This window comes from Anopheles ziemanni, chromosome 3 (assembly GCF_943734765.1).
Source record: "Anopheles ziemanni chromosome 3, idAnoZiCoDA_A2_x.2, whole genome shotgun sequence".
Classification (NCBI taxonomy): domain Eukaryota; kingdom Metazoa; phylum Arthropoda; class Insecta; order Diptera; family Culicidae; genus Anopheles; species Anopheles ziemanni.
Genome location: NC_080706.1, coordinates 88,666,374 through 88,787,088, shown reverse-complemented (window position 1 = coordinate 88,787,088; position 120,715 = coordinate 88,666,374). Strand labels below are relative to the sequence as shown.

Below are 120,715 nucleotides of genomic sequence, written 5' to 3'. Positions count from 1 at the left end.
TGCAGGTACCGTACACGATGCCGGCGGTGCCGGAGCCTGTCGTCATCCCGGAGCCCGTACCGGAACCCGCTGTGACGTCGCTGAAGGATAAGTTCCATCATCTCGCCAACGACTACATGCCCGATCCGGTGGGTTTGTTTAAGAAACTTGTCAACTAGGTCGGTAGCGATTGATAAGCTCTGGTGCGCCACATTTTGCACAACAAAAGTTAAATAAAAGTATTTATTGTACAAAAACGAAACCATTACTGCCTTTGCCTGAACATTATTTGCCCTTGAAAGTGACAGATACTTAAAAAAAAACACAAATATTTCACAGGAAAGATTTTGGTTTCAATCGGACGTCTTGAATTTATGGATCACAAAACTGCTCATTGTATTTATATCCGAAAGATAACCGTTAATCTTAATTTAGGTTATAAACAGCAGAGAGTGTTTACTGATTTTACAGCATAATATAGATAGCAGCAGATAATAAAGAAATCAATCAAAATTTATGAAATTAAAAAAAATATCAAAGACTCGACAGTGATCTTTAAATAAATCCGAAAAATGTTTGCTAAATTCATGTTTAATGTGGTTATGATTAAATGGTAGAGTCTGTTAGATGTTTAGCAAATTGCTTTGTGGCAATTTTGAACTTTGGCTTTGAAAATCTGGCCTTATTAGGTGAACCACCAGTATAAAGTCTACAAATTTTCCAGCTTGTAAATATCAACGGAATGCTCTAAAGCAGGGGTCTCCAAACTCTTTTTAACGTGGGCCGCATTGGGTGGAATAACCGTAGCGTTGCGCTACATGTTCCCTGCTCTAAAGGCTTAAGACACGTTGATGCGTTCTACAGGATCAAAACATTAATTTCGATGTTGCTTTTAGCCGTTAATAAATTATTTATAAATTACAGGCAATTTATGCTAACTAAAAGTATAGATATTAAGTACTCTTTATATAACGAAGGCCGAAACAACAAACATTATGCCATGCTTATCGAATCAGTAGCAAAAGAAACAAATAGTAACAATTAACTCTGGATTCAAAATATTCGAACGAAAGTCAATATGTACTGTAACAATCTATTAAATAACATTCTTTATGATACTGAAATGAATAGTACGCTGTACGCAAAACAGAGAATTCGTTTGGCCTTTTATTTTATAAAGGGAAACGAATTGTATAGGTTAGAACTTTACATTATTTAATTTTATTTAAATTTGACACGACTGAAAAGGTTATTGTTTAAGGTATAAAGCGATTTGCCACCGTCATTTGATTTTGCAGATCACAAAAACCATTCTAATGCTTAGTCAAATTTATCAGAATATTATGACGTAAAGATGAGAAACGATTTTTTCAAATTCACTACAAACATTTGTCATGCACCCTATATATGAGGAATGATTTGATTATACAGAATTAACAAGCAGAACGATCTGGCTTTCATCCCAAAGCTTTTCAAGTGATCTTTTCTTTTGATTACGATTCTTTATAGGTTAGGAATGTGAAAAAAACTAATTCTGCCTTCACGAAATTCTGGGTATCTTTGCCAAAGCCCAATACTTTCCGTGTATAATGTATTCAGTATTGAAATAGATACCTTTAAAATAAACTTTCAAATAAACCCACTTAATATAATAAAAAATGCTTACTCTAGCAATAAACCGCCATATTAGCAAAAGCTTTCTCCAGACGAATTTCTGGCACCGTCCATCATTGGAACACCTGCGGCTATTTAGCAAAGCTAACCTGTTTCGGTGTTCTGAAAAGTATGCTCCCTTCCGTAACCGTTAAGTAATAGTGAGGCGCATTCCTTCAACATACCGATCATGTAACCCAACGCGCTTGGGAAAAGGCCACTGCACCACGTCCGGATGTAGCAGGTTTCAACCTTCCGATCCAAAAGAAACCGACACACAGCGGACAGTTGGGTCACCGAAAAGGTCAGGTATAAAAGCGTTTGAGCCTCGGTAATGACACTTATTAGCTGCTCAACTACCAAAGAATACACATCTTCGAGGAAAGCCGCAGTGGTTCGAACATAAAATGAAACTGGTGCGTTGGTGGAAATCGAATTCAATTTACTCCGAGTGCATGTGTTAATGGTCAAATCAAACAATTTTCGTTTGCAGAATCTTTTCTTCGCCACGGTGGCGCTGCTGTACGTGTCGTCGGCCCAGGCAAAGCTGGTAAAGGTGGAGGTGCCGGTGGAGGTTAAGGTACCCGTGCCACACATCCAGCACATCGAAAAACGTGTCTCCACCATCAAGGAGGTGAAGGTACCGTACATCCAGGAGGTCCCGGAGGAGCACATCGTGACGCACGTGAAGGAGGTTCCGGTCATAAAGGAGGTGCCGGTCGTGAACGAAATCACCGTGTACCGTGATGTGGAGGTCATCAAGGAAGTGCCCGTTGAGAAGGTGGTCCACAAGCGCGTGGAGGTTCCGGTCGAGGTGGTGCGCGAGGTGGAGCTTATCCGTGAGGTGCCGGTGATCAAGGAAATCCCGCACGTTAAGGTGGTCAAGGTGATCAAGGAGGTACCGGTGGAGGAGGTTGTCGTGGTGGACCTTCCCGTGCCCGAGCCGTACCCGGTGACGGTTCCGATTCACGTCCCGGTTCAGGTTGAGGCTCACACCTTGAAGCTGACCAAGCTGAAGAAGTTCCCACACCTGCACACCCTCAAGGGTTACCTTGGCTAATTGACTGAGTTGTGCCAAACCCTGCCCCTTTCCACTATACCCATCCTTGTTTCCTTGTCCAATCATAAAAATGTATTGCACCACGTTCGTGTCAATAAAATAAAACAGAAAGCTAACTTATTAAACAAAAAAAAAACATAATAGAGACTTTTGGAACTTACCAATGGCCATAGCCGTTTCCTGCGAGTCTCCGGTGACCATCTTCACCAGTACACCGCTGGCGCGCAGCATTTCGATGGACTCACGCACGAGCGGTCTCGGCGGGTCAGTTATTCCCACCAGCCCCATGTAGACCAGATCCTGGAAGGACGAACCCCGTGCGATGGCGAGCACGCGCAACCCTTTGCGCCCGATCTCGTACGCCTCCTGCAGGAACTCGGCTTCGTTCTGCTTGCTGAGCGTAATGGCTTGCCCGCCGTACCAGAACTTGGTGCACTGCGGTAGCACCATCTCGATCGCACCCTTCACGAAGTAGATCTCCTCCTTGGTGTTGGCGTACTTCGGCACCGCCTTGACGGCCATCATTTTCTGCTCCGAGCTGAACGGATACTCCTGGATGCGCAGGTAGTTGTCGGCTGCCGAGTACTGGCCGTTCTTCATTGCCGCCGCCAGTAGCGCACCCTCCGTCGGTTGCCCCAGCAGTGTGTCGTTCTGGATGATGGCGTTGTTGCACACGACGCCCGCCTCCAGCAGCTGGCTGATGCTGGTTTTCGCGTTGTCCATACTGTTGCACTCGCGGATGTGAATTTCACCGTTGTCATTGTACCCGGCACCGGTCACGTCGGCCATGTACCCATCGGACGTAATGATCACCGTGACGGTCATTTCGTTTTTCGTGATCGTACCGGTTTTGTCCGAGCAGATTACGGTCACGCAGCCGAGTGTTTCCACTGTCGGTAGCTTCTTAACGATGCAATGCCGCTTGGCCATTCGCATCACGCCAAGTGCCAGCGTCACCGTTACAACAATGGGGAGACCTGAAGAGGAAAAATGACACTCATTTCATGAACTACAAATTACAAAATGTTTAGTGATGAAAAGAAACTATTCCTCTAAATTCAATCATTCAACTGAGTTCCTAACTAAACCCATAAATAGGAATACGATGGTTGGGAGCTTTAATAATAACTTATTACAACACTTTGCCTTCACGTAATAAACTTGTTTAAAACAATATAAGGTCATAGATTATATAATGGATAATTTATACAATTTATGTTTGATAGATTTTATTACTAGTAATTTAGAAGATTTTTTCTATTCCTACACTCATATTTTCCTTTACTTGGCAATGAGGTAACAGATCTTTTCTGGTCCAATTACTTCATTTTAAAGAGGAATTTAAAGAAGTTACAATAAAAACAGGAAAATCACTGGGTTATGGTATCTTCTAGCAAAAAATAAACAATGAAACCCACTGTTCTATGTAGAAATACGAGAATGATTCATAGATTAAGGACAACGGAAAGAAAATGCACCCGTGTGTCCGTTTTTGGCGAGCATCCAGAATAGATGTCGTTCGCTCCGATGTAATAAAAGAGGGATTCGAAAGAAAGGAAAACCCAAAATGAATGCATGAGTCACGCGACCAAACTACGAACAACTAACAGGAAGGAAGAGTCATAGAAAAATGTTCCTAGTGACTATGATTTATCTGCACCAAAACAGAACAGAACAGCGCTGGAGGAAAATGTTTTGTTCTACAACCCTTGAGGAAAATAAAACGTTGTAATTGGACCATGCCCTAGCCTTCACAGCAAGGGAACTGTACAGTGAATTGAAACAAATGTGGGAGGTCAACTGGGAAAAGAAAACCGATGGCAAGGAGCCCAAAAGCGGGACTCGTATGTAACACTTACCCTCGGGAATGGCGGCCACGGCCAGGCTGACGCTGATAGTGAACATCTCCACAAGCGGTTTGGCCTGGATCCAGCCGAGCAGCATGATGGCGCCGATAATGCAGAAGGAGTAGAAGCTCAGCTGAGCGCCCAGTATGTCCATCGATTTTTGCATCGGTGTCTTTGGCGCTTCCTCGGCCTGCATCATCTTGAACACCTCGCCGAACTCGCTGTTTTCGGCCGTACTAACTACGATACCCTGTGTGTGTTTGTAGAGGAACATTTGAATCCCCGTTAAAGACGACACTCCAGCGTTACTAGAGAAGGATGTTTCGTACCTTTCCATTACCGCACCTAACTAGCGTGCCCATGAAGGCGATGTTCTTCATGCTGGCGTGGTTTTTGGTGTTGTTGGCGTTCAGCACCACCTCAGCGCTCTTGCGCGCCGGCTCCGTCTCGCCGGTGAAGCTCGATTCGTCGATCGACAAGTCGAACGCCTCGAACACGCGAATATCGGCCGGGACACGATCGCCCACGTTCAGATAGACGATGTCGCCCGGCACCAGGTTGCGGGCGAGGAACGTTTCCAGTCGTCCTTCCCGTAGGCTGCAGCGGTAAGGAACAACAAACGAATGTATTCATTACGATCCGGTCCGGCCGTGAGTTTTCGCAGACGATCGCTTACCAGTGACACTCCGGAGGTACCAACTTTTTAAGCTCCTCCAAACTCTTCTCCGAGCGATACTCCTGGATGAACGCCACCGTAACGACGATGATGATCGCGATGGTAATGCTGATTGCATCGTCAAACTGTCGCATGCAGGCACTCACGACGGCCGAACCTAGACACGGAAGAAGAAAAATAGGGATCATTGAGAAAGAGTCACTTAGAGCTCGAGACACTTCGACGCTTGAGAACTTACCAAGCAGTAGCAATATCAGCGGGTTTTTAAACTGCTGCACGTACTTCATCCATGGCGGTTCGTCATCCAGCGCGTTCAGCTCGTTGTAGCCAACGATCTTCGTGCGGCTGTTGGCCTCGGACCACCGGAGCCCGGTCCGGACATCGACCCGCAGCCGAGCGGCGACCTCCTGTGCCGAGTAGGCCGACGATTCGGCCGTCGACAGGAGCATTTCCTTTTCCGTGTCCGTGTCCGTGTTTGTTGCTCCGCCACCGCCTCCTCCTCCACCGCCGCCACCACCACCACCACCACCTCCTCCTCCGCCGCCGGTGTCAACGGCCGCGCTACCACTCTGTGACGATGAAGAACAAACATTTAGAGGTTAGGGTATTTACTTTTGATATTTGATTTGATATTATTGGAAGGGCATTAGTGTAGGAGAGATGGGTGGTACGCAAAATCAAACCATGCTGCAACAAACTTTTTACCAGTAGAAACACGGGGGAAAGTAACTTGACAAGTAAAGTTTAAAACAACTCCAAACACATTCGTTTATGGTACAGTCAGAGGCAGATCAAAGGGAAAGCAAACGAAGCAGCTGCTTGAGGCCCTGATCTGTCGAGGTCCCTGTAGTTTTTGCCCAAAATTTAATGCAGGAATTATTTTGCCAATAAGCTGTTTGTCTCATCAAATGCGTGAAAAGTTTGGGGATTGTGTGGAAAATGTGAGAAAGATGCAACTTAACTATCTGAATTGAGTTTTGATGAATAGAAGGTAATTAAACATCACCTTATTTTGGAGTAAATAAAAATATTGTGGCACTAACTATTGTGGTATATTTAAAAGATAAGTTTAACAAAATATTTAAAAAGAGGAAAATTTTCAATATACTTCGAGGATAATGAAATATGGATCAAAACATAGAAATAATGCTTATGGTAACTTTTGCTCTTTCAAACATTTAACAAAAAAGGACTTTTCCGTTTTGAAATGACAAAAAAGTTATTTGATTAAAGAGTAAAGTAAATTAATTCTTTAAAACTTTCCTTCGTAGAAAAGGGTTGTCTGAATTCTCTTGGAAAGTTGTTGAAGATTTTGTATGAAATAAACAAAAACAAAATGAATGAAATAACAGGAAAGCAAATTGTAGTTGAATCTAAATTTGTTAGCTTTTCATTGTTCAAACTTGATTGAAATTTAAATTAAAAAATGTGTGGTGAATGTGAAGAGTTTTTTTAGGGCCTTCAAATTAAAGCTGCTTGGGGCCCCTGGAACGCTTAATCCGCCACTGGTCAAAGTAAAAACAATATAAAATAAACTAACGGAAAATGTAAAAATCCAGCAAGCGAAAGAGTTGGAATGTTATAAAAGCACAAAACGTAGCTCAACCAGGAAAAGCTAGAACAGCCGCATTAAATGCTTCATTAGTATGTTTTTCTGTGCTCAATCGATATGGAATCTATCCGAAATCCAATTCGAGTCACCGCAAAACGATCACAGTTTCACCACGTGCGAGGAATGTGCAAGTAGTCTCTGGCGAAAAAGAGATCCTCTGTTGTTTTAAGCGGACACACGGAAGAGACAATTTCGGACCTTATGGCGGATTTCGACGGGAGATTTCCGAAGTGATTCAGAAGCTCGCGGACTGGATGGCCATCGTAATCCTACCGGCATTTTCACCCATCTGCACATCGACCGATACGAGGAGGATGATGGCTGAAACCAGCGAAATGTACCGCCTAATCCCGTGCCGACCCGGCGTTCTGCGAGATGGACAGAAAACCGGCTGAGAAATACCCCGTTTGTGGTAGACATAATCTGTCCATCTAGTGTTTTTTTTTGTTTCCCTTACTATGTGGGAGATTTAACGCCCAACGTGGAAGTTGGAGCGGCTTTATTGCCGTGGACTAGGTTCCGTTCGGCGGTTTAAGGGATTAGTCCAGGGCCTAATCGAAAGCGAACCGATAGAATCTATCGACAACTCGATTCGAATCGATATGGTTTTTATGGCCATCGAAGTGCTGTTACAGTGCACGGTGGTTTCGGATAAGATAAGCGCGCTGCGTCTGATCTACGTTATGAATTTAGCAAAAGTAAAAAAAAGAGGTCGTTTAATCACCATTCCACACAACGTTCGGTTTGTCATAAAAAGAATTTCAATCGATGATTCATGGCGATTTATTTGACCCCGAAATGGCCAAACACGTTTTATCTAAAGCTGTACAAAGATTGGAGATATTTACTGTTAAATCTGAGTATGCTCAATATATTAAAATATGCGTATTTAAAGATAAGGTTACTTACTTCCCGTCTGATAAGGGCAGTTCCATCCGGTGAGACCATACGAGACGAATAAATATTTTAACTTGCAAAACGATGTTGAACAAGTAACATATCTACTTGTTAATTTCTAAACATTCACTAGTTTACTTTTTAAAAGAATAGTTGTTTGATAAATAAAAACATTTCTATTAGCACTGATTTTTCTGTTATTGCTTGTCCAACAATACTTCCAGCTATAATATTTTAAGATTGTATACCTTCACTTTGAATATTTGAAAAGTTGATCAATCCCTTCTGTTGAAAACTTGTTCTTATTTTGTTTTGTTCAGCCACGTAAATAATGAACATGTTCTTCACGTTTGCAAACGGTAATCTGAAGCCAGGGAAAGGCTTGCATGTGAAACTTTTCCTCTCTGAGAGGAAGAACAGCGGGGGGAAAGTTTATTAAGTCTACTTAGCATTTGATATACAACCAGTTGCTCGAAACGAAAAACTGCTCGTTTGGAGTTCCGAACCTTTGGTCCAAACCACCAAGAATAAAGTTTCTTGTCCTCGGGTACATTTTAATTATTTACAATCGCTTGTTACCCCGTTGCACCGTTTTACCATATGCACGGTTTCCGAGTTGAATGTACATACTTTTCCTTCTTATTCGTCCTCCGACGTGAGACAGCACTCGAAATCAACAAAGAAGAGAATGAAAACAAATAACATTGCAGGGATCGATTGCACGAAAAGTTGCCAAACTCTCACAAAGTTACAACTGCAGTCACGAGGATCCACTCTGGCCATGACTGGAGAATTTTCGAAACTTTTCCCCCCACGGTTTCCGGATGCCGACGGAAAAACTTTTACGAACAACCTTATTCATTCTCTCTCTCTCTCAAACTGTCTTGTTTTGCGTCTTGCACCTTTCTGTCTTGCATAAACTAAGATTTAACGAGACAACTTATGGAACTTCTACTCTACCTATATATGTGTGTGTGAGGAATCCTTTGACATTCCTTCCCGAGCACTGAATGTGACAGTTCTTGACGATTCGGAAGGTACGAACGGAAGGTAAACGGGAAGTATAATTTTTCATCACTTTCCACATTCGTAAGGTTAGGCGATGCTATAAAAGTGATATGAAATAGAAACGGAAGTGCGCAGAAGAATTGCAGTGGGTGCCGTATGGGTTGCAAATGCGGAATCCCTCCGACGGGTTTCCCGGAAGACACCTTCTTGCTGGCAGTTGTCGACGACAGCAATTGCAGCAGGAGGTAAAAGGTACAGCAGTACCTGCTCCCAAGGTAATGCGACCTCGCATTGGCAATTTGTCGTAAAATATGTGCCATAATCATAACGGTGACGGCAAACGAAGATGATGAATGCGTCAAATGCATGCACGCATCGACGATGGTGGAAGGAAAGGGCGTTATTGTGCCCGGAAGATAAATAGTTTTTGTGGGAAGGTAATATATGATTGCAACCTGATATGGGAGCATCACAAACGGAGCGAATAACAAAATTTTTGTCATGTGTGTTTGTATGCCCATAGTAAAAGAAAAATGTTAAAGAATTTAATACAAACAAAGGTTTCAACAGAATTTATAATACAGGGGTTCATACCTTAACTTATAGGTCAAATATTTAAATTGTACTTTTCTCAAAAGATGTTTATTAATAAAAGCTAAATGATTTGTTTTACATCAGAATAACCCTCATTCCCTCCAGAAGTAAAAAAACAAATGGGAATTGAAGATGCCGTTGAAAATCGTAAATCAGCAATTGGCTCGTTTAAAACGCAGTTTCATCCACCAAATTATGAAATTGAATATTAAAATATGCAATATTTATTTTCAGTTTCACAATGTATTAAAAATTTAATTTTTTTTAAATACCCATTTTGAAAAGGAAACCACCCAATTCAAAAACAAATCAATTGAAGAGACATAAAACCTACTAAAATTCACAAGATACCCCATTTGAGAGTACCAAAATACTGCTCCTATTTTAAATTGCTACGTAAAACTTTGTTTTGAAAGACAAATGGAATCAATTTGTTTTTTTTTTGTAATGTAAATGTTGATACCTTCAAGCTTTTTCTTCGCATTAATAGCCTTATGTCTTGCTACTTGAGACATCCTGCCGGGCACACGTTTAACTAACGTCTTTCGATAAATTTCACCAGAACACGCGTCTCCTGACAGATGGCTTTCTCACCCGGCCGGAGAAATAATACCTCCGTGCGTCATCCACACCCAGCACCAGGTGGTGATGGTGGTGGTGAAGGGCTTAGAAAAATGATTGCTGTCTTTCACTTAAAGGGCTTAGCTACCCGCAAGGGATACGATCCCATCGGTACCATCGAAGCGGGGCAAAGAGGCGGCGGTAGAACATGCAAAGGTAGTTCCGTCGAAGAAACGTCGTAAGGGTTCTTGTAATTAGCCAACGCACCGAGAGGCGCATGTTGCTGTTGTTGACTAATGAGCAGAGCGCGCCTGTCGGAAGTTTAATCTTCCGTGGGATGAAACAAGCCTAGCATGGAAATTGTATAACTAATTCTAATTACCGCTAACCAGGTCGCTCACGCTCAAATGCTGACGGCTCAATGGGATACCGGGGGTTCCAGCAACGAGCTTCCAAATGTGACCAAACAAATCGAGGCAAACATCAGATAAATGAGATGACTAATTAGCAACGTTGTAAAGAAGTTAAACTGAGTTGTTCGTGCGTGATTTGTTTTCTTATTTCTTAATATTGTTGAAAGCATTATTGAAAGCACGTTTCAAAAAAAAAAAAAATCAAATTGAAAATATCGTTTTTAAAAATTACTTTTCCTGGTAGTTTCCTTTCTCTTTAGTTCATTGTAAATCTGAGTAGTTCCACAAGTCATTCATTACGGCAGGTATGTCACAATGGACTGTGATTGATCCCTCTTTTCCGGTTAACCGTATGCTCAAGGGTTCACTTCTCGCCGGTTTCCAATGTGAATTAATTTGCATACTTTCACCCTCGCCGTTCACTTTTGTTCCCTGCCACCCTCTCTCTGACTTTTACGATTGAATCAGGTACCAACTTCCTCTAGCTCCAATACACACACCTTCCCCCCCAAAGGTGAGTAAATGAAAAGATGTGAAAATTATGGGTACGAAAGGTGGCACCATCTGATGGAGAGAGAAAAATGGAAAGGAAAGGAACAGCAGCTTGTTGCTTTCCTATTACTCGTGCCGTTTTCTGCACGTTGATGAAAGCTTATCCGGCACCCGTTTGCCCATTTGCAACGAACGACGTTTTCTGTGCCATTTCCATAAATCACCAGGCGCCTCCATTGGGGAAATATTACCTGAACAGTTCCAACCATTCGAGGGAAGTAGAAGAATGGCAATTTATCCTTCCCATCCCAGCACCGGTCTGAGCTTCTGTGATTGCAGAGGAGGTTTTTTTTTATTGGATTTTTATTTTATTTTTTACTCTCTCGCGTTTTAAAGTTAGCATCTATTTTGTTTAATTTTCCCGCCCGGGATTTAGTTTGTTGATCGAAAACGGCTTAAGGGAAGGTTGTTTGAAACATAATACAGGAAAGCACCAAGGAGCGATGGTGGGTAATGAAATTTTTTATAATTTAATCCACCACCGCGGTTTTCCTCGTCCAAAATGTGTGTGTGTTTGGTTCGTTGGATTTTCACCTAAAGCGAAGGTCTTTGGTAGACGTCAACCGTGCGAGGATAATGACTTACCGAGCCAAGGAGAACAACAGAATAGAAAAGGGCTTCCTCTACCACTCGGGAAAAAAGGGTGAAGGAAAAAAGGCAAGTGAAAAAGCTCTGCAGCTGTAGAATGGATTGCAGGGAGGCACACCGTGGGAAAACACGGTAGAAAGGGAGGTAAAAGTGTATAATTGAAGTTGAAAAAGACTGGAGAAACACTTTGCCGTCCCGCTGGTGGTGTGCGTTTGTGTTGCGCCCGAGCGTCCGAAGGCAAACGAGTTGAATTTCTGCGGTGAAAATAAGTCAGTAATAAAGGGCAACCTCTCGGATTGCGCATGCCACACTTTCTGTGCCGGTTCGGTGACAATTGTACCACGACAAGAGCGTCAGAGGGAGGTTTTCCTTTTCCTGTGTGCGAGTGTGGAATAATCGGAATAATTTCAACCGGGGGACGGAAGCGAAACTTTTCGCAGGAAGTACCGAAAAGCGGAAGGGCCCGCATCCTTCGCATCCTTCGGTTCGTTGGGTGAACCCGCACGGAGGACGCTTTTCCACCCAGTCGAATGGATGATGACCGACCCGAAAGCGACGAACCGTCCGGTGCTGGAACTTTCCACTAGCAGAAGGTTGGCGAGTAAATGAATTAAAGTTGCCCCACACAAAAGTTGCTTTGCCGTACATAAGAGGATACCGAGTGACACACACACAGACACACAGACACAATTAGAAAGCTTTAACAACCCCCGCGGGAGGGTAGGTCTCAACAAATAAAGTCTCCAGTGGAAATCGGCCGTGGTGATGGAGTGAAAATTTCCAGCCTGATTGTTGTTGTCTTGGTTGGTGTTCTTTCGTTGCCCTCATCCCTCCTCGGCGGGTCAGTTCGTTTGCATAATTGATAAACTCATTGCCTTCTCGGGCCCCTAAGGGAGCACCCCGGTCGGAGTTTCGGAAAACAACCTGACGCCACAGGCATGGAAAGAGAGCTGGACACCCAAGGGTTTTCCAGTAGTGCCGAAAAATTGCCCACTTGGCAATTTCCCACCCTGCAGTCGGGGAGGCAGAAAACGGGGAGGTGGATACGGAAGTTTGTGAGACAGTGTGGGACAGGTCATTTGCAACTGGTGTGGTGAGCAGTTCCAGCACAAAGTGAGAAAAACCATGATGTTGATAAAAGAGTTTTGAAAAATGAAAAACAAATGCAGAGGAAATCGTTTATGTAGAAAAGTAGAACCTAAAGGAAGCACCAACATCCGGATGGTTAAACAGGTGTCACACACTAAAACCTTCGCCTGACACATAACCACAATTTATTGCTTTCGCCATGTGGTACAAAACAAGGAAGACAAATAAACTTCATCAACACACTCAAGGAATATTAACACTTTATTATTTCCCTCTACCAATAAAAAAGTAACAACACACACGCACGCCCGAAGACAAACACACACAAACGTTTTACAACCTGCTGCAGAACGGAAACGATGGTCGATGGTAAAATTCTCCCACTTTCGGGCCGCTGGGCGAAAACATGGGCGGCAGAAAGGCAAACATGAGGCGCGGTTTGATGTGATTTGGGCAATATAAATTAGTGGAAACTGCGGCCCGGGAAACGAGCGTGCTGGAAAGCGGGTCTTCCGAGAAAGATTTAATTGGCCAAAAATTAACGTAATTACCAACCGATTGGTTTGATTGGCGCGGGTCGCGAACGCCGTCGGGATAGAGCGTCAGTCCCATCGATAAACAATTTCTTCTAGACGAAGTTTGTTGTTAATACGTGAATCAATTATTTATAAGAAGCATAACATTACTTCTCCTTGTTATTCTGATGACAAATTCCAAGAAAACATGTTTCATGTATATAGAGAAAATCGAACTTTGAGCAGATTAATTAAGCCTCACTGCTGATCATCATTAATCCGTTTTTGTTCACCATAGTAAAAACACTTTTTTAGTTGAGAAGATCAATTTTAATCGAATAAATTTCTATGTAAAATGTCCATGGTTTTAGTTTTTTCGAGTTTAAAAACAATTTTTAGATTTCTTCGCTGTTAGAAAAACTTCCTAAAAACGAACATTTTTCGTAGAGGCTAAATTTACTAACTAATAGAGCCTCGAAATACTACTAATAGAGTCGAATGACTGCTAATTTTAACACATTTTATTCCCGCATGAGTTTGATCTTAATCTTTACAAATTGCGCTCCCATAATGTTTTTTGAAACTCTTCTTCAATACCTCAAAAATTGTCAACATTGAAAAATTATAATGAAATTTCGACACCTAATGGTTTCCTCGTGCAAACCCAGCAAACCAATATAATATGTTTAAAAAAACAGAAACATTGTTTTGAGGAATTACAGATAATAACAAAATATTTCTTCAGGTCATTGTCAATCATATTTGACATATTTTAGAATAACTCGTTTGAAACATTTGTTCATGAAGAGTCAGCGCTTCAAACCGCACGGCGGCTAGAATCGCAGCATTATGCCGATCAGGGAAAATCCGCAAGAGTTTGCAAAATACTTCGAAAACATAATTTACTATTGTTTGCACGCAACAAGCGGGAATTAGGGAAAGCGACGGCGAAACAACATTTAAACGAATCCCTCCTTCCCTCCGTTACCTGAAGCCGGCAAGTTTAAATCCATTCGCACGTCGGCGGTTTACAAACATGCCGGAGAAAGAGAGAGGGCGAGAGAAGGAAATGGTGCGTCGAGATCTCGGTCGGGACGGACGGGTTTTGTTCCTGGAGCTTCCCTGGAGCCGGGCAATGCAGATTCCCATCACGAAACCGGCTTCCCAACGAGACAGCAGCAAACAGAGGGCTTTCGCAAACAGAGCCCGGCCGGTTTTCTGGTCACACTTTTCCTTTCCACTCGCAACGGCAAATGTTTGCCATCGAAAGAGGGAGCGTTGGGTCGCTCAGTGTCGCTGAGGTGACATCGTTTTTCCTGCCAAACATAAGTGGGAATGGTGGGTTACCCTCGCTTTCCCACAAACATCGGGAAAAACGCGACCCCTTGCGTGGAGCATGAGACTGTTTTATCTCTCCGCTCGACGCTTCCGGCGGAACGAAACCGAGACCGGTGGCCAGTTTTTCGTGCGGTTCCATGCGGTTTGAGATAAAATGTGAACGGGGGAAACACGGGAGTTTGTGGCGGGGGATGAGTTTTTCCAGCTCATTGTGCTACAACCCACCCCCGGTAGAGGGCGGGGTTCGTTGTTTCGGTCGGTTTGTTTGATTTTGATCCTGTGCAAACTTAACGAATCGTTAGGTTGCGGCCCGGCGTCACTTTCCTCCTCCCGTCGTTCCGTTCCATTTACCATCGGGACCGTGCACGAGGCGCAACGACCGAGGGTAGCAATTAAATATCGCTCGCGAACAAACTGCGCCACAGGGTTCGGATAACAAAACCCGTTCCGTTCCGAAGGGCAAGTCCAAGGGCGCGTCGGGGAAAAAAAGGATTTAATTTCGCAAAACCTCAGTTGAAGCAAAAGTACGAGAAACATGAGCGAAACCAAGGGCACTAGAGGTTACCACACCCGACAAATATAATTCAAAGAAATCGGCTTGAGCTTAGATAAAGTATGACATATTGAAAAACATTACATTTTACAAGCGACAGTAAAATATAATTTCCGCTGTAATTGACAATCATCACGAGGCATCGCCCGGAACTCGGAGTGAAAAAAAGGAATGCTTGTCTCTTATCCACGACTTTGAGGCACGTTGCGAACATCAAACAATTTGTAAGAAGACATTTTGTGGGTTCCATAGAACAAGCAAGGCAGGCAAACGAAAACAATCCTACAAAAGCAACAAGCAGCGACCGGACGAAGAGTCACGCAATTATCATAATTTACCGAGATCCCCACCGACGGTAAGCCCTTCGGTAAGCATTGTGCCAAGTGCGGCGTAATGGATGGTTTTAATTTGCTCTCGCATTTCTGTGTGGTGACGGCGAAAAAAGAAAATATCCTTCCTCGAGAGATCCTTTTTCAAGTTTCCAAGGTGTGTGTATGTTCAGTAGAAAAAAAAAGCTCCGCCTGCTTCGTTTGCTAAGTGCAAAACTCAAAAACGCAAGAAACAAGTCCGAAGAAGTAAATTAAAACAATTAACAATCCCTCGGAAATGGAGAAAAGCATGCTATGCCCTCGCCCGCGGAGCTGCCTAAGAGTTTCTTCGTTGTTCGAGGAACAATTCGGAACAAGTGCAGTTGTAAGCAATTGGATTAAGTTATCGAAAAAGTTAAAAGCCAGTTCGATTTTTAGTTTCGAAACGCTACAAGCCAACCACAAAGTGAAAAAGAAAAGAAAAACGCAATGGGAAAGGATACGGAATCGGAAGCTGAAATCAGAAACAAGTTGTTTTATCGAATGGAAAAGTGAAATAAGCGCAGCGGGAGTCCTTCCGGGCACCGGAAAATGGTAAAATTCAAATTTCGTTCTCGCCGCAATTGAATCTGCGAGCAACAATAACAATACTCAATACAACCCACTGCGGGACATTTGGATCAAGTTAAGGGGAGAGAAGTGGTGAGTACAAAAACAACAACAGGAAAATAAAAGAATGCACAAATAAAATAACGGCAAGCAAAGTGGAAAGTTTTCCGAAACGTTTTCTTTTGCCGCTCATTTTCGTCCCCGGAGCGAAGGGAAACAAAACACGCTCCTGGCAGTTTTTCCGGAGCGCAGTAGGGACCGGTTTTTCTGTCCGACAGCGAAAACAACATTTCAAAACAATTGGTGAAGAAACAATGTTTCGGTTTTTTGTTTACCCAGCTTCCTACTTTACTGTTCCCCGTTCTAACCTGTTTGACGACGCCGAGCTGCAGAAGCAGTGCAAAGGCTCAAATCCAATTTATGTTTTCGGTTTCTTGCCTTTTTTGCTCCTCCAGTTAATGTTGCTTCCATTTTTTTTGAAAAAAAAGGAAACTTTCTTATGGCGCTGGCCGACACAAGACGATGTGAATAGCTTTTCACAGGCAAATAAACATGGTTAATGTGGCTCGCTTTCGTCGTTGCTTTCTCTCGGGTCGTTCGTCTTGGATCGAGCGATTTGAAAGATACTCCCCTTGGAGGATACTCATCGCAGAACCGAGCCACAATCAGCATCAGCATCATCGTCGCCATCATCGTCCTGCATTTCCGGAGAATCTGGTCGTTATTTCCCCCCTAACGCTTTTATTGTCTCTTGGCTGCAATGTCACATCCTGTTGCATTTTCCACTAACAGTTGTGTCTTTATGCTTTTACCCCATTCCTTGTTGAGATTGGTCGTTGTGCTCTGCGGTAATGGTGTCCAGTGGTAACTTCACTTCACGCCAGTTTTTCACTGTTAAATATAGAATATAAACCAAAACCATACCAGAAGCAGCCCATAATGGTTGCAGAAACCCTCTCTGCTCGGTAAGTGGTCGCTAATGAAATAACGCGCAAAAAGAATATCCTAAAGTAGAAAAGGCAAAAGGTAGGATAATTTTATTAAGATGAAATAAAAACCGAATATCCTTTCTAACACTAATATCCTTCGAATGCGAATATCCTTCCAAGGCAATAGATAACGCCATTTATCTAAGATATATAAGCTCAAAAAGTAAAAACAAATATTCCGGACTATATTTTGGGGATTTGCTTTTACACATTTAAACATATTCCAATGTTTTCAATTCTTATAATAGTTTTCTAGTCCATGAAAGAATTGAAGATTAATAGCGACATACGCAGTTACGCCGAAGCAACAAAATGTTATTATAAAATTTTAATGTGCCCTTTTGATATAAAACATTACATTGAGCTCTCTTATAAATGTAAAGAAATAGAAGGAAAAACAAAAAAACTTTAACATACAAAAGATAAGCGAAAACCCTGGCTAAACCGGATGAAAAGTCCTTGTTGCTTGATTATCACCTTGAATCATGCTGCTACCCAACTACCAAAATAGTTGAACATGAAAGACATTTTTCTTTAGTGAGAAAAACATGCCTGCTTTCGTGCTTCCTGGTTTGCCATCTCAGTCCCTTTCTCACACAATTTTCTCGTTCGGTTTTTCCATCAACAAAATGAAAGGACCCACACGAAAAGCCTTTCTTTGGCCTTTGCTAAATGTGAGAAGCACAAGATGCGCAAAACAACAAACGCGATCCAGTAGTTGAGGTGCTGCTACAACATATTACGGACCATTTTTTCCTCCTTCTTCACAGCTGATGCTGAGCTGATGGATTACATAGCGTCCGAAGATCCATGTTTTTGCTCTTACATCGGTTTAGTGTGTGTGTGTGTGTGTGTGTTTCATTTTTCCCGGGAGTGGTGTGCTTTCAAGGACTAGACTAGAAGCTGCAATAGTTTTCTGAACTCGTTATCCGTTGGATGTTCTAATGGCGTCAACATGCGCACATAGTAACTACAACGCAGTGAGGAAAAAGGGAAAACTCATCCCTTTTGTACACTAAAACCACCCGCGATTGGCGCAGAACCAGTGCGAGAAACAAAGCTGACGTTGATGACGACGATGATGAGGCTGCCGTTGAGTGTAATGAGGAGAGGCGGAAAAAGTAAAATGGCTTCAGCAAAGGCGGAAGAAAATGAAACGATTCCCTCAGCAACGGGGCTAAGAAATTATCGTAGAAGATTAAGCGAGCGCGAAGCTTTAAGTTTTTCTTCCATTGCCTACTGCTCTCCGTTTTTTTCCTCACCGAGACACTAACTAAGGGAGCTGAAATAATCTCCTCTTTATCTTTCTCCCTTCAATCATCCGGAGTCCCGGACTCCCGCCCTCCGCTGTCGCTGTGTTCCGTGGTGACAGAAATGGAAATGAAGTAATTGCAATTGTGGTAGCAATATTAAATGAAGCCCTTTAACGACGAGACATCTATTTCGCTGCCTCCCGCGCGAGTAAAAACCGAATGGAACCGAAATGGACCAAAAAATAAAGGTCCTTTCTCAGTATTGTATCATCAAATTGGTGCGGTTGTGAGGCTTTGTGTCATACTCAAATGAACTTACTTCATCACTTTCCCATCAAATGTCAAGTGGTTTCGGGATGGAAGCAATGGAGCTTCTTTAAATATTTGATCAAGTGATTAATGTTGATGACGAATTAAATTTCTTCCGAAACGCTTACCATACTTTACAGATTATGCTGCAACATATTAAAAAACACACCATCTTCACTTCACATGTTTATTTATTGGTACTTGTTTGTTTGAAAACTGTGCCCTTTAAATTGTAAAACATAGAAGTTCTATTGTTAGTATAGTTTGGAAAAGTATTAAATTTTTAGTTACTAAAACCTTTTAATCTAGTTTACTGATATCCAATTGCGTATTGTACAATAACATTTATAGCAGGAACATCTGAAGTCCAAGGAGTGAAATACTTTCCAGAAAAGCGTAGCCCGTCTGCTCTGTCTGAATTCTGCGTCATAGTTGTCATAATTTCACGCACGATTTACAACGTAAACGAACCTGACAGCATGAAAAAAGTAACCGACTAAACCTGAGTAAAGTGAAAATGAAACGAATTTCCAACACGCGAGCATATCAGACAAGATAAGAGGAAAAAAAAGAACTCACTTCCATGCTCGGAAACAGCTTGCATTCTGTGTTCCGCACTGTGGTTAAGGAAGAATCTCTCAGAAATATGGGAATACCACTTCCGGGCGGAGTGTATTATGTGTTCATGCGGTGTCTGCTCGTACCGGGAGTTTAGGCCATGGCGATGTAGGTACCGCTTTTAGCGAAAAAAATCAAAAAAGAGCTGAAGCGTCCCCTGGGGAGAATTGGCATTCCTCGCTACCTATTTATTCCGCACCGAGTCAACTACACCCGGGGTTGTGGATTTGCAAATCGTAAAAATAATTCTCCACCGTAGCGTTTAGGGGGAACTCCTGAGTCCTCCCGAGAGCGCGGCAGCTCGAGGAAAGATATTTTAATTAAAGTTGTATGGTAGATGAAAAATTCGTTCAATTTTCTGTCGCCGGAAAGGCGGCTATGAATGTGAAAGGGGGTCGTGGAAGGGTGTTTTTCACGGGCTTACCTCAAATTCCACGTGGCTGATTTACCTACCCGAACTTTAGGAGAACCGTACCACTTGGAGTAGATTGCATAGGACCTACGCCCCGTGGCAAACCCAAGGAGGAATGGTTGGAAATGTCAAGATGTTGGCTTCACAGTTATCTCAATCAACTTTTACCCGGGCAATAGTTGAAGAATGGAAGCAACAGTAGATTGGATTTTATGTACTTATTCAAGTCCTAAACCGAAAGAGTTGTAGAGAGACTAAAGACAAACTTCCAACTACCAAGAATGGTGGTATGAATGGTCTCTTGGAATCATATTCAAGGAGTTACCATCTGGAGCCCGGGTTTGATAAGAGGAGCTATTCTTTTGCCTATTATGCAATTGCGTGAGAACTGTCTCGAATATTGCCTTATTTCTTGGAGTTCATCAACATGTGATAAAATCTTTCTCCAGCTTTCAACTTCCGAAAAGTTGTGAATCAAACCATTCAACATCGATATCAGCAAATGAAAATCAAACAAAAATGCTCTTCAAGAAAATTCACCCATCCGTTCCTTCCTGACTCACTCGATACTAGAGGCACGGATATCTCCGTATCGATAAGGGATAAATCCATCCAACACGTCCCGAATGGTGCTACGAATATCCATAGTCATCGAAACCCGTTTCTTCCCCTACAAACACACTTCGGTGTGCGTGTAAAGAAAAGACCAAAAGATTGATACCACTTCGTCCTCGTTCTACCAACGCTCTAGCTCTAATGTTTTCCTTTCATCCTTCGGCACGCCTCAGGCTTGTTTCTTGCCGGCGTGGCGAAAAGATTCGACTCGGGATGAAACACGTGAAATACGTGTGTTCCTTCTCAAAATGCTGATGGATTACCGGCTGTTTCCCTCCGCCATTAAAGCCAAGCGGCAAAGCTAACGAAGCGATAAGGCCGGGCGGTAGTCGTACGTCAGCCGAACTTCTTGCTTCTGGCGCCGCCTCGCCCCACACGCAGCATAGCTTTATGTTTCAGTCGAACTGTCACCGGCAGGATTCGGTGGGAGAACCGTCGGCAGAAATTCTATAGTACCTTAACGAACGCTACGCCATAAGAATCCAACCCCTATCGGAGCCAGACGGAGGGCGGAATAGGCAAAAAAAACAAATGGGGAGCATGGGACCATTCTCTGGCTCGATTCGGAAGAGCGCACCTGTTGGATTTCGGAAAGGAACATATTTCATTACAGCGGGCGAGAACAGATGTCAACACCCGGAAGTATAGAAAGGTCGTGTGGCGTTCAGAATGTGCTCTACCTTGCTGCTGAGGGCCAGCTTTGCAAGAGGTGGGTTGAAAAGTAAATAATAAAAAACGAATTATACAGCTGGTTTTAAAATGGAAAGGATGCAAGGATTATTTCAATCGAAAATTCTACCAAACGCAGCAAGCGTAGGTGTTAATTTACCTAATTTCAAGAGGAATTATGCAAAGTTAACAAAGTAAGCGCCAGAATACATTAACATAGCTTACTACCACTTGTTTTATACCCAATTTATGTCCGTAATTTGTTGTAATCGTTATTCTGTTAACTTCACATTCGTAGGAGATATCTTACTATTACTCGAAGGAAGTTTCATCATCCAAAAATTGGTTTAAATCCTACAACCTTTGCTTCATCGCAGGATTAAAGAGAGGTTCTTCTTTCCTAGATTCAAAGCAAAACGCATCGTCGTGGGGTGAGATTTGAATTTGAATATTTCATTTGATTGAAGTGCGAGCATCATTAGATTCTATTTCGAAGCCACACTCGTTTGGTCCCAACGTATCGATGCTTTCTGCTATGTGGTGTGTTCAGAGCTAAATTCCAAGGAGCTATTCATTCCCTTTAAAGCATTTCAGATTATTGCTGCTCACAGGTAAGGACTATCTTTTTTTATATAAAGAAAAACAGGAAACGATTGTGTACTTTAAAGGTTTCAGTAAAAATCGAAAAGTATCAGCGAACAAAGTAAATAACAAATGACAGAATTTTTATTAAAGATCTATTTTCTTGCGATTTTCTTGTTAATGAAATATGTCGCATCATTAAAAATGCCGCGTTAAAAAGGAAATTAAAATTATAAGAAACCGATCTCCCGCGAAATTCAATACAATAAAGCATAACAAACATCTTATCAAACCATACACGCGTCTGCTTCATAAAAGTGCAATGTGCTTCGAAGGCCTGTAAACGGGTGCGGTGATGACTTTGATGCAAAAATTTAATCAGCAATTAAACAACATCGTGCCCCGCACGGGACCGTCAATATTGCAAAACAACCCCGGCATGACAGGGGATGAAGAAATTGTGCTGACAAACAACAAACCGGGGGCCAGCTTTATCGCTCGCATTTCTTATCGACGCGAAGAATGCGAATGTGAGTTTAAAATTTCCCGGATTTAAGACCGATGCCGACCCAATGGCGTGCGCGTTCGGGTGATTGATTGTGAGTGAACGCAACCAAAAAGCAACAACTTTTGCCTAGCCCTAGGGCAGTTCCCAAAGCGGCACGGGTACACCGTAATGAGCTCGCAGACGCTTACTTTTAATTAGCAGAATACGTGGTCGGGTGCGATCGGGTCGATTCTAACTGGCACAAGCTGCCACCCCGTGGTTGATCAGGAAAAAAAAGCATTACCATCTTCAGCTAACTAATGTGGTGACTGATCACTCGGCTGTATGTTTGCGGCTCACGACGTTATCAAATGTTAATTTAATTAGATAAGGTAAGGAAAGAACTATTGACCAGAAAAAAACAATCTCAAACACGAGCGGAACCATTGCGTGATGCAATCGGGTATCATTATCATCAAAGAACAGGTGCGACACTGATACCATCGAACCGCAAACGAGATTCACATAATCAGAATCTCTAGCAAGAATAACAATAGAAACCGCACTTTGAATCTATGTGTATCTTATTACAACACAACAATGAAAGCAAACAGGTTCTTAACTGTATCTAGAATTGATGCACGTATTTGTAAATTAATCTTCTTCAATTAAAACACCCTTTCAAACCAATGGAGTACTCCACTATGAGATAAATGTTATATAAACATATAAATTGTCATCATACCTTCCTACTAAGTTAACTTGTTGGGTGAAATTAAAACGCGTGCTTCTTTACCAATAAAAGAATGAAAGAGATTTTTTAACTCAACAACAACTTCATTAGTGGACTACCGCATTCAATATTCACAAACAATTTGATAACAGACCGCCAACATATGGATGGTTTGAAAACAATGAGGCTACGCATTGTGATAATTAATGAACTCTATGCGAATCAACCTTTGCTCTGTATTTTTTACTTCAATCAATTTACTCTTCCGAAGAAAAAAATCCAATTTGTTTCTTTAAAAAAACTGTTGCTTCTCGATAGTACATTTTTGTTTGTGGTGACCGTACAATAACCTTTGCATACAAATGGAAAGTGCAATACAAATTATCGCACGCTTTATTTTTGCATGTCAAAATGTCATTTTGTCAAGCGAATTGTTGATAATTGGATTTATTTTTTATTTGCAAAATTTGTTTGTCTGTGAAGCGAACTCGTCGTGTAAATAAAAAGTAAAAATGGAGTGTTTTGTTTACCGAAACATAAACGAGTCATTCAAGTTATGCTTACAAACAGAAATACTGTTTTAAATATAATTCAGTAGAATTGATTTACATTTAACTTTATGACACCAACGAAAAATTAAAAATAAAAACCGTACAAACAACTTCAATCAATTATTTCATTTTTTTTAATCCAACCAATTTAGCAAACGCTTCAATTGCTTTATTTCCCAATCAAAGACCACGGGCGGCAACTGGACCGTACAATTCACAAGTGCATGCGCCCATTTTGAGATGCGATAAGACTCCGCTCCGCCAACAGTTTTTTGCTTAATTCTGCCAATTTTTTTAATGAACATTTTATTTTTATTAGGCCCGCTTTAATTTGCAGCTCAACCTACGGCTAATGAAAGATGACCCCCCAACTTTGCTGGGGGGAGTAAGAATTAAATATAAAAAATATGGAACAGAACTTCCCTTGCCGTCACAGTTATTTTTGAACTGACGTCCCAGTACCTGTTATCGGACTCTCTCATTTAATGACCCTTAACAATAGTGTCTCCTTCCTGTCGGACTACTTCAACCGTAAAAGGGTGAGGGCGTCGAGAAGTTCAACGGCAAAAAATATATAAAGACAACCTGAGGGCAAATAAAGTGTTGTAAAAGTAACAACGTACGTTAACGCAATGGTTTCGCAGATGCTTACTGGCGGGTTCTTTCGTGCCACTTATTCTTAGCCTGCCTGTCAGGGCGCTTATCGCCCCACAAATAACCCGACAGAGTGACATAACAGCACGGTATGCGCCAGGTACTGCCCGTGAAGTGCCGGAGGTCACACACATTCCTCCCCGCTCTCGAGTATCGACAACATTGGCGGTAGCGTTTAAATTACCATCGTTATCACGGTTCAACTCCGGGCGGGAACTGGGGCAGCGAATAACTTTTCCCCATCAACCGGTACAGAGCCAGTCACAAGTTGGTGCTTGTCGATCTCTTCGAACCATTTCAAAGTTCCCATAGAGAGTGGATTCCGTTCCAAAATGGCGATAGGGCCAATAAAAATAGACAAGAGGTTGTGATCAAACAAAAGCTCTCGTGTGTTGAATGTCTCCGCGAGGAAATTGAATTCCATTTTCAAACTCTTCCATCCGGCTAGAAACTGGGAATTAACTTGAACAAGTAAAATAACAGAAATAAAATAAATAAATCTAAAACATAAACTTGAGGCGATATTGGCCGCGCGTGTGATGTATGACATCATCGAGAAGTGAGAAAGAGCACACCCATCATCAATGTCTTTCAATCGGGTATTTAATTTCGAACATTCTTTTCATCGCGAAACATAAAAGCAACGTTGATTAAAATTGGTCATTTGTACTTCTACGCATTTCTTTTGGCTTTCCAATTACAATCAATCCTACACTGAACATCCGCGGAATGTCAAATCCTGCACGTGCCGCGATTCTATGCCCCATCCCCGTGTTGGTCTGTGTTCATCGCCGAAAAATTCAATGGAGACGAATCGAATTGACAAAATAAGACTCTTACGAGCTTACCGATAGTGGACTATTTTCAATTGTGAAGTTTAAAAAAAAAGTCCTCCTGCCAAAAACGAAATGGTGCAGCGAAAAAGATGACAGCCAAATGGTGAATTTATTCCTTCTAAAGAATCCAGCTTCCTCATTCGCGCCATTTTTTCCTTTTTACGTTTCACTTGATAGTCCCATTTTTCGACCATTTTTCCACCGAACATCCAAAAAGAATCTTTTTTCATAAAAAAAAAAAATACATTGACCAACCGGACAGACGGATCCTATATATCGACAGTTCCGATGCGTTGGGAAACATGGTACAAACATGACCCAAGTCAAGAACTTTGAAAGCTTGCCGTTTTGCACTGACATTGTAGTTTAAATTAAATTCCTCTCTTTTGCTCCCTTTTGCAAGCGAAACCGAACCCAAAGAGTCGGAGAAGTAAAACATAAATCGACCCATACACCATGCACGATGGCTATGAATTCGATTTAGATTCCTATCGCTCCCTACGCCATGACAGTTTATCGGAAATGATCAGACCCACCCGATCCTGGCATTCCCTGGTAGGCCGGGTAGTCGACGGTTGATATACTGCTGGTATGTACTACGTATGGGGTTTTTCGGGAAGAACTTGAGAAAAAAAAGAAATATGCACGGGAGGATTATGGTTGACTAAATCTGCGTCATGCAGTATATTGCACTGCAACCTGCAGCTGTGTTGCAGCACTCGAAATTGGTTGCAATAGCGTTGATATTTATTGTCAAATGAAATTGATTTTATTTTCTAAGAGATATATAAACTGCAAACGGTTGTCAACTTGTCGTTTTTTGTTGCCCTTCGGAAACGAAAATGTTTCTGTATCAAATTTATCCTAACCTAACAAAGTTCATGGGGGGTGCCCATGGCGCAGCGGTAGCGCGAGGAAACACCACACCACAGGTGTGGGATCGAATCTCGAGTCTGGCACCCTCCGGTATTACGAACGGCTGACCACCGATCTATAATATACCGTCTTTCGGTCACACAAACTCTCTTCGGAGAGAGGCCTTGTCCCACTAGGGGATGTCGTGCCACATATATATATATAACAAAGTTCATTGATCAATTCGAACAGAGAAATAGTTTGAAATTGCTTAGCTAAATAATAAAGTTGCAACTCATTTGCTTTTATACTTTATATCTTGTGGGAAGCTCTACTTCCGTACATTTACTTTAATTCACATTCAGGCATCCACCAGCTCCCAACTCATAAACTTATAATAAACCTACATTTGTACAACATGCAAACTAGTTTAAACAAACCCACACGTCGTCCTTACTTGCGCTTTGCCAACACAAAGTAATATTTCGTGTAACCAGTCCACATACATATGCATAACACACCCACACTGAAAGAGGTGAAAAGTGCATCCGTCCTATCCGGTATTTCTGACGTGCTCGTCGTTTATTGTGGCTTTACCGAAGCGTGCTGGATGATGGAATTTTCCGTTTTCCCCTCTAGCAACCCGCCCCAAATGTTGGTTTCCGTTCCGTGGCAAAAGCGGGGATAGAGTTTCGAAATTTCCGCCCGGGCTGGAGATGGTTGTTGTTTATATTTCAGCCCAATCTTCTACGGGCTCACGTAGTACAGCAAAATGGCTATCCTTGCCTGACACCGGCCGAAAGATATGATGAAGTTCAGCGGTGAGTTCTTCCATCAACTTGCTAACAATTTCTGCCACAACTGGAGGATGCGTTGACGCTGGGCAGTAAATTACAACGACCACAAGGTGGTTATACACCGACGAATGTCCGACAGTTCTTAGGTATGGGATGTAAAGTTTCCTTCGAACCTTCCTCCGAACCCAGGCCGCCATTCCGCTCATGAAACTTGAGCAAATATTTGCAACATCATTGCAATGCACAACTCATCTTCGGTGATTAGAGTTCAAAATTCTGGTTCTTACTGTTGCAATGAACCACGCGCTAATTGCAAACCCTACCACCCCGTATTATTGCAGCACATGATGATTTATGACAAATCGTAGCGCCCGAGGATTGTTTGGGTTTGAATGCGTGCATTAACATAAATTAAACATGCAACGATGGCATTAAGCAATGTTACACAGCTTGAAACTATTCGCAGCAACCGACGAGGAAAATGTTCGTCCTCCAGACAGTTGCCTTATCTCTCGCATTGTCCAATCCATCTCGCTTCGCTGAAAATATAAAACATTTCTCTTCCCATCCGTTTGCTCGTCCTCTGTTTGTTCGATAATTTTCCTAAGGGGTCATAATCGGGATGGTTTAAAGACAGCTGCTTGTTGACGATAGATGCATAATTAATGTCAGTTTAATCGATCACTCGTTGAGCGGCAGAGACTTTTGTTAATGTTCACATTTGCATAATCGACGAAATCTTAATCACGATAATGCAAATGAGACAAAAAAACAGTAAAACGGGTTATTTGGAGATGTTTGAGCGTTTTAATTTGTTTTTATACATAAATAAGGATTAGTATTTATGCATGCATTTTGGATGATTTTAACATGCAATTACGAAGTGAACAAGCGTATGTAACCAGCGTCAACAAAATCTATCTTCCTCAAAACTTCAAAGAGACATTTTCGAATAGTTATATTTTCACTCAAGTGCATATTTGATTTGTTTAAAGTGTCTAAACCAAATTGTACAACCACGCGCTTATGCATTCCAATCGAGAATGTGAGAAGAAATCAACACTGGTAAAAGCACAATCTTTATGCAAAAAGTGAGAAAACTGGTGGCGCTCTGGTTAGTAATTTTTCCATCCCGATTTGCATTTTCAAGGATTTGCAAGCATTTGAGCCGAGGTGCGAGGCTTTTCCCCAGACAGAAGCAGCACAAAGAGACACTCCTACGCTCGAGTAATTCTTATGCATGAAAAGCATTCTATGCTGCGCGGAACAAAAGGAATGATGAGCGTAGCACGATGGTATAAAGCGGAGATTTTCCTGAATCACCGCTCGCCAAGTGTTCTGCACGAAGAAGGGATATGATTCCATTCCTTTTTCCACCGCTCGTATGGAGTTTCGTTTGTAAGCGTTTACAGATATTCACAAACGCAAGTGTTACCGAAACAACCAGGTATTTAAATATGCTGTTGTTGTGATGAATCAGAGTTAACAACATGGAAAGTGTCGGGTCTGGTGATTTGTTGCTTTTCTCAGGTTAGAAAACACAATATGATATTACAAGGATGAGTTCATCTGGGTAAAATTAAGGTCTTGATTTTAAAATTGTTGAAAGAAATGAAAAATTTATGTGAATAAATTCGTAAACACTGTACCATAGAAAACGAGTTTTTTGTAAAACATATGATATGATTGTAGGTACTAGTAAGAACAAACTGAACAAGCAATTGGTAAATGACTAAAAACGACAACATACATTTATTCAATTGCATTTCCCAATAAAGCACAATATCTGTAGCAATCAAAACGCAGTAGGCCATGAACGTAGTAGGCAAAATAAATTGAAAACAACTAACCCGAGAAAAAACAATACCAGCTACCTCTGTGGTAACATATCTTTTTATTGCACAAAAGCATGTGCCACCTAAATAAATAACTGTATCCTACTTTCCCATCGCTGGAGAAAAAACCGTTGACTCAGTCTCGCCCATCAGTCATCGCGGAACAGTGCAAAGTATTGGCTCGCGTCATACTGGAACAACCGAAAGTCCAGCTCGTACCGGCGGTACAACCGTTCGAACTGTTCGCCACTCAGCTCCACCAAGCGAGCCATCGTGGAAGCCCGCTTCGCTTCAGGATCGCCTTGGAAGTCCCCGGCGGACGCCCGATGGTTATTTACATTCAGCCGGTGTACCTCGAACCGATCGCCGGCGCCGGGGGTTGAGGTTAGGTTGAGCCGCTGCAGCAGATAGGTGACGTCCCGCTCGTACGTTTCCAGCTTGACGATCACGGTCGGCTGCAGGAAGCACGGATCGCACAGGTTGTAGTAGGTGTTCCAGTGCGGATCCAGCACCCTGGTCTTGCGCAACACGAACTCGGTAAAGTCGCTGAAGCTCGGCACCGGCAGAGACGTGGCGTTGCCACTCTGTGTGGTCCCGGATTCAGAACCGAACCGGTTCAATAGAACGAGAGGGAGAGAAGAAAAGAACCACGTCAGCGCACATCGGCTATCGCTGTTTCGAGTCCGTTGGGCTTTGAATCGGTGCCATCAGAACTGAGGAACACGGTCAGCAATTCGCCCCGGTCACGACTCGCCAGGGGGTTTGCTGTATGGGCAAAAATGCTCCCCCCGGAAATGAGTTGTGCCAATCACCTGAATCAACCGAATTTTTTCGATCAAACACACGCACACGCGCCCTAACCTTATCGCTGGTCTCCGGTACGTCGACACCGTGCACCTCCCGGAAGATGAACCGCCGCAGGTTACGATAGTTGGCGCTCTGCGGACGTACGATCAGATCTTCGTACGCACTGACGAACCGATCGATCGGGTCACGTACCAGCAGGAACCGCACCACAGGCGATTCAGCGAACTGCTCCGGGTTCTGCTTCATCTGCTGAACTTCCGTCCGCGTTGGCACGGGATAGTACATGCGTGCCAGCGCCTTCAGATCGCTCGCCGCGTATGCGATCTTTTCTCCCGGTACACCGGCCCACCGATTGAACTGGTACATCCAGGTCGTGGAGGCCACCTTGCTGATCGAACACCAGAGCAACCCGAGCCGCGGTTGGAGGAAGTAGTTGTGAAACGGCTGCTGGTACTGTCGGGAACCACCAGATGCGGGAAAAAGATGGTCCGACCCGTTCCCAGTGGCTTCCGCGATCATGCGGCACTGTTCCTGAAGGTACCCGGAGCGCTCCTCCATGATCTCATCGACGGTTTGCTCGTAAGGCAGAGGCCACGGTAGGATCAACACCAGCACCGAGCAGGTTACCAGGATTCCCACGGCACTCCACCGGACCACGGTGCCGGTTGTGAGCGGAGTTTGATGGCCCGGTCCAACGCTTTCAGTTCGTCGACGACCCGAGCCCATCGGAGCTCGAACCTTCACCATGCGTGACACACTAGGAGCTCCAGAAACCCTGAACTTCCTGGACCACACGCTGAGCGACGCCTCGACAACGTTTTTCGACACTTTTGACGGACGGACCCTAAGCTGTACCTGCGGACCGAAAAAGAACCTCCCGTCCCGGCCGGTAGGCTGGCTCTTCTACAACTGACGAGAGGCCTATGTCGCATGTCTGGCACGACAGGCTAATTTGGAGCTGGATACCAATACTTTCCATACCGTGTCGTACGTAGCCCGGGGCTCGCCCTGGTAGGTGGTGTTGGAAGCCTCAGTGCCGAATCCGAACCAATTTATAAACAAAAATAGCTATGTGTGTGCGTGTGTGCGTGTGTGTGTTCGTTGGAAAGGTGTCCAGCAAGCGATCTTCCTCGTTAGCGCCGTGCTTGAAACGACTTTGCACGCTAACGAACGCAAACGACCGCGAAAATGGTGGCGAGAGGAGGCGAGGACACATAATAAAATAACTCTACCGCACGTGCGTGTATAGATGTCTCCTCTCATTTCGCCACCGATCCCGAGCGCCAAACTGATGTTGATTTAGCTGTTTCTTGAATTACCCTACCGTCTTTGTTATGAAGGTTCTTCCAGGCCTACGATGATCGAGGCGTTTCGTGCAAGAAACACGAAAACTGAACCGTACTCGAGTAGAACAAGAAAGCATGAACGTTTCACGCCAAGCAACGTGCGAAAGTCTGAAGTCGACTGTAACAAATGAATACCCAATAACTAGATTCTATTTTTTCTTTTCATTTTTTGTTTTGTCACAGAAAAACAAGTGTAGTCATCATCATTATAATTTGAATTGTGGTGTTTTTGTTTTCGATGCAGGGGCTCGTGTAAAGTCGATTTAATAGGCTTACTTTTTGTTGTACAAAGGTGAGAGTACAATCACCTCATAAAATATTGGCTAACGACGAGTAATGATTTAAAAATTCATCGAAAATAGAAACATCAAGCACAATACTATTTTGGTAATGTGTTACTTATTATGAAGAAGTAGGAAAGCGAAGCATTTTGTAATGTTTTATATGCATTCGCTAACGGAAAGTGGATATTTTAAAAGGTAAAATAAAATTAGTAACAGTTAGTAGTGAGTTTAAAGCTAGCAAACAAGCAGATAGAGTGGCCATTTGAAGAAAAATTACCAAAATCAACCATAAAATATGTAGAAGTTGTAACAGTATAGAGACTTCATAACAACAATGATATTGAGTATCTGAATTTTAAACTTCTACACTACTTTTTGTTAAACTTGTTTTAAAGACATCCACGATAGGTTTAATTTATTTTTTTTCCTTTTAATAATTTCTATTTGTCTAAAACAGTCTATCTGTTTTATTTTTATTTGAGTTAGATTCCTCTTGGTTGAAGAATATTGAAGTTGTGATCCAGATTTCGACGTATAAAGTATAAATGTGTAAATAAGTCACGAGTTGCCAAACTGTAAGACTGTATGAATTAGAAAATCTCAAATCTCTAGGCATGAATGCCTTCGTTTAACCATATTTTGAAAATCTAGACATTAGGATGTTAAGACTTCCGAAAATGGATAAACAAAAGGATACCTAAATTACGGAAGTAATTTTAGCAAAGATGGCGCCCACTGTTCACTTCGCAAGTTCCATAATAAATCGTGCGGTTTAACTTTACAACAAGCGCGCGCTTCCAAGTATGCTGGTAAATTATTGGCCACAACAATTTGCCGCCAGCTTCTCACAACACCCACGTCACGTTGGTAATGCGATTTTCAATTGCTGCTCTTTAGCAGCCACATGCCAGCAGCGGCGTCGTTGGCAAGTGGATCCATCCCAACCCTGCAGCGCGTCCTTTCGAGCACACTTTTGTGCGAGTGCGAGAAACACAATTGCTGCTGGTACCATTTAACCACCAACGATCCGACAATTTGCAGCGCAAGAAAAAAGCTGGAAACCATGTCACTTGAGGATGGTTTCCACGAAAATTTCCACCATCAGCTCACGGACTTGCTCTTGCAGCCCTATACCTTGAGAGCCTATTTTCCCACGCTCAGCAACGGGGCCCGCCCGTGTTGCCAAGGAACTGTCACCAGAGGCTGCGGTTCCACACCAGGGCGCACCGCACTCAAGCGGACCTCAAGACGTTCGTTATTGTTCGCCAGTAGTGCATTTCCCAGGAAAATTCCTCAAGTACTCAACTATGCCGGCAGCAAAGTTGTGCCCCTTTGAAGCATGTTTCAAAGGGCCGAAGGGAGAAGGAAGAGATCCCATTATACAACTTTCAGGGCTGAGCTGCAAAGACATTGCATGCCGGTGTATCACTGCACTAAAAGCTGCACAGCCGCCTCCCTCTCCAAACGGGGAGCTTTTCCGATCGGAACATAAATTCGATCCGAAAGGATTCACTTGTCTGTTGTTGTGCCAGGTCTTAGGACTGGTTGGACTCGGTGTGCGGTTTCGGTGCAGCAAGCCGAACGTCGAGTAATAAATCTTGCACATGAGATTTTGCGTCCAATTTTCAAACGAGCACAGTACGAGGGAGGGAAAAACAAAAGTATCGGGACGAATGCAGGAATTTCCACCCGCAAACACTCGGTCTGACAGCGTTGCTCGTCTTTGTGTAACATAAAACTTCGTCTATATTTTCTCCTTCCCTCGAGTTCAACCTGAAAGAGTTGTTATTCCGAGGTGGGAGTTGCGACGGGATTTAAAGGATAACGTTTCCTGTGCACCTTGGAAAAAAGGATTCCATGTAGGTCGTTAGTATTAAACAGTGCAACGCGTTCAGGAGATGGAAAACAATATAAAGTGCAATCGGTATCAGATGTAGCAAAACAGGTACGACGATGTAGCTCTTAAACATCTCTAAACCCGCAAAGCTCGACGCAGACGGTTGCGAAGCACATAATTGATTTGCTGCAATCCATAATTCATTAGTGCGAGATGCAAGCGCAGTGTACTTCCATACCATCGAGGTACTGGTCTGATATACCGCGGTATAGAGTGACGCTACTCTAGAGGGAACTTCTGAATGCTTGAAGATGAAGATCCTAGAACAATGCTGCAATGATATCAGCAATCACCAAATTCACCACCGGTTGTAAGTGAGTGAAGTCTCGAAGCTTCCGGTACTTGATTCCGGCCATTTACAGCGAAGTTTGTAAGTGCATAAGGTTGGCAAAATATACCACTTGATTAGACTTCTCGTTCATTCTCGTACGAGCTTCAAGTTAGAGTCAGCACTCGAGCGAGAAGTTCGTGCTTTAATATAGCAGATCATAAAATTACCGGTCTTGCACTGCATCCCGGTACTGCATCCCGGTACGGCGCACAGTTTGCAAGTTTAGAACGCCCACCCTGCGGTCCCATGTAGCCCACTTCTGTTTACAAAAGCCCACCGGCCTTATCTTCGTCAACTCAGGCGCAACTTTTATAGCACGCTGTCAGTTATCTGCTGCTTCCCTCGTCCTGGGAGATGTCAGTACACGGCGACCCGGTGGCAGCTCAGATCCTTCCAGCCGAGCAACGGCCCCTCGCCACTCGCTTGCAGTTGGAAAATTTAATTTTCATCCCAAACCCAACACAACGGTGTGTGCATGTGTGCTCGTCGGCTTTATAGGTCCTGTCACTGTTTGACTTTGTTGTTTGACATTCGCTGCCAAGAGTTGTTTGACTTTTTGACGTTGGATGGAAAAGGTTGTGGTGCGCGTCGCCACCACACCGCGGTACATTGAACCGAGGGTGCGGCACCTTACGGAGGAGTTTTGCGATTATGCCCCGACGACTGTCAACTCTTCGCGGGAAACTCTTCCCCATTTTAGCTGCATTAATGTTTTCTCTAGTACCACAAAGATTTCGTGGACCGATTTCCAAATTAAATCCCCTTCTGTGAATTGTTTTAAAGTGGTCAACAAATACAAATTTCGTTTTTCTGGCCTACTGTTTGAATAGGACACAATAAAGAAATGTTCACATTCAGTTAGGTATTAATCCCAAATTCACAATAATTCATTAATGAACGAATTGAAGCTGAAGGTTCAACCTGTAATTCATTACTTTATAATCTAATATCGGAAAATTGGTGGAACGGAGATAATTTCTCGTTTTCTCTGTCCCCATTTGGTCAACATTTTTCCATCAATTTCCATTTGACAACCGTTGGCTATGAGTGACGTAACTTGGCAATCAGTAAAAGCTCGTTTCCATCGAAGGTAACCGCCGAAGAAGGGAAGAAAACTCCTGAAAACAGAAGCCATAAGACCATGACAAGTACGAGTGTAATTTCGATTGCACATAAATCACGTTCCGTGACACGCATTAGGAAACGGGAATGGAAAAAAAAGATAGATCCATAGGAACAAAAACCGACCAAATGGACCCGAGACCAAACCCAAGAGAGGAAAAATTGCGGGAAAATCACGTACGGCATACAAATGGTAACAATTTAGAACTGCTTTCACATGGGATTTCAACACGAGGAAAAAGGACGTGCAAAGATTTTTTCAAACACTATTTTCTTTGACAAAAATAAATATGATTAAAGCGATGAAAGATGATATATGAAACTTAATCAAAACTAACAAGAAAATAAAAAAAGTATAAACTTTCGAAAGCATTGTTTGGATTTCATATTTTTACTACAAGAAAATATAAACATTTAAAAAGCAAATTACGTTGTTATCACCCACAAGGTTTGCACACATGCGTGCTAATCATGTCAAAATTGTGCTAGCTTTACGTGTATGTCCACCATTTCTTTTCCATTGGTTGACGATTTGATTTTGCTTACTGGCGTTCGTTTCCCCTCCATCCTGTTTTGCTGATTGGACGCGTCCATCAACAGCAAGCATTCGTTCTATCATCAGACGATCGACAAAAAAGGACAGGCTGGTCAATTGGAGAAGCAACACGTTTCAAAACACCGTTCCCATTAGCGAAATGCTCGAGAACATTAGCAAAAAGCCTAACACAGGAACTTGGAGGAAAGAAACGCACTGGCGTAGGTGGATGTAGTGGAAAGGCAACAGGAAATTGATTTTCCCCGTTTCAAGCCACCCAACTCCCGAACCGTTGGCAAATACCATCCCTTTTCATTCTCTCCTTCACAACCCGTGGGAATTGAAGCAAAGGAAAAAGGTTTCCCAAATTCACCGTATCCTTACACGATCCCCGGGTAGATTTTTCACCCAATTTTCCACCAAGAAATTGAAAGTGTGCCACAAAAGCCGACGGTCGAACCACAGTTTTCGGCTGGGAAACGATTTTCGAAACCCAAAGTAAAATTCACCGTCCTTAAGAACGTCCACTCGCCAACACAATGGAAGCGTGTGTGAAAACTTTTCGACCGATGAAAAGGACCGTTGCGGCACGCAATTGTGAACCGTGTCGTAAATCAGGCGATTGTAAGATTTTGAAACCCGCTTCCGACTCCTAACAAGTGACCTTCGAAACGACCTACGAAAGAACGTTCGGTGAAAAACGCGTGTGAAAAATCTTTGCGGCGATAAATTTCTACCCACTGTTGGTATTCCATTAATTGGAAGATTTATTGTGTGTTGGAAACGGGAAATAAATCGAATTAGATTTTGTTGATGGCTTTTAGGAAAGGAAAGATTTTTGATGTGAAGAATTTAAAGTAAAGTAGGTAAAATAGGTGGTCGGAAAATTTCCTTTTTTGAAGACAAATATTGCCGGCCACATTGTGAACCAAATTATAACGAACAATTATTGTTAGATGGAAAATAATTATAACCGGAAAACCATCGATAGCAAATACCACTCAAACTCAAAAACAAGGATTTAACAGTCGAGTGCTCCGGAAAACACATTTCCCCGAAAGAAGGATTTCGACCGGCGAAAAACGCATACCTACGAATTTTCCACGCCGCCCAAAGTGAACATTGAAAATTAATTCCAATCGACCTGGGCAAACAAACTATGCGACTAGCACAAAGGTGGGAGAAAATCCCTACCCTCCTCCGGTGTTTTCATCTTTTCACCTCCCCCCCTTAAAATCGACCGGGCCGGACATCAAAAATAGGGCGGAAGCTTTTGAATGTAAAACAGGGAAAATGCGAAACCGACATAGGCCGCCCGGTGCTTCATATCTTTCCCCCACGGCCGGAATGGGTCCGGAAAATCCGATCCCTTACCGTCGCGTGCTGCACCGTCCCCGTTCGGATGAATATATATGTATGTGCTGGTGAAAAGTTCAGCTTCGTGCGCTGGAAAATCCACTTTGTTATACGCAAATAATACGCTTATCATGGGTAAATTATCTTTTCCTGCCGTGCGCCGCCCGCATTGGGCGATGGTTGAGTTTGGTTTGGGAACGACTTTACAGAATGCGGAAGCCACAACCTCAACCTTCTCCTTCTGCCTTTACATTCCCACCCGACTGGGAAAATAAATCCCTATTAACTACCGGTCGAGCGTTTTTCCTCCAGTCAGGGTCTTTTGTCCCATGTTTTTTTTTTGGTTCAATATTCAGTGATTCTTTTTGAGTTTCCTGAGCTTTCTTCAAAATCCCGTGTATTTTATTCTCTTGTAAAAATTATCACAAACATTCAATCAAATAACCACAATTGAAAACATACAGTGAGCAAAAATAATTATACTATCATTCCATTAACTCAACCACTAATTATTTACACATCACTTTCCTAACAAAACCATCCACAAGACATTTTCCCGGAGCATGAACAATAAAGAAAATTCCTAAAGGAAGAAACACAATCTTTCTATCTCCCTTCGGGGACGGCGATATTACTCGCAAACGCATAAAAGCCAATTAATCAATCAATCAACCCACAAATCAGCTCATCAATATTGATGAAAGGTGGAAAATGAGGAGATGGATGGATGGATAGATTGACGTTCGGTTTAATTTTCGGATGAGCAACATGAACAACAAAAGAAGCTAATATCATTTCTACCAAACTCTAGAGAGCTGGTTATAATTGAAAGTTTTTCCAAGCGATAGATTCACGAAAGCTGATAAAATACGAACAACAGTTTATTTACTGCGTGTCGCATTACGAGGAGCAAAAAGCAAATTGAATGCCCAAAACACATACTAAGTGCAAAGAATTGTCGAAGTACCAAACCATGACCAATTAAAAGATCAACATTTTCCAAATCGATGGACAAACTTTTATCAACAATCGATCGACAAATTATCGCCGGCTTTCCTCGTACGATATTACTTTTGATTTTCGTTGAAAAAATAAACCACGACTTCCTCTTTCTGTCCTTCTCTGTTCCAACAGCTACAACGCCCCGTTAAAGATATCGATCAGTAGCGACGAGTTGTGAAAAACATAGCAATGTTCCAGTGCGGTGACTATCGAGAAATATGACAGTGAAATTTAATTAAAAAGTCTGCGGTTTACCATCAAAGGAACAATCGTAACGTAATTTTTCCGTTCGAGTGAACTTTCATGCCAGGCAAAAGTCAGTAGGGAAAAGACTAGACGTTGTACATTCCAAGCTACTCTCTCGCTAGGGAGCGATGACTTGGCTTACTTTGTACACTGGGGTTTGTTTTTATTTGCCATTAGACTCCATCAAGAAGGTACCTTGAGGACATACTCGAGGTGATGGAAGTTCTCCGGAACTGTTCAATCGAGGGTTATTGAGTTGAAATCTGGCACCGATGGGGGAAATCCATATTGGTATTCGGAACATGCTACCAAAAGGAAGCTATTAATGAAGCAAAAACTTCGAACAAAAATTTGAGAAGATTGAAAAATAAAACAAAATTTTAATTCATTATCACAAATTGTTGAAAACATACAATTTGAACTATTCTTCCACGCAGTTATTTTTGGAATAGTTGTACAAAAAGTGGTGTTAGTAGGACGGGAATATGAAACATGTTATATTTGTATGGTAAAACTAATAAAATATTTAAATATATGTTTCCTACTAATTTTGCAATCTTATTGCTCTTGAAGCAAGTGTTTACCACCTTTCAATACGATACCACCGGTTAGGAGATAATCCACTCTAAGCAGAGACCCTAATTCGATGGGATTTAATAATTAAGTGCTGATCAAAATTGGCTAATTTAATCCCGGGCCGGTTTGGTTTCGATTGAACAATAATCAATACCAGCATGGTAAAAGCGGTATCACCGATGGGGAATTTAATCCTTTAAATAAATACTACTAACAAATCGTAATTAAATCATTCTATAGAACATTGTTAAATAATTTTCATAAACCATCTTCAGAAATGATTAGAACACAATAAATATAAAACCATGTTGTATCAAGGTATCAATGCACGAGAAACATGGTAATGATTGAAATGTTTGCAAAGCTCTTTATAAAAAGCGGTTGCAATGGAAAGGCACACACAGCTAAACCGCCAAAGGATCAATTTAAATGTCTGAGTATATGCACGTCAACCCAACGATCCGTTTTGTCTTCCCATTTGAAGTGATGAAGTGAACACAATCCTCAGTTCAATTACCACCACCACCATTACCGACATCATACTCTACGCTTCTGCTTTTTCCGCCACTTAAACAATACTTAGGTAGTTTGGGAAACGGAAATGTAGAAGGGCTACTAAGCTCGACCGCGAGGACAAGCATAATGAGCCAAAAAAGCATGCGAAAACGACAACGATGATGATGATGCTGCTGATGGTGGTAGTGATGCTGTGATAAAGTGCCAAACGAGCGCTCGCTTCGCAGAAGGACACAATTTAGCATCGATTACGGGAAGGGTAAAAAACGCTTCGGCATGAAAATACCTCGTCAGCCGGAGCATTTGACGGGAGGTTTGGACAAAGGATGGCCCAAAGCGGATTATGTGACATTTGTGAAAAGGGTACACACTTGCCGTAGGTTATGCTAGTAGGTCTTTTGCGCACAGTGTGTATCACATTTCCTAACATCTCTATTTAATTTTATTATTTTGCATACAAATATCTATTTGAGTTTTAGTTTTGTACTTGAATTCTTAACTTCCTTTTTTTGGCATTCAAAAATATTGCAAAATCTACCAAACATTTAATATGTGCAACAAAATTTTAGCAATCACTGTAACGTTGGGAACGGAACTATCGTTCGTTGACTGGAAGAAAATGTTATCTTCATTCATTCATAAGTCCTATCTCGTAAAAGGTTAAACAGGAAACGAAAGATTTGCTACCGTTGTGTTGAACCGGTGGAATGGGACCTGTGGAAATGGGAATAGTTTCCTCGGTTTTTCTCTACCAATTACGCGATGAATGTGAGTGTTTTTGCATTCCATAATGGGGAGAGGAAAATGGAAATTTCCGTCCGTCTGCCTTGAACTGTTGCTTGCCAAATGGAATTAGGGTTCTCGTAAACTTGTAAGAGCAAAGTTTCGAAAGTATTGTAACATGGAAAGTTTTGCTAATAACTCGACAGAATATATACATTATTTGGTGTCAATATATTTGCACCGAAACAGAACATCGAGTGGCTTATGATCATAGTTTTTCAAATATTTTAAATTTGATTATTTTTTAACAGCTCTGAATCTTCTGATGTTATTTGGTAGCTGAAAACCATACTTAGTTTTAGGTAATTTTAACATTTTGTTTACAACATACTACAAGCAACTATAAATATTTAAATTTCATCAATATATTTTGCACATCTTTCGTCTGTTTTCAATGTATTTTATTGCAATTCAATGGAACGTTTTCGTTCAAAATTACAAAAATGGACCCGAAACCCCAAAGCTATAAACTTGGGCGTATTATTTCAATACCAGCGGGAAAACATTGTAATGGAAATGTAAAACTAAACTGACCGTGTCACAATCCTCGCACACATACACACCGAGTGCAGCCACAAAAGGCTTTTTAAGTAGCCATGCGATGCGCCGGAAAATCGATTACGCCAAATCCCGAAAACATGGCACGAAAAACATTCCCCTCCCCGAGGGCGATGCCCTTATCGGGTTTGGTTGCAAAATGCAAATTAAATGAAAGCACAAGTCCCCCTTTTTCCCATGCTCTGCGCAAGGGAAGGAAAACGCGACCGCAAGGGGGGGGATTATTAGCCGGCGTGCGGTGCGATGGTACCCGTGGCCATTACATTATGGGTGCAGTGAAAGCAATCTCCTAAATAGAATTTACATCCATCGTCGTCTCGACTCTCGCATGTCCACAAGGATCGCTGGTGTTGACTACCAGAAGGACGCACGATGTCAGCACCGCCCACTTCCGAGGCCGGACAGTGTGTCAACAAACATTATAGACATCCGGACCCAGGGAGGGCCACCGGTTGTGTACTTTCCTTCCCACACGACGGTTTGTGCGACCCCCGCGCAACAATAAAACCTTTTACGCGATGACCAAAAATCCTTGATTTCCGGTGCTTGTTTTTCCATCTCGCCTTAGGTCCACCGCACTGTTTTTGGTTAAGCACGAGATTCGAGTTCGTAATTTCTTTTTCACTTATTTTGGGTCGTAAAATTCAAACGAAAAATCGTTTTTCCATCCCACTGAACCGTTGGGAGCGGTTTCAGTTTTCCAACCGAGAGAGATAACACAAAGGACAACAGTACGACAAAAATCGTACGTAACGAAGGGCCCAACAAGGGGGGGTGAAAAACTCCTCCACACGCCAAACGACCGCTCGGGAGCAGGAAAAAAGGCATTTCCATCGCATTTTGTTCGAAAACGAGAAGGACATTCGCTATTTTCAGAATTTCGTAACATCATCCTGCCATCATGCAATGCTAATATTTGACAATGAGCCATGGCACTTGATGCGATGCGCGCTTTTAAATTTCCATGCTTGGGAAAATGTGTCCCTACGATGGGAAAAATACACGCTTGTTGGTCCTTTCACTTCCTCCTAGTTTTTGTGTCTTTTTTTCCTTGGTTTCGATTTCGTTGGTCTATTTAAAGTATTTTCTTCGAAAAATAGGTACAAAGCTGCATGTCGACATGCAAAGGAGATAGGAAATAACAACATAGGAAGCATTTTCTTATATGTTATTCTTCCCACCCCCCCAAAGGGAATGTAGGTAAACGTTACGATGAAAATGAAATGTCATGAATGTGAGATGCCTGACACTAAAAAAAAAAAGAATAAGCCCTACTCTTGGCAACACAGGGCAATGACTGTATGGTCAGACCGGTCGGGAAGAAAAAGTTTACGAAAGGACCTTTGCTTCAACATTGTTTGTATGTCATTTGACAGGTCGAGCGCCAGAGGTGCAACGGAAACGACTGGACACGGACAGATAAAACCCGAAGCACAGTGTGGACGTTGCTCTTCAGAAAAGTAACACATTTCAACATCCCTTTCCCATTTTTTTTCTTCTCCATTACTCGAGTGGAGTCCTCGGTAGTGGTCTCGCAGTTCTCGCTACCGTTTGTTGTTTTTTCGAGGTTTCCAAATGCTGCTGGAAAGCATTGCTGTCATCGAACGATATCAACCGTGTGCGATGTCATCGCAGTTGACGTGCAAGTAGTGTCCAAGCCCTCGAATGGTTTAAGGGCAAAGAAAACAGACGAGAGAAAGAATCTTTCACGTAAAAAATAAATGGGAAAGTAAAACATGAAGCTTAATAGTGGCAGGCTATTAGTGTCCACCGTGACTTACCCATCATGTCGTTGTTCTTTTTATCAAACGTTCCGAACGTTTGTGGTTTGTTGAAAAGTATTCCATTTAGGGAAATCCCGAATGAACATAGCGAAATACTAAAAACAACAACATCTTGCAAGTATTTCTGGGAAAAATAAATTACTTCAATATAAAATAAAATTTAAAACAAGAAAAAACTAATTTCTATTACTAGAAGAAGTTTCTTTTAGTGTAATATTAAATTATCTTCAATATGAGTGCACGAACAGAAAACTTTTCCAAGAGGAAGGTTTAGTTTCCAATCATGTATGCTTCTGTTACTAACGGCAACTTGGCTATAATGAAATGGGTTTTATAGAAACGTTTTATTTCCTTCCGGTTCTTGATTCTTGGGAAAATGATGAAGTTGATGATCACCCTTCGCCTTTACACCACACGTGTTCAAGCTCGAGCCAAAGCAATCCTTTTCGCGCACAGGAAGGTATGAGTTCACAGTTTCAGTAATGACCGGAGCAGATTTCGATCAAAATGGTAGCCGGAAGTTGCAATTGGTTACGATCCGCCGTACCTGTTTTGAACACCGGATGGAGAGGGAATTCGAAAGGGAAAGGGAAAGCGAATTAATTTGTCAGAATAATATTTCCAAAAATATCATTTCCTTCCAACTCGAACAGGAAGCAGTTTGACGAAGCGAACCGCTTTTTCCTCCTTTTCTATAATATCCAGAAAATGCAATAAAAAACAGTTTCATAAAAAAAATATTGGCAGTTTTCAAAATCCTTTTTCCATTGAAGAAAACTGGTTATGGTTATGGAAAACACTTTTTATTTTTCATTCTCGTGTTTGCATGAACAAACGAAACCAAACGGATGCAATTGCATACGGTTTAAAAATAACCGTGGACGATTTTATTTCGTTCGGTTTTTCGTGTCATTTGTTTTAAGTTTTTCAAACATACGAAACTAACAGAAAAAACGGAATATTTAGCTTGAGTGAAAATTGCAAAGGGCAAAAAGAACCGACAAAAATTCATCGTTTCCATGAAAATATGGAAAATATGTTCCAACCGGAGCGAGTGGCTTCGCATGTTTTTCCTGGGGGACATTCAAGAGGGAAGCAGAAAGAAAAAATGATTGCAACTCAAACGAAGCACAAAAACTGCAAAAACGCCCCGGGATTAATGAACTTTTGATGGTTCACAGTTGCATTTGATTATAGCGACACACATGGTGATGGATGGAGTAAAAAATTAACGTTGCTGTTATCACACGGTTCCCAGACAGGAGGAGTCGATAATCGGGGTGGACATGAAAGGCTAACTAAACGAATATCAAATTCATATTTCACCTCCATTTATATTATGGAAAAAGGGATTGAAATCCGTTGAAAAACAGAAAAGCATAGCGTCGGAAATGCAAATTGGAGGAAATTTGAACCGGATATACTCCCACCACCTGACTAGGGTGGTTCGTCAGGTATAGTCATTTCTCCACATTCCCATTTACCAACCATAAACGTCCTAAAACTGTACAGAACTGAGCTTCGGTGTGATTGTCCCTAATCGTTAGTTCTCTTATTTTTCCTCAAGAAAATCATTAGGCAACTTCCTTGTGTGTGTGTCTGACTAGTCATTGAGGACGAGACAGTTTATTCACCCGAGGCAACAACCAACGCGCTGGCAAGAAGATTTCCCTCCAAGGCTACAACAGTCGGAGTTGGGAGGAAAATCCTCTGCGACGAACATCAAAGTCAGGGGCCTTTCCCCGAAACCACAAATCCACCAACGAAAGCCTCGTCCCACCCATACTGAAAAGAAAGTGGTAGATTAGGTGGGGAGATATGGGATGAAACTTTCCCAGGAAGAACCGTCATCGGTTGGGAGATATAAAAAAAATCTCTTTTGCTGGCAAGGCATCCGAAATAATCCCCCCAAAATGAACACATCCTCGCTGGCGGAAGGATAAATTTCCATCTCGGACAGAAACATGGAAAATGTTTTACTCCTCTTTATGGCCGATTTAAACAATATCGTTGGTCTAGGATTGTGTCTTCATTGGCTAACTCTTGGTTTGGTTTGTCGCTTTATTGTTTTCCACTTTAAGTAATACCTCTGGATCCTGTTCATAAAGTGAGGTGAAGAAAGTGGGAACCCGGTGGGAAAATTTACTCACTAGAATAGCTAATTAATCTTGACGAAAGTATCGCTTACATTTCGAGTTGGGATAAACCATGCGTAAAAACTGAACTTCTAAAAGATGAAAGTAAATCTCGTATCTGAAATGTAATCAAACGTAACTAAGGAAAAAAATAACCCTTTCCCATTCTATCATGGGGTAGGATTTTCCCAGCCAAACTCCAATCGGTTACTATGGGCATTAAAGTGTATCGGATGATTTTTACAGTCTATAAAAATATAAACGCTTATCCGTCCCCCTTTTCTCTATGGCGCAGCCAACACAAAAAAAAACTGGCCAGCTAATGGTCTGTGAAAAATGGCTTCATCTCACGAAAACCCAAGTGTTTCCCGGTTGGGAAGATAAAAGAAAAGGTAAAAAACGGAGAACCCAACGGATGTCTGCCGGATCCGCTGCCGGTATCCGTTTTTTTTTTATACCATCCTAGACGCTTCCGTTTACAGAGGACGTAGGACTAATATTCTGAACCTTCGCCAGACCGGAAGGACGAACTTTATTTAAAACATCAATGAATTTCAAAAAGGATATATCCGGTTAATCCCATTCGGAGTCGGCGTAAGCCGAAAGTCTGCCTGACCAACGGTAAGTTTGACAGATGTTCGAAGCGAGGAAAATCCTCCCATTCGATTGAAGGATGATTGTCGGTTTTATCTTCATGCACATACACCAAAGTTACATGAACGTTAGAGGAACATTTTACATTCCATATTTTTTAATTTAAAAAAATGAGAACCTTTTTTCGCAAAATTATACGCGAAAGCAGTCGAAGCACGATAATACGTTAATGCATGTAAATGAAAATCGATAACTTGCTTCATTTCGTATGCCTTGTGCTGAATTTTAAATGAAACCACAAGACATCTAACAAACCTCGAAGGAACAGCAGATTTTACATTTTCCAATGTATTCTTGGATGGAGTAAGAAAAAAACCACCCGAGCAGAGTTACGTGCAAAAGAACATCGGTAATTTAAAGGAAAGTGAAAAACTAACCGATTTCACAACTTGCTCGGGCGTGTCTACCAACTTAGCACGGTGCTGATAGCAGAGTGGAAAAACATCCATCCTCGAACTAAAAGGTAGCAAAAAATAAAAACAAGTAGAAAATATAAAATTGTGAAAAAAGGTCTTCTTTCCATGGGGCTCCTTCACAAGAAAACATGGAATCAACGGAACACAAATACTAAGCCGTTGCCGTGGAAACGCAAACAGTAATGGAACATTATCGCCCGCCAACTACAAGCCAACAGACAACGCAGAGTGCGCTGCAAGGACGATTAATGAAAGTGCATCGATTTTTCTATCAAAGCTTTTTTTTCTACCCAGAAGCGGCTTTCCATTTGCCACAGCTCGCTCGAAACGACACCCGGCAAGGCAAGGCCATGGGCGTCGTAATGGGAAAAAATCCAGGACGTCGATTTTGCTGCCACAATGTATGAGTAATGAAGAGCGACAAATAAAATGACACGAGTTTCGATCAATACTAAACGACGGGTGCCGGTGGAAAAAAGGGAAAAACTGTGAATGGCATGACAACGTTTACGAAGGGACCGTTTTATTAAAATGCAGAAAAGCGACGCTAGGTTGCATCCTAGCGTTCGCCTCTAATAGTGAAACTAAGGTAAAAATGTCACAAAAACGATTTCCTAGGAAACCTCAAGCAGTACGTAGGGATTGGATGCAGTTTGAATGCAGGTGATAGAGAACATAAAACCTACAACAGTTCGCTTCTGCGTGCAACATACGTATGCACTTGTTGCTTTCAACAAGTATGTTTAGATAAGTTTTGTCAGGATAGCTATTTGTACTTGTCAACAAAGAAGTTTGCAGCCACAGTTTTAGGTGTAACAAAACTTTTATTACCTTTTTTCTTTCTCTTCATATTCTGTTTCCTTTTAGACAAACTGTACAAATTTCGAATTCTTTGCCCTTTCCATGTATACAATAATTCATATAATATTTCCTAATATCAACAAGATTGTAGACTACTGGTTTCTTCAAGATTTGCCCAGTTTTATTCAACCTGTATCCAACCTCAAACCTGCCTCACCATCAGACGTAAAAATAGCGCAAAAGGAATAGTTCTGAATCAAAATTAGTCTGTCGCACGCAAACGGTGCGAAATTGGGTTTTCTTAATTTTACAGTAATGGACAGCAAATCACAACGCATACTTACACTCTCCCCAGCGACCAGCCACAGTTGCCTAAGCAACGCTCTATAATTCCACCTAATTGAATCAGATCACGCACCATGCGACGCGAACGGCCAAAGGGAAAAAGCCTACGCTTGGTGGCAGAATTTAGAGAAATTTAAATCAGTCGATTTCATTTGGTACGACCGAAACGAAAAGCGCAGTCGAAGCGGAACGATAGGTTTTCGCGAAGAAAACATAAATTGAATGAATTAGTTCGCTGGAGGACAGTTTTCCAAAGGGGGTGATGCAAAACAAGAGCGATCGAAATGAGGGTAATATAACACGGCATACAAAAAAGGTGAAATTACATCCATCGTTCGCTTCAGGCTTTGAGAAGTGAGCTGATCGCAGGCGATCGCATTGGGATGATATCTTTTGCACTTTCGTTGAGTTGCTATTTCTCGCACCGAATTGCTAAAACTTGGCGACTTGGCGAGGAGGAGGTCACATGATTCGAAGATAAAAACAGCATTTTCAACCATTTCAATGAATGGAGGAATGATAGAGGATTTCGTCATATTTCAGATGTATTACATGTTTTATGTAAATGTAATAGTTTCATTACTCCGTTGCAATTGCGTGCCCCCGAATCCTTCTGATGTTCGGTGGACAACGATCGATATATGTCCAACGGGGTAGACAGACACACTTGGTGGTATCAATTACTCAAAACCGAGCAAAACCAGAAGGCAATCACCATTAGCCGATGGCAACTACGCCGCATAGACTACTGATAACGATCGCAGCTGCTGCTGTTAATGATAATGACGGCGTGTTTGTGCCAACAGCGATCTTAACCGATCTTACACAATCACCACGTTCGCAAATGTCGGCCATCGATCCGTGGGGATCCCGTTATCGGCAGAGCCGTGTGCGGACTGTGATGCCGCCGTCCATTCGTTTAATATTCATGTCAATTGTGCCGAATGGAACGGAAAATGGTGCCAACCTTAATGCAAGGCTTTCTATCTAAAAGGTTTGTGGAAAATTTACAAGTATATTCACTTTCTAAACACATTGAAAAGGTACAAAAAAGCCACAGATGCTAAATAACACAAGTCTGAGTTGCAAAAATTGTGCTGTATTTTGCGGCCAGTCGTCGTTGTGTCTGTGACTAATTGCTTTCTTTGCTCGAAAGTGCAGCGATGACTTGGCCAGCGATTGTTGGCTGAAAAAAGTGTTACTAACAGTATAGGGTGCAACATTCTAAAATACATCGGGAAATGAATGCAGCCTCACCATTGCAACCATTTACACATTTTACAGAATAGTTTTCAATCAAAAGTGAAAAGAAACAGTTTTGTAAAACAATACTACAAAGTTTAAAAAAAAAAACATTTTAAAACCATGAATGAGGAGGGCTATCATATAATTAAAACACTAACATTTTACTAAATTTATCCTTATTGGGGAATGAAAAATGTTTTTTTAAATAATAGGAAATGCATAATGGATATGCATAAAACAAATTCTAGCAATCCACATGCATCAAAACCGGTCGTGCTGGTTTTTGAATTGTGATTCATCTCCTTTTATAGATAAATTCTGGAAGGGAAAATCAGTGACACAACTTTGAAAAACAACGAAGCGGACTAAAAGTGAAGAATTTAACTACATGCGACATGAAGCTACAAGTGATTCATTCGATTGATAGCTTTATCTCATTATGTTCGTCAAACTTTTGCGTCTGCTGAACCAAGGGTAGGATGCTTCAATTCAATATTCTCCGCCAAAAATCTCAATACAATAGGATACGTCAACATGAAAACGAATGGTTCATTCGCGCTACATCTTGAAAGAAATTGTTCAGCAGCGTCTCAAAAACGGTCGACTTTAAGAAGAAAGACAAAAACAACCTGACTAAGTTGTCTGTGTTTTGCCGGAGGGAAAATTCGTTGCCCAGACAACAAAGGTTGTCGGTCTTTGTGCCGTTCGAGGATAAAACAATGGTAGCAAAAAGACGACAGAAGGAGTGTGAGTAGAAATTATTTAGCAAACAAATGCTTTTCTAACGAAATGCAGCAATTTGAACAACACTAATTCAGCTGATTTTGTTTGAAAATCCATCAAATAAATTAAAGCTATTTGTACAATCATTTTAAAACGTACCACCGTACAGGTAACGCTTTCTCCTGAGGTTAGTTTACTTAGCAAAGTTTATTTAGTGCACCCGCAACCCACGTCCCTACCCCCTTCCCATCATTATCACTAAATAATTCCATCAACGCGACGTGGCGCGACTCTTATTGACTAAACAGAAACATTTGCTTACGAGGTGCTACCGTGGGGAACGAATATTTTATTTACAACGATCTGCCACACTCACAGTGACAAAGGGCGTGCGTAATTATTATCGGACCGCAATGCGGTTCCCTTCCGATTCGCCGTTCCGATCGGCCGCAGAAATTTGATAAGACTGTTTTTATCGCACAAAGAAAGACCCCGGGAGAAAAAAAATGAATCAAATAGTAATAGAAATAATAATTGTTTTCATTGCGCAACTTATCCATTTAAGTAGTATTAAAGACAAGCTTGTTTCATGATGATACAGTTTCAGTTTTACAGTAGTTTAATTTTTAAATACACTTTGTAGTCTCGAAAACTTGCAACAGCAATTAATTTTCAGCTCTCGTATGGTCTTTTCCGGGATGCTGGCAGGAGGGCACTACCTTTGCCATTTGGAACGCCTTTTCGGACGGTAAAATCTAGTAAGTAACCTTACCTTATGCTCCGTTGGGTACATCTCGGACGAGGAAACGGACGAGTTGATTCGCCTCCGTTCAGTTCCCTTCCGCAGTGTTTCTGACAGCTTGCACAGTGAGTAAGGACACGGGATGATGTATGTTGACTACTTTCTACCCATTGTTCCCGCATACAGGGTTCACTTTTTCCCGCAACATAACACTTTCTTATTTTCTGTTGGCAACACCGGTGAAGTGAAATTTAATCCGAATGCTTCTAAGCACGTGCAGTGAAGGGCATTGATGTATGTAATGTGACGCTGTTCTCGTAGGTGGAGCCGGTCAGTACCTAGAGGCAGGTTGCTATATTTCCACTATCTCACACCTCAACGAACGAGGGGCACGCGAATGCATCGATGCATATGACCGCCAACGCAAGCCGGCTAATTAAACCGTAATCGCACACCGACACAACTGCACTTTTCTATCGGCATCGGGATCCACAACAGATCTCGGTTGGTTGCGCATCCCTAACGGATCACACTGTTTTCTGGTTTTTTGTTTGTTATTAAATGATTATGCAAAACTCTTGGAAAAACAACCGATCATGCTCCGAAGAGGAGAACGAGATTAAACACCCAGGAATCGTACAATAAATGCGCCCCAACAGAAAGGCGAAAATGGGAAGTAGATCAGAGCATGAACATTTTTTTTAATTATGAAACAAGATATTTTTAGTTGAAACACGTTTATATAATATTTCCTCGACCCAGCCCAACTTGCACTTTTTTCCCCAACATGGGAACATAGTTATGCCCTTTTTCTTTTTAAATAAAAGAACATTGCATTTAGAAAATGGGGCAAATTGTGCGCTCTGATAAACCAGGTTGCATCGGAGCGAGCAGAACGGGAATGCTGGTAGCTTTGGTGCATATCCGGAAATAGAAGCGAAAGGGAACCTAACACGGGAGAAGACCACTGGCGACCGTCCAAAAGATACACCGTACACGGCGAGCAGACGAAAGCAGGAAGCGTCCGGAAGTAATTAAAAGTTGACCCAAATAGAAGCGAACCGTCCCGGTGTCGCGCTGGAACAAACGAAACTCAAACAAGGACCGTTGGAATTCAAAAAAAAAGGGGAAAAACGATGCAAATGGAACAGGAAAACCTTAAACGCAAAAAGGCTGTTAGTTTAGTTAGAAGCTAACATGTGAGGAGGCGTCAACGGGGGTTGGGGGGTGATGGGGTTTTGGCACGGCAAACCCGTAAAGGATACTTTACTTTTTCCTTCAGCTTTTCGGGCATGTTTTGCTTTTCTTCGGTGAAGCTTTCCTTTGTGTCGCAGTTGTAGTGCCCACAGTTCAACGAACCATTCGGCGTGAGGATCTCTGGCGAACTTTAAAATGCAACCGGAATGTTAACAACCATTTAGGCTGCTCGAGGTAAGTGAACTGTAACACCTTCCTTGTTGGACTTCGAATTTCCACCTACTACGTGGTGGTCCCTCGCCGTTCCGGTTTGCGGTGTGGGAAGGTTTCCGGCCGTTCGAGAAATTTCACTCGCTAACGTTCACGTGACACACAAAGGCTACCATCGGGTGACGTTTCAATGTGATGGTACGGGTTCGGGTTGACCACGTAAGCTTTCGGTGTGTTGTGATCGTAGCAGCGCAGTAGCAGGCGGACAAAAAGGACACTCACTGTTGCACCCGCGTTTTCCAAACCGAGTTGCAATCGAGAACTGCAAGGACGATAACACTCGGTGGAAATTATGTCACTTTCGTACGATCCACCGACAAACGGAACTGGTTCCGGTTTGATTTTCCTTTCCCCGGTATCCTTTGGGGAAGGGCACCGTGTATTATTGGCACAAAAAGGAACCGCTTTGCTGTCCCACACACAAACACACACGAACGAACATACAAACGCACGTATGTTCGAAAGGAAAAAGGGAAACGGAAAATGCGGCGAATTTTCCACGGTCGACCTTCACCGTACGGACGGGCGAACGGTAGTGAACCGAACATGGTGCAAATTTTCCCGTATAACCCCTATATAGACCGCGTACCATCTCACTCACGCACCTCTCTCAGCCCAAGAAAAGCTCTCCGCTTTTCCTATATTTCCCTGCAGTCTCTGCAGCTTTGTTTGCAGCGCCATCGTGACCTCGCTCTCTCTCTTTCTCTCCCTCTCTTAAGGCAAAGTTTGGACAACGACTACAACACGGGTAAACATGCGTGTGACCGGATGACAACTCCATCATGCTCCATCATATCACTGCCGCTGGAAAATTGTGGCCAATTTTCCCGCATTGATTCGCTATCCCGTTCTCGCGAAAGGGCAAGCACATACCGGGCGTAAACACAAAAGCGGGACCGCTTGTATTTGAGAGCGAAAAATTGCGCGAGAGAAAGGACACATTTTCCGACCCCCAAGAAAGGATTGTTTGCGCAGACTTCGGAGAGCCCGAAGGAAATACTGCTGGAAAAATCGGATAGGCATGCAGAGGAAGGCGAGAATCCTGTGTTGATTATTGTGGTTTATGCTCGGACTCTTTTCCACAGGCAACGATGTCCCTTTGGGCCAGGCAGAAAGACAATCGAACCAAAATACAGTAACATGTTCAGAACACAGTGGGCTATGAATATCTTGTTTGGACAAAAAGGGTTGCTGCGATATGGTGGAGAAAAGCATTATTAAATGATTTGAGTAGGATCTAAAATTGAGGTAAATTTCCCCTTGTTGAACCTATACAAATTGTTTCAACAGAAATTGTAGTTTAATGTAATAATCGTTAAAATCAACGATTGGATCAAACAAATGATAGAATTTCCGAAACAAATGCTCTTTAATTATCTATAAACATATTTGAATTGTTCCCTTTATGTTGCAGCTCCATTTAGTGTTATTATTAGAAGGAGGGTTGGACAAGGAGTGTTGCTAAGGTAACCAAGGACATTAAAACTAGCAACATCGATCATAGCGGAATTATGATCAATTTTGTCGGTTCTTTTTTCTCTTTGACGTGCCTACACATATACACAGAATATCGCGATGAAACGTGGTGGTAGAATAGGAACAAACAAAATTAGAAGGTTCCAACGAAGCAAAGCGCGAAGTAAAAGAAAATACCGTCAATCTTCTCCGTCAGGTCTCCGGTGTCAGAGTTTTTTGAGTTGCTCTTTGCTGGCATTCGTGTTCACGTGTGTTTGTTTTTTTTTTGTTTCTTGCTTCCCAAACCGAAACCTTAAACCTGCCCGTGTCCGCAAAGGGTTTTATTACTATCCGACGACATTGGTTGGGTTAGATTTTGTTTGGTTTTTGGCACTTCTGCGTGCCACCCTTTTCCGTTTTCAGTTTCCATCTTCTCACCAGCATTTCGTTCTCCAACTTCGGCGATCCACTGCCGGTCAGAAACGGACTGAAGATCCGGCGAATATATCCATCATTGCTGGTGGACCGTGCGAAGCCGGTAGCGTTACTGACGCCACCAGAGTATCCAGAGTAACAGCCTCCATCGGCGTCACCGCTACCAGAGTAGCCAGAGTAACAGCCTCCATCGGCGTCACCGCCACCAGCGTAGCCGGAGTAACAGCCTCCATCGGAGACATTGGCGTCGGTTTGGGGCAGCGACTCGTAGCCATCGTAATAACCGCCGTCGCCGTTCGGGCGTCTCACCAGCCCCAGCAGCCGGCCCAAAGAGCTACCGATGGCCGTGGACACTGGACGGTCGGGCATGATGATGATGCTGCTGATCGACCGTCCTCCCGACGAAGGATGTGAAGCAGAAAACCAACCGCAAATGGAGACGGACTATAACCGGAGCCCGATCGCCAAGAATGACTGTGTTACGATCACGCTACACGCACTTGTTCCTGCACATTGTTTGCTTGAAAATAACTATACGCGTGGATGAGAGCTCGGGAAAGAAAACAGCCGCGAAACAAGACGGATACGGTTTATGCTGCGCACAACGATCAAAAGGCGGCCACCAAGCACGATACGCTCGAACGGGTTCTACCAGCCGGGGAAACCAACCGAACTATCCCGATCCCGCTGAATTCCAGCACGTAACTGCGGCAACCGAGGCCACTAACTGGGGCTCCAACCTTGTGCTTGTGGTCCAGAAATTTGTCTTCTACGTGGAGAAGGCAGCTCTCCCGGAAGGCGGTTGCTCTCTTCCAAGATCCTCGATTTTCTTTTTGCGGCTCATCATTCCTTCTCTCGTGCTCTCGCGTTTCCTAGTAAGCGGCGATCTTAAGATTCACGTGAGGATCGCCGCGCAAGGTATCATCGAAATGAAAGATTGTGCCTCAGAGAGACGACTCTTGCGGACGATGGAAGGTAGCGGGGATAGTCCCGTGACGTCATTTTGACGTTTATTATTCCTGTTTTTCAGTATCATAAAACGGCACAAATCATATCATTTCATCGTCTTCCCGAAAAGAAGGTTTGAAAAAAAAACCCTCCAGACTGTTATTGCTGCTTGGTCCATTGGTCCAATGTTATTGCTGCTTGAGCATGATTCCGCGTTTTTTCGCCATGTCACCTTTCGGGACACATCATTTTTAGAGTCCGCTAATGAAGAGAGCGAACGCGCGTTCGATTGCGGCACTCTGTTGCACAAAAGCCGGACCTCAAACCGCCATACGGCTCCAAAGGCGATAGCGTATGTTTGGCCATCACCGCAAACGACACACGTATGCTCAATAGTGATAGTGAAAGATAATCGATTTAATTGGAGCATACCCTACGAGGGCATGCACTGTTGAAGAACGTGTGTCCTAGGGGGGGAGAGGCGTATGATGATTGACGAAAACTGATACGAACGAAATGCCTGTGACGTGGAAAGTTGTTTAAGGATTTTTTTTCCCAAAAATTATACACACCAGACAGAACCAGGAATTCCCTCGGGCGAACCGTGGAACTTGATGCGAAACGCAGACGGCGCACGTTCACCGTAACCACCGGGGGAACGTGGAATGTTTCGTTCTCGACGCGGGGTCAATCAATTTGCAGCACTTTTATTCAACCCCGCACCGATCACCGTAAATACACGCACAGTGTGTGTCACCTTCGCGAAAAATCAAGCTTTACGCACTTATGCAAAACCGACTATAAAAGGACGTTGTGTACAGGGAACTATCAGGATTCGGGAGACATGCTGCAGCACAGAACAATAACAGAAGAAAAGAGATTGCCTGACAGAAAGGATGTACACTTTTCACTGAATCGTGGGCGTTTGCGCGTGTACTGTTTACTTCGTTTGCAACTTTCCGGCGGAGAGAGCGAGTGAGAAGAATATGTTTATCGTTCGCAATCCGCCGGTGCTGTCATTTGCGTCAAAAAATAAACAGACAAGAAATGCTCAAGGTCTTATAATAACAGGTCATACTGTGTCAGTCAGTTTGACAGCAATGTTTGTATTCGTTGTTTATTGGTTATTTCAAAATTTACAAATCCGTTACAGATGCTAAGCGTGAATAAAATACCTGTAGAACTGAAAGTATCAGTCAACTCGCTAGGCATAAATGTCCAGGAAGTCTTAAATAGTAATGGCACCATATCCCACAAGTGGTTAACCCAAAACATCTGCAAGTTTAACTTATTATAGCCTTTATTCGTCACGTTCTGTTCAGCTAATAATTATTCATCACTCAAATTTGCCGCCGCAGACGCAGGCGTCCAAAGCGGCTCTTTGCTCACGTTATATGCTTTTGATTTTATCCGCACCGTTCCTTGTCCCATCGAGAGTTTGATTTCGGCGCCGTATAGAGTAACGGGAAAACTTAAGATTAATGTAGTTCAAATCACATCGCACGACGGTGTATGGAGAAAATCGAAACACTCCCTGAAAACTGAAAGTGCTCCACTGTTCTAGACGAGTTTTGAAGCCACGAAGCTTGAGAAGTTTGTGCTGATTATGATGCGTGCACTTTCACTTCGTCCCTACTGGTACGATAGTTTATAGTGATCGGATAGATATTAAGGTTCGTTTGTTCCGTGCGTGGCGTGTATGGGACACTAACAAAAACGCCTCTGGTCTAAAAAAAAAAAATATACACCATTCGTTGAGCTATCTATTAAACCAAGACTATTCGTCTTTCAGCTTGTCCGTGCAAATACCAACAAAAAATAAACCATCTTTTTTCTCTACTGCTGTAGCGTGTAGGCAAGCGTTCTCTAAACTCAGTCACGGCATGTATAATGACTGCTGAGGTGGCTCCGTCCCATGTCCATCGGTTATCCTCATTTCGATCATCAGTAAGCGTACAGCATAGTAATCAGAAGGATGTAGATAATCTATTATCGTTTATGTGTAAATATGTACACCAATGATTTGTTGCGAGTGCCGCAATCATGTTTAATACGATTTGGTTCCGACTATGTGTGCATCTACTTCCACTTTCCGTTTGTTCCGGTCCATCTCTCTATCTGTCCCTGTAGGGATTAAAGTAAGTCCATTGACTTGGCGAGCAAAACGTGTAAATGTGCGAAAACGATTCGTGACCCGTCTACATAAATATATAGATTTCCACACGCACATCATGCTGCCGACTCCAGTTGCTTCTATAGGTGTTTCCCCTCGTCAGTCGCTATGATTTCCTTAAGTCTTGCACAAGAGAGCAAATATGTCTCCGGGCCCATTCAGACGACGGCCGTTTATAGTGCCGGCCCGAGCGCATCATCATCGTCATCATCGTCATCGTCATCTTCGCTGTTAATGTCCACCCCGTGAAGATAGTCTTCCAACGGGATAGCCGCACCGGCGGCGCCAAGTTCTTCCGTCTGCGTGGCTCCGAACGTTTCGATCTGGTTTGCCATCGTGCGGAGATTTTCCACACCGCTTAAAAGTTGTCTAAAAAGAGGAAACAAACATTTAGTACAGGAACTCTTGGTTACAACTCCGCTTCCTACCTGAGATTATTTTCCGCCGAAGAAGCCGCCTGTCGTAGAGCAATGGTATGGGCCCGCAGGAAGGCCGAGGAACGTTCCCTTCGTGGTCGTTGGTTGACGTTCGTCCCATCTTCTCCTCGAGACACACCAGCATTGGCGCCCGCACCAGTGCTACTGCCCCCGATGGCGCCTCCACAGACTTCTTCTTTCAGCGTTTCATTTTCCCTCCGAAGGGTATCGAATTCAACCTGTAATAAAAGAAGGCGAGTATTAAAAGCTCTGAAATTCTGGACTGACTTTTTTTTACAACAATGCGTACAATGATTTCCACACCTACCATTATTTTTTCATCCAATTCTATAAAAAAGTAGGCTAATACTTACGCTCATACTGTGAATCTTTTGTCGTAGCTTCTTCACCTCAGCTTCGGCAGAGGCTGCTCTTGTTTTGGCCTGCATGAAACTGTTTGCATTTGATTGCGTCGAGCCGCCGTTGCCCGAAGACGGTCCGCATACTGCCGCAGCCGCCGCCGCTGCTGCTGCGCTCACTCTCGACGAAACCATCGACTCGAGATCCCGCTCCAGTTCCCGGATACGCCGTGCTTGCACGCTAACCGTCTGCCGGCTTTGATCGAGCTCGCGACGCAGCCGTTCATTTTCCGCCAGTTCCGCCCCGAGTCGGTTCTGGTATTGCGCTTCCCTTTGGCGTTGTTGTAGCCGGTGGCGATGGTTGGAGGCTGCAGCCGATGCAGCCGCTGTATCCGACCCGTGTGGTGTGTCTTGTGTCACGTCCGCCAGACGTCCAGACGAATGGATTGGGCCATCGGAGAGGAAGTCCGGTAGACGGTGAATTTTATCCGCCGTCCCCGCCGACGGACCCGAAGAAGCCTCCGGTGGAGGCGGTGAGACGGAGTAATAGTAGGGCCGTGATCTGGCCCCACCCAAACCACCGTCGCCGAGGCCAGCGCCGGCATTACCTTCGGTTAGATCCGGAGGAAGTTCTGCTGAGGATGGTGTCGGTGTTACTCTCCGATGGGGAAGGTCCAGCCCGATTTCTGGCCCAACACCACCACCACCTCCCATTGGGGGGAGATCGAGCGGAATGGTCGGTGAGTTTCGATGACCCATATCTGAGCCACGGCCGCGCACATTACCACTTCCGGTACTGCTTGCCGTCAAATCGAACGGCATATCGTTGAGAATGACACCGGAACTACCTACTCCGGCCAGCTCAAACATATCGTCGAAATCCACCGAGCCGGATGAACCACTTCCACCACCACCGCTGGGAATACCGGCACCACCACCCCCGCTTCCGCCCTTCGGAAGCGTGTTATACCACTGCTCCATTACGAGATGATCCTGAACGAAATCGGGAAGGGCTGCCGAAAATTCTGTCGCCCCAACCAACCGCCCTCCGTTGCCACCATCGTTTTCCTGGTCGTGCCTTCGCTCGGTTCCGGTGGCCGAGCCAGGGCTATCGAGATCGTAATTAGAGTACGATCGCGGTACGTACCCTCGGAGTAGTTCCGCATCCTCGCCTCCGTTGGACGAGTGCGTCCCCCGGAGGCCACTACCCAAACAAGCGCCACTACCGCCAACTCCGGGCGGGTAATCCGAGCTGAAGGAACTGTTACTACGGCTCTGATAAATCGATCCGAAGCGCTCGTCGGCAAAGTCGGACAGGCTTGACTGGGAATCGAACGAAGGGAAGCGAGGGGAGCGTTTCATCTTCGACTCGCTGCTAAGCGTATTGACCGACTGGAACTGGGGAATTTTTGGACGTGCCCCGGTCGTCGAACTGACCACATTCAGTGAACTCGTCGTGGCTGACTTCGAAGGGGACCCGGTGCTGGTCGTAATGGTGGTGGCTGGGTTCACCGGATTCCCTGATGCAATTCCGGCATTCGTCCTTGTATCCATCGAACTGCCGTTCGTCTCATTACTGTTCGCAACCTCAAGGGTGCTCGAGCATCCGTGACCATTAATGTTCGATGTGCTACGACTATGGTTGATGCTGCTACTGCTGCTAGTGCTAGTACCTCCGGACGCACCCAAACCGATACCGGTCGAGCTGACGCCATTTATCGTGTGGTTGTAATGCGTTCCACCGGCGGCGGGGCCGTCCCACTTGAGGAAATGTTTGAAAGAGAACGGATTCTCCTCCCGCCGGGTTGGCGGATCTGCCGGTGCCGGTGTTGACTGTTCCACGGGCGCCGAAACATTGTCTCCCGGCTCACTAGTTACTGTCGCGGCTGTGGCAGCTTTCGTTCCGGTTGTCGAAGAAGCCACCGTTCCTGAAGTAGACGAGGAAGGCCCACCATCCGTGAGGTCATCGGTGTTAATGTTGTTGTTATCCTTTGCCATTGTCAACGATATCCTTATGGCGTATCGGGTCCTAAACGTCAGCGTGCCAAAAAAGGAGCAACAATATGTGTAATTAAATAAAATTGCTCTTTGTTTTCATTCGGGCTCGCGAAACAAGTCGTTCGTGGGTCGTACCTACGCTTCCGCAGACGGGTGACGAATTTTGTTTTGGTGTGTTTGTGTTTGCGTTGACGAAAAAAAAATTAAATGGCAAGTTGAAAGGCTATTTTTTACTATCCTGCGATATGAGCAGAGGTCTAGGGTATCACACGTCCCGTTACGACGAGGATGCCTTACTGTAAGAAGGCTAATGTAGACTGGCAAATCGCAAACGCCACTGAGAGACAACACGACACGGGGTTTCCTTGTGTACAACACGCTGAAAATAGGCAAGACGCGAAAAAAGGGATTTGCTATGCGATTTGCAACACTCGACGTAGCAGGTCTTGCGTTGCCATGCACCTAGGATTGTACACTTTCTTAAGGCCTAGGTCACTTTCTTCACTTTGGTTAACTCTCCCTTCGCGTGTAGGGAATGATGGAGTACGTTCCTTTTCTTGCGCGACCGACGGCAACTCGCAGAAGACGAGTTCGGTTTTTCCTTATTTCTTCGCAGCCCTGTTCCCACTGTACACCCTCACTTCCGTAGTGCCCCCTTTCCAAAGCTTCTACACTTCAAGCGTTATTTTGACAGCATACCACAGTTTATAAGAAAGTGTACGCTACAGGTTAAACTATTAACGATACTGTGATATGTAAACAATTACAATAATGAATTTAAAAAATCTTTAAATTTCCTACAAATTGTAGATTGAAGAATAGAATAGCTTTCTATATCAATGGGTGCTCTTTTGATCTCGTCGTTGATTATTCTTCAGAAAAGATTGGAACCCTGTTTAATCCAACCTACCTTCACACATTTTACATTTTCGTGAAAAACTTCATTTTTGTTGTGAACTGGATGGCAGAAATTTTTAAAAATTTAAAGAAATTATTTAAGATGTTTAAACTCTGTTACACCACGTATCAAATAAACCATGAGTTGAATTACGGCGTAATTTATTGAATTCATCATTCTCCACCCTACTTTAATAGAAACGAATTGAAAGGACCAGTTTATGAGTTTCATTTAAACATCAATGGACAATGGAATCACCAGTGTCCGGTTCTTTGCGTTTCGTAACGTCCACCAGCGGCCGAGCCGGTGTTCTTGTCCGACGGCTACGATCAGAAACCGTCCATCGCTGGTAAATTCGATCGCATTGATAAAACCGACAACCGGGATCGTTAACAATGGTTCGATGGAACGCCGTTTGTTAGCAAGCTTCCACACGCGTACAAAACCATCGCACGATCCTGATGCAATTACGTCCGAGTTTGCTAGTACGCCGACACTGCTGATCCAGTTCGGATGCCCGACGTCTTCCTCGCCATGAGCCAGTACAATGCGGTGTAGTGGCTTCTTCTTGGCGCAGCTCCACAAACACAGTGACCCCTCGATTGAACCAGAAATGAACAGTTCTGTGTTTACAAACTTCACAGCCGAAAAGTCCTCGGTTAATGCGTTGTATACGAGTTGCGTTTCTTCCGCCACTTTCCAAACGCGCAGGGATTGGTCCATGCCTCCTGATGTTACGATTCGCTCGATCGACAGGGCATCGATTCCCGACACCTCGCTTTGGTGTCCGTACAAGGTTTCAATGTAGACCATCTCATCCAAACTCCACACCTTCACCGTGCGGTCAGCGCTGCACGAGTACAGTTGATAGGTACCCTTTCGAAATACCACACCGTTGACGGCTTTCGAATGACCGTTCAAAGTATTCAACTGTACCAGGCTAGTGCCATCGAGAATTTTGATTTCCTCCGTACCGTCTGCAACCGCGAGGTACTTCATATCATGGGACACGCTCAGCGATTTCACATTGCAATTCTTGACGTGGAAACTAGCTGTACGTTTGGCGCTCTTCAGGTCCCACCGTACAATCCATCCGCTCTTGCAGCCAACGTAAAGTGCTGCATTGTTTTCCGAAAGCGTGCAGCATGTTGGGGAAAGCCGTTGCATTTTCCAGTGGAGAGTGGTGGCATTGTCAAGATCGAAGTTAGTCAGCTTGGCAGCAAGTGGTCGGTACGTTTTGCCAGTGCTACTGAGGTAGCTTTCCTTCAGCGAACGGGCCATGCCCCTCGTAAGTTCGGTTTCGTCCTCATACTCCTCTCGGTCTTGCTGTTGCTCCTGTACGTGACGCAAATACTGTTTGGCCAAACGGATACGCTTGTCCTGCGTTGTTTCGAGCGTGGCCATATCATCTTCCACATCGCGAAATTTGTGTTGCTCCTTGAGCAGCTCTTCATCGCTATCAATGTTGTCGTCCTCTACCTTGGCCTCTTTACTTGGTTTAATGTTCGCCTTTGGAGCACCTTTAGTTCGCTGATTGAACGACGGAAGAGAGTGTAATATAAATGAGCCATTCGGTCACTGCATTGTTGAACCATTTTACTACCTTGAGGTTAACTTTTTCATTCTGTTTTCGACCAACTTTAAAAAGAGACATTTTGACGAAAGTCACCGTCAACAAAACCACATGGACTGTTGCAGATTGTTGACACTGGAATATTCCCTCAAGCTACATAAGGTAGAGCTATAATAAACTGCCTGACATTTAAATAGATAACAAATTTGATCAACAAACAATAATCTCACTAAAGTGAAGCACCGACACTTATCTAGTGATAACAATGACTTTTTTTCAATTTAAACATCCCAAAAATTAAGTTACCGCTAATTTAAGACGATTTTCCTGAGCCCATTGTGTCGAAATTTCTCATCGTTCATCAGGAAATGTCAATCAAATCACAAAACCACCTACCTTATTATATGCTCCACCTTGGTTACAGCACTTCAGTTGTCACAATAACGAGATCGCAGTGAAAAAAGAGAACTGGCGTAGCAGAACAGAAAAAGTGATTGGAAAAATAGTGTTGCACTTCGTGTACGCATTTCAAACGTGCACCCATGGTTGCTCAACCTATCTCTAGTTGAATTGGTTCTACGCTGAACTAATTCGTGTGATTTTCGCCAAAGGTTTACTGCTAAAACTTGGGGATTACTTTCCACCACAAAATTCGATTCCACTGCGGGCAAAGAACACACAAACCCTTTCGACGTAGCGATAAAACCCCTTCCACCCCCTTTCAAACGTGGTGTAGCGGTAGTATCACCCACTAATGTGATTGTTTAACATCGTGATACAGAAGGGGACCAAAAAGAGTGATTGCATTGTGCTTGATTTGTGGATACATTCGTGACCTGCTTGGATCACGTTCCATTTAACGATTTGTAGTGTTTGGTAAGTTTTCTTCCGTGGACGACAGGAATGCGGAAGCTAATCACCCTCATATTAGTAGGCCTTTTATGCGTACGTACTAATGTGATGTGTCTTGTTTTTTTGTTTACGTCATAGGTTGGTACATTAGGCGGCGGACGGATCGTCGAAGCATATAATCCCAAAGTGAGAGTTGTTACGAAAGAAGGAAGAAAGTAAGCCAAGATGTCAGTAACATTCGAGCAAATTATACTTGACGCAAAACGGATCGCCAATCGACTAAAGGATCGTGAAGCACTTGGAGATGCGCTGCTGCTCGAGTCCGAGTCGGTTAACAAGCAGATCGAATCGATGCGACAGTTCCAGGACGATATCGATATACTGAACAAACTGGCACGCGATCGCTCGAACAACCAGCTGATTACGATCATCCACCAGGAAAACCCGCAGATCCGGGAGATACAGCAGGAAAACCGGTTGCTCAAGGCAGCCCTCGAGGATCATCAGCACGCACTGGAGCACATTATGTCCAAGTACCGGGAACACACACAGGCCAAGATACTCAACACGAAGGTGAACTTCGTGGAAGCGTTCACGCGCCACCATCAGTCGGCCGACATCGAGCGGCGGGACGAGCTGATCCGTCAGCAGACGGCCAAGATACAGGAGATGGCCGCCGTCATGCAGCGCGTCTCGCAGCTGGACGAGGAAAAGCTCAACCACGAGCAGGAGGTGTTGAGTAAGCTTGTGACGGAGAATAAGGGACTTCGGGAGTTGTTGGAAATTTCGCACAAGTACGGTTCCGGTGGGCAGAAAATCATGGTGGATGATAAATCCACGCAAACCGACAGCTACCTGCTGGATGAGCTGATAGAGGCGGCCGTTACGGCGAGGGTAAACCTATCGAAGGTTGCTGGTGTTAGTACATCCACGCAAATAGCATCATCTGTATCACCCGGCACTTCCTTGCCCTCGGCTCCCAAGTCACCGGCGGTCACATCAGGTACAGGAAACCCAAGTGCGGCCAAAGTGGGCAGCGAAACTACAGCTCCATCCGCAACCAGCACAACTAGTGACAAGTCTAGCAACGATACGGTAACAAGCACTGCTCCAGCGAGCAACGCGCCTACTACGACAACTTCAACAACTACACCAGCGACTGTCACGACGGAAGCATCATCGACACCAAGCCCAACCCCGGTGGCTGTGGTTGCAGCAACCACAGCAAGCGCCAGCGCCTCGTGACGCGATTCTGGTGAAAGTCAGGTTTCGGTTTTGTTCTGTTGCCAATCAGCCCTTCTCTAGACTGTCGAAGAACGAATTCAAACTTCCATGCACTTTGACGGAATGAACAATCTCAACAGATCCGGTCTACACTCTAAACGCGCACTCGATCGTAGCACACTACACGCATTTCTCTGATTTGTGCACGAATTTTTAAGAATTTGATTTTAACCACAGTCCACTTCCATTTTAAACACCTTCGGAATCTTATCGACGTTTAGGGCATTTTTCTCCAAATCCGTTTGGCATCGTTTATGTTTATGTTTATGTTTATTTGTTTATCTTATTGCTTGCCTCTCGGGCTATGCAAATACTGCTTAATATTAACACAGATATAATAATACTTAACTACATTGACGTAGGCAGATTGAAGACGGCCAGAATGGTACTAGGTTCGATATCTCGCGTCAGCCAGAGCGTGAATGAGGTAAGGAAATAAATGGAAGGAAAACTTCTAGGAAGGAAGTGCATGTGCTGCAAGGAGAGAGCGGAAGGTAGAAATGGAGTGCTGGAAATCGAAGTGGACAGAACAAGCATTGAACTGTCGCAGACATTCAAGCAGGGGATCGTCACTACCATAGCGAGTACGGCGATTGGGAATAGCCAATGGGGGACGAGTTCTTAAGGATCGGGAAGGGACATAGAGAGGAATTTGTTGGAGTAAGGAGGGCGCATCGGTTGTACCCAATAGAAGACCAGCAATCAGTAAAGCCTGAGTATGTGCCCGCCTGGTCTCCAACGAAGGAAGGCCCAGAATTTGACACCTGACCTCGTAGGGCGGGAGAGGAATGTCATGGTTCGGTATAATGCGGCGAGCTGCAATACGGGTAAAAAGTTTTTGCACCCTTTCAATCCTAGCGATCCAGGTAACCTCCTTCGGACTCCATACTACGCTCGCATACTCTAGTATTGGGCGAACTAGGCCACAATACAATTTTTTCAAACATTGAGGATCCGTCAGTTCTTGAGCGAGGCGGCGGACAAACCCCAATGTTCTTAATGCCGAGCTAATCACCTGCTCGTGTTGTTTATGCAAGAAGAGTCTAGAGTCCAATATGACGCCCAGATCACGAATTTCAGACACCCTTTGGATAGCGTGTCCGTTTAGAGTGTATTGTCCCATGTGCGGTAGTTTAGAGCGAGAGAAAGAGATAATAGAACATTTATCAGTGCATAGAGAGAGAAGATTAGACGTGCACCAAGTCGCAAAATTATCCAGGAAAGATTGCAGAGAAAGACAGTCAGAAAGGTTAGATATAGGTAGAAAGATTTTTAAGTCATCAGCAAAGAGAAGATGACCATTAGAGGGAAGAATTTGACAGACATCATTGATAAAGAGAGAGAAGAGAAGAGGGCTCAGAACACTACCCTGAGGAACACCTGAAGGACATCCAAAAGCTGCTGAACAAGCATCGTCGATCTTGACAACACCGGTACGTTGGGACAAGTATGACGTAAACCAGGTGCATAGGCTGGGCGTAAATCCCAGTTTTGCTAGCTTGGCCAGTAGCAGCGGATGGCAGACACGATCAAACGCAGCTTTAAAGTCAGTGAATATGGTATCCACTTGACCACCACGATCAAGTTTATCCAATACAGCTGATACGAACGATATTAGGTTCGTGACAGTAGAGCGGCCTGGCATGAAACCATGTTACTCGTGGCTAATATAAGCTTTGCAATCATGCAGTAGTGATGGGAAGATTGTAGATTCGAAAGTTTTTGCACAGGCGCTTTGCAACGAAATGCCTCTATAATTAGTCACTACTGTGCGCGACCCTTTTTTAAATCTTGGTATAATCCAGCTAACTTTCCAGATTGCAGGAAAGCTGCCTTGTGAAATTGAGAGAGTAAAAATTTTGGAAAGTAGAGGAGCCAGAATATGGCGGCATTTGATTAACACAGCAGCTGGAATGCCGTCTGGGCCAGGAGAGTAAGATTGGCGCAGTTTGGACAATGACTTCAGGACTTCGTGTTCCGTGATTACCGGACAAGAAACAGAGATAGCATTCTCAGGTGTGAGAGCTAGACCAGTCGAAAAACCGCCAACGGGCGCAACAAAGACGGATGCAAAATGGGCAGCAAACAGGGAAGCCTTCTCATACGCGGTGGAGGCTGAGTTCTCACCCAAAGTCAGCATACTCGGCAGAACATGTGACCTTCTACGGGAATTCACGAAGCGCCAAAAGGAGTGAGGGTTGGCATGGAAGCGGATTTGTAGCCTCGCTTGGTAGAGCCGATACCTAGCCCTGTTGTATATACGATAAGCTGAAGCAGCATATTTGTATAAACGTCTGCTATATTCAGATGGTCGACGACGAAGGGAGCGAAGATAGCGGTTCTTATCCCTTTCAAGTACTTTAAGTCGTCTATCAGCCCACAGCGGTTTAAGAGGAGGGGAATAGGTGGGGGTACAGGAATGGACGGCTGACACGATCTGGTCGACAAAACGCTCAGCGATAAGGTCAACTGAGGAACTATCGGCCAAGAAGGTCCAGTCCAACCGAGCGAGCACATCACACAATCTGCCATAGTCAGTCCTACTAAAGTTACAATAATTGATGGGAGGAGGGCCCTGTCTAGCTAAATTACGAGTTTGCGGTACAATAAGACTAAAACTAAGTGGCGGGTGATGTGGGTCCGCGCTTGTTATAGTAGATTCGCACATAGAAATTTTAGAGCACAATGGTGCATTGTCAGCATTCGTCAAGACTAAATCTAGGACATGGTTCGAGCAGTTTAAAACCCCGCATAATTGAATAAGGTTGTTAAAGTTCAAGCAGTCAACAAAGCAGGAGCCCGCCGCTGAGGTTGTGTGCGGTTCAAATATTCGTTTTTGTAGTGTAAAGAGAGAGAGAGAGAGAATGATTTGATTTGATTGGATTGACTCATTATCATTTGGCCAGTAAGATAAAAGGGTGCTAATGTCTCATACGCTACAATATCAACAAAGCACCCAACAGTCCTCATCGGCTGCTTTGATCGATCATAATACATCCACACTTTTCATTCGGCCCTTGTTATAAACTGGAATACATTTCAAAACTTTTTAACGATATCATGCTCCCCAGAGAAACGAGAGTGAGGAAAATACATCGAACGTGTACGATCGACCCCGCACTTTGTTAGGTAATGACTGTTGTTTCTTTTCCGGTCTTAGTTAAAAACTCATTAGAAAAGAAAAAACGGAATACTAAAGGAAGTTGATTCCACATGCGTGAAGTATTTGTTTATTTGAGTTTGTTTGTTTTTGTTATTCACTATTCGTACCATGCACAAACGAACATCGTTCACCTCTTGCACATCTTCCATTCATGTTCCTGTTTTGGGAAGAGTAGGCGGTAGAATTCTTCCATAGGAAATCAGTAGGCAAGCTTTGTGTGGATCACAGTAACACCTGAAAAAAACAAATACCGACACCGGGCGAACAAGGTAAAGGATATTCGGCTACCGATCTGATCGTGTAAGGAAGTGATGATCGAAGGTTACGAACAGAAACTGACGGTGAAAGGAAAAAGGAAAACATTTGATTCGATTCATCACACCCCCATGCTTTCGTTGGGTTGGTCTTTTCGTTCTTTCCCTTGTTTTATTCGCTAAATGTTTTTTTCCCGTTTGTGCCGCCATGCATTGAACGCATCCCGATCGTTGGAACTGGACTGGAAGAGTTTGTGTTGGGAGCGGTAGGAGAAATAGGAAAGAGAAGGATCACTTTAATAAATATGGATATTATTAACACAATGACTGAAAGCGTATCTTTGTTGTTTGTTCTTCTACCTAATCTAAATTGAACATATTTTGTCCAAGCCTAAAATGTGCCTATAGTACGGTTTATGTGAGCTAAAAATAATACGTCAATAAAAATAGTAGTGTCCGTATGCGAGAAAAGAGGGTGGGGGGATAAAATGAACTTCCGGAACACATATTAAGCATGTTCGTTTCGTCGATCGGTTTCCGATGTAGGTTTCCAAATACAAAAGAAATACATGATGAGCTTCCTCAGGAAACGGTTGGGTAAGAGAAATGCATCGAAACAGCGAGAAAGAATGCCGTCTTTAAGGAGTCGGGAATTGCCAGTCTTAATGTTTGCTACTCGTTCAAGGAGCCCCCGAAAACCCCTCCCGTTGTTTTCTATTGGCTTCATCCACTCCTCCGAGGGTGTGTCACATTATTCGTACTCCAGTATCTTTTTGTGATAAAATAAAAGGTACCTAAAACAAGAACAGAAAATGGTAAGATAATTTCCCTTCTTTTAGCGCTCTACTGTCACATACCCTTCACTATCGAGGACCTGCTTCAGCGTGGCAGTGGTAATGATATGATCGTCACACTTCACCCAAATGTCCTTCTGATGGCGCACGTATGCCGTATAGTGGCCAGCGTCTAGCGTCCCGACGTGGTTAATAACTGCGTACAGCGAATACCGGAAGTCGGCCGTATCACGGCTGTGCTGTGATCCGTTCCCGCCGCCATTAGTTCCCCGGTCCTCGTCACCCTGGCCGGATGACGAGCCAGCCATTCCGGTTGCGGCCGGAGTAGACGATCCGTTCGCTCCAACGTTGTCGGCGCTGTGGGTTGATGCTTTTCGGTCCGCACCGCCCGACAGAGGCTGCTGCTGTTGGTCAGACTTTTTTTGTGACATAAACGGCGTCATGTCCAGCTCCGAAGGGAATGAGATGAAGGTGGAAATTTTTTTATCGATCTAAAATTGAGAAAAGGCGGAAAGCGAATAGTGAAAAAATCGGTTAAGAAAAGCTTGGGAAAGATGCATAATATAATTTAAAATAGATAATCTTTTATGTAATAAACATTCAGAATTCTCGTTTAATCATTTTCATCAAACGTACCAGACTAGAGTGCTCAAACCGCTTGAGATGAAAACTGGCCACGATCGGGAGCGTTCGCATCGACAGTTGCTTGGTGGATTCCTGATAGCTTTTGCAGGTGTTGCATTTGATTTTTGCACTCGAACCCAAATGCTCGGCCCGGGTAAACCGTTCCAGACAATCGATGAGGGACTTCGGGGGTCCACCGTAGCCTTGGCTGTTGGACGATTCGCCCAGATCGAGCGAAATGTCCCAGAACGGGTCGATCGTGGTCGAGACACCGTTGCATGCCTGACAAACGACGTCACTCTGCAGACCGCCGGTGAAGATTTGATCGATAATGCAGTTACACTGGGCCGGATTGGGGTCCGCCGGGGTGGCGTTGGAGGTGGCACCGGCATTGGGCGCCATAGGTTGCGTTCCCGTGGTTGTCGCTGAGAGCGGCTGGGCGTTTGAGGTGGACTGTTGTAGGAGTTGCTGTTGAAGGGAGCCTTGTGGAAGGTGGAAGTTTGTGTTCGAATGCTGGTTCTGGGGTTGCTGTTGGGATTTTTCGGCAGCGGCGGCGGCCGCAACGTTGGCTGCTAATTCCGTCATCGATATTTTGCAATGACGATGCAGTACGTCGAGGGTCGCAATGAAGAACTCGTGCGCATCCTGTTGCTCGTAACCGGCCAGGTGTCGCGCATGGTTCCAGATGAGGTGAAGCAACCGATGCAGGGACAGTGGACCCCTCGCCCCGGAGTAGAACTCCTGGAAGAGGCGGGACACTTCACAGACGAGACATTTGGCGGCCGTTTTCGAGGTGCACTCGTGCAGCTCGGCGAGGAAGTAGTCACGCAGCAATGGTGTATGGATGAGGGCCTGCACAATGCAGTTCATGAAACAGGTTGAACCGAGGTTGAGCAGCCCACGCAGTCCGATGCTGGAGTAGGCCGTCACGTGGCGTCGTTTCGGATTTTTCAACAGCAACTCAATCTCCAGCTTCGAAGGGCTCCACGGGCGCCAGGACAGGCTCTTGTTAAGGCTGCGAGCCTCGCGGCGCAGATGGCGTTCGGCAATCGCCTGACATTCGCTGTTGTAGATGAAGTCCCGACATTGGTAGCAGTAGAGCATCCCGTAGCACAGCTCGAGGGCCATGAAATGCTTGGTGAGCTTGTAATGCTCGTTGATGTGCGCTCCCTTGCAGCCGAAGTAGATGCAGTGTAGGCAGGAGAAGAGCTGAGGTCCGGAGCCGCCACATTTGTGGCACAGACAGGACAGCGCCTTGCGGCGTCGGGCTTCCTTTCCGATGCAAGCACTAAAGTACGCGTGCACGACCGTGAACGAATCGTATCCGAATTCCTTAATGTACGTGGCGAAGTGTGAACAACCTACATCGCCCATCGTTGCAGGTAGTGCAAAGATTGACTTGAAGTTCCTTCCTGGCCAAATTCCAAAAGGTCGAAGAAATCAGCACTGTTTAACACTCACACAAAAATGCCCTAATAATGTTTGTTCATTTGAATTTCTTCAATGCCAAATCACTATAAGTTACCGAAATTTAAGCTTGTCTCATTAATGAATTAAAGAAGTGGGCACCGGAAAGGCAACACTATAGCAAAAAAAAAAAATGCTAGGAACTTGTTCAACCGTGATCTGACGGTGCATGGAAAACTTCTCACAAATTTATCATAGTAACTTTAGTTCCTGGCACTGAACTCTTCTCCTTTCACATCGTAGCAGTGTAGAAAGCAGTTTATTTGAACATTAAAAAGTATTGTTCGGTGCTTTTCGCAACCGAATGTAAAAACTTTTTATCTAAACAGGGAACTTTATTGCTGTCTGAAGCCGATACATCATTTGACAGATTTGAAAGATCCATACCAAGGAGGTACAAGCCAGGTACAACCATGTAGACCATGCATTCTTTCAGAGCCGGTTTCTTGATTGTAATTTATTTGTGACTTTTAGTGTTCCTATATTGATATTTTCTACATTTTCATCAAATTGAATAGCTTTTTAATTAATCTTCTGTGTAAATGAAGTAAGAGGAAGCCAACAGTAATCAAATTGAATGTATCATGTCAAAATGTAATCAGTTAACCTGAAAGTAATATTTCCTTGGGCAGCGCCCCAGCAGCTAGCGGAGTCTCGTTTTCTTTTTGCTAAGTTTACAAAATTTGATAAAACGGTTGTAAAAAGGAGACTCAGATAATGCAAAATGCGATTTCACTTTCGAATAAATAATGTTTGAATAATAATTGATCCCATGTTTTACAATAATTATGGTTGTAACAACGAAAGCTCAAGTATTTATATAATTATTTCAATTATTTTATTCTATGGCCTTAGCCTGAACTTCTTGATCATTCAAGCATTTAAAATTGTACATAGCGCAGATAAATAAATACGATCACATATAAATACATTGTTCATAAGATTTTAAAAGGAAGAGCGGAAATCGCGGAATTTACTACATTCGATGGCTAGAATTAAAACTTAAATCGATAGTCACGGTCTATACCGCTTCCATCTCTATATCATGAGCCTTGCGTAATGTTTGAGGGATTATTGATGTTATCGTTCATTACCGGAAGAAAGGCCGTTCCAGTGGATGCTGTGGTTGGCTGGCATTGTACTGCTTGATTGATTTTGTCGTTACAATGGCTGCCACAGTTAAAGCCCTCGATGTCGAAGTTGGTTTGCGTTTCGGTGGAGACGAGATAATCCCCAAACCCTTCGCCCCCGTCATTCCAACTGGTTTGAGTTTCGATGGTGGACAGTCCAAGATCGGTGATGAGCCCCGGTTCGTCGTTGGTTTGCGTATACATATGCGTGTAGGAAAGTAATGGATCGTGGTTGTTTATCACATTTGGATACACGACATCCATGAAGTCGGTTTGCGTTTCGGTGCACACTACGAATGACTCTGAACCTTCGATCGGGCCGCTTTGAGAATGGCTGTACATAAAATCGTCGGTACTGGAACCATTGGCAAATGAATAGCCTTCATTTGGTTTGTATTGATCAATCGTCATAAGCGGAATACATTCACTCTGCTTGACTTCGGTGGATGGTGTATCACAGTTCGAGGAGAGTTCCGTTTGAGTTTGCTGATTTTCTTTCCTTATCTGAGTTTGTGTTCCAATGCTGATACTCTTTGTATACTTTCTGGCCCCAACCAGTTTAGAATACCCATGCTGCTTCCGTTTGGCATGCGTCAGCAATGCTTCTCGAGATCCGTAAGAATATGAACAATGCTCACACTTGAACTTTTGACCACACGATAACCGGTGATGTCGCAGGAAGCTAGCGGTGGCAAACGATTTTTCACAGCTACTGCAGCCAAATTTTCGCTCGCTATGCATTTTAAGGTAGTGTTGCTTCAGGCTTTTGAAGGAGCTGAAGTACCGTGCCTTGATGGGGATGTCCGATGGAAGCTGATGGTAGACACATTCCACTGACGGACAATAGAATCGTTTGTGGTCACTCTTTGCACTACCTTTGCTCATCCCGTTTAGCTCCGGGGCAGTAGTCTTGTGGTGCCGCTTGACGTGCATTTGCATGTGCGATCCATTCTGGAACGTCACCTCACAATTTTCCATCGGACAGTAGTATATTTTGTCAGCCAAAATGTCCGTCGCTGTGGGGTAGAATCGCAACACAGCCCCAGGTTCGTTCTGGGTGGCCATTTTACGTCCAAACCCGATGTAATTCACTGTTCTAGTGAAGGGTTATGATCCTCCTGGTACTAACGGGTAACTTTGTGTTTACTATTTTTTACGTCAATTTTTGTTTACCAACAAACGGCTTAACCCGTGTTGCCGAAATGCTATAAAATCCTGTTCTGTTATGGCATCTACAGCTGGCCTGCTGGAAATTCAAAACGAATGTTTCAATTAATTTTAAGATTATTATGATGGAACTTATTTAATTCTCGCTTTCCATCTTCTCGATGATCAAATGGCGGTCTCTACACGTTCATTAATTTGCTTTATGCTATCAGTAGCTAATAATGTTTTTATTTTAAAGTTACTGATGTAGCGAAGAATTTGTAGATTATTTGTAGGTTGGTTGTTTTTATTACTGTGAAATAAGATGCTACAAATGTTGTACAATTTACAGGTAAATGAATATTATATTTCGATATCTTTACATCAACAATATAATTATTGGGTTGTTGTCCCCCCTTCCCTGTTTTCGCTTATTTTCGGCCCATTTTCTCCTTGCGCTTTTTAATGTGTTTCTTTACTTTTGCTTTTCGCTTTTCAGCTTTTTCATCCTTAACGGCCTTTTTCCGTGCTCGACGCTCTTCGGCCGTTTCATCCTTCGCTCGCACAATTACTGCACTTCCCTTTCCTTCGTTTCCACCTTCTTCATCGTCTTCGTCATTAGATGAATGCTCTGAATCACTGCACTCTTCAGAACTATTGCCATCTTTCGAGTCCAAAGCGTCTTCTGGTACAACGGGTTGGTTGGAAGGCTGCTTCTCAACCGCTCCTAGCCCTGTGATCGTTTTGTACACCAGATCCTCCTCGCGCGTGTCGAACACATCCCGTTCAGCATCGTAGACGTCGTGCAGGGTTTTCGGGATAAATATCCGCTTAAACACGGCCTCCTCAATCTTTTGCAGCTCGGTAAATTCGTCGAAGCTTCGGTTAGCGATCTTCTCCGATATACGTTCCAGGCAACCTTCCATCGTCTCGGGAGTGATCGTGGCGTCGGTGATGAAGTCAAACAGTTCTTTGACCGTCATCGTGGAGACATCACGTTTACGGAAAAATTCCGTCACGTTGGTGCAATCCTTGCGCAGGAATTCCAGTGCGTGCGGGTGCTCGTGCTCAACGGACTGTGACACATCGATGATAATGATCTTACCCTCGTGGTAAAGTAGATTAAACTCGGACAAATCGGCATGGACCAGCTTGCAGCGATTGTACATGATCCACATCATTACTACCGCGTCCCGGTACAGTTCGCGGGCTTTCGACGTGCTCAGCTCGACATCCTTCAGCTTCGATGCTGGCCATCCATCACGCCCAATAAATTCCATTACCAACACGTGACCACGCAGCAGAATCGGTTCCGGGACGGGGAGCTCACACTTTTTCATTCGCACGAGATTGCGCATCTCCTTTTCCGCCCAGGTGCGAACCATTTTACGGGGGTTATGTTTGTTGTACCCATGCCGAAACCGGTACTCGCCCGTTACGTACTTGTCGCGATCCTTGAACGTGAGGATCGAAGTTTTGAAGATTTTGATCGCGTAGTCCATCCCGGTGCTTGACGTGGCATGGTAAACATTGGCCTCCTTGCCCGTCGAGATGCAACCGTTGATTTCATTTATCATGGCCCGGTTGAGGAGCTTGAATACAATCATGCGGGTGCGGGGATCCATCACTTGCTCGACCGTTGCCCGATCCTGCTTGTCCTTGCTACGCAACCGATCACTGTCCGCTTTGCGCTGTGTTTCGATGAGCGTGTTCTTGGCATGGCTGGGCAGCGACGATGGACCGTCGTACTTTTCCACGTTGATGCGATTGGTAAACTTTTTGAAAAGCGTATCGGCCGGTTGAAAGTGTGACACCTTCTGGCTAACGCTCTGGGTGTTGGTGTGCGATTGCAGAAGGTTTAGCTGTTGGTTTCGTTTAATTTCTCCGCCTTCGTAGCAGTAGAAATGATCATCATCTAGATCGTCGTCGTCATCATCATCGTAATCATAGTCGTATTCTTCCCACTGCTCTTTTTCGGACTCAATCTTGCCGGTTCCAAATAGGGCATCTTGTATTTCGATTTTCGTTACCGCCGGCGAAGCACCATTTACTTTCGACGTAGGCACGGTTGCCTTCAGTTTCTCGTTCAAGTCCACAACACCCAAATATTCGGTTGCATCTTCCAGAGCATCTTCAAACTGTCCGGCACTCATGTTGAAAGGTGCTGGATAGCTTCAGCACTGAAGATTTCACAAAATCTTTCGATAAACGACTAATCTTTCCACACCAAAACTGAAACACGAGGAAATGTGTTTATTTTGTTTTTCCAACTGACAGTTGTTGACAGTTGCTTACCCTTCGGGAACGTTACAGGACAAGTTGCTATAAAATGCGTTCCTTCAATGTTTGGAAAATTAAACAATTCCAAAGCCAATTGTAAACAAACATGTGCCGGCATGGAATCCTACAACGTTGTGCGGTATAATTGGGGTTTACCAACTTTTCTGAACTTTAAAACATAGCCACACACTTCTTATATACGATAAACACGACACCTTCATCGGATGAAGGTCTAGAGTAAGTAATTAATAAGCTTAAAGCAACCACAACATGTTCGTGCTAGCGGAATTGAAAGACAACGTGCGGATAGCACCGGAGCTGTTTGGATTGAAACTACCCGAGGCAGTTAGAGATGAAATCAATCGAAAGTTAGCCAACAAGGTATGTCCGCCACCGTCCGAATGTAAAGGAAGTATGTGTTAATGTTCACCTTACTCAAACGTAGGTCCTGCTGAACGTCGGGTTATGCATCGCGCTGAAGGACATAGTAAAGCTGGGCGACTCGATTATCCTGCCTGGCGACGGTGCCTCGCACACGGAAGTAAACTTCCGCTACATCGTTTTTCGACCAATGATTGGCGATGTTATAACGGGCAAAATTCGTAGCTGTAGCCGTGAGGGTGTTCACATTACGCTCGGTTTCTTCGATGACATCCTGATACCTCCATCGGCACTTCAGCATCCTTCACGCTACGAGGAAGCCGAGCAGGCTTGGGTGTGGGAGTACCCGCTGGAGGATGGAAAATCTCACGACCTTTACATGGACATCGGGGAGAGCATAAAGTTTCGAGTGTCGGGTGAGGTGTTCGAGGAGAGTTCACCCGTCGGGCCTCCCGACCAAGAGGTTCCGTCCGGCGCGGCCGGTGCCAGTTCTAGTGGGGTGGGCTCGAGTGGTACCACACCGCAGGATACCAACAAAACTCCCTATCGAATCGTAGCGGCCATTAACGAGTCCGGATTGGGTCTGCTGTCGTGGTGGGTTCAGCAAAACCAAGAAGAGGAAGAAGAAGAAGACGAAGATGCAGATGGAGAAGAGCAGGAGCAGGATCAAGGCGTTTCAGGCGAGGAAGATGAATAAAATTATCTCATAAAATGAAAAAACAAACTTACCTCACGCATAACATACGTACAAAGTGAAATCAAGTAAGTCGTTGTAATTTAAAGGTTTTTTCTTCCGTTTCTTATTTCTCTGGATTCTTATCGAGCTTTTCCATCCCATGGTTAAACTTTATACATCCGTACATTGTGTATCTTAAAGTTTTTCGTTACAGAAAGTTTGCTGTCCAGCTGCAGCTGTGTTTTGGTTGCATTTGTTATTCGCGTCCTACTTCTTTTGATGCTTTTGCTATGCTATATTATATATTCTTGTAACCTTCCCCTAGTCGCAGTAGCAGTTGGCTTTGAAATTTAGCAAATGTTGCCTTGATTTGGTTCAATGTTTTCTACATCTCCACGGTTCGCATCGCCAATAAAAATGCATTTGAATAGCGTCTTTAGCGCGGGGTTTCAAATTAGCAATTATGTGGTTTACCTTTATCGCGCTATAATAGAATTCCTTTGACCGTGTGTCTTCTAGATACTAAGTGTTTAATCGGGACATGCAGCTGCCCTCCGTTCATCAACCGTTTGATTGCTGCCACGTTTCCCGTCGCCTACTAGTGTCGGAAGGAAGGAATCGAAAAGCTTCTAAGTGTACCGCTATGCGTGTTTTCCTCATTCGAACTCGCGGCGATTGCGGCGGTCACGCTGTGCACCTTCTGAGTTGTATATTTGGTTAAATTTGGACTACTTTACTTTGAGACGTGAGCCGCAAAATTGACCGTAAAAGAGCAGAAAAATCACACCAACACCTTTCCCTTCCGCTGCCACAAGGGACGCCGAAAAATGGCGAGACGTTAGCCACCCATTTAGCCAAACCACTAAAATACTACTAGGTGCGATACCTAGTACCCCTAAGTAATATCTTTCAGAGCTCGAATGTTATCAGTCATGACACGTGGGCGGCCGTTATAATTTTCTTTACAGGGATTTTTTTTATAATCCCCCATTTTTCACCAGTGTTTTATGTTTGAGGGTGAGGCAGGTAGAAAATTTAATTTTGTTTTAAGGATTCAACCAAAACTTGGTGCAATTTAAAATTTGGCTGTAGTGCGGCTCCCCCTTTTCAGTTATTTGGTTCTGAATAGTTTTTGATTTATTCCTATTTTGAAGTCTGCTCTTAGTTTCGGTATACGCTGGGCGATGGTGTGGCATGTGTTGGTTTATTACTTCACTTGTTAGCTATGCTTGTTTCTAAACAATTAAAATTTAGTTTGTTCGAATGAAATACAAGTTTACTTATCTCATAACCGCACGAAGGAATAGGTAATGCAGGTAGGGATTTATATCATCCACCAAGGTTAGCTTTTTTTTTGGTTTCGTTCCTCCGGTCACCGTTTCGTAACGTTATTGTTTAAATTACGGTATAGTTAAGGTTAGATCTACCATATTTCCACACATTCAAACATTCGCTTTTTTATGTATAGTCTTCCTCGCAAGCAGCGGGTGGTTACGTCAAGTCTTGTCAGGTTTTGAAGAAAAAAGAAATATATATACAACGAATACTATTAAAGGCTTTCTCCTTTTCGGGGCTCCACCGTTTGGCGCCTTTGCTTCCTTTACAAGTTAAATTGTACCAATAGTGAATCAACCATCGTTAGGATTATAGGATAATACCGCCCTGTTCATTGATAATAATAGTAATCATAATCGTAAATATTTATATAATTTTGTCTTTAGTATTTTTTAAATTTTCTTTGTTCAACTGTAGGTTTTTCTGTGTCATAACATCTCTTTCACTCGACAGCAAACTATTTTGTGTTATGATTTTTGTTTCTTTTTGTTTTCTACATTTCTAGTTTTGTAACGTTTCACTATCTGCCCCTAGTACACTATAACAATTTGGTTTCATGTTTCATCTTCTCGTCCGCGTTTGCTACGTTTACACATTTTACTTTTGAGTTCCTTTCACATCAGTGAATTTCTGTGTTAAGCATATGTATCCTTTTTGTCGACTACAGGTGGATCAATGGCTTTGGACTTTTTCGCCAATGATTTTGTGGCATTGATTGGCCATCGTTTTACCCTCTGCAATAATGTTGCAGTGTATTTGCCTTCTTTTTATACACTTTATCTACACAGCCATTATTCTTCGTGGTCAAATAATGCTCATGAACTATTTGATTTGAAAGTACTCTGCTTCGCATAAAGAATTATTTTGCCACCATGTCAACCTTTTCAAACACTACAGTAAAACAATTATTCAACATTAAATTTACACTCTTTTGTTTGTTCTTTTGTTTTTTTTTGTTACTTTTTCCTCCTCAGAACTCAACGCTTTATCATGTGCCAGGTTTTTGTAGCTGTGAGATCCGTTCTACTTCCTTCGTACAGCAAGGGAATAAAGTAAACTAATTAAAAAAAGCGTGTTCTTCCCTTAACCTGTAACGGATGTTGTAGATTTGTTTATTGGGTTTTCCCTACACTGAACAGCTGAAATATGGTCATGGACTTTTATTGAATTCTTTTCAAAGAATGTGTCGTATAAAAAGGTATATAGAAGCTTGTTTAAAAAAAATATGGTTGATGTTTTTCATTCACTGGTCAAAACACAATTCCAAAACTTGCAAAGCATTTCAAGGTATAAAGGGACGCAATAGGTTCGTTTTGTTTTGGTAGCAGTAAAATTAAGTATATCAAGTTAAAAATAGTCGCTTGCAATCATCATGCGTCGGATCTCAAAATTCGTTTGAAGTGCTGAGGAAATAATAACTTCTCAATTATAAAACATGCTCTAGCCTTCTAGGGTCTCAAACCTCGGAATTCAATGGTGCCATCATCAGACGTCAATATAACGTAATTTTCAGTCACAATTGGCGCACAGCTCCGCTTGGACTGTACGCGAAAACGGGACAACCTTGTGGATTCTCTCAATCTCTGCAAGCCGATGCCAGGCCTCCGATGTGATTCGCTGCAGAGGATTTTCCACCACCGTTGCTCGGGCCTGTGAAGCGCCATGGCCGGGCGAAGGGGGCTTGCGCAGACCGCCGTAACAGGAACCGGATACGGTGCCGGATTATTCGATCAGCAGGCAGCGGGGTAGATGCTCGCGGAGGTAATCGAACAGCTCCTGCGACGCACCGGGACAGTTGGTGAGCTCCAGTTCTTGTAGGTGGCGTAGCTGAATCAGGCTGGAGAGGCCGGACGAGGTGAGCAGTGGGCAGCCGGCAAGCGACAAAACCTGCAGGTTGCGCATCGAGCAGAGGTGCTGCAGGCCAAAGTCCCGGATTTGGGTGCACCAGCGCAGGAACAGCGCCGACAGGGAGAGCATGGTCGAGATGTAGCCGACGCCGATGTCGGTAATGTGAACGCAGCTGTCGGAATAAAGAGTCGAAAAGAGGAAATTAGCACATTAGAAAGGCATGACTTCATTATTTTTCATTCATCCCGATCGATTTTATGCGCTAGAGTTCATGGGAAATGTTTGTACATTTGAATAAATCAACTAAATGTATCATAAAAAACCACAACATGATATCATAAAAAATGAATATCAATTATTTTCTGAAAATACTTTTGAGTATAACAGTTTGATACATGAAACAAAATAACACTTTGTTTGATACGGCGTTGTACAAAATTCCAAGTATATTAGAATTAAAGATTGATTGTATTTTCGGTTGTATTGGAAAGGTTCTTGAAGGTTTTCATAAAACTTTGTTGTACTGATTTATTATTTTATGCGATTGATCGATTGCAATTTGACCGTTGGTTGATAAAAAATGTTGGTTGATCAAATGGTTGATTACCGAGGCAAAGAAAAAGAGAAGCATGCAAAACAGATCATATTGGATGCCTAGTTTAATTTTATGTTCTTCCAAAATAAAACCAAAATAGGTACTGTTAAACTTAAAAACTTGTTAACTCAAAATTAATTAATACTAAATTAATGTCGCTTAACACAGCATATAGGCATTTGAATGGAAAGGATAGTTCCATTTAAAAGGAACAAAAAAGGAACCAATCCCTATTATTTACAAGCGTTAAAGGTGTGCGACATGTTTTGAATTGTAAATCGAATAAATAAACATTAAAAAAATAATTATAATACAACAACATTCAACCCTTTGACATAATAAAGACAAAAGATACTATTTGATAAATGCTTTCAATGATAATCTTTCTAGTACCATGATTTCTAAAGAAAAACCGGCTGGAAACCATGCTCCAAGCAGTGAACAAAACATAACGATTTTAATTCCCCTCAAGTGATGTACTTTATTCCGGTGCTCAAAGGTTTCCGACGTTCATCCCACCGCAAGGCGTTTCCCCCATTGGATGCGGATTCCGTACCTAATCCCACTCGACTGATTGGTAATGCCAACAACTTGCCGCAACGTCCACCAACGCAACCATCAACACAAAGCCTAATATGCCGCTTCCTGTTGTCGGTTAGCAGATGTTCACGAGCGCAAGGTGAACGAAGAAACGATGGGCAGGCCTGATTCGGGACCGGATTTCCGGGCGGTTCCAACCGGAACGAAAATACCTTTCTCAGGTCGATTGCTATAGAAACACCGAAAACCATCTGGATTCCTAGCCGGGCGCATGTGTGCGCTGTCCGGGAATGCTGTTTGGAACATGGGCGTAAAAGGTTTCTTCAAATCCGGACCCTAAAGCCTTCAAAGGCAACCGGAATCAGTTGGGCAAGGTAAGGCCTGACGGTGAATGAGCCGTTTAGCAGCGTCGCTTGGTGCTTGGGCAATGGAGGCGTTAAAGAAAATACCTTGCGTAGGAGGAGGAATTCTTGGAAGTTAAGTCGAAATCCTTCCTAAATTCCTGCCAAGCCCGGGGCCGGGAGCAAAACAGCAAAATAGCACAGCAGGATACGCGTCACAACAAGTACCGACCGACCCCAATTTGCTCGATGTTTCCTTCCGAATGATGACAAATGTTTCATCGATGGTAAAACACGCTTTTGTGTTGCGATGGCAACGACCCACGGAAACTGTGGTTGATGGGATAAATTGTTGAAATGTTTCTTCCATCTGTTCCGGTAGAACAAAAGTTGCAACTTTATTGGAACATTTTACAATCTAAATGGTGTTCCATGGCTCTAGAATGCCGAGAAGAAGAAATACAATACAATGCGTCAGAGATTTTGACTCGCTTGCCATCCGGCAAGAGGCAACGTAACACGCGTGGGCTGGAAAAGTGATTGGTTTCCTTGGCAGGGGATTTTCCAATCTTCTTCATCTTGTGTCTTAATTTTCTCCTCCTCCTCCTCCTCCTTTCGCGGGTATCGCTTGGAGAAGACAATGCAAATGGCAGTATCCTGATGGAGTGATTATGTTTCAAATTAAAATTAATTGTTCCACGCCGACGGTAGGGCCGATTTTAGAACGTCGTTCGATGCGGAAAACAAACAGCTCCGAGCGTGGGAGCGTAGACAAGCAAGCAAGTAACCGACCGGAGGAAAGATGGTGTTCTACGGAATTTGTCCGGCACCTTGCGCCAACGCTGGCACGGACGTCGTTTAGTGTGGCCTTACGGGGAGCTTTTGGACGGTGGAGAATGGATGGACGTAATTGTTAAAGATCTAATTATGCTGATGCTGTTGCGATGTTTAATGGTCGGGGGTTTGTTTTTTTGTGTGTAAAGGATGACGAATGATGTACCCACTAGGGACAGTATTATTCATGCTGACAGACGACAAAGTTCATAGCGATTGAAAATAAAAAATACTTTATGATGATGAAATCAAGCAGAGGATTTTTTTTCGATCCTATAAATCATTAAATACAAATTTAAGTGCCTTTATGATTGCTAATATTGATAAAATTGACACACGATTTATGAATTGCTACATCAAATTTAAACGATGGCAGACATTAAAATTAAAGTTAATTTACGTATAGCAGAACCTGACAGATATGAATATCAGTTCATACTATTACATCACTTTCACTTCAATAAAAAAAAAGAATGAAGAAGATAAATAAAATAAAAAGAAGAAGAAAACTTCACTTCAATAAATAATGGCAAAGGAATGAGGATAATAAAATGAAACCATCGACTTTATTCCCTTTTTCTCCCTTTCCTACCATGAAGTGTTCTACTTGTCTCGCAAGAAACATTTACAAACGATGTTACGCCATATCTTTTCCATACCGATGCATCATCAGCTGCGCAGTAAAGCAATTTGCATCGTTTTGGAAAAAATATGGGATGCACATGCACCGATACGTAGCATCCCGTTACGGTTTTCCGGTCTCTTATTCCAGTCACCCATTGAAAGCATTTTCCCATCCGTCAATCAATCAATCAAACAAGCGTTTGAAGTCTCCCCCAAAAGGGAAAACTTTGTCCTTGCCTGTGGTGGTACTTGCCACCGGCAGTAATCGTACATGCACACTGATGAAGGGACAAAAAATGGGCCTTCCACCAGCCCATTCCTTTCATTTACCGTTGCTGCCGCTTGAAAGGATTTATGTTGAACCTGTCAGCAACTTGACAGCAAAAGTGTCCTAATAAATATTTTTAAACACTACATCACGTGGGAAAAGAGTTTTTAATTTGACTCAACTTCTGTAAAGTTAGGTTCCATTTGCAATACAAAATCTTTGTTGTCCTTATTTCGACACACTTCCCAACGTCTGCTGTTGACGGAAAAGGTGGGTTGTAACCTTTCCCGAATGAAAGCTTTTTCGTTATTTTGAGTGGATGTTAAACAGTTTCCCACACTGCTGTAAAATGTTGGCGTGTGGGTGAGACTTAATGTTTTGTATTTTTTTTTTATTTTGGTTTCCAATATTTCACCATGGCAATCTTCAAAATGACAGCCATGTCGGGTGCAATGATTGAGAAAATTGACATACGTGTCGAAATATTACCAATCCAAAATGGGATGAATTGATCGAACGGTTGAATCGAAAAGGTGGGGGGACACAAACATCTATCTTTATTCCATCATCCTACAGAAATGATATAAGATTTTCTGTGATTTGCAATGAACACAGTGGGATGAGGAATTTAAATGTATGCAAAGTATTATTCGTTGAACACGTGTGGGATGATTGAAACAACATTTTATTGCATTTTGAGAACTACTTTTCACATTTTAGCATACGGATTAGACCTTTATGCTACTAAAAAAGTATTGCTGAAGGACATTACAACACTTTTGCCCTTTAGAAAAGGTCGCAAATGGCGTCACCGATTCGACAGTGTATAATTTTCTCCTGCAACTTTTTATCGGACTCGTTTACGACAGTCGTCAAAACGATATCGGAGAGAAAGTCGTCGCTTACAGCGCTGAAATCGGTCGTTTAACTTTTAATGATGCTGCCAGCATTTGCTATCATTGATTTGCGAGAGCCACCAGGCGGCTCCATCGACCCAAAAAAAAAAAAACGGCAAATGATGGAGGCGCCTGGTGCCGCAGCCGGTCGTTATGGTAGAAACAAAACGAGAACGAACTCTTCCCTTTAAAGAGGATGAGCAAAAGCAAACGAAAAATACAACACTCACCGATCGAGCGTCAGCTCCTCCAGTTGATTCAGATCACAGGCAATGTATTCGAGGGCGGCATCCGTAATTCGCGGACACCAGGACAGATCGAGTGCCCTCAGCTTCTGCAGGTTTTCCGCAATCAGTTCCACGCCGTCGTCCGTCACCTTGCTGCAGCCGGACAGTGAAAGCACGGTTAAGTGCGGCAGCGAGTGTACTGAAACAGAATGAACGAGAGACACAAAACGGAGAGAATGTTAAAGCATAGGGGGAAGAAAAAAACATCGGAAAAGAACAGGAAAAGGAGGAAAATGGGCCCACGAAGAATACTTCCGGTGATTATAGCACAAACGGGAGTGCTGAAAGAGAAACGACACTAATGTTGGGTAAATGTTTGCTAACGGCAGCAATTTAAGAGCCGCAAAAAAAAAAACCATGGCAGGTTCGTCGATTTCATGTGCTTTCGGTTTGTGTGTGTGTGGGTTCGGTGGTAGGTCAATATTGATCTACTTCAAAACAATTTCCAAATCAATCACTGGACGTTTTCAGGAACAAGCATATATATTCTACGTTAGCAAATATTCGCCCTTGTTGTCGTTTCGTATTATTAGTGGTATTGTGAAATTGGTAAGGTCGAGTTTATGTCTCTGATTTATCTTCCCTTAGATTATTGTTTGAACAGTTATATCTACATCGATGTTTCAGTGTACACTGATGATATCACTTCCCACTAGAACTTCCTTCACTTGCTTTCGCAATATAAACGCTTTTATGTTTTTTTTTAACGCGACATATATATAGTTTGAGTTTCCTTAGCTATACTCTTGTTAGACGAGGGTTTTCAATGCCATGCCTAGAAATTTATCGTTTAAATGGGCACTGACAGGGCGTTAGACATACAATTTCCAGACCACAGCAGAAAGACGGAAAGCATGTGAGGTTCCGTTTTTCAGGAAGGAATTTTCCTATCAAACGCGATTTGACGATAAATTTCTAAGCACATATGACAGTAAAAAAACCACATCTAATAAATAACGGAATCCCTTTCACTTAAAGTCATTTGATTTATTTGTGCTTTTGCGCTATTGAATAAAATAAAAATAAAATCTTGTTTTGTGTGTGAATCACCAATATCCAATTGGTGCTGGAATTGGAAAACCAATGCTTAAAAGATGCATATAAAATATTAATAAATAATTTAATTTCGGTAACGCAAAAACAAATACGAAACACAGCAAACCAATATCAATTCTAGGAAGATCCATTTCATTGCATCAAGCAGAAGCCACAAGCAAATGATAAACCATCCGGAAACATTGCTGCGTGGCCATTATTCCAATTGGGGTTTTCAGAGAACCGCGAGCACGTTGAAATATCTTTCGAGGAATGAAGCACAGAGCGATCCGAAAGAAACCAATTTGAAGCGGAACATTGGCCAATTTTTTTTTTCCGAAGTCAGAAGGTTAACGATATTCTATGAAACATATCAATTGTAAGAATTTTGTGGAACTTATCACTTGGTTGGTTTTCTTTGAAAGTCTTTTTAACAGTATTTTCTTTAGGAGGAACATAAATACATAATTTTTGTATTCATCATTTCTACTCTATTTTTCTTTCATTTCATTTAATTTAATTTATCATTATCATCTACTCAATGTACTGTTTACGAAACATTACAATCATGAAAACCTTCACGAAGTTGCTCGAGCAAATTGTTCGACTCGCACATGCGTCGCTTTAGCGAACGGAAACTGTCCACATTGGCTTTTCTTTCACATGGTCGCACAGAACCACTTAGGAGTTGGCAAAATAAGACCGTTGCTGGTAGTTCGGTAAAAACTTTTGGGATTTCCCCCCGCACCGAAGGACCGAACCTCCGTTATCGGAGGTGCTTTTTGGTGCCTCGCCAACCAGTTTCTTGCTGTCACCATCGTTTATCGAATCGACCCTGTACTACTCACCAATATTGACGACACCATGGTTGGTAAGCTCCCAGCAGGACTGCAACCGGAGAATGCTCAGGCTGTGGCTCTGCTTCGGCGAAAAGTACCCTAGCGCTGCGTCCGTCACGTGGTAGGCCTGGTTGGGAAAGAAAAAGCAAAAAGGTCGAACGAGGGATGGTTTCAAAGATTGGGACTCGGACTCGGGCGAAGGCGCCACCGCAGCACTTACCTGCAGCGAAAATTCATACAGTGAAGGCAACAGTTGTGCGACGGCCCCGACCGCCTCGTCGGCCACGTTGATGCAGTCCGCCAGCGAAAGTGACACTATCCGGGGCGTCAGGCAGGCCCAGAGGCCAGCCTCGGTAATCTCATTACATCCTGCCAGCTCCAGCTCGAACAGTGACTAGAGGGGGAGGAAAGAAAAGAACACACACACGCACGTCAGTTACGGCCGGTCAAGTTTGGTTCGCCACCATCGAGGCAGCCAAATATTTTTAGCACAAGAAAAAGTCGCCCACATGCCTGGTTTTGTCTGGCACGGGCTTACATGCTGTTTAATCTTTCTTGTCCACGCGGGCAACCGATGGTTCTGTTCTCCGTTCACTTATTCCGGTCGGAACTTGGGCGTATCGGTAGAAAAAGGTCAACCACTGGAGATTAGGAGGCAAATTGAAATGGAACATCGTAAGCCGCGCGGATCAACGAGCAGCGTGTGGAACCCTTGTTTACAATCGAAGTGGATTAAAAACAAACTAATTGCGGTCCGAAGAATGGTTTTTCGCCTGAAGCAATGTGTAATGTTTTGGGTCAAATTGAATAAGCGTCAAATTGGTTGGATTATGGTTTCAGCTGATTGCACAACTCACTTTCATTCCCCTACGTTTTAGTATGAATAACGGTATAGAAAACTGAGCAAGTATTCGAATATCTATCATCGATGATAGGTTGTAATATAAATATTAAAGGATAAATTCTAAATTATATAAAATATCTGATCTTAAAACGACTCCAAATTGTATCCCTGGTTTGGTGGAGTCCAACTTAAGATGGAAGGATCGGTGGAAGGAGCAAAGTTTGGCGAGCAAATGTGAGTGATTTTATGTTTATTATAAATTACTTTAACGTTATTTTCAGAAATTATATTAAAGACCAAAAACCGGGAGTCGTCAATTTGACGGTAATGTTTCTTTCATTAAACTCTCGGGCGTGGAAAAATATGTTATTATACAAATACCACTTATCTTTGAATGCAAAAATCATCAAAAACTATTTTTCAATGTTTTCGGTTCAAAAACTACATGATTTTTATAGGGAAAAGAATATACTTACTCTAATAGTTGAAGGATATTCTTCTCTTTTAATAGTTTGGTTTAGTTGTAGAATATCTTTTTCTGCTTCATCTAATTTTGATTCCGGAAAGATGATCAACTCCATAGGATGTAAAGACAAATATACTAGTTCCTGAATTTTCTGCCCATTTTTATCGAAATAAGCTTGTACAACTGAGTAAAACTGTTTGTTTTCTCCTTTATTAGAGAATTAGCACACCACACCTGTGCACAGGTAACATGCAAACATTTCTAGCCGGTTAAAACTAACGGTCTGACGAAAGCAGCTGGAAAGCATTCCCGGGAAAAAAAGTGCGTACCATAATTTACATTTTCGGTGTTTTCTCGGGCGCACCGAAAAAGAGATTCACGGTACGGCAGATTATTAATAGCCACCCCACGCTAATGCCTCATGATTATTAATGTTGCCGAAGCCATTGTTGACCGGCTGGCAGCTGCAAACCTTCCCTGGGCAGCCCTGGAGCCACCGCACTCGGACGGCGTCGCACTGCAACGGATTTCTGCAAATTGACGCAAAATTTCGTCGACCAATATTGGCTTTTTACCGCAGCCATAATTTGCATCGATGGTAGAGATTTTACATCGATTTGGGCTCCCCCTTAGCTCTCGTTTGGAAAGTGAATTTCCCTTTTGCAGTCGATTATCTTTTCGACGGCCATTACTGGATAGATAAGAGCGAAAGTAAAGCTCATTAAAAATATTTCAAATGGTTAACTGTAACATTTGCCCTTCGTTAAAAAGAGGATTCGTCCGAAAGTCTCGCTCCGATTCGACCTCGCAAAGGCAGCCTTGTCGTGCAACGTTCGGGGATTTTCTGATCGCATTCATTCGAAAGCATAATGCTGCTGTCATCATCATCGGTGCGCAAAAATGGAAATGAAAAACTTGTGTATTTAAACAACGCAAAACGGGATGAATAATTTGTGTCTCTTCTTGAGGGTGTCGTCGGAAAGGTAGGAAATGGCAACGAATGGGAATTTGTGTGGGTGTTTGCTGTTCACAAAAAGCAACATTTCACCAACTCCATATTTCTACTCCTTTGCATACGGATTGTTTACACTCTGCTTGTTTTACACCGAATGTTTGTCACGACATAAAGTGAAAAAGGGCTTTCCCTTAGGGTACGTGATTCTTGGAAATCAAAAGCTGCTGCGAAAGGTTTAATTAAAAAGGATTTTACCGAGCAACATAGCGGCGATTAATTTGGCGTAAGCATACCAACGCTGTTCGAGCTGTTCAATAAATTATGCTTAAATGGGCAAATAAATTAAATTACCGATGAGAAGATGCTCACTCATGTCGCAACTGGCGAATTTGGTTTGCATTAATTTATAACGTCCTTTTTAAAACGCCCCCCGACCTCTGACTGGGACTCCTTCATACGCTGGACCCTCCTGATGGAAGTGTTTCCAACATGGCCATTATCATTCGCCACTTCATGTGGTCGTTCGTGGATTATTCTCGTCGTGTTACTACCACCCCCACCACATTAGTTTCCTCGGTCGGTTATCGTTTTATTTAGTGTCATCCGACAACTTCACTGAGAGTCGCAAAAGGATGCGACGGACATCACTGATCCGGCAGCCCGTGTCCCGAGAATGTGTGTTTGAAAAAGCAATTAAGACTCAACATGATGTGAACAAGTGGACGGAGAAAATAAAACCAACCACACGAGCACAACAGCGAGCGAGCGTATGTTACAGTGGCGAATGGGGCGGGAAACGGTAGGACAGGTGATCATTAGACGATCGATTGTGTCACTGCATGTCAAAGTTGTCCTTCGAGATGAGATGACGATGAGGTTCTCGTGGAAGTGGGAGAGAGAAAGTGTTGGATGAACACACAACCGTACCGGGACGCTTGCGAGGGACAGCCTCGCTAGAGCAAACATCATAAACGTCAGCATCGTTTGACAGGACAGCCTTTACTAAACCACCGGGACGTAGTAAATACCGGTAGGTCAGTGGTTCTCAAACTAGATTTTTCTGAATCACACTGTTTTTGAACATGTATGTACTCGAAGTTCAGTATATTTTCCTCATTGAATTTAGAAAAATAAGAAAAATAATATTCATCACAAGGATAGTTTCATAATATTACGTCCTCAACGATATATTTTTCAAATGCATAGATTTGGCTGTCTTCAGCTTTAACGTTTGTTAAGATTGTACAAGTTTGCAAGATACCGTACCGATATTTTTTACCACAATAAGAATACCCTGTTTGTTTCATCCAATATCAATTCATATTGTATTATGTCAAATACATATAACGAAATCTAAAAAAAATCCAATGAAAGAGAAGAATAATGATGTGGTGGGAGCAATTTTATGTTTGTTTTGTTTGTTTTTTTTTTCACTCTATACCAAATGTTTTATAGGCTGTTGAAATATCCTACTGTTAAACTGTAATTAAAAATAAGTAGCTGAGCTATTCGGACTACTTTGAGAACCACTACGATAGGATGGCGCTTTATAAACATTCCGCATTCCACCGGAACGAGTGTATGGTTGTTCAAGGTTATCTTTATAGGATTCAAGCCTTTCATCGTATGATCAAATGATGACCATTCTCACAATCTCCGCTGACCACTTCCAAGTTCGGTTGGTTTTATGATACAAACTGGGTAAATGAATCGATACTCAGCGCTCAACCAAAAAGATTTATCACGACACGTCAGCCCGTACGCTCGTTAGAGAGTTTTAGATGAGAAATCCAAACATCTAACACACTTCATATGTAGCGCGGTCAAGAAGGGTGGGAAAATGAAGCAGGAGAACTAGAAAACACACTCGAACTGAACTCAACCCCACCACCACCCAGCAAGTTCGAGGGTGATGGTGGGGGTGCCGTTTTTATTATCTAACAGTTTGGCAGCCGCCACCACTTCCTACTTTGCGAGCTAAAGTTAAACGCACCGCGGGTGAGTAAATTCTTCGCATACCGAGGCGTATACGACAATCGGCCTGCACTCACCACTTTACGAACGTGAACGCCGGGCGGCGTTTTATACTTTGCTTTTGCGGGGTTTCGCTCGATTTTCCCGCGCTCACAGGACGATGGGGCGGCAAATGGTGTGAGTGGTGTGTGTACCGAGCGACAGAGCCGACGAATTAAATCGTCTTCACCTCTCCCGGCTTGGAATGGCTGTAGGCGTGCCGGGGGCGGTTATTTATAAGCAGCGCAATGTGTGTGAACACACTTTTTTTTTCTATCACGATCAGCTGATTGACCTAGGAGCAGGAAAACAACCATTTCCGAACCTCTCAGCTGGGTTCGAAAAATCGTCCACTGAAACTGTGGTATGGCGTATTCGTTTTCTAACTTTGCTATCCATCTCAGGCAACTCATCAACAATTCCGGCAGTAGTTTGATCGAAAAACTTTTCTCATACCCTGTTCGGAAAAAAGACTAACTTTATGGAGGATTGCTGTTTAATTGGCAGTGGGTCGATCTTCGTGAATCCTGTAGAACTATCCTTTGGATCTTTGTAAAATATGAAAAATAAACCTAGGGTCAAACTGACTTTGGATGACTTTTGATTGGAAATGATAAAAGAGAAAGAGAGAGAGAGAATTTAACCACACCATTAATACAAATCAACATCATGCCGTTTGGAGCTAAAACAGGATGTTTCTCAACGAAAAATATTGTCGATTGTTTATATTTTGATTAATAATTTATGCATTGGAGATAGAAAACATCAGTTCAGCTATCAGTTTAGCTTTCTTCAAGTTTAATCTTCTTTTCTTATTTTTCTAAATTCTTTTTTCTAAGTTTATTTAACTGGTTTAACTTTAATTGTTTGTATTTTGACTAATAATTTTATCATTGGAGATTGAAAACATCGGTTCAGCTATCAGTTTAACTTTCTTCAAGTTTAATTTCTTTTTCCTGAATATATTTAACTGGTTTACATCTTCTTCTTCTTCTTCTTCTTGGCGTAACGACCTCTTGGTCATGCCTGCCCGTTAAGGGCTTACGAGACTTGTTTCCCTGTTGTACGTGGATAGTCAGCCCTCTCGTACAGGGGAGGGTCCGGTCTCGGTTGGGATTCGAACCCTTGCCGTCGAGGTGCTGAGCCTCGGCGCTCATGGGCCGATTTCCTAACCGGCGCTACCGCTCGGCTGTCGCGGACCCCCTACTGGTTTACATACAACTATTAAATGTCCTTCTTATGTTACTAACGTTGAACTCATCGCGGTCCCTATTTTAAATTGTATGTTAATTCCCTGTTCAGTTTATTAGGATTAACCAAACATTAAAATTAACGTTAAAAGCTACAACACCGCATTCAATATAAGATAAAATTGCTATCATAACCAGAACAGTAAACCAATATCATTACTCCATAATTCAGCTGTTGAAAACACAGTGATGCTCCTACACTGAGTAGCCTCAGCAGCAGCAGCGGTAGGATACTCCAAAGTTAGTGGTTTCGATAAATTCATTAGCACACTGCAGCACCTAATTAACGCTGCAGCATGTTCGAAAGTAGCATTATTAATTTGATTACTTTTCCGTACGCACTCCCGCACTTCCCATCTGGCACAAGTGGCCTCGACAGGGGCAGGGAAAAGTGGTGCAACATTTCCCGGGGAAACTTCCCCATCGCGAGAAACATGCCACAAAACCGTATCACAAACTTTGAATCAATCTTCTTTCCCAGGTCCAACCTTGCCTCGCGTCGTTCGCCATTTCGTTCGGGGCGCTAATAATGCACGCCATAATTTATGCCGGTGATGAATATCTACTCCATAACGCCAGCTCCAGGCAGCAGCACCACGGGGGAGGACACTCGAGGGGAAACACACACACACACACACACACACACCTAGTGTACTTAGGTATGGCGGTGTATTCATGTTCGTGACGGGTTGAAAATAGCAACCGATCGAACGTACCGAAACCATCGCGGAAATTCGATACCGCTAAATCTTTTGGCGAGTGGAAAATTCTTCACCCACCCACCGGGCGGGGGGGAAAGGCACACCGAGTCTTTTGATGATGATTGGCCACGGGCCGGAAATGGGTGTAAATGGGTTTCCCAACTCATCGTGCTTAATGCGTCGCCATAGTTCGGCTCAAAAGGGTGAAAGGAAAAGCTGTTTGCAAAGGTAGATGGAAAACACTCACCAACCCGGGCGTGCAAAATCGTGGAATGTTGCAGGCATTGCAAGCGTTTCTTTTGCCCTTGAAACGACATTTGTAACGAACCGTTACACCGGAATGCTGGTGACAGGTTTTGCAAAACCTCGGTCCCGGAACTTGGCAGCCCACAAAGGCTTATCCGGCTTCGTTTTTCTTTTTTGTTAGTCCCTCATTCTTTTCCTGTTGATCAAAGCCGCCAAATGGGACTGGAGTGGGGTAGCTGGATCCCGGGCCGCTGAAACCCTTTTTTCCATGGTCAATTATGCTTGACAGAATGACATGCGGAAAGCATGTTCAAACATATATCCAACTGTCACCTTCAGTAGGCCGTTTGCGTTGTCCTGTGTGTTGTAAAGGAGGCCTTGACATTTTTTTTTAAAGAGGAAAATGAGAAAAGGACCACGTTAAACCGGGTTCGTGTATGACCATGAAAGCATGGCGCATGGAAAGGTCGGTCAGTGACACACCGTTTCGCACGGTGGTTGCACACTTCACATCGGCCTGGACATACGCAGGCCCTAAAGTGGCCCAAAGGATGTAATTAAATCGAAGGACTCAAGCCCCTACCGTCATCAACCGATGCTTGGCATGGCATGGCAAAGGGTACGATGACCCTCGGCGCAGTGGCATGCCGGCACGGAGTTATTTGGAACATCGCAGATAAGAATGTGTTGTTCAACCGCAACTGCTCTCTGGCACACTTATGTGCAGTTGCTGGTGCTGGCGTCAGTGGCGAAGGGCGATTACTATTCCACTCGGGAACTCCGCGCGTGTGAGGCGGGTATTGATTTCCACATTTCCCATCACGTGACGGGTCGGAGCGTAGGGTTTGCGTGTGTCCTATCGCCAAATAATGTTCGCTTCCTATGGATGTTTCAGCTCTTATGTTATTCGGAAACCGTTGTACTGGGAGCTGCAGGAATGTTTGAAGTAACATGAGGAGAAAAACATCAATTTTCTTGTAGTAGATGGAAGAAAACTGCACCAAACTTTTAACATCTCTTCGATCAAGTACAAGTATAAAACAAAAAAAATATTAAAAGTTTGCAAATTGTTATTGTTTTCCATACGTAGAGCTACTTATAAAGATTTAAAACTTATTGAAAATCTATAATGCCTATGCAATGCGTAACCAACATTACATAAAAATGTATTTTGTTGCTAGTATTTTTAAATACCGATAGTTAAATAGATCAACAATTAATCATTTGTGAGTTATTCACACAGATCAAAACTAAGTTGCATCAATATAGTTTGCCCAGTAACAAATGTAATAATCTTTGCAAGCTTTAGTGTTTTGTCTAACTTTTATTTTGATGCATTCTGATCTAAGTGGATATTTTAGTTACTGAATTAAAAGGAATATGAATTCAATTCTTTTCATTATTTTTTAACTAATAAAGTAAAGTAGATGTTGCATCTCTCCTTTACCATGATATTTCAACATTTGTTATAGCTTAAACTGAGATAATAAAGTCTCACATGATTCCAGACCTAACTTTCTTTATCTTGTTCTCTCTGTTAACTCTGTTCTACTGTAAAGCCGGGAAATTCTTACAGGATGAAAAGGCATCACTTACAAACGTATTCCATCAGTTTACATATTTTATAATTTAATTTTCTAACTAAGAAACATGCCGGTGTATTTTACCCCACTCGCTCATCTTGTCCCACTTTCAATTCAAGAACTCTCCCATCCAAGGACTACGTGTTCATAAAAAGTCGACCATCCGCAGACTTGGTGCTTCGGTTTCACTTAGGACCTTCTCGGAAACAGCATCAATACGCTGTAAAGAATTTTCATTCAAAACGAAACGCAAAGGCTTCCCGGAATACATTTTCCAATGCCACGCGTACGCTTTTAACGACAACCCGAGCACGGATCGCCTCGCACAATTGTGGCACATCCTCCCGTGAGCTGTTGCTTTCCCGCTGGACTTTGGCCAATTTCTTTCCTGCTGGACACAATGGATACCCAAGCACATTGTCGCGGTTGTCGGGAAACGGCACTTGGAAAGTCGGGACACAAAGAGACTCGAGAAGGATACGAAATCATAAAACTTGCAAAACTAACACTGCAGTACCCAACGCCCAACATCGCATTATACCGCATTCCGCCAAAGGGAGGAGAAAACGTTTGCTTTCTCTCTTTCTGTCTCTCAAAGTCTTCTCTTTCCGGAAAAAGGGTTTGAAGCGGAAGATGGATGGCTGTAACGCTGCCAGAAAGCAAGTGCGGAAAACAATGCAGCTGGTTCCAGGAAGAAAGGTTCCGGATGGAGCAAAGTTCCGATGAACTGCAACTACCGGAACCGTGCCGTCGTTTCCCTTCCAGTGGAAAACACAATCGAAATGGCTATGGCGCAAGTGGAAGTCGTTCGTATTTTTTTTTTCTACTCTCAAACCAATTTAACCAACAAGAGCACAATCTGTACATACAAACAAGTTATAGTGCAGTAACTGCTGTTAAAGTGCTGCGATAACGAAGCGCAAATACGTTGCATAATTAAAGCTATTAACTTAATGAAATGTTGCACCAACGAGCCAAAGCTCTCTTGCTTTTTCCTTCTTTGCCAGCATTCCGTAGCCGAAGCGAAACAAATTGTATCTATCGGGATCTATTTTTAAAGCGAAAGATGAAAAAGGGGTTTGCAGTAAATCATGCCAACTTAATCGTTTCGCGGAACATTTTATTAGTGCCGTTTTATTTTAAGATGGATTAATGAAACGTGTTTAATTGTTGTTTATGTCACGTTCGTTAACGCAACAAATCATTATGGATTTTCTAGTTAAAATCCGTTACGGAATTATTCCGAACTGCTACCTATGATTTATTGGAAATTTGCATAAACAGCGTGATAATTTATGGAACAAAGTATAAATACATTGGAAGAAATCCAGATAGGAAACTGCCCATTTTTTCTCATTCTGTTATCTACCATGTTTAAATTTAAAAGCATGTTTCATCTTTCATACACTTTTTAACACGTTGACTGGCAAGCGTTTTTAGCACATTTTTTTAGTACAATCTTTTTTTTTAATAAAATGAGTTTATAACATTTATTAACACGTTGACTGCCAAGCGATTTTAGAACACTTCTTTAGTAAAATATTTCTTAATCAAATTCAGTAATAACATTTGTTAAGCCGACGATTTTCGAAGGCCAAGCAAGGACTTCCAAAAGAACTTGTTTTTAATACTACTATAGTTTTCACTTTGCATTTCATTTATTTATGAGTCCAAAAAAGGAACTTCTTAGAACTAATTGCTAAACCGATGGTTTTTGAAGCAAAAGCAAAGACTTAGCATCCCAAAGAATTAATATTAAATATTACTATAATTTGTATGTTGTATTTTCATTCATTTATGGGACAAAAACTTTTTAGAACTAATGACAGCAGGCTATCAAACATGAAAGCCATGGCAGTCAACGTGTTAAAAAAGTATTATTTTGTTAACTAAAATAATTTATAGCAACATTACATAAAATTCTGTAAACAATTTGTTAGGTGAAGGGTTACATAAAACATGTAGAAATGACTTGAAATATCAGTTCAATCATCATCATTATGTTTGTTCTTTTTGCACATATTATTTTCCAATGAGTTCTCAGAAAGAAGGTTGTTTTTTCTGGCTATCGTTGTACTTCACCTCGAATGGTGTGGGTTTTCCGTGTGTGTATTTTTAAAATTGTTTCATAAAAAGTTTACGATAATTAAACTACTTGCTGTTAGGAAAACATCCAGCCGCATGTCAACGGGCGGCGGGCGGAAATAAAGTTTTCCTTCCCCATTTCCTCCCGTTCCCGTTGAAGAGCGGTTGCGTTTTCCCCCGGCAGCTGCACTCGTTATTTATGGATGCTTGCCAAAACCTCATCTCCGGCCCGGGTTGTTGTTGTTGGTTGGTGTGCGCTTGGGATATGGAAGTAGCAACAACACACAAAAACCACCGGTTCCATTAACGGACGGAAAAAGGTGCGTCGGTTAACCGTTGACCGCAGTAGCTTCTTCCGTTTGTTTGTTTACCGGGCAGGTCAGCTGACTAAACCTCCAGGCAAGGACCGCACTGGGACGGCACCCTTTACAGGTTGGTTAGTAGTTTCTGCCTGTCGGTAAATATCGGAGCATCCTGTGCGATAAACATGTTGGATTAACACACCTAGAATACAAACTCCGCTGGGGATAAACATCCAGTGTAGCAAGTAAAAGTCAGCATAGCTTCGGTCACCCGCCTTGAGAAGGTAAGCAATCTCCGTCCATCACCATCCAGCATCTTCCTGTCTAAGTTCATGACAAATATATGCACGTAACCGCAGCTAGTTCCCTTCTGCTGGTTCTCAACAACGCAAGCCGGTTTCGGTTTTTGCCTATAGCTATTGTTTGCTTTTACATACTGGTCTTCGAACGTGCCGGGATACATTACTCCATTTAACCGTCGGCCTCCCGCCCGCACTATTCTACGCCATTGCGAATACACCAGACACAATGGCGCCACGTACTCGAGCACGCCTCGGAAAAATAAACCCGCAGCTCTTTGCCAAGCGTGCCCATCCTTTGCCAGGTAGCGGGAAAAACCCCTTCAGTTCAAACAGCCTCTCGAGCTCAGCCTCAACTCGTGCGTTCCTTCTTTACGCCGCCGCCAGCATGAAGTGACCACAGCCACACACACACTTCAGCATGTGGTGAGGTGTTCCTCTATGCTGTTGTCGTAGCGTCGCAGGTGATGTTGCGGTCCTTCGTGCTATCAGCAAACGGCAAACGCAAGCCCAAGACGAAAGATAACGTCTTGTTTGCTAACAAAAGCGTCAAAAGAACAAAAAAGAAAAGGAACAACTGCAAGTGATGCGCTATTCTTTCGAACAGTTTTCCCCGATCGATACAGCACTACGGTGATAGCATCAGAGTTGTTCCACGTGAGCAAGCAATAACCTAAATTTAAACTTTTTGCCAGCCAGATGCATAATAGAAATACCATTTGCCTTTTCCTAATAATGGTGAAAGAGAAATTGGAAATAGTAAAAAAGAAATCGCTTGGGAAAAGTACAAGCGTATAAGATCATTTTCTCCATTCAAGCCTCTCTTTCTCTCTTTTTCTTTCTCTTAGAATGGCTACGAAATGGCAACTTTTTATTGAGTTTAGTTATGAAGTGGAACTGCATATCGACTCTGTATCGAAACGCGTCTCTTATTGTATATAATTCCCCATAAGCGAGCAAGAAACAATGGTACTTTTAAGATGTCTTAGATAATAAAAAAATTAAAATAAAACCAAATCGTATCATCATTTTGTTGTCAGTGTCAGATTCCTTGTGTCGTTTTTAAAAGTATAATAAATAAATTTTCTATAACCATCTTTGAAACTTAAATACTTTTTTGATGCACTTAACACGTTTACTGCCAAGCGTTTTTAGCACACTTTGTTAGAGCAAACTTTTTTAATAAAATTTGCTTAAAACATTTATTGAACCAGCGATTTTTGAAGGCTAGGCTAAAAACTTAGCTTCTCAAAGAATTGACATAAAATATTACTATAATTTTTATGTTGCATTTTCATTTATTTATGGATAAGAAACTTTTTAGAAATTTTTAGAACTATCACCCACTTTTGGGTGATATGGCAGTCAACATGCTAGTAAACTGAAAACATCCAGTAGTCTTAAAACATTCATATCAAATTCACAATTAATCACTCTGCCTTATCAAACTTCCGATGAATTTGTTTGCTTTGATTCTTCCAATAATATTCTTCTGAACAATGTTATCACTTCACTATAGTGAATTTGTGTAGAAAGCTTTCTGATCTGTTAGACCGGAGTAACTATCTTTTAACTAGAATTTTGATCACGAAAAACTTAACGTTATGAAAATAAATTTGATACACGTTTTAGCAGATGCAAAATGCGGATGTTCTATTCCAACACAGTGAAAAATGATGCGGTTTTAGAAATTCCACTTTTAATACCAATTACGAAACTGAACTGTATCACTTTACTAAAACTAAATGGTCGAGACAGGAAATTGTCCCGCTTTGATGGAAATGGAACCTTGACGCTGCACTGAAACCGACGGCAGGCAGACTGTCACTCTAGATTTCATCCCGACGTCATAGTTTCCGCGATGGCAATTTCTGGCTGGAGGATGCAATAAAAGGACAAAAAGAGCAGCACACTCTTTGCATGCTACCGGTCTAATCAGTGCTCGTTTAATTTTCCTTTTACCAACCACTCCCTCGGGCGGAAGTGCACGGAATGGTTCATAATGTCAGCTGCAGTGAAGCTGGCGTAATGTCGGAGAACATTTTGCATGCATCTAATTAAATCGGTTCCAAAGCGGTTCGGTGGCTACTTAGCGTTGGGGGGCGCTGGAGCGAAGGCGCTAAAAATAGCTATCATTGGTTGGATCGATTAAATTACAACACCATGGACCCATCGGAAGCATCGTTCGGTTACAAGTGAGGGTGTTTTCCTTTTATTTCCATCATGGATGGTTGGTTCTAGTGCATGTTACCGTGTTATAGAAAGATTTATTCAAAATGAGCTTATTCTATGTCGAACGAGGATTTATAAAGTATCTAGCTTTGCTTCTAACGGTTTGATATTTATTGATCGAATTGTTAGTTATCTAAGGCATGTGTTAACATCCTTTAAGGTCAATTATACTTACACCTGTTCAACAAATGTATGAGTAGTAATATACATATTACTTTTATTATCCATATTTACCCGTCTCAGTTATTGGAAAAAATAACAGTAACACGTAACACAAAATATATCTCATTTTATCAGTCGATTCAAACGTACTTCGGAAGCCGCAGCGACTTCTTTCTCAGGGGAGAAATATGCCTTGCGAATTGCAAATTATTTTTTAAATTTTTTATCACGCCTACAAACGCGTAGGCTCCATGCTGCCGTGACCGAGAATGGCTTCACTTACTGACGTTCCAAGAGTGGAATGGGCCCTACGTGGGTGTAAGTCTGCGAACTGCAGAATGTCCCACCCCTCGACTGGCTCAACGATACTTGTTAAAAATTCATCGTTCAATGCACCCGAGCCCGAAGAAGCAAAGAAGCCTACGGGCGAGCAGAATAAGGACGCGGAACGTTTACAGGATGGCAGGAAATCAATTTTCTTTTCAGTTTCCATTCGAGAAAAGAAGGGGAGGTTTACCTTGTACACACATCCCTTCAAAGGACTCCTGGGTATTATTCCGTATGGGATGGCCCGGATGAGGCACAAAAATAACAACAATTTCGTGTGCGTTTCGTTCCACAATTCAATCGAATCATATTCCAACTCAACATGGTCATTATGTACCAACCGAGCAAGTAGGTGGTTTCGCAACATGCAGTATGACCTCATTTACATTATGAACGCTCGCTCGGAGCGGCACCACACGGTAGCATAATTTACACCATCGTTAAACGACTTCAACGTCCACTCGGAAGCGAGTCGCTGTTTCGGGCAACGCATTTACTCTGTCTTGAACGAATGGCCATTGCGGCACGCGATAATGCGTGACGGTGACAGCAGTTGTGGCTTTTGCTGCATCCGGCCATCATCAATCATTGCGTGTGAAAGAGTTGTAGGGACGGGAAGTGGATGATACTTTATTTTTGCTTAGAAAGCGTGTGTGTTTGCAACCGACATTATATAATTATTTACCAACGAGAAAAGGGAAGCAACGTTGAGCAACTTATGCTGCAAAACATGTGTCTTTTGTGTTGTGTAATCAACAGATGGTTTTCTAGAAACTAATCATTGTTAAATGAAAGACTTTTATAAAATATATGCTTAAGATGCAAGAAGAATAAATAAACCTCTTTCAACCATTGTTGTACACCAATAAAGATTTTTTTGTAATCGTATTTACACTCACAGGGGCCCTAAGCGCTAAAATGAAAGGGGCCCCTTTGCATATGCATTTCAATAAAATCAATGTTAGGTATTGCTTTTATCCAATAATCAATGAGTTTACTGGTTGACTTCTCAATGTTTGATTTTATCGATCTTGTTTAACAATACTTATTCAATAGTTAAAGTAGGAAAATTATGTAATTTAATTCTTCCCATTAAAATCCGTATGAAATATTAATTTGAACCCGCACTTCGTTGTACAAAGACTAACGATTTAGTTAAAATGGTATACAGGATATGTTCAGTATGTTTAGTATTTCATCGTATTATTTTAATAATATTTTATATTATAGGATGCTTGATATTTAAAAAATATTGTTGTTTTGATGCAAATACATGCTTGTTTCCAATTGATAAACTATAAAACATTTGTCTTCTGTTGCTCTTCAACTCTGATTATATACCGGACCATCCTTTCATTATTTCGTTATGGTTCTTAGCAATAATTTTTATAGGATACAGTAATTACTCTTTATTGTAATATTGACCCTATTCCAACCTGTAATTCTATAGAATATTTGTTTAAATATAAATTTTGAAAACTAGACCCTTTGAAGGTTCGGGGCCCCCCGCGGCCGCTCAGTCCGCGCACCGTTAAATCCACCACTGCGTATTTGGTATTAAATATTCAGCAAATAATATTTCAACAGAAGTCTGTATTACAGATCGGTAAAATTAAAATTCCTTAAAACCATTTTCCAAGAACGAGAAGTCCATTTCTGCATAGCATTGGGTTAGAAAATAATCAACCTTTCTCTGAATTGTCACTGAGTGATAACCAGCAATGGTGTGATTCTAGCAAACCGGTGCATTTCTGCGAACCTGGCCAATTTGTGAAACCTATAAGCGTGAGGCAGACTACAGGAACAGAGCAAAAAGTGCTACCCGAGACGACGAGTCAATCAAATGCTGAGTGGTTTTGTCTCCGCACGTGACGAATCAATCGAGCACGGTGATAACCCGACGATCCCACGCGACGAAAGGCTAAACCCGGCCACCACTGGAACGTGGTAGACAGTGGGAAATGAAGATGGCTGACAGTGAAATAAAACCCTCACCGTAAGCGATTTGTGCGAGTTGCGCGTCGCGAACGCTTTTGCCCTTCCGCATTTGTTTGGCTCGGGATTTTTTTGCAATTGCGTCGTTGTCAACGGAACCGTTGGCACGCCTTGGGGGAAAAAGGGAATTGCGCTGTTCGGTGAAGAGTACGATTGTACGACGTCGACGCCAGCATGTCCGAGGCTCCACTCAATGTCCCCCCTGCAATGACTTCCTGAAGGAGGTCGAAATATCACTTCCATTATGCTCCCGGTCGTGCAAAATCATCAGCCAGCCACTGCACTTTTCATTATGTTTTGTTCTTTGCCACGGACCTGCCTCGGGGTTCACAGTGTGGAAGGAAAGAAAAACGTTTTTCCTCAGAATATCCCTTCGGTGTGCGTCGTTGCGCGTTTTGTCTCGACGACCATCCATTCTGGTGGTTTGTGCGGTTTGTTTGCCCAACCCCAGACTCGAAACTGTCTGCCAGACTGTCTGGCCCAAGTGGGGAAACCGAAATTATCCTTTTAGTTTTCCATCCCAAAACGGTGAAACACCATGCGCCTCCATCAGAATTTCGATACGTACATCAAAAGCACGTTTAACGGTTTGCCTAAAAATAAAAGCCAACGATTCTATCCAAAATGATGTAGGTGGATCATCGGTTGGATAGTTTTTTATTCCTCCGCTCATCATTTCATTCCGAACGCGGATGACGATGACGTTTCGTGTTTCGGGAGTTGATGAGTTTGTTTGTGTGCTGGAATGGTTTGCTTGTTTGTTTGTGGGTTTTGTTTTTATTTCTCATGCGAATGACGGATTGCTTTGATGTTGCTTTTATCTGCTCAAAGGTACACTTCTCAGTACACGCACAGCCGTGCGTTTATTTAAGCCGGCTGTGTATGATTTATGTTATCGGAGCTGCAAATAACATGGTTGTTTGTTTTTTGCCTCAAAAATCACCGCTTCGTTCGTATCAGATGCTTGGTTCTGCTCAAGCTGACGGTACTATTTTATCGATACAATACCATATAAACAAACACTGAGCCAGTAGACTACGAGCGCTTTCCCGATGCACCGGAGTTGCTGCATCGAGCGAGTGCATTGAAAAGTCATTTTCAATTTTCATCACCCGAAAAAACCTTCAGCACTGTTTTGGTTTTTTATTTGCAAAACTCGTTTCTTGCGACCCAGAATTCACCGGAAATCCTTTTTTTCGAAGGTTGTTCATTTTGAATATTCAGCCGAAAGTCGATAGGGCTATGGAAAAAGGAAGAAATCAAAGATGGAAGCCAGAGCAAGCAAACCTACCGCTTCGAGGACACGGCGCAAAAGAATAAGCAAAACCCGGAATCAAACATGTCGAACGCTTGTTTGGGCTTCGCACACTCGAAGCCCGGCGGCTGTCGTTATGTGGCTGGCAATCGATTTTACGGATCAGAAGCTCCGAAGCGAACCGTAAATATTCGTTTCGGTTGGACAAAAGGCGAAGCAACCCGTGGCCTAAGGAGAATAACATGAGATTTATATTTTTTTGTTCACGCCATTCACGCTAGCGGAAAACGCGAACGACATCCGTGCAGCACCTGGGACATCATCTGATGTGCCTCCGCCTCCGTGCTGGTAATGGGATTTGTTTTTCGGAGTAATACAGCACCGGGTGTTTGTTGTCGCCATCGAAATGCACGGTCCAATTTTAACCGTTGTTTCATATCGATATGAACTAGATTAAGATATGTTTTACGCGTGTCAAAAAGACTCAAAAGTATTGAAAATAATTTTTACTTTTGGAAAAAATCGCAAAACAACAATCAAACAAGAACAAGAAGCTCATCAACCATAGTTCATTCATTATCAAAATAAGCATTAAAAATGGAACTTTTGTATAAGTTTTCAGTCAATTCAGTTCTGTCAGTAAAATATAAATTCCGTGTTTAAACTAGTCATGTTTAAACTAAAACTCAATGATAGAGTATAGAAGTAAGATATTCATGTTTAAGTTCTTTTTGCATTTAGGCATCAACTTGAAGAGTTCGTGATTTGAAATAACTAAATATAAATTGAGTGTTTGCGATGAATTTCGTCAGCATCCCCCCCACAGTCCTGTAACTTCGAAAATAAAATTGCATACTACCATAACTTGGGTTGTCCTACATGGCGGCATTCCATGTCTTGGAAGGCGACAGAAGTAAAGCTTCCGCATAATTCGGCTGTCAGCGTTCGATGTCGAAGCTATCCTACGCCAACTATGATTATTCGCAAAACGACAGTAGTCGGATTATGGAGTTCGTGGTAAAAGTTCGCCACGGTGCGAGTAGGACGGACGTACCGAGGAAGCTAATCGGAAATCATAGTATGCTAATGCGGCCCATCGGAGCCGATGTTATATTCATGAAACAATAGCGGTGCTAAAATCTGGCCGGCCGACGTACTGTCGTAGAATGCCGAATCAGTCGTTCTGTATTCATGCCGTCAACACCCATCGGGCCCCCGGAGGCAGCAGGGCGAGGGAGGCACAGATGCCATGGAGGCGTATGCAAATTTATAGTCCGACCGTCCTCTCGTCATCCGGCACGACATCGATACCCGACGGGAAGGTGGAAAGTAAGTCAACCGTTTTCCAGCGCAAAAACAGTGGAGAACGTTTTGCTCGCCGATGACACATTTCCGTTGATGAGTTGCCCTTCGTGTGGACTTGGCCTTTACTCTGCTGCCTTAACTACCGTCTTACTGCTGACCGTTTTACCTTGTTATGCTGTTGTACGTTTGGAACAAAAATAAAAGAAACTAAAGTACCCTTCAAAATACAAAACACGTCCTTGCCGACCATCTTCCGGAAAACAAATGGACAAGCCCCAGACCAAACCAATCGTCAAAACGGGTCGTTGAAAAATGATCTGTGTTGGAGATTTTGCGTACAATTTATGTTTCCTATCGTTGGATGGGCTCATTAGCATTTCATTATTTTAATCACGTACAAAGGGAATCGATGATGGATTGTGGGGTTTTTAAGGAACATTAAGAGCCGTTTAAAAGAGTTTCTAAAACAGAATCACTCATAAAGAAATGGGGAAATCTTGGGCGTCTAGTTTAGTTTTCCAAAAAATCATCGTTTTTGCTAGTAAGTAACGTTTCATATAATAATCATAGAGAAACTTTTACAATACCCAAGATTTACATTTTAGAACAAGTTAAATTGGTCATTTAAGGATAGGCAAAAATTATTAATAGACTAATTGTTTACTCTTCAAATAAATAAAACAAATCATAACAGTAGAGAAAAACTTCACACAACTTTTTTTTGATCAACCGAATAAGCATGAAATACGGTAAAACAACATATAGGAAATGCTTAGAGATTAAAAATACTAAATTTATAGATCATATGAGATAAATTAATTATGGGAGGATTAAAAATAAACTAAGTATGCGTCATCTATCGTATATATAGCTAAAAATAAAACGTAAGACTTTCTCACGGTTTGCAATCTATTTTTACTACTTCCTAATTGTGCATCTCGTCGACTTTTTCAATTGGAATTCTCCAAATTTCCTGCAATTTTCCTAGCCTCGAAAAAAAAGATCAACCGGGTGAAATTGAATGAAACTATAAGCCCCCAATTGGATGAGTGAGTTTCGTTTGTTGAAACGAACAAATGTCTTTCCCGTACCACCGGGTTTTTGCAGATGAAAGGATTGAAGGGAAAAACACGCCAAACGAGCGTCAAAAGCCGTCAGGTTTTCTCACCTGCGTCATCCATTGCGCAAAGTGGATGACGAACGCAGCGGAACACTGAAACAGAATGCCGACAATTTCAGCAGTCGCTGCTTCGGTGGCGTGCCATGCCGTCGAAACGATGAACGGTGCTACGGTGCTTTCATCGCTTATTTTTTTCCATCCTCGCCACACTTTGTTGTTACCTTTATCTCAGCGCTGATGCGAGCGCACCGGTTTCCCGCTGTTTTCGGATGAAACATTCTGATGTGGGAAGGAAATCTAATTTACGCATCCACTCAGCCGTGGGAGGGAGGAAATGGTACACGCCGGCTGCCATTCCTCCACCTCCCTGGAGTTCCTCGGTGGCCGCAAAAGGTGGAACGAATTCCTCCCGAATATATAGGGCAAACGACAAATTTAATACAGCATTCTTCAGAGGCAGCACTTTTGGATGCTCGCCGGATGCGGTTTCGAATTTTGGACTAGCGGAAATTTTATGCGGAAATTATCCAAACGGAATGCGTTGGAAAAACACTAGAACGCAGGATGGTTTGGTGATGTTTGCCATTGGAAATGTGGTAATGTTTGTGGGGAGCATATTCCAACGAAACTAAGCGATGCTGAACCCGGAAAAGTTCCCATTAGTAATGAAAAATCGTTAGAGCAGAACTTTTTGAGTACAAACAGATTGAAATGAACACCATTCATCATACTTCTTCGGAATTAAAAGGGTTTGAAATTTATGCCTGAGTTGGCAACAAACTAAATGTACAAGTACATCGTAGTAATTAAAACTTTTTTAGGATGTTTTAAGTGAAATAAAATTAAGGTGAACTCCTGATAAATTCCATTCCTGCACTGGGGTTTTTCTACTCGTTGCACAAACAAATCAACTGATTGCGTACCCAGCTTCGGGCTCGGAACAGGCGGCAGAGTACGTCGTACAATTCGAAGAAGCTAATGAAAGACTGAATGATATTGACTGCTGGCAGTGAAGTCGAGGGAAGTGTGAGGAGTATGTGCCACGCTCTGTTCACTTCACTTTTTCCCATTTCGTGACCGTATATTTGCGCAATCAGCAAACGTCAGATGGGAAGTCTAATTATAACCAAACAAAGTGCCCTCGAACCGAAAAAGGACATCGCTCGGTTTTACCCACGAAAGGGATGGTAATTGTAGGAATGTAGGAAAAGATAAATAGACCGAGTGGGAAAGGAGAGACAGGGAAACAGCGAGAAATATGAAGTAAGGGTAGCATTAGCAATGTTTCAGGATTTCCAGCATCAAATTTGTAATTTAAAGGCATTTAGTACTTGACATACAATCGGAATTTCATGGCTAGCGTAATTGACCATTTTGAACCAAAATTTCTTAACAAAGATATTTCTAGGGAGTTTATAATGTAAAGTAAAGAGCCGAATTAATGGTTTTTCATGTCATTGAAATCCGGTTAGAAGGGAACGATATTTGCGATTATGTTTCTTTTTTTTTTTTTGTTCCAAAGCGTCAAGTTCCGTCTGCCGTTTTTTTTGTATTGAAAGCAAATGCCTTATTTCCTGTTGTTGATGAGTTTCCGTGCTATGAAAAATGACCGAAAGAAAATAAAAATGAAGCAATCCATTACAGCTAATGGATGTGCGTAGAAAACAAGAGAAGATTACTTTAAAGTATAATAAATCAATCTCGAGCTTAAAAGTGTTGTACACAAATCAACAGTGGTATTACAAATTTTCAAAACCATTACTTTAAATAAATTTTGCATCATGATAAAACTACCAACAATGCCCTTATATATTCAGGGCGAATGAAGTGAAAAAACCCACAAGATAATAGAGTAGAAATAATTCGTAACAAACAAATAACTCAATCGGAGTCTATAAATACGTTCCAGCGTTTATGCTCCTACAAAAAACAAACCAAAATACCGACAGATTATCCATAACGCTTCGCCTGCTGTACGATAAGCATAATAAAGCACAAATACGCCACTTCTCTGTCTGCAGTTCAAAAACGTTCGAAAGGAAAACAGATTCCAGGCGCAAGCGAATGCCCTGCAATGTGTACAATTTCCAGCGAATAGTTAAAATAAAGCAAATACTGCCGGCACGTTAGAACGGGATGCGCTGGATGGAAGGATGGTTCCATCAAAGGCGAACATATAATGCATTCCAACGTGGAGAAATTGGCCAGCATAAAACATTCCAACCGGGGCGAAACGTTATGCGCGCTTGGGTGGAATTTATTTATAAAATAAAATCGCAGCCCGGAGTTATCCCCCGAGCCGGCTCGAGCGGAGAGTGAAATCGTTCCGTTTTGCATGGATGCATGTTATTTTTAAAATTTTCGTTTTTCATTTATCGTTGATTGAGTCTGTAGGATCCACTGAATGTTTGCTTAATTTTCTGTCTCAATAAATTGCCGTTTTTATTTGCGGAGTATTTGTTTAGGTCCCGAAAAGTATACTAGAGTCTAAGATGATCATAGATTATAACATCTAGGTCCTATCAAAGTGACGGAAATGACTGCCATTTACTGTTCCTAACTGCTCTTGTGGTTGAAAATGCGTTCCACTTTGGATTGTGCGCTGTAATGTTTCTCGTTCAATTTTTGCCATCCGACCAGACTGGCGTCAACTATCGAAATGGCGACAGAAAGACGCATTCCGCCACCTCCACACCACTTCGGTTCAGAAAAGTTCCAAAAAGTTCCCACAAACGGTCCGCTGGCTGGCGGGACGGCGAGAGTGCTTTATTGTTTGGCTCCTATGTGATTGCTTTCATCAAACGAAACGGCGAACTCATTTTTCACATCACCCACAGAAGCGCGAAAAAAGTCTGGCCGGGGAAGAAAAACTTAATTGTGAAAATGAAAGTTCACCACCGAGGGCGACCGAGGATGGGAAAATCAAAATCCATCCTTGAAAGAACGCTGGCAAAAGCGAAGCAAACTATTGTAGAATCGCTTATCCTAATTGATCAGCTGTCTGGGACAGCGATTTGCAATGGAGATTACTTTTGCGGCTGCTTCTGCTCTTCGAGTGTGGAACTTACTGACTGTGTGGTTTTTTGCTAAATAAAAACATAAGGGTTCCAGCTTTCCTGAAACAGACAAACCTTGTGCTGGTGCTGCAGACAAAGGATAACACTTTAAATCAATACAACACTAGAACAACGGGGAAAAAATCAATTGAATTGAAACGAGCAAATATGAGATACTCGTATAACCTAATTGAGAAAGCAATAAAGTATTAGCAAAGTAGAACATTCACCTCAGAGAGAAGAAGAAGAGAAGATAAGCTGAACGGATCCTTTTCCTACAGAACGTTAATCTTTTATTTTGTGCAGCAATTCCGCTCACGATCGAATTATCAATAATGAATGCTGCAGACCATTTTCTTTTTCTGACAAACTTTTCCACATTTCAGAGAACTGGGAAAATTGCATTCCCGGTCCATTAGTCCAAGGAGGGGGCGAGGGCAAAAACCGAAAAAAACGAAAAATCCACCAGATCACCAGTAACGAGAAGCGCAAGTGGGTGGGAAAATTCAATTGTTACCAGCACCACTCTTGGGGCGCCAAGCCATCCATCCATTCTGTTTCAAACCCTACGTCCCTACACGAACTTTCGACCTCGAGAAAGCACGAATGCTTTTCACTGCTTCAACTGTGTTCAACTCGTAGCGTAAGATTAGCGGCGGTTTTTGCAAACACAAGCATTATGCAAATGGGTCAAATATGAATTCCCTTCGACTGCTGAATCGATGGAGCGTGGGAAAATGGAAAGCAGAATGTATTTTGTGGCAATGAAAGGTTCTTTCTACTGTATTGTGGGAGTTTAAAAACTCGGTAACAAAGTTTACTAAATCAATTTATTTTGACAGAGAAGCTCTTAAGGAAATTTAATAAGCAACCCCATTTGTTTATCAAAAAGTATCTTCGAGCTTTTAAAACATCCAAAAAGAACATAAAAAGGTTCTCAAACATAAATTGCCTCGTAAAGGCAAGCAGGTGTTTAAATAATTATTTCTAATCAGAACAGACCGACCCAGCAAGACGGTCGATACATCTTCATGCATCAAACGTTCGTGGTTTGGCAATTAAAAACACATCATTTGGCACGCAATCTATGACAGTAATTGCTGCAAAGAACGCTGTAAATTGATTCGAACGACCCAACCTGTTAATTAAAAGCTCGTCAGCGGCGGGTGTCGGGTGCTCTGACAGCCGGCTGTCATAATTATTCACAACTTGTCACTGATAGTAACCAAATATCGATCAGCCAAAGATTTACCAACTCCATCGGCCCTTCCGGTGGGGAGTGGAAGTACGCCCGAGAGCGTACCATTAAATGGATTTATTTATTTTGCTCCGTCCTCGACTCCTCGAGCGTCAACAGTTTTCAATCAACAGATACATTATGTTGTGGGCCAGTTTTTTATTTTACTTTTTTCGAGTTTTTCATCTGGGTTCTTAGCCGCTTGGTTGGCAAGAAGAGGTTGGCTGCACTTTGTTATTTTCGCCGGGGCCGGGCTTGTGCCCGGGTTCGGGTTTGTTCATTTGTTTGCCATTTTTTGACGGTTTGCCAAGAACGAAGAAACCTTTTCCACTGCCAAAAAACGGAGAACTTCAGCCGTCGACAACAATGCAATACCGGGGATGAAAAATATTGGTTTGCCGCGTGGATCTCTTTTTTTTTAATTTAATATTGACATTGAAGGTTCATTCTTTCTACTAGATCAAGGGTGGATTTAAAGTGGTTTTGGAGTAGAATATTCTATGTTTGCTTTAGAAAATATATCTTATAAATGTTTACAAATAGGTATAGAGAAACTTTGCTTTATACAAAGTTATCCCACACAAGTTTCCAAGAAGTCAATTCATATGTGAAACTTCCGCATACTATCAGACGAGAAAGTAACCCTTGCTAAAAGAGGTCTTGGACGATGTGTTTTTAGCGAAAGACGCTGCAATTAAAGTTATGGCCCATCGTTTGACCTTAAGCCACCCGTTACACCGCCTTGGGATGTTCCAAAGATTCAAGACGGTCGTAAATTTGTATGCCGCTCCATTAAACCGACAGGAAAGTTGTGGTCTAGGGCTAGGCCCGGTGAAAGAAGCTCTTTCTTCGAGCGATGGAACGGAGGATTGCCAAAAAATCTACTCCCTATTCTACTTTCCGCCGTGCAGCTGCATTGTTCCGCCAGAAGTAGGTCATCGTACGACATTACTGTTCCTGCAAGTCAGCTGCCAACAAGTCTACCGCAGGCGAACGGTACAAACTGCACACAGGAGTGGTCGGCTGGAAAAACGATGCACTTTTCGGTACACAAACAAACCCAACGTGTCGAAGAAATCAATACAAGAGGAAACGAAACGAGCAAAGGCATGGTTTGGAACGGTTTCCTTGTGCCAAAATTATTGTCAGTGGAACATGGTGGAAGATTATCGTTACCGCGATCGAAAAGAAAACACAATGCACTCGATCAGGTGGATGAAGAAAAAATTTTCGAAACTTCCTTCCGTAAACCACCAGGCGCCTCCATTTTGTAGAAAACAACTCTTAAAACATATTGAACCTGCGTTGGCTGCTTGTGCGTTATGCGATTTCTCCAATAAATTCTTTCAAACCGTTGCACTCTGTACAGCAATCGTAAATTATTATGTCGCCTGCACCGCCATTGCCGAAATGTGTCAGCAGTGCAAGTGTATAACCGGATACTCCCACGAGCCAACTTTTTCTATATTTGTGCGGTTTAAACGACTTTTCCTCCAACGCACCCAAGTGGAAAACCAGTCAGAGAGCAACGGTGAAGCTGAGCTATAGCTTGTAAATATGTTTATGAAACCTGATACACTCATAAAAGAAATCAAGTGTAGGAGATGTTTAACATCGTTCTTGATTTTTACGCCAGTCTTAGAGAGGCGTCTAAAAGGTCTGTGGGATGTAAGTGGGTAGGAAAAAGTTTCCCAACCATTTTTAATGGATAATTTGTACCTCTTAGAATTTTCTAAGGGTGGTTTTACACAAAATGTGCCAATGGCAGCAAGAAAGCAAAATAGCTAATCATATTACAGAATTATTATTCATGGAAAAATCTATTAACCAACTTTTATTAAATTTTTCATCTCTATAGATTCCCCTAATCAAAGAGAGGTTTTTATATGCAATCCTGATTCATTTGAGTTTAACATAGTATTATAATATAGACATTTCTCCATCCGTACACATAATCGTTAATTAACAAGGAGAAGTATTATTAACTTCTGAAACTTATAACTTATAGCTTTCAAAAATGTAATATAAACTTTCCTAAATAGCATCTCTTTAGAAACAATATCCTTATTATGAATAACTTATTGGCACCCTTTTAACAAGTACCAACTTTGTTTCAAAATGAGTAGTGAGAAAAGATCGATTAATCGATGATATAAATCCTCGGACTTCACAGTCATGAGATGAGATTAGCAGAACTTCCAAACATGACCTTGGTTGCATGCTTGACACGAGATCACTAAGGAACTCCTCTTAAACATTTGATCCAGTTTTAGTTTAGTTTTAGTTTTTAGTAGGTAAATGTAATTATGTTACGTGGCATCCTCTTATTTTGATATTTGAACTTCTTAGTGGACAAGCAACTTTTTTTGTTTACCTCCAGGTGAATAAAGGAGCAATGAGGCACAGGCTAAAGTTAGCTCGGAAAAAAATCTTGATCTTGAAGAACCTTTTTTGGGAACTCAATGTTCAATAAGTCCGGTTGAAGTGTTCAGTTAACTGGTTAATGTTACATTATGTTTCCTTCAATAACTTATGAAGCTTCTCCTTCCAAATGGTAACTATTAGTGATGAGCGGGTCGACCCGAACCTATCGGGTCGGAGCGATCCGTGAGCGACTCGGAGCGGTTCGGGTTGTATTCTCAATTCCAACGACTCCGGGTCGACCCGTGGGTGCAGTTGCCCATATGCGAGTTAGACCAGTTGGTATAGTTACTAACTATACCTTATGGTTGTTCCAAATGCAATTGGAATCTTCTTTGTTTGCATATTGCTAAATATCAGGAAGTTGTTCAACATACTAACAATTGGATTTGAATTAAAAAAGAATGTCTGGATCCTTTCTTAAAACCCCTCAAAGTTAGGAAATGAAAGCGTGTGTAACTCACCTGCAGGTGATCCAGCAGGGCCTCCAGTCCCCGGTCGCTGATCGAGGAGCATCGGAGGCTGAGTGAGTGGACGTGCTTGGAGGCGAGCGGGAACGAGTGCACCAGATCGAGCGCGTCCTCGTCCGTCGCGCCCATCAGGCAGACGGCGTGGAAGCTGCGCCGGATGAGCGAGTTGTACAGCTTCACCCGGTCCTGGTTGGTGGTCTGGCGCAGCTCCCGGCACTGCAGCACCGGCACCAGCCCGCTCCAGTAGCGCGGACTCCGGTACAGCAGGTCGCGCCACTTCTGACACACCTGCGCCAGCGTACATCGCTCGTAGGACGTGAAGTAGAGGAAGAAGCGCGCCAGAAACCGTTCGTCCTGCAGCAGCTGCTCGATGGTGAGGATCTGCGGTAGGGCGAGCTGCGTCTGACCCCCCGTCCCACCCATCCCCGACAGCTTCCCGCCGAGATGGTGATGGTGGTTGCCTCCATGCGGATGGTGGCCGATCTTCCGCATCGACTGCGGCGTGTTCGACTGTGACTTGCTGCCGCTTCCTCCACCGCCACCGCCACCTCCCGACCCCAGCATAGAGCCTCCCTTACCTCCACCCGCACCGCCCGAGCTGTTGGACAAGCGGGAAGGCTTTTCCGGGGCGACTCCACCCAGCCCACCACCACCCGATTGCGACTGGCCGGCGGTCTGGATGGTGGGACCGGTGTTGACTCCGCCGGAGGAGCTGGAACTACTACTGCTACCCCCGCACAGCACGTTCGTGACACGCTCCATCACGCTCGTCTTCTCGCCGCCCGACTTTCCGCTTCCGCCGCCGTGGTGGTGCTTCGAGCGCAGCCCAAGGCCGTTGATGCGTTTCGATAGTTCGGCCGAGGCGCGCTCAACCACTCCCTGGGCGGATATGGAGGACATCTTCAGCATTCAGCACACATACACCGTCCGAAGCGAACAACAATCACTCAGATAGGCGCTTCCAAAGCACCCCGGGGGCTTCGATTTGTTGAATCGCCCCAAAATTCGATATCTCCCTTTCGAACCTTTTTCGATTGGCTCAAACACTACACACACTGCACACTGTTTAACACCTACACCTGGCACCTGCAAGAAAACACGAGCCTACACGAACCACGGCTGCGCTGAGGCGACGAACAACACAAGAATTAACTTTAAAACGACAACACTTTCCGTTGGCGTAGCCTACTGAGCAACATTTAAGGGCAATAAAGTTCGTTTTGAGACGAAAACACACGCCGACTGTGTGTTGTGCAACCAGCACTGTTTCGTGAGCAAAAGAAAGGGAACGTCGATAAACAATCGCACTTTACTGGCTCGGGGTGATCATTGTTGCTTTTTTCGCGTTGTTTTGTTTTCCTCCTCGCAACATTCCGTCTTTGGGTATGGTTGTCTCGCCGGGTTTTGCTTGTTTTTCCCTTTAGCGGTCGGTGGTTACGTATCCCCAAATAATTTTCTTTATGGTGCCATCCGTTACCGAATTTCGGATGAGTGGTAGGACCCCTTTTTCCATCAACTAAGAGCATGCCTTAAGCCACCGTTCGTTTGGACTGAATCGATTTTTTAACAACAGTTTTCCACCCCGCATGAAAGCTTTCCGTAGTGTTTGGGACATTGCGGGTCGATTTTGTTCTTTTCGTTTGCCTTTTTACTTATTAAACTGTTTTTTGTTAACATATTTCGTTTTTTGATAACATATTCCAACAATAAGATAAACTTTCTCCAAAAATCAATCGATAGAACAAATAAAATGGTATAACTATTTCGTAAATGGTTGAAACATTATGCAACCACATTTTCCCATGCGAGGTACCGAAAATTCATCGTTCAAAGTTGTTGTAGGAAAAAACCCACGTCACCACAGTTGGCCACAATTAAGCTAATTACATTCCCCCCGAGAAGCACACGTCCACTGCACCACATGAATATGATATAATCAAAATCCGTAAAACCATTTCCGGAACATTGGAATGACCAAACGGTAACAATGGGAACAATTAAAGGAAACGTGAATAAAAAAATTAATACACTCATTCATTGCACCAACACATTCGAAACACAGGTCTTTTGCTGGAATCCTTAACAATGCAGTATTGGATTGGGAATTCCCAGGTGAAAGCGAAGAAAATGCCCCGCCACTGTGGCTTTCTTTATTACACTGCGGGAAAACTCGCCTCCATTGAGACTACAGGGCGCCGAACAGAAAGGAAACGGGGAAAATCCACGCCAGGTGTACAAGTTTTCCCACGCTTTGCTCGACCTATTTTCCGCTGTCGATTCGATTCCATCGTTCCAGGAATTTGTACAGTCCAATTTTCCTTTCCAAACACTAGCAGGACAAGCACACACACACTCGCACGGTAGCACATAAATAGTGCAAAACAGAACTATAGAAAACACGGTAGCACGGAAGGGTGGAAAAAAAAACAAAGAAAAACACACAGCAACCCTTGGACAATACGGTACCGAAACCCTTGCTCGCTCGGAGGGCAGCACACGAGTGCCGAGGAAAATGCGACCGCACTGGTTCGCTGGCATTTTTGCGCGAGCGATGCTTTTCCGAACGACCCGCTCTCGGAATGCACATGCCGTGCTCACCTGACCTGAGCAGCTCGGGCGCGTTAGTGTTGGTTCGCGTTTTGTTTTTCACCTGCCGTATGTGTATGAGAAGAAAACACGAACGTAAGGATAGAGGAATTTTCACCGTTTGTTTCCCACCGTCAGTGCCTACATGGATCCTTGATGCTACACGGGGTCACGCACACCAGTGCCAGGGTGACAGCGTAATTACACGACCACATATAAACACGCACACGACCAGGACGAACTGCACCATTGAAGTCCTGAGTTCCTGTTTTTCCCACTGTGTTCGAGCGAAAAGCGACGGGGATGTTGTTGAGAGTTGAATGTTGAGAAAGGCAATGTGAAAGCAATCCTCAGGAAACACAAACACACACACGCGCGTTACATTGAACCGTAGGAAGCGTTACACCGAAAACCGTTATGCCGTTCATTCACGTTCACTTTGAACGGTCCATTTGCTTCCGTAATCTAAGCAGCAAAACTAAAGTGAGTAAATCAAATCAGCTGTCGACGCTGTCTTCTTGCCCCCTTCTCCCCTCTCACACTCACTCACAGTCCAACCTAAGGCAGTGAAAATCACATCTTCCGCATTCTTAAAGCAACCCCCGGGGGTACGAAAAACACTAACGCGCCACAAACGTCATGACGTGACGGAACGGTACACCTTTTGCGTTCAGCGTCCGAGCGAGTACTGGTCGACGGTGGGTTTGTAAAAATTAGAATGGTTTCCCACAGTCCGACCAGAGACAAACCATCTTCTCATCCGCCCGGTGGACAGTCGGCACATCTTTCAGCGAGCTGGGAGAGAGATCGTTTACCAACTGTCATCTCGAAAGTGCCCGTCCATTGAGGTGTGTACCTTAATGGATTTGTTTAAAATTGCTTCAACAAGCCAGCGTGCGTGTTTTATGATGTCCCATTGGCGTAATCGACCCGAAAATGGGTGGATTGAGCGTGGGTGATGAATATTGAAACCATCTCGTCCTCCCCCATCCTTTCCGCTAGTGCTGAATCATTCCCGGAGTGCAAGCGAACGAACCCCACCAAACGGTAGCGTTCGTTATTTATAATCTCGACCGAATTTTCGCACGTTCCGTCACGAATGCCGTCGCGAAGCGCGAAGGAAAAATTAAAGAGTCAACCGAAGGAATGCTCAACTGGGGGCGTAAGGGAAAAGAAACACGGTGTGCGTCTGTGTGTGAGGACGGGTTGCGCCACCAGGCGTCCGCTTTGTCGGTGGAAAAGTGAGCATGAACAAACACCCTGATTGCTCCCCTTCGTACGCATCAAAAAAGCGGGAGAGCATAAGGAAAACCGTCGAGTTAACGGGTGGCGAAGATGGTATTATCAAACAAAATAAGCGTTCGGAAAATAGGGAGTGCGGGATGATGAATAAAAAAAAAAGCGAAGTGTGAATCCGCACGAAGTGGTTTAATAACCCCGGTAGTGTTTGCTTAGGTTGTTTGGTTGCGGTTTTCAGTGGTAGGGCCGGTGGAAATTGAATCTTCTTTTTTATGAGCCATAAATGCATTGTCATGAGTCGATTGTTTTAGCAACGCATTCCCGGGAGGAAGGCTAATGAAGGCAGGGACAATGTTTTTACATCTAAAGGCTGGCATATTCACTCCGAAATTAAATGCATTAAATAATATTACATGTAATGCTTGAAGCGTTTTTCATTGAATTTTAACTGTTTATGCTTTATGTGAGTTACTAAACCATTTCAAACTAAATGATTTCTAAAATTAATCCTTTCATTTTAATCCTTAAACTAATCATCCACTAACCATGTTATGTTCGCCTCTTTTGAAAACACACCCACACACACCTTGATGGTTTCTAGGTTCATTTTTCTCTAATCATCATAAATCACTTAAACTCGTTTTTCAACCGTAGGGCATAAACTACACGAGGAGCGTCTTTCTTTTTTCACATGATTTATGGGTAATGGTTTTTTTACACAAAAATTCACCGAACCAATTCCGAGCGAAAAATTAAGATCTTCAAAAAGCAAAACAGGGTCAAAGAGTTTAAAATTCGTAGAATGAACAGACTGTTAGCTGCCTTGCGATTAGGAGGTTTTTTTTCTTGGGTGTGGTTTTCTTCTTCGCTACGCACCGCATTCTTTATTGCATTACGTGGCGGAATGCCATCGTCACCGGCAATTAATCGACGACAAAATGAAACAAAATAAACTAAACCGAGTGCAGTGCGTGCAAAGGCGACCCGTCATGTTGTTTTGTAAGTTGTGTAGGGGAATCGGGGTAATATTCATCTCTTTATGTTAAACAAAAAGATTTTACAATTCAACTAATAGCTAAATTTTTCATCAATCTATCAATTAATAAAAAATGTATTAGCAATAATAAAAGTAGCACAAAACTGTTTAAATCATGCATTTAGCAAAGAATTTGCTAAACATGCATTTAGCAAAGGATTAGCAAAGAATTTGCTGCTGTGTTCTGCTTATAAAAATAGATAAATGTAAACTTTAAGATTATCTTTGACGAAAAGGATAGCAGTTGGGAAAAATATATCAAATTTATTAATTCAGTTTGACCAAGGCTGTTTAGATAAAGGTTAGGCAAGTAAAATCGTTACACTTTTGTCAACTGGATCGTTTAGTTATTTTATGTAACTGGGAACCAGCTACATCAAAAATCTGATTGTAAAAAAGAACTTTTGCCTCAAATTTCTTGTCCTAATAAGCGAGGGAACAAAACAAGGATGGCTTTTTTTGTATAATAATCAATTACTGGTTCTGAGCAGATTTTGCGATAGATGTTAAATAGTAATAGCTTGTTTAGGCGACACAAAGAATTATTATATTTTATTGTTTTTTTTTTCCGACACCGTGTTGGGAATATTGTCCCCATATGACCCTACGTATTAAGACGTAGACACCATTTATCACAACGAATCACACCAACCGATCGTTGTTGTTCGCTTCGGCGCGTTTTTGACATTTGATCTCACAGCTCACCATCATTGTATCGCTTGGAATGAGAGGGATTCTTCTCACGGATGTGAATTTATCCCGTTACCGTTACCCACACACACACACACCCACACTAACGAATCCTGTAAACAATACCAGACATTCCCGGGAGCTCCCGCAGTCATCAATCATCTCGTTCCACACACTCCCGGAATGTTCGACGCCACGCAGGGAAAACAAGCAGCAGCGACAAGGGTTTGCTGGTAGTAGTGTAAGGATTTTCCTTCTTTGACCTCCTCCTCCACCAGCAGAATGTTATCCTTTGTGTCCCCCATAGGGTGAACCACACCACCTCACACCGGGTGGGTTCACGTTTGTGTGTGTATGTGTTTTCAATATGTTACGAGACGGGAAGGGGGGATCGATTTTACTTTTTTCCCTCAGCGAAGCCTGGGACACAAGGAAATCACCATTGTTCCTATCGTGGAGTATGTTTTAAGGACGAGAACGTTTTTACAACCATGAAGTAAATTCGGATAAAACGGGAGCTCATTGCTGTGAAAAAAAGAGCTTGGTTGCACTTTTGTATTTAGCTGAAAATTTCATTATTTATCAAAGCACGCTTCGATTTTCCACTGCGAATTTTCACCGCAAGAAGCTTGTAATATAATGTGCAACAATTCACTAGAGAAAGAAGAATACTTTTACTGTCCGCCAAGCCCTTGTTCTGATTTAATTTGTTAAATAATTTCCTTGAATTCTGCTGGAAAATTAATTTTCCCCACACACACACTCACACGCACTCGACACGGGTACACGATGGAGATCAAAAGCTGAGACGGGCGAACCGAGCAGGACCACGCACAACCTTCAACTGAAGCAGAAAACCGTGGGACTTATAGCCTTCGCCGAGAGTTTGCTGAACTGCTCCCCAATTGCAGCTCAACGGGATATATGTAGGCACAAGGAGAGTATAATGCACGCACACAAACACCTGCGCATTTGGCCCTTCTTTCCGCCTTTCTTCCTTTGGAGGAAATGGTGGAAAACCGAACTGTAAAGGGGACCGACTCCACCAGCAAACATCGCTGCATGCACCACCACTACCAGGGCAAGGACCACTCACTCACACGCCCAAACACGACGCGTTTGGAAGGAAAGCAGATGTGTGTATACATGCAAACGCGTGGCCTTCCTTGGATAGCTTGATTTGCCGGCAACGAATGTCCTTGCATGCGCAGAATGCGAGACGCGCGTTTTCCTGTGACGTCACGGTGCACAGTGGGGAAAACGGAACGCGAAGTCTACGAAAATTGTGAAAGAAAGTCTTTCTATCTTTTTGCATAAGAATCAATCACTAGACACTGCCATCACTAGCTAACTGACGGATGGCTTGGTTCTCGTATCTTGAGCTGTTGGAAAATTCGTGGTAACAAAAAAATAGATAAATGGGTATTAGTTTTTGATTGAGATTGCCAATTATTATCGCAATAACTTTATTCCTGATGACGCCGTTGATGCTTCGAGTGTTTGAAGATTCAGCTCTGGAAAAATTACGATTCGAAAACCAGCGTTTAAATACGAAATTTGGGAGACAACAAAACATAAGTTCAGTAAAGCCCTACTTAAGTTCGATTGAACAATGTGTGTTGTGCATTAAACTATTTAAATGTAAAAATGGTTTGGATAATTAATATAAAATCCTTTGAAACAAAATTACATATTGTTTACGTAGTTAGGTGAAACCCCCAACCCAGTAAGGAAAACAATGTTAAACCGGTATCTTCTCTTGAACTATCGAAAGTGAGATAAGTAGAAAATATATAAGGGAAATTTATTACAATGAAACTGTTTTTGGGAAGTTTCAAAAATGTAGCAATCATGAGGAAAATCTTACAAAGACGAGTGCTGTTTTTAAAGCAGTAGAAATGTCCCTCTTTGTTTTACATTGTACTTCCGCAATGTAACTTGCATCTCAAATTTTTCTAGAGAAAGAACGGGGCCGGTGAAGATCAAGATAAACAAAACACCGTCATATTCGTTAGAGAATCAGGTAAATGAAACTTGTTTTGGCAAATTTTCCTACAGTCGACCAATAATTCCAACGAATATCGAATGAAACAATTGAAGCAAACACAGCGCGTCATTTTTTCTTAGTCAACATTAACCCGCATCAATATTTTTGTGCCCTACATTTCCGTAGCGGTTAATATCGGAGGAGGTGAAACATTTTAAACATCATCCCTCCATGGGAGACTGCGAGGAGGAGGGTTTATTTTGAATTTCACCAACGAACACTTTCCGATCGCCCACACTGTTTCACTTGTGTCTTTGAGGCGTGTGAATCACACCCATCCCAAAAGGGGAACGTGGAGGTTTCACAAAAATATAAATGTCTGCCTCCCCGGCCGTACCGTAGGTCGTGTTTCTTTTGTTGTGTTAAAAAAATATATTGCAACAGGGCGCAAAGGGGATATGTTTTTTTAAGTGTTCGTTTCAATGCACTCCCGAGACAGAAACGCTGTTGATAGGCCTCAGATTGGGGATTTAAATCGTCACTAAGTGACATCGTGACGCTCAGTATTGATTCTTGTGTGAACGACATTCGCGTCGGTACGTGCTGGCGCCAAACGTTGCACGATGTTTACAAAAGCAACATCAAGCAGTGTTATTACTCAATTCGTAGGGTAAGAAAGATACGAGCAAAACCTGTTGTTGTTTGCGGCTCGTCTACCCTTGGACCGATTGGGGACGGCGACTGATAAACAGGATGTTTCGGTTGTTTCGCGTGTCGGCCTGCCGATGTGAGAATTTGGAATGAAACTTTTTGGTAGTTTTATCCCAAAAACCGAAACACAAACCAACTATCTAAATATAGAGTGCATGTTTCATACGTTGATTAACTGGCTTGTGTTTTTCCTAAATGCAAATAGCCAGAAATGCCATTTCTATATTATTGCTAGATCAGTAGATGATCAGCAACAGTATGCTGATTTTTTTTACTATTATCTGTGCAGAAAAAATACGTAAAAGAAATGTAATATTTATACTTTCTTGTGTTGCCTACGAGTCTTTTTTTAGTTCTCTCTCCAATTTTACGTACGCATATTTCAATTAAAATTATATATTACTACAACTCTTCCCTGAGGGTTCCCTGAGCACAAACATAAAAATAATTGTTAATACCTACGAGAATTTCTAGGTTGTTCTAAGGCGATTCTAGGCGATGTAACAAAAACACTTGGCCTTTCAATAAAACAACGCAATGCGTTTGATGCACTTTGTTCTGCATCTTGCCTAGCCTAGATTGCAGTGTGGGCCACCTTTAAAACACGTCACCCTGGCATGAATCAGTCGCGGTAAAAGTAATGTTCCATTCAGTTATGCGACCCTTTGATCTGTTCGGTTCCCTCGCACACCATCTGCCCGGGTTGGAATGATAAATGGAAAAATCTTGCCAATTAGTTCACCCGAATACTACTCCGACAGTAGGGCGAACTAAAAAAAAAGGTGTGCTCATTGAGAAGAAAAATCACCTCTAGAAATCGCCTCAGCCCGGTGACCAGTACATTCCAAATGAACGTTGCAAAATAAATTAACATTTTACCTGTCCGAGAGGTAGCACGTTTTTTATTTCTTGGCGCAGGCCAACACAAACCGTTGCCAAACTGTCGCGCAAGCCGGAATCTGAATTACCGCATGCTTTTTTTTTCTGTTGGTGGGTGAAAATATTACTGAACCTCCGGAGGTCCGGATGAGACAGTGAGTGATTTTTCTTTTTCGGTATCTGCTACCAAACGCTGTAATCCCGAGCTGTCTCGATGGCTGCAGGCCAGGTGGCGGATTTCCCGCTTTTTTGGGCAGGGAACGGACAGGCTGTTGGCACACGGAAGGTAAGTAAATTCTAACACTTGCACCGCCCATCGACGATCCCGTTGAAGCCGATCGAAACGGAACCGAAACTAATCGAACCGAGGCCGCGACGACGAATCGCGGGAGCGAGGGGAGCTTCGTTTCACTGTAAAAATATTTAAATGCACACGTTACAGAATGTAAAAAAACACCATAGAACATTTATATTTCAGACGCTTTGGCATCGGTCCAGAATCGGTCGAATGCAGGTTGCAAACAAAAAGCAAAACCCCAACCACCTTTACGAACGACCACGGTGGACACAGCTGACAGGTCCATTTGGCTGAGATCATGCTACGGGATCGTAATCATAATTCTCCGCTAATGTCCATTCATTCTCCTTTGCGCTTTGTGCTGGCAGAAGCGATTTTACTAGAGCAATTGCAAGTGCCGCCTAAAAAACACACACAAACTCCTCATCACCCACTTGCGCCAGAGGTTAGTAAACGATTAACGATAGATAAATTGCTTACATTCCACACGTCGTCGCATGCAGGATTTATACGACGATCGTAGTTTTGCATTCTATCTTGCGGTTCAAGAAACAATTATAATGGAAATCAATGCCAAATACTTTACTAATAAAATTCCATCACTAAAGATGACTGCGGGAAAACGAAAACAGAGCCGGGTTCGAAGAAAGCAAAACACTCATTTACAGGCGGCAATTATTTTCGTTTTGTTCTCGCAATTTATAAACTCATAATATTGTGGTCCTTAATCCACATACTCTGAGCGTGAATAATAGCAGGTAAGGTGCATCCGATGGGAAAAATCTCTTCAGGGCTAATGTTTTCTAAACAAACTTAAGAGCATTCCTCTACCGAATGACTCTGCGTAATCAAATTTACGATTAACTTTAGCTTATCGGATAAGGCAGAAGCTATGAGTAGTATGGATGAAGAATATGGTTTTCATTAACCTTATGATTTGTTCGACATTTTTTATATCACTTAGTTAAAATGCTTTAAAAAGCCCTCTCTTCTATTTAGTGAATGTCGCCATATACTGTAGTCATTACAGTAATTACAACTTTTGATGAAGAAAAACCGATACTAGATCGCTTATGCTTTTTTTTTGTAGTACAGCTACTAGATGTTTTAACAGATGTTTCAAACATGTTTCCTGCGAAATACTCAAGATGGTGACGCTTCGTTTGAAAGAGTGCTTCGAAAATAGAAAGCTCTAGTGCGAAAGGAAGTGCTTCGAGCTTTTGAACGTGACGGTTAAAGTTTTTAAACGACTAGATTGATAATCCTTGATCCTTTTCCACTTTAAACATTTGTTTTGTATCTAAGGATTGTAACTTCTCAACGAACTTCCTTCAAGTGAATAGATGAATACTGTTATTGGTTGTCGAAAGATTGTTCGTTTTATTCCTTTGTGGTCGCTTTTGTAAGTACAGGTCCAATATGTTTGTATATAAAAAAAGTATCACTAGGTTTTGTTTTCCATTTGGTCCACCAACTCTTAATCCTACTTCTATAAACGA

General features: G+C 42.8%; 11 protein-coding genes across 12 annotated transcripts in view; 3 read left to right on the top strand and 8 right to left on the bottom strand.

Moving 5' to 3' along the window:
* The window catches only part of LOC131288343 (titin-like), a 715-nt gene extending 557 nt beyond the window's left edge, over positions 1-158 (top strand). The window contains exon 2 of the mRNA XM_058317467.1: positions 1-158. This exon is cut by the window's left edge and continues 475 nt beyond it. Within this exon, the coding sequence (XP_058173450.1) occupies positions 1-158 (158 nt within the window).
* Positions 1-5,706, bottom strand: part of LOC131288342 (calcium-transporting ATPase type 2C member 1) — an 8,223-nt gene extending 2,517 nt beyond the window's left edge. The window contains exons 1-5 of the mRNA XM_058317466.1: positions 5,454-5,706; positions 5,216-5,372; positions 4,869-5,136; positions 4,552-4,789; positions 2,854-3,669 (exon numbers count right to left, since the gene is read on the bottom strand). Coding sequence (XP_058173449.1) covers positions 2,854-3,669; positions 4,552-4,789; positions 4,869-5,136; positions 5,216-5,372; positions 5,454-5,664 — 1,690 coding nt within the window. The 5' untranslated portion in view covers positions 5,665-5,706. The remainder of the gene's footprint in view (positions 1-2,853; positions 3,670-4,551; positions 4,790-4,868; positions 5,137-5,215; positions 5,373-5,453) is intronic.
* A 22,490-nt stretch (positions 5,707-28,196) lies between these two features.
* On the bottom strand, positions 28,197-29,601 carry LOC131285763 (carbohydrate sulfotransferase 11-like). Its single transcript, XM_058314619.1, has 2 exons — positions 28,923-29,601; positions 28,197-28,645 (listed from the first exon to the last, which is right to left on the bottom strand). Exons 1-2 carry the CDS (start codon positions 29,599-29,601, stop codon positions 28,197-28,199), a joined length of 1,128 nt encoding a protein of 375 aa, XP_058170602.1.
* A 24,242-nt stretch (positions 29,602-53,843) lies between these two features.
* Positions 53,844-58,119, bottom strand: LOC131289715 (mucin-19). Its single transcript, XM_058319017.1, has 4 exons — positions 57,638-58,119; positions 55,520-57,533; positions 55,158-55,384; positions 53,844-55,098 (listed from the first exon to the last, which is right to left on the bottom strand). The coding sequence occupies exons 2-4, from the start codon at positions 57,500-57,502 to the stop codon at positions 54,903-54,905; spliced, it is 2,406 nt and encodes an 801-aa protein (XP_058175000.1). The 5' UTR covers positions 57,503-57,533; positions 57,638-58,119; the 3' UTR covers positions 53,844-54,902.
* Positions 58,120-58,589: 470 nt separating this feature from the next.
* On the bottom strand, positions 58,590-60,099 carry LOC131286941 (U3 small nucleolar RNA-interacting protein 2). Its single transcript, XM_058315953.1, has 2 exons — positions 60,004-60,099; positions 58,590-59,930 (listed from the first exon to the last, which is right to left on the bottom strand). The coding sequence occupies exons 1-2, from the start codon at positions 60,052-60,054 to the stop codon at positions 58,632-58,634; spliced, it is 1,350 nt and encodes a 449-aa protein (XP_058171936.1). The 5' UTR covers positions 60,055-60,099; the 3' UTR covers positions 58,590-58,631.
* Positions 60,100-60,991: 892 nt separating this feature from the next.
* On the top strand, positions 60,992-62,353 carry LOC131287599 (FGFR1 oncogene partner 2 homolog). Its single transcript, XM_058316662.1, has one exon. The coding sequence runs from the start codon at positions 61,051-61,053 to the stop codon at positions 62,068-62,070; it is 1,020 nt and encodes a 339-aa protein (XP_058172645.1). The 5' UTR covers positions 60,992-61,050; the 3' UTR covers positions 62,071-62,353.
* A 3,865-nt stretch (positions 62,354-66,218) lies between these two features.
* Positions 66,219-68,318, bottom strand: LOC131287314 (ubiquitin carboxyl-terminal hydrolase nonstop). 2 transcript variants are annotated; one of them, XM_058316353.1, is made up of 5 exons: positions 67,518-68,318; positions 66,957-67,379; positions 66,738-66,811; positions 66,384-66,554; positions 66,219-66,320 (listed from the first exon to the last, which is right to left on the bottom strand). In XM_058316353.1, the coding sequence occupies exons 1-5, from the start codon at positions 68,316-68,318 to the stop codon at positions 66,278-66,280; spliced, it is 1,512 nt and encodes a 503-aa protein (XP_058172336.1). In that variant the 3' UTR covers positions 66,219-66,277. The 2 variants fall into 2 exon arrangements, with proteins under 2 accessions (XP_058172336.1, XP_058172335.1); XM_058316352.1 differs by having other exon boundaries at positions 66,384-66,811; positions 66,957-68,318.
* A 946-nt stretch (positions 68,319-69,264) lies between these two features.
* LOC131287756 (oocyte zinc finger protein XlCOF6-like) lies at positions 69,265-70,606 on the bottom strand. The gene has a single exon (XM_058316839.1). The coding sequence runs from the start codon at positions 70,604-70,606 to the stop codon at positions 69,455-69,457; it is 1,152 nt and encodes a 383-aa protein (XP_058172822.1). The 3' UTR covers positions 69,265-69,454.
* Positions 70,607-71,094: 488 nt separating this feature from the next.
* On the bottom strand, positions 71,095-72,916 carry LOC131286943 (serine/threonine-protein kinase RIO1). Its single transcript, XM_058315955.1, has one exon. It carries the CDS (start codon positions 72,838-72,840, stop codon positions 71,119-71,121), a length of 1,722 nt encoding a protein of 573 aa, XP_058171938.1. The 5' UTR covers positions 72,841-72,916; the 3' UTR covers positions 71,095-71,118.
* Positions 72,917-73,074: 158 nt separating this feature from the next.
* LOC131287234 (DNA-directed RNA polymerase III subunit RPC8) lies at positions 73,075-74,136 on the top strand. Its single transcript, XM_058316267.1, has 2 exons — positions 73,075-73,348; positions 73,413-74,136. The coding sequence occupies exons 1-2, from the start codon at positions 73,238-73,240 to the stop codon at positions 74,043-74,045; spliced, it is 744 nt and encodes a 247-aa protein (XP_058172250.1). The 5' UTR covers positions 73,075-73,237; the 3' UTR covers positions 74,046-74,136.
* Positions 74,137-77,081: 2,945 nt separating this feature from the next.
* Positions 77,082-110,699, bottom strand: LOC131288269 (F-box/LRR-repeat protein 16). Its single transcript, XM_058317389.1, has 5 exons — positions 109,785-110,699; positions 83,687-83,860; positions 83,476-83,593; positions 81,536-81,731; positions 77,082-77,379 (listed from the first exon to the last, which is right to left on the bottom strand). Exons 1-5 carry the CDS (start codon positions 110,697-110,699, stop codon positions 77,082-77,084), a joined length of 1,701 nt encoding a protein of 566 aa, XP_058173372.1.
* Positions 110,700-120,715: the final 10,016 nt, after the last annotated feature.

What these genes read in the sequence shown, in the direction of transcription:
- LOC131286941 (XM_058315953.1), bottom strand. Translation starts at nt 60,054, where the DNA reads ATGTCTCTTTTTAAAGTTGGTCGAAAACAGAATGAAAAAGTTAACCTC. An exon ending in ATGAAAAAGTTAACCTCAAG is followed by an intron (nt 59,931 to 60,003) that starts GTAGTAAAATGG and finishes TCGTTCAATCAG; the next exon opens with CGAACTAAAGGTGCTCCAAA.
- LOC131286943 (XM_058315955.1), bottom strand. Translation starts at nt 72,840, where the DNA reads ATGAGTGCCGGACAGTTTGAAGATGCTCTGGAAGATGCAACCGAATAT.
- LOC131289715 (XM_058319017.1), bottom strand. Translation starts at nt 57,502, where the DNA reads ATGGCAAAGGATAACAACAACATTAACACCGATGACCTCACGGATGGT. An exon ending in AAAAGATTCACAGTATGAGC is followed by an intron (nt 55,385 to 55,519) that starts GTAAGTATTAGC and finishes CTTTTATTACAG; the next exon opens with GTTGAATTCGATACCCTTCG. An exon ending in TCGGCGGAAAATAATCTCAG is followed by an intron (nt 55,099 to 55,157) that starts GTAGGAAGCGGA and finishes TCCTCTTTTTAG; the next exon opens with ACAACTTTTAAGCGGTGTGG.
- LOC131287234 (XM_058316267.1), top strand. Translation starts at nt 73,238, where the DNA reads ATGTTCGTGCTAGCGGAATTGAAAGACAACGTGCGGATAGCACCGGAG. An exon ending in ATCGAAAGTTAGCCAACAAG is followed by an intron (nt 73,349 to 73,412) that starts GTATGTCCGCCA and finishes ACTCAAACGTAG; the next exon opens with GTCCTGCTGAACGTCGGGTT.
- LOC131287599 (XM_058316662.1), top strand. Translation starts at nt 61,051, where the DNA reads ATGTCAGTAACATTCGAGCAAATTATACTTGACGCAAAACGGATCGCC.
- LOC131287756 (XM_058316839.1), bottom strand. Translation starts at nt 70,606, where the DNA reads ATGGCCACCCAGAACGAACCTGGGGCTGTGTTGCGATTCTACCCCACA.
- LOC131288269 (XM_058317389.1), bottom strand. Translation starts at nt 110,699, where the DNA reads ATGCTGAAGATGTCCTCCATATCCGCCCAGGGAGTGGTTGAGCGCGCC. An exon ending in CCCTGCTGGATCACCTGCAG is followed by an intron (nt 83,861 to 109,784) that starts GTGAGTTACACA and finishes CTCCCCCTCTAG; the next exon opens with TCACTGTTCGAGCTGGAGCT. An exon ending in TGTATGAATTTTCGCTGCAG is followed by an intron (nt 83,594 to 83,686) that starts GTAAGTGCTGCG and finishes TTTCCCAACCAG; the next exon opens with GCCTACCACGTGACGGACGC.
- LOC131287314 (XM_058316352.1), bottom strand. Translation starts at nt 68,318, where the DNA reads ATGGGCGATGTAGGTTGTTCACACTTCGCCACGTACATTAAGGAATTC. An exon ending in GGTTTGAGCACTCTAGTCTG is followed by an intron (nt 66,812 to 66,956) that starts GTACGTTTGATG and finishes TCTCAATTTTAG; the next exon opens with ATCGATAAAAAAATTTCCAC. An exon ending in CAGGTCCTCGATAGTGAAGG is followed by an intron (nt 66,321 to 66,383) that starts GTATGTGACAGT and finishes TTCTTGTTTTAG; the next exon opens with GTACCTTTTATTTTATCACA.
- LOC131285763 (XM_058314619.1), bottom strand. Translation starts at nt 29,601, where the DNA reads ATGGTGAAGGTTCGAGCTCCGATGGGCTCGGGTCGTCGACGAACTGAA. An exon ending in GCACGGTGTCGACGTACCGG is followed by an intron (nt 28,646 to 28,922) that starts AGACCAGCGATA and finishes TCGGTTCTGAAT; the next exon opens with CCGGGACCACACAGAGTGGC.